This window comes from Ascaphus truei, chromosome 1 (assembly GCF_040206685.1).
Source record: "Ascaphus truei isolate aAscTru1 chromosome 1, aAscTru1.hap1, whole genome shotgun sequence".
In the NCBI taxonomy this organism is placed as follows: Eukaryota; Metazoa; Chordata; class Amphibia; order Anura; family Ascaphidae; genus Ascaphus; species Ascaphus truei.
This window is the reverse complement of record NC_134483.1, coordinates 446,701,545-446,845,723: the sequence shown is the minus strand read 5'-3', so window position 1 is coordinate 446,845,723 and position 144,179 is coordinate 446,701,545. Positions and strand designations below refer to the sequence as shown.

The 144,179-nt window shown below is 42.4% G+C and overlaps 1 protein-coding gene and 1 long non-coding RNA gene across 3 annotated transcripts; one reads left to right on the top strand and one right to left on the bottom strand.

Moving 5' to 3' along the window:
- Nucleotides 1-38,801: 38,801 nt before the first annotated feature.
- Nucleotides 38,802-62,780, bottom strand: LOC142471706 (trypsin inhibitor ClTI-1-like). Of its 2 annotated transcripts, XM_075578276.1 has the most exons (4): nt 62,666-62,780; nt 59,836-59,873; nt 43,285-43,397; nt 38,802-39,000 (listed from the first exon to the last, which is right to left on the bottom strand). In XM_075578276.1, the coding sequence occupies exons 1-4, from the start codon at nt 62,712-62,714 to the stop codon at nt 38,955-38,957; spliced, it is 246 nt and encodes an 81-aa protein (XP_075434391.1). In that variant the 5' UTR covers nt 62,715-62,780; the 3' UTR covers nt 38,802-38,954. The 2 variants fall into 2 exon arrangements, 1 of the variants encoding a protein (XP_075434391.1); XR_012789542.1 differs by lacking the exon at nt 43,285-43,397 and having other exon boundaries at nt 62,666-62,767.
- On the top strand, nt 39,514-113,956 carry LOC142471727 (uncharacterized). The gene is made up of 3 exons (XR_012789543.1): nt 39,514-39,751; nt 72,961-73,032; nt 113,669-113,956. It is a non-coding gene; the product is annotated as an uncharacterized LOC142471727 (long non-coding RNA).
- The last annotated feature ends 30,223 nt before the right edge of the window (nt 113,957-144,179 follow it).

Genomic DNA, 144,179 nt, shown 5'->3' with positions numbered 1-144,179 from the left:
ACTTGAATGAGAGTGGGTGGAGGAAGAGAACCCTCTGTCCCGTTGGGATTGGAGCCCTTTCTCCAATTTATTTTTGTCTCCTCCCAAAGGTGCTTGAGATCAGCACTCCTCAGTCGCTCGAGGAGGACTTTTTTATCACGTGCGCGGTCTTGAGATTTTTGTTGCGTCGGGCACTCCTCTTTTTGTAGACAAAGTATATGGCAACAGTTATAGAGCAGTTAGGACTAGCCCTTAGAGTTTTCTGCTCTTGAAGCGGTCTTTCTGCAGCTTCTCCACACCACGGAGTCGCCAGTTCAGCTTCTTCAGCTAAGGATTCTCCTGGCTTTGATTCTGCACTCCTACCTCTGTTTGTTGCCTGTTGGGCAGCTGCAGGTTTGGCTAGTGCTTTCTTTGGTGGCTCAAACTTCGTAATTTTGTTTTGAAGTTGCGTGGAGTCCCCAACTCTCACTGTACCCTTGCCCTCACGGGCATTAGTTACTGTGGGATACTGGTGCTTGGGCAGAGCCAATACCTTTTTCCGTATTGGAGGAATCTGTATCAGAGTCTCCTTCATATTCTGGAGCTCTGTAATTTTTGTGGTCAAGGTTGCCGCTGCGTCTGTTTTCTCCTTGGTGTACTGACTCAAGGGAATGGAACAGTCTCTCTGTCTCTCCAGCCCTTGATCCAGTTTCTGAGCCTTCTCACGCTCCCTCTCATACAGAGTCACCTGGTATTGAAGCTCCGCTTCCAACGATGCTCTGAAGACATGCAGCTCTATGCGAAGAGTGTGAACCTCTTGCTGGAAGACTGTCATCTGCTTCAGTGCCTCCTCATACTTCCGCTATAGCGTAGCCACCATTTTATCAGATTGGCTCTGCTTTTCATCCATGGTGGAAATAGTAGCATTTGCAGTATCTAGCTCAGTCTTGAGATCGTCCAATTCTGTCCTGGCTAAAGAGTACATTGCGAGCACATTTTCCTGTAGCTTCACGTTATTTTTCTGTAACTCAGCATTATCTACTCTCTCAAGTTTCAATTGTTCTCGAAGTAGATCACAGTCACGCCTGGTAATTTTCAGGGCGTATTCAGGGCTGGTCAAGGGATCGTCACTCACTGGTTCCGGCCCCGCTTCCCTGGGATGACTGGTTGAGGGTTCCTCACTGTTGGTACCGGACAGACACTTCTTTGAGGTACACGACTTCTGCCTTGGGCCCTCTGGATATTCGGTTATCCGTGGGACAAATTCTCCATTTTCTCTAGGCTGCAGGGCATCTCGGTCCCCCTTTTTCTCCACAGGATCTGCGGACGTGTCTGTTCCTTCCATGGTACATGAAGAACCGCTTTTCTTTTTTCGCCTTTATGTTTTGGATGACACTGTCCCTTCAGGGATACTGAGGTCTCCATCTTCATTTGAAATTTTAGCAGCGTCACTGGATCCACCCGGCTTTTCTTGCAACTGTAATAGCTGACGGAAAAATTTGGTGATCCACTGCTCCCGCTCTTTCTCCTGCTGATCATATTCGTCAAAGTGAGCGGTCTTTTCGGTTTGTGCCGAGTTCAGACACCCCCACCAATTTTGGGGTGTTTTGTGGGTGTGACTCAGTTCGGGTTCCCCATAAGAGATGTCTTCCTCTTTATTGGACTGGAAGGGCCACTCTTCTGTGGGGTAGGGTTCATTACAGGAACGCTGCATCTTGTCCTCCATTTTTAGGTGTAATTTTCTTCCTGGCCTCAGGAGGCACTATTGCAGCTGTTGCCACTGTATTTGCTAGAATCCCCAATTGTGGAAGTCCTACAGATGGGCATATTTGGTTTGTAGAGGTCGTAGCTCTCACAGGCATCTCTGTAGACTTTTCTTTCTTGGATACATTTTTCTTTTCTTTTTTTTTTTTCAATATCAGCCGTACTGTGCATGCATTTTCTCTTATCAGGTATACAAGATGTGCAGTTGCTAGGTAAGAAAGTCTATTTGCTCTACACCATTTACTTGCTAGGTGCAATCCCTCCGCATCAGCAACAGAATTTGGTTTTCTGCCTGAGTTCAGTAATTTTCAGTCTCATCTTTGGGTATTATGGCATTCACACTTCACACTTTGGGTGTCTGTTTTGCTCCCAAGATATATATATATATATATATATATATATATATATATATATATATATATATATATATATATATATATAGGCAGACTTTTTTTTTTTTACTTGCAAAAAAAAAACTTTCTTTGCAGTGGACTATTTCATTCATTCCCGGCAGGGTGACTCAACACTCAGCATTGGCTTTGAAATACCTTTTTCCCCTATAGGGCAATTTTACACTCAGCATTTGTTTGCTAAAAATTCCCCTGCTTCAGCACAGTCTTGTATCAATTTTCACACTTTTCTGCATATACTCCATTCACAGCTGGTAGCCCTATTCGGTGTGGCAACCTTTATTTTGCAAAATCAGTACCACTCGTGGGTCACAATCTGTATTCACTGCTTCAGTGAAACTTTTGAAAACAACAAACACCTATCCCATTTTAAGGGCTGACTCACTTCTTGAACCCTGACTATGGCTGGAAGGCAAAACCCCTATTTCAATGACCATATTACACTTTGTGATAGGCAAATAAGATTTAGCTGCTTCAGCAGTCTCTTGGGATTGGGGAAAAGAGTCCATCTGTGGTTTTTGTAAGTTTCAGTGCAGTGTAAGTTTCAGTGGTGTGTATCACTTTAACTCTGGTCTCTGCTGCATGAGAGGTTTTTTTTTATTTTCTAAGTTGCTCAGACTTGTTTGTAGGCAAAAAGCATAACAAAAAAAATTCACATAAAAATCTCTGGTCCTTTTTAACTTCAAAGACACCTCTCATCTCACTTCGGACACCATATGTAGACGGACGTACACAATGGAGACTTTATAAGGTGAAATTATAACAAGGCTTTATTGTGCCTTTTCCTTTTCATCAGGAAACCATCCAAACACAGGGGGGGTGGGAACAAAGCTTCTATTCACTTGGGAGTATTTCTAGTGAAAAACTATGCAATTAATTCACATCTCCTTTAGTCAAGCATTTCTCCCAGCCCCATACACATAGCATGAAATAAGCAGATTGATAATGTGTATATCAAGGGGGGACTCCATTTTGTTTGCTATATAACCATTTCTCTATAACCATTATGTACAAACATTTTAGATCTCAGAAACTAACTAAATGCCAAATGTCATACGTAATTGTCTTTTCAAGTCAGATGTGAGAAAGTGACCTCTCACCCAGTTAATGCCAAACTGAACTATGTTTGTTCAGACTTATTTAGCTCTGAAGAAACAGGAAATGTCGCCAGCCATGCTGAGCATGACTTTTACGAATGTCTTACACAATATACTGTCCTGAAGAATGACATTTCCTTCAACTGCCTCCAAACTCGGTACTCAGGCCACTTCCCAGATCGTAAACTGTCTAACTGTCATTTGCTGAGGTAGACAGACTATGAATTAAAGGGGAAGTATGTTACTCATATCTGTGTTTTTTTCTATGTTCAAGATGGCTATATAAACTGACTGTAAACCCTTTAATAAACGAGAGAACAGTTTTTAACAAAGCTTCACTGGTTGTCTGACTCAATTACTGCCCTCTCCCGAGCTCGTCCGCCATTTTGTTTTTCCAGATATCAGTACTTTAAGAGTGGGTTTGAAGCCTCCGGAGGTGAATCGATTCGAGTGGCAGCAGACGTATTCTCACACAGCGACGTTAGAGAATAGGATACTTTCACAGATATAAGCAGTCTCTTAATAGTGAAAGTCTTATCTGTTAGCTGCTGTAGAGTAAGCTTCTCTGCTCTCCTGGAACCGCACCCGTGCGTGCACAGAAAATATCAGCATCCAGGTTTAGAAGTCTTATTTTGTGTCTTGCAATCAGCTCTGCTGTGTCTTCTGGCAGAGCTCAAGACATGTGGTGTCTCCAAAGGTCAGCTCACAAGTGAGCTAAGGAGTCACTTCCTGTCTCAACAGACAGGTTTTTGTAAGCAATCTCAATCAGGCAGGTGGTGTTTAGTAATTAACTACCTACAGTTAACCACCACACTGCTAGATTAAAGGCACATTACTGAACAGGGATAAGTCCAGTGTTACAGTACCACTGTGGTATTTTTTCGTATTGATCCCGCACTCGGAGTTAGAGGAGGGTATTGATGTGTTACGCCAAGTTTTTCCAGTATCTTTGATCATGGAGACTTCAAAAGGCGAAAGGTCATGGTAAAACCAACTAAGAATCGTCAGTCCCAGGCAAGCAATGCGCCAGCGCCAGCATCGGCTTCCAATAACGGTCTGACCGTCATGGAAAACCTTGTGACCGGCAACCTTTGCTATCTGGCCCCGCCTGGATATCTGCAGCCTGAGCAGGATTTCACGTAGAGGTACCAGCAAGCTTGCATGTACCAAAAAGATTTCCAGCTTCATCAGCTGTCAACTACAGGTGCAGCAGGCCCGCTGTCAACTGTCAACTATGTGTATAATCAAGAATACGGGACTTGTGGCAGTAGCTCGGAGCCAACCGATTGGCAAAGTCTATGGTGAGTACGGCTGCCGTATTTTATTCTTTTTTTAACATATCAATATCAATGCACAGTCAAGCGATTCTCCTGCAATCAATCGCTTTGCTTATGGTTATTTAGTTCTATTATTTTAGTCACAATTCGCGAAAATGTAGTCCAGCAATATCATTGGCTGAGCAGCTTCTAGAGTAGATACTGAACAATTGGTGGACAGCTAAGCGCATGCGCCTACTGTATGTCTCATTGGAACCTTGTTGAAACGCATATGCATGTCATCACATTTATGCACATGCGTGTATGTGAACAAGAGAAGCCCCCCGAGAAAATTTTTGTGGGGACTGACCGAGGGGACTGTGGGAACTGACTCTGGGAACTTCTTTAGGGGACTGACTAATTTCAACCAACCATTACAGTAATACTTTTATTTTTCCTCAGAAAATAAACTTTGTCATCAGGTGGAGAACGGCAAAGGGAGGGATTTCGATGGATAATATCGCTTTTTGTAACGATGCTTGCACATTGATGAATCTGATTTAAAAATCCGTACTGGAGGCAACAATTTAATGGCAGTGCCATTTTTATTGATTAGGATAGAATAACTGTGAGCTTTATAGAAACCCTGAAACAGTATGCTGTTGTTTTCATACAGTATACAATACTTTTTTACATACTGTATAATTGTTAATGTATATTTTGATAGGGGGCCTATGTTTATATGGTTAGATGTCCTGTTTGACCAGAATCCTGAAATATTCAAACTGTCCTGTCAGCAACGTACGATAGCCACGGCAACTGGGGGTTAGCTGACAGAAAATTGCTTTGTTAAGGATAACTATAGCAACGACAGTTGTGGGGGGAGTTGACAGGAAAGGGCATTGTTAAGGATAACTGGCTTTCGTTAAGTGTACATGGCACATCGGCAACCTGAATGAATTGTAACTATGTGACAACACCCTGAAAAAGCTATAAGAACTGATGTATATGCCTATTAAATCAGACCAGTGAGTGAGAACGATACCTTGTGTGTCCGAATTATTCACTTGTCTCCAGACGTCTGTCCAGCTATCCTGTCCAGCACATTGAACCTGAAAGGGACCTCCCGGGAAGCATCCTTGAGTCCACAGGGTAGACCTGCTACGGTACGGCGGAAAGCAGACCACATTTTCAATAATAAACCCCAAAAATAAAAAGTATGTATTTATTCTACAGTATAGATTATGTGTATTCTATACCTGTACAGTATGTATTGTTTTAATACTGTTTTGATTTAATGCGCATACCTACAGTACTGTACAGTATGCCTCATGGAACCTTGTTGAAATGCAAAATTCTTGTGTTTACAACAGTAATTAAACAACCATTACCTACTGTACAGTACTGTATGTTCTAGAAACACTGTATTTTGTTATAAAAGGAGCCACAAGTAAACAATTTAAAAAAATCAACATTTTTTTATTGGTGGAGTAAGTCAAAAAACAGTTATAGAGTAAGAATTTTTTTATTTATTAATACAATTTAAAAGAATCAACATATTTTTTATTGGAGTACAGTAAATCAAAACATTTACAGGTGTATGGTGTAAGTAAAAACATTTATTTATAAATACAATTTAAAAGAATCAACATTTTTTTTATTGGTGGAGTACACTGGCGACCAACTTTATTCTTACTTGGCTAGCTCCGCGAATTTCAGAAGATCCCGGTGATGTGCGGTTTTATGTCGTTTTCTCCCGGGGTGTATAGCGTTATTATCGCGGCTGTGATTTAAGCATTTTATTCCCGCTGGCTGCAATACTGCAATGCCGTGTAAAAACGCATGGGGGCGTTTGCAAGCTGTTGTCTCTGAAGTCTACTACCTTCGCGGTTCAACCTGCAGTACACAGTCTGTGCATGCACGCGCAGTAATAGTAAAATTGCATATTTAATTTATTTTAAAGTACAGTACTGTACATGCTCGGACCCTGTTGGGGTGAAGTGAGGGGGTTCCTAACATCTGGGGGAAAATGAATTTTAATTCTATGGTGAGTACTGTCTTGTTGCCGTATTATTTTGGTGGGGCTGGCTGGGTACTTCTTTAGGGGGCTGACCATTACTGTACATTAAAACTTTTTTTTTTTTCCTCAGAAAAGAAAACGGCTAATGGGGGGATTTCGATGGATAATATTGTACTGTATGCTGATGTTTTCCGGCCGTACAGTATACTGTGTAATAAACCCTGAATAAATAAAACTATGCATTTATTCTACATACAGTATTCAGTATCGTTTCATTATGTGTCTTCATCAGTATACTGTACAGTGGTATACAGTGCCTATCATCTATGGGCAAAAAGAATTCTATTCCTAGGTGCCATAGAACAGAAGTTCCCACGCCAATTGCCCGTGAACTTGACCGCGGCCCTAAGTAGTTCCCACGCCAATTGCACGAATATAATGTAAAATAACCCGTTCTGTGGGTCTGAGCGGGTTGAAATTTACCTGGTCCTCATGCGTGAGGACCCTTGCCATAGTGGCAAAATATCAGCCTTCCAAGACCCCCGGAACTGGAGATACAAAAAGACAGTTTAAAAGCACATTACCAAAGTGGCTTTTTTTCTGCCATGCAAGTCAATGGCAGAAACCTGAACTTTAACATCACCCTGACTCTGTTCTGTTGCCACGAGAGGGTCGCAATTTGCCATGCAATCCTGCCGCAACTAGGACTACATGGTGACCGAATATGAGCCCCCTAGGTCGAACAGAACCGGAGTTCTGGGTGCCAGGTTTCTGCTCATTGTGACTTAGCCGGTTCAAAGCTTTCTCCGCCATTTGCGCTCAATGGTAGGACCCTCCTCGCCGGCGTGACCCTTTCTCGTCGCCATTACTGCTGGGACCCTGTTGCGGTCAAGTGAAGAGGTTCCTAGCATCTAGGGGCAAAATGAATTTTATTTCTAGGCGCCCTAGAACAGAAGTTCCCACGTCAATTGACCTAGTTCCCACGCCAATTGCCGTAGTTCCTACGCCAATTGCACGACCAGCCAGTTAAAAAAACGTGCAGCAAGCCTCTACAGTACATTTGTTACACAGGCAAAGGAGCAGATGGAAACAATGTGAGGCAATTCAACATGGTCTTTTATTGGTGGAGTCAGTACAAAAACATTTATTTACAATATTGAAACATTTAAAGTGCACAGCAATTCTAACCATCAACACACAATAATACATTCTGCAGTCTTTATTAAATTCTTCTGCCTGCCACAAAACATTTTTGTGCATGGGGCACAGGGAGTTAAAGTGACTTGCTTTTTATGTACTGTATTTGGGGGTTGTCTTTGTGGGTTTATTCATCAAATTATTATGATGAACTGCCTTTTGAAATTACACTGCTGTTAACTACAGTATTTCAGCCACACACCTCTAGAGTTTTTAATCCCTCCCTAGCCAAGCGTCAACCGGCTGAGTCACCCTAGCCTACAGTACAATCCCCCTCTCTCCACTGGGTCGTTGATCTGTTGCATATTGCCATTGTGTTCTTAATTCGCCCATAGCCGAGCTACAAACACTCAGCACACCTGCTTCTAATCACACCATCCCCCTCCCCAACCCTTAGAGGCCTGTTGTTTGAACGGTAATGCTTTGGAAAATCAACATGGTCTTTTATTGGTGGAGTCAGTACAAAAACATTTATTTACAAATACTGTACAATGTTGAAACATTTAAAGTGCACAACAATTCTAACCATCCATACACAATAATACATTCTGCAGCCTTTATTAAATTCTTCTGCCTGCCACAAAACATTTTTGGTGCATGGGGCACAGGGAGTTAAAGTGACTTGCTTTTTATGTACTGTATTTGAGGGTTGTCTTTGGGGGTTTATTCATCAAATTATTATGATGAACTGCCTTTTGAAATTACACTGCTGTTAACTATTTCAGCCACACACCTCCAGAGTTTTTAATCCCTCCCTAGCCAAGCATATTGCCATTGTGTTCTTAATCTGCCCATAGCCGAGCTACAAACACTCAGCACGCCTGCTTCTAATCACACTCCCCCTCCCCCAACCCTTAGAGGCCTGTTGTTTGAACGGTAATGCTTTGAAAAATCCCCTCTCGAATTTGAAATGTAAATCTGATGTGCACAGCACTGTGAGAATTGAGAGTACACTGATACAGTATTTCATCAGGGTGTGAAAATATTTGTCAGTCACTATGCTTTACAGTCACATATTTTTAATACAATGCAGTACATTCTTTAATATCTTTAAAATAAAAATATATAAATCCTGGTAAAATATTTTATAAATAAATAAAATAATTCATTGGTGCACTGTAGGGCTGGCTGTCAATGATTATGATTCGCAGGAAAGTGAATAAATATTTATTTTATTTTATTAGGAAACAAAAAATACAAATATAAAAATAATCAGGAATAATACATACAGTAATGCAGTCTTTATTAAGTTATTTTGGCAGCTTGAAATCGGATAACCATTTGGAAAACCTTTGTAAAACATGGGGAAACATGAGTAATGCACATTTATAAGAATATTATTTAATACTACAGTATATACATTACAGTACTGTAATGTACTGTATAATATACTGTACAGTATACTGTATAGTAACATAAATTTTTCTTTAGTCTTTATCTTTTCCTCATTCTGTCTGCAGTACAGTAGTTCATTGAGAGAGGAGAGGTTTTGTGTACATCATTGTAAAAAATGCTGTATGGTGCTCAGAAACATAGATCAAAAGCTGCAATAAAGTCCTTCAACAGAATAATTCCATGTGTAGAGATCCTAGGGGTACCAGGAGCATTAAACCAAACCAAAATCCTGTTGGATATAACACCTATTTCCACTATGACACGATGGCCTGGATGGAGTTCCACTATTGTAAGTAACAACTCCCACTAGCTAGTGTCCAGTCAGATATATCGCTGTGGAACAATAAGGTGTAAGGTGTAAGAGTAATATTACTCACGGCTGGGTGGTCTTCCTGGTATACCTCCTCCGGTAGGTGCATCCGGTCTTCCAATGGTCACAGCAAACAATATAGGAAGGTTGGAGCACAACTGAATACAGGGTGGAAAAAACAATCTGCAAGAGAGTGTGTGTCCCAAAAAGGTTTAATGGATCAAACCATAAACATACAGTGAGCCCACGGGCCCCCACCAACGCGTTTCGAGCAACGCTCTTTATCAAGGTGCACCTTGATAAAGAGCGTTGCTCGAAACGCGTTGGTGGGGGCCCGTGGGCTCACTGTATGTTTATGGTTTGATCCATTAAACCTTTTTGGGACACACACTCTCTTGCAGATTGTTTTTTCCACCCTGTATTCAGTTGTGCTCCAACCTTCCTATATTGTTTGCTGTGTACATCATTGCTGCTGTTTATATACTGTACATTTGACTGTACAAGCAGATTTGACTGGACACAACGCCCCCATCCCCCTAGGCCACTGTTTTTCCTGGAACGACAAGAAAACAAAAAAATTGTGCAGTTACTGTACTGTATTATGGCTAAACTACTGTAGGTGGCTGGTGCAGCTTTGTCTGGAAAGAAAAAAAATGGGGCAGTTACTGTAGTAGGCAGTTACTGTAGGACTGTCAAACTAGTGTACTGTATACTGTACTGGAACTAATGTATACTCTGACTACTGTTAAATTCTATGTACTGTAACCTGATGGCTGGTGCTGCTCTCTCTGTAAAGAAAAAACTAACTACTGTATACAGTACTAGTACTCTTACTATCTGGAAAGAAAAAATCTTTGCCATACTTACCTGTAACATAGTGTACTTACAATACTACAGCACAGTACTACTTTCCTGATGCTTGCCCATTACATGCGATGACAATGGGCAACACAGTGGCAATAGGGTCTATATATTTATTGCAGCGTTCCACGGTGAGTACATCGTTCCAAAAACTCAATATGCCTTTCAACAACTCGTACTTTTTGGAGGGTTTCACCACTTTCCGGATATGGTCCTTCAGCTGATGCCAGACCATTTCGATTGGAATGAAGTCTGGCGACCTATCATTGGAAAGAAAGGACAATTGGTTTAAGAGCTAAAAACAGTGGGGAACAAAAATGGGACACGGTCTACTGCACTTACTCCGCTGGCGTCTTCACCCAGTTGATGCCGCGCTCAAGGATATGCGCCATTGACGCGGTGTGCTTGGGATCGTTGTCCTGGTAGAAGCGGTGACCATTGGGGAAGTCGCTTGTGATGTATTGCACTATCTCGGGCACAATGTTGTCTTGGAAGAAAGCTTTATTCATGATTCCTATAGCAAGAAAAGAAAAGTGCTCAAAAAACTGCACAATAGTACAGTACAGTGCATACGGTAAGGCAACACTAGTAAAGTACAGTGCATTAGGCGACATTATATTTGATACATTTTACCTTCAAAGATGACAATGCATCCCGGTCCACGTCTAGAGATGGCACCCCACACATGCAGCTTCACAGGGTGTTTTGGCCGCGGCTTCAAAGATAAGCGGCCTTTTTTGTGGAACGCAAATCGTGCAAATCTCTCCAGCGACACAGTAGACTCATCAGTGAAGATGCAATCCTGGAAAGTCTCCCCGCTGTCGATCCATGCCTGGGCCTGGAGCACTCTTTTGATTTTGTTTGCGTCCCGTATCATGGGGTACACTCTGTAATGACAAGGAATAAAAATTTTTTGCGGCACAGTGCAGTACAGTTTGCGAAACAACACTTTTACCTCCTGTACTGTCCAGTACTAACCTCACACATCCATATTTCCATCCAATGCTGCGTCTCATCTTCTTTATGCTGCTCTCGGATACAGTCAGATTGTGCTTTTCCTGCAGAGTGTATTTGACCCTTAATGCACTCCTCTCATCATTCTCCTCACTTATTTTGTCCACCAGAACAGTTGTCTCCCTACAATGTAAAGAAATTATATTGTTTTATTAATATGCAGCAATATAAAATGTATATAAATGTAATGTTGTAATATACTGTACATTAAATATAAATAGACAAAATATATACCGTATACTGTTGTTCTAGAAATATACATATACAAAATAAATATACTGTTGTAATATAAATATAAATATACAGTACATCCTATTCAGTATATACCGTTGTAAGATTAATTGAAATATACAAAAAATGTATACTGCTGTACTATAAATATAAATAGACAAAATATATATACTGTTGTACTATAAATATAAATATACAAAATAAATATACTGTTGTAATATAAATATAAATATACAGTACATCCTATTCAGTATATACCGTTGTAAGATTAATTGAAATATACAAAAAAATGTATACTGCTGTACTGTACTATAAATATAAATAGACAAACTACTGTACATTATGTTGTAATATAAATCAACAGAAATAACAACAGTATTACAGTAGATACAGAACTGTACTGTAGATGTACAGTACAGTTTTCTATATTTTTTTTTGTTAAGTTTTAAACTGTAAATATACTTACGCGTTTGTTACCCTTGGTGCCTTTTTCCGGTCTCTGTTTTTTCCTTGTGCATGATAGCTCACGGTGGTTTATGGCACAACGAGGTCAGAGTAGCTAACCAGCGTTGGATAGCAGCAATTCGGTGTCCGCTCCTGTACATCTCCTTAATTCGCATGCTGAGATCCTTTGAAATCTTTTTAACAGGCATTGCTGCGAGTATACACTGGCGACACACTTTATTCGAGCTTGGCTAGTCCCACGAATTCGGGTATACCCGGGTGTATTGAGGTTTGTGACTGTTTTCTGCCCGAGTGCATTGAGGTATTTTCCAAGCAGGGATTGAAGCATTTTATTCCCGCTAGCTGCAATACTGCACAGTATATATATATATACTGCATTACAATTCATGAATTTATGCCATCTGGTAGACACGCGAAGCATTGCAGCCTATTAAATCCTAATCATTATCATTTAACAGATCAGCCGCCCATCAGCCAGGCATGAACCCAGGCTGGGAAGGCAAATGCAACGGGGCTTGTCAGAGGTGAGGAGCGGCGCATTCCAGGTATCTGCCAGGTACATACCGGGTATTTGCTCGAATAAAGTGTGTCGGTGCAGTAAAGAAATACAAACACAAGAATGTATATTCAATGTTTAGTCGACGTGTATTCAATGTGCAGTGAATCCACAAAATGGATGTTGTATTTATACGGTAATGACTCACATTAGAGTACGCCCACTTTCAACACCTGTACCTGGCCGCCATGCATAAAATTTGTACATTGATTTGGACAACCGAATATAATCAGACATTTTTAGAAAGGAAAATGCCATAAACTCTCTGCTCCATGCTAGAAGCTGTCACTCCCGCCCTCTGGTTAGGGGCATCCCAAGGGGCCAGTTCCTCCTCTTGCGGCGAAATTGTTCCACTCTTGATGCCTTTGTCCAGTGGGCGGGAGAGATGAGGGACAGATTCCTGGCAAGAGGATACGCCAAAAAAGATCTGGATATGGCATACGATTCAGCATTGGGCACTGAAAGAGATTTGTTACTCAATATGAACAGGACTAGAATTGATCAAGATAGGTCACAGAGTAGCTATGATACACCTTATTTTATTACAAATTTCAGCGAGCAAGCGAATTCCATCAAGGCCATTGTCCAGAAACACTGAGTTACATTATCTATGGACCCATTATTACAGAAAGTAACCTGTACAGGCCCTCACATAGTCTTCAGGAAAGCTGCCACATTAGGCAATTTGTTGTCACCAAGTATGTTACGGTCTGATACACGTAGGGACAATAATTTGTCTTTATTCCCGAAATTACAGGGTTCATACAAATGTGGCCACTGTAAAATCTGTACATTCATGAAAAAATCTACACACTTTTCCAACCGTGACGAATCACGTACTTTTAAAATCAGATCCTTTATGTCCTGTCAAACATCTTTTGTAGTGTATGTTTTACAATGCGGATGCAAAAAACAATACGTTGGTCTTACAAGCAGAGTGCTCAAGATTCGTATCTTAGAGCACCTGAGGCTTATACGGAATAATGATATGACGCATCAGGTACCTATACACTTCAACACTTGTCCATTGGGTTCAGTTAATTCATTGCAATGTATAGCCATTGAGCATATTCCTTTACCTCCCCTTGGAGGAGATCGGAAGAAAATCTTGTATCAACGAGAGGCTCAATGGATATTTGCTTTGAATACGCTACAACCCAATGGACTGAATCTAGAATGGGATTTACGTTGTTTTTTATAAAATTGCATTAATTGGATCTTATAGTCTCATTAGGTTTGAACACTTATGTTTTATTTTATCAAATTGTTTTCGTTTTGTTTTGATTGGCTATGCACTGTCTTTTCCCTTCCCCCCCCCCCTTTCTTTTCCTTCCCCCTCCCCCCCCCCTCTCCCCTCCCCACCCCACTCCCGTCCTCCCCCCTCCCCCCCCCTTCCTTACCCCCCCTTCCTTCCCCCCCCCCCCTTTCTTCCTCCTTCCTTATCCCCATATACCTTCAGTTGATCCCAACAGCAGCTTCATTTAACTAATTATTTACCCTCATGAACGTTTGAGTGATATACATTGTTATTGTTTCACACAAACTTAGGAAATAGAAGATCGCTGGTATAAATAAGGGACTAGATAGGTTATGAGGTTAAGTTCTGTCAGGCAATGTTGCAAGCACTGTTTAAATTACCTTCATGGCATAATTAGCCTTTATCATTTTTTAATCAGCACAGAATAAAGTTACATTCACTTTATGTATCTAAAGGCTAGTTTTGAAGGATATGCCTATGCACCTTTAAGTGCTACTTACTATGTATACTTTTCCATGAAGGGGTTAATCTTAATTGTACCCGTTTTTCGCGGGCTTTTTTCATTTAAATGTTCAGGCAGCACCACATCTCCTCACTCCAAGACGAAGCCCTATTGCTAAGGGTGAAACGCGTAGAGGAGGAGATTGTGGTGTAGCCCCTGTTTGAATTTGTGCCATTAAAATTTTCTTGTACCATCCGGGACTTCTGGACTCTTGTCATGTGCAGTGGCGCCTTTTTCACACACCATCTAACCGCCATGCATACACTGGCGACACACTTTATTCGAGCTCGGCTAGTCCCACGAATTCGGGTATACCCGGGTGTATTGAGGTTTGTGACTGTTTTCTGCCCGAGTGCATTGAGGTATTTTCCAGGCAGGGATTGAAGCATTTTATTCCTGCTGGCTGCAATACTGCACAGGACATATATATATATATACTGCATTACAATTCATGAATTTATGCCATCTGGTAGACACGCGAAGCATTGCAGCCTATTAAATCCTAATCATTATCATTTAACAGATCAGCCGCCCGTCAGCCAGGCATGAACCCAGGCTGGGAAGACAAACGCAACGGGGCTTGTCAGAGGTGAGGAGCGGCGCATTCCAGGTATCTGCCAGGTACATACTGGGTATTTGCTCGAATAAAGTGTGTCGGTGCAGTAAAAGGTCACACACTTTGATGTCCACGTCGATAGTTGGCAGCGGGACTAGTCCACCTGTAGTCAGCAGGTGAGGCTGGAAATCGCTTAGGTAAATGCAAGCTTCATCAAAACTGCACGCCAAATCCAGCTCAACCTCAGGCTCAGGGTTGTCACTGACAGTGGGATCATCATTGGAAGCCGGTGCTGGTGATGGTGCATTGCTTGGCAGCGACTGTCGCTTCTTAGTTGGTTTTAACACGACCCTTTGCCATTTGCCGCCTCCATGATCATAGATACGGGGAAAACCCGGTGATACACACCAATACCCTCCAACAAATTGGGGCTCAATACGGTGAAAACAGGGGTCACTACATAACCTTTTCCTTACTGCACGCTTCCACGTACACTGGCGACACACTTTATTGAAGTGTGGCCAGTTCCGCAAGCCGGGAAATTTCCCGGCTTGCAAGTGGCATCCCCTCGGCGTGCCGCGCATCACCGATGCGCGATCACGCGTCATCGGGTGCCTGCGCCCCCTGCACGCGCGTCCAGGGCTCCCCGAGGGAGCCCTGGTGTCCCGCGATGTGGGGGACAGCGGCAGGGGGTTCCGGGGGACCCGACGGACCCGGAGAGGAGAGGGGGAAGCCGCGATCGGCGGGCCTCTCCTCCGCTGCTTCGGTGCACGCCCGGCACCCTCCGGCGCTCGCCAGGTAACTGCTGCGGCCGAGAACGGGCAAATGCTCGAATAAACTCGGCCGCAGCAGTATGAGGAGTTGGCGAAAATTTGTAAAAGTCATATTTTTCGATAAAATACTGATAAATTTGAGCAACTGTTGCCATCTTATCCTCTGTTGCATTAATTGCGGCCCATATCAAATACGCGTAACTTCTGTCAGGTTTTTGGAAAGCAGGCTGCACTTGAACACTCATGGCGGGTGGGTCTCTGGAGAATAGTGTAACACAAACTGAAACTGGTCTTTGTCTTTCTTTAATATGAAAAGCCTAAATTAATACATTTTGGCAACTCTTCCTTCAGTCTCAAGGCCAAGGCCAAGTTACAATGGCACACTGTGGTACAGTATCTTTTTTAAACGAAACACCTGCCGACACATTACTGATTCGGCGCATTACAAGTCATGAATTTATGCCATCTGGCGGACACGCGAAGCATTGAAGCCTAGTAAATCCTGAACCATTATCAATTAAAACATCAACCGCGCGTCAGCCGGGCATGCGCCTGGCTGGGAAGGCAAAAGGAGCCCGGCATGCTCCAGGTGAACAGCGTGGCATTCCAGGAACATGCCAGGTACAAGCCGGTGATTAGTAAGAATAAAAGCTGCCGCAGCAGTAAGTCAAAGCATTTATGGAGTACAGTAAGTAAAAACATTTATTTATAACTTTTGAACAGACGAACAATACGCAGCAAATTCAATCCCCACCAGTGTGTCCTTCCAGGGACGAGCCCTTGTATGCCGCAAAATGCCATTTATGGAGTTTCTCACGATTCTCATTAAATGATCGGTAATGGAAAAATAGCGCCGCAATTCCTCCACATTAGACATTCTTTAATTTTCTGGAAGAGCCCTTTTGACTCGACTCACTTCGAAATTGACATTGTGGGTCCACCCGCAGTACAACTCGTAACTTACGTGAAGCTGTACATGGCAATTTTCTGGGATATACCACCAGTTGCAAGCCTATACATCTCCCTGACTTGCTGGGGCAGGTCGCGCAAGATGATGTCGGGCACCGTCTCAATGCAAGCGTGTGTGGGTGGGATTCTGGGAGTGGGTGTACTTCTGGGAGCGGGTGTGCTTGTGGAAACGGGTGAGGCTATTTGGTCTGGGAGGATGCTTTCCTCCTGCCTTAGTCGCCTTATCTGTGTTGTCTCCTGGCGTGATCTTGACGTGGTTGTCATGTCATCCTCATCAATGGCATACATGTACACTTAGTCTTCTGGCGGAGGTGGTGCGCGTGGTGATGGGAGGGTGAAGGTCACATCCATGCCACTCTCTTGCTCCTGCGTCTGACATATAGGGGCAGGAACTTGAAGCAAACTATGTTTCCCTGCTATGTCAGTCTCTATCTTCTCCATGCGCTTATCCATCTTCTCCATCTGCTTATCCATCTTCTCCATCCGTCTATCCATATTTAGCATGGTCTCTAAAAGAAGATCTATCTTTACCAGCATAGAGTTCTCAGGGATATCGACACTTAACCCATTCAGCATGCAGGCGAACCAGCTGAATCTTGTGCATGGAGTGCTGTGGACCTCTGAGTGGATGGGTGCTGAAGCGGATGGGATAGGGGTTCCCTGGAGAGCAGCATGGAGTGCAGGAGAAGGTGTCCTGGGGGTTCCCTAGAGAGCAGCGGCAGCGTGGAGTGCAGGAGAAGGTGTCCTGGGGGTTCCCTAGAGAGCAGTGGCAGCCTGGAGTGCAGGAGAAGGTGTCCTGGGGGTTCCCTGGAGAGCAGCGGCAGCGTGCAGTGCAGGAGAAGGTGTCCTGGGGGTTCCCGGGAGAGCAGCAGCAGCATGGAGTGCAGGAGAAGGTGTCCTGGCGGTTCCCGGGAGAGCAGCGGCAGCGTGGAGTGCAGGAGAAGGTGGTCTGGGGGTTCCCGGGAGAGCAGCGTCATCGTGGATGGGTGGCTTCCATTTGTTTTGCGTTCTTGCTACATCAGCGTATTTCTTCTTGACATAATAAGGCCCGGGATTCTTAGCCTTTGGAGTTGTCAGAAGGTTTTCTTTATTAGCCTTGGCTTTTTGCTTTGGTTTTGGTTGGAAAAGGCTTCCGCCTTTTGATTTTTTGGCACGGCAGAAGAAAGCAGATTCCTGCATCCGTAGAATCGGTGTTGATCCATGGAAGTAGATGGCACAATGCAGTATCTGGACAAGGGCAAGTTCAGATACAGATCATCGAGTGGTGGGCTATGCAATGTGTGTCACCTTTTATGCATGGCAACGTGGTGCAGGTGGTAAAGTGGGCGTACACTAATGAGACTCATTAAAGTATAAATACACCAGCCATTTTTTTGATTCACTGCACATTGAATACACATCGACTAAACATTGAATATACATTCTTGTGCTTGTATTTCTTTCTAAATGCAGCAATGCCTGTTAAAAAGATTTCTAAGGATCTCAGCATGAGAATACAGGATATGTACAAGAGAGGACACCGAATTTCAGATATTCAACGCTGGTTAAGGGCTTCTGGCCTCGTTGTACCAGCAGCCACAGTGAGCTATCATGTCCACGGTAAGGACAAAAATGTCAAGAGGACACCAACTGTAACTACTACATAAGTAACGTGTTTTCAATATGTTTTCTTTACCATGCAGTACTGTAATAGCACTTTTATTGGTTAGTTGGCTTCTTGTTTTTAACAGAACCTTTTCCAAGCAATTATTTGAAATACATTTTTTTATGTTGCACCTCTTTCCTCAATTATCATAATTACATTCTTACATTCTTATAATCAATTAATTTAAAGACACCCATTCTATTTCAAAGTGAGTTGCACCTCTTTCCTTAATTATCACTCACTTCATTATTACTCATTATGACTCACGCACTCACAACCCCCCATTGCAGTACACAGTTTACTGTTTGTTGCTCCAGGACATATGTGAACATAAGAAAAAAAGGAAAGGGGAAAGATGGGGACCACAATATGGAATAATTCAACACATATGGGTGCCTTAGATTTTTTAAATAAAAAAAATCGATAGTATAAAAGGGGAACACAGTCACATTAAATGTCTAATCTTGATTAGATGGCTGATCCTCTGATGTGGATGGGGGGTGGGAGAAGAAAGGGAAGAGGAAGGGCCCCTTGATGGTTTCTCAAAGTAGGAGAGAGAAGGGAAAATATAGTGTATTAAAGTTTATTAACATAAAATAAATAGAGATTAAAAACTCACAAGCGGCCAAATAATATTGGCATAGAGAGGAAGTATGTTCAGACTCCACAGAGCATCCCTCTAGTAGATGGGTAGTCTTGTGTTGTCTGGTTCCCAGCTGGTAGAGTCTTTGGGTAGTGTGTGGGGTTCAGCAAATGACAGAAAAAAGTCTCCACATACCCGTGCACGAGCTGGGTCCTTCTTTGTCTGCTTCTCTCTTACACACTCCGTTCGTAGCTCCCGTTCTGTCGCGCATGCGCAGGCGCTCCAGGCAAGATGCTTGCCATTATTATTTGGCCGCTTGTGAGTATTGAGACTGTATTGTGTAACGGACTGAAGTAACGAACTTTACATTAGGACTTGTTTTGGCGCAACTAATTAATCTCTCTTTACAGTTTACTGTTTACTGTAAACAGTATGACTTGCACACATAAAGTACCAGTAATATTATATTAAAATTTATATCGCTGTATATTTATAAACCTATCTTATATACAGTATATATCTATTATAATTTATATAGCTGTATATTTATATAACTATCTTATGTATATATCTATTATAATTTATATCGCTGTATATTTATATACCTATATTATTTAGTATATATCTATTTTAATTTATATCGCTGTATATTTATATAACTACAGTATACAGTATTATATATATTTAGCCATACTGTAAGCCTGAGCATAAATGATGTACTTGTGGCCTACTGTAACTTATTGTTGTTTTTCCTTTACACTGTAGGGAGACAACTCTTCTGGTTGACCAAATAAGTGAAGAGAATGATGAGAGGAGTGCTGTAAGGGTGAAAGACGCTCTGCAGAAAGATCACAATATAACCGCGTCTGAGAGCAGCATCAAGAAGATGAGACGCAGAATGGGATGGAAATATGGATGTGTGAGGTTAGTACTGGACAGTACAGGAGGTAAAAGTGTGGTTTAAAAAACTGTAAAGTACCTATAAAATGATTCCTTGTCATTACAGAGCATACCCTATGATAAGGGACATCAACAAGATAAAAAGAGTAGTCCAGGCACAGGCATGGATCAAAAGTGGCGAAACTGTTCAGGATACTTATATTTTCTCTTGAAAAATGGTAATTTAGTTTAACCATTTGGCCAAAGCATTGTATGCTTGCGAGAGTGTTTTGAGTCCACTGTATCGCTTGAGAGATTTGCCATCTTTGCATTCCACAAGAAAGGACGCATATCTATGAAGGCGCTTCCAAAACAGCCAGTGAAGCTGCATGTGTGGGGTGCCATCCCTAGGCGTGGACCAGGATGCATCATCATCTTTGATGGTAAAATAATGCACAAAGTTACATGCCTTATGCACTGTACTGTACTAGTGTGCATTATTTTGAGTACTTTTCTTTTCTTGTTACAGGAATCATGAATAAAAAAAATTTCCAAGAGAAAATAGTGCCCGAAATTGTGGAATACATCACACGTGAATTCAAATATGCTCACCGTTTCTTCCAGGACAATGATCCCAAGCACACTGCATCTAATGCGCTATCAACTGGGAGAAGACGCCAGCGGAGTAGGTGTCTCATTTCTTTACACTATTTACTGTGTATCTCTTTAACTAATTCTCCTTCTTTTCCCCCTCCAATGACAGATCGCCAGACTTCAATCCTATTGAAATGGTATGGCATCAGCTAAAGGATCATATCCGAAAAGTGGTGAAATCCTCAAAAAAGGATGAATTGGCGGATGGCATACTGAGTTTTTGGAACAATGTGCTCACCGTCGAAAGATGTAATAAATATATTGATCATACAGTATGGCGACTGTGTTGCCCACTGTGATTAAGCGTAATGGGCATGCATCAGGAAGGTAGTAAAGTACGGTACAGTATTGTTGTATGGTAAGTACAGGCACACCAAGTATGATATAGGTAAGTATGGCGCAGATTGTTTTACAGTATATGCACTTAACTGCACTATTTTTTTCTTTTCAGAGAGAGCTGCACTACCAATCTTGTTACAAAGTATTTTATGGAAGGGAAGGGGAGGGTTAATTCCCACTTGTGATGCTAACCAGGAGTAGGCAATGTTTGATCATGATATAAAAATATAAACATCTTCATAGCATAGGACAGTTCATAAGACTCAGGATTCCAGATAGTCCAATGTTAAACACACTCCCATAGATTATGCCACTAGCCATATAGGTAAGTCTTATGTGGTGTTCTAGGTAACCGTGTGTGGGACTGATCACATAAATGAAGTAAATGGATTACTCACTGCTGACCTTGATAAAGCGTGGGATACCACGGGAAACGCGTCAGAGTGTTCTTTTTGGCTGTTACTATGCCCTAAAATAAATTTTTGCACCTAGGATATTTGTGGTTTGCAGTTTGTGGTTTCCAATCTTCAGCAGCAGCACCGCCGTTTTCCCTGCACTCTCTACAAAGTATTTTACAGTAGTTATACAGTAGTTATAATGTAGTATAGAGTTCCGTATACAGTAGTTTGACAGTAGTAACTGCATAGTCCAATATGGAGTAGTGATACTGTACACAATGCCATTAGATACACTTAACGACACTCATATTTTCTTTTCTTTTCAGAGAGAGCTGCACTAAAAAAGGACGGGTGGGGGGTATCATGTGTAAAATTAGTGAACTGCATGTATAGTGTATCAACAGTCATAATTTACACAACCCCCCCTCTCTCAATGAAATACAGAATGCAATGGGGCCATGACAACGAAAACAAAGACTGTAAATTTTGCATTATTCATTATTCTTTGCATGTTTCATTTTTCGATGATTATCCTGATAAAATAAAAAAAATTACCTGTAAATTTCCCGAGAATCATTTAAACACCCCCAGAAAAAGAAAGAATGGCAAATATTGGTAACACAGTATCAAAAACAAAAACATAAATCAGTCCTTAAAAACGGGTTTATTTTATTTTGAACTTGAAATTCAACTTGAATGTGTGGGGTACTGTATTCTCCATGAAGGGCTTATTACAGGTTAATTGCTTTGGGTAAAGTTGGCTTTGTGTGTGAAGTGGTTATGGGTGGGATACAGTTGGTGCTGCAGTTGCAGTGTGTGCAGGATTAGTGATTCAGAGAAATCTTATGGCCAGCGGTTAAACTCATCCCTTTGATGAAAAGCTCTGTCTACACTAGTTAGTTGCCAAGAAGGGCTAATCAGTTTAACATATTAAATTCGAGAAGGGATTATGACGCGTGCGCATGCGTTACCGTAAATAAAGCATCAAAGATTTCAAAGAATTGCTTTGGGGTTTGGAGGTGGATAGATGAGTCATTCTCGCCAATACAAATAAATACAAATGAATGGTTTGGGAGAGGTGTCGATAAGAAGTTGAAATAATTTAGGCTTGTGTGTGCGGGGGGAGGGGTAGAGCGCTGTATGTTGGATTACTAGTTCAAAGAAATATTTTCAACAGGTCATCATAATGTTTTGATCCCCACACCCCCAAATAAAAATCACAGTATGCCACCAACTTCATAAAGTACGTTCAGTAAAGTACATGACTAGTATAGAATTAAAAAGCAACAGTAGTGATTGATTCTCAGAATATCCAGAATTGTTATGCAAGCCCATGTCGATAACCGGAAAAAAATAATATTTTTTTTAAAACTTGAACTTCTAATTGAATGGGAAGTCATACACGCATGCGCAGAAATGTGATGCCATGCTCGGGAAGATTCAAGCCAGAAAGCCATCCATTACAAATGAATGGTGTGTGAGAGGTGTAATACTCTCAAGACGTTGAAATACTTTAGCCGTGTGTGTGTCGATTGGGATAATGTTTTTATATCTAGTGGTGCCACTCTAGGTAAATTCATCTTTTTGAGATTTTTTTCTGTTTTTCCTTAATGCTGTTCCCTTTATCTACTTTATTTTCATTATATAGATATTTATAAAATGGTGTTAATTCATTGGCTACTGTCTGTGGGCTTGCTTTGCAAACCCCATTTTCTTGTCTGATACATTTTATTCTAGAGTGTACCCTATCTTTCCTTAACCTTGTGGCCAGCATTGTATCGGCATTGTTAGTTTTCACATAAAAATTTAATGTGTCCATTCTATAGCCTTTTCAGCTTTGTCGGTCAAACACATATTTAAAAGAATTACTAGATTTAAGAGGGAAACTCTTAAATCTAGTAATTCTTTTTCAACTGTTATATTGTGGTTTGTTTTATGTGCCTTTTCTAGGGTCCTTATTTTCTCTTACAAATTCAGAGTTTGTTTCTCTCTATGTGTTGCAATACTTATAAGTTTGCCCCTTACAACTGCCTTATGTGCCTCACAAAATATAAAGGGTGATGCCATGCTAACCTCTTTGAATTTGAAATAATTATTCGCTTCTTCACCAATTTCTAATATGACCTACGGGATTTTTATTAGCGATTCATTTAGCCTCCATGCACCTTTACTTGGTTTTGTATGTATGTTTTCAATATTAGTTTCTACTGGGGTGTGATCTGACCATGTAATTGGGTGTATTGTAAATGTTGTTATTTTTGGGATTAGAAGAGAATCTGCAAATATTTAGTCTAATTGTGTATACTTTGTGAGGTGCTGAGTAAAAGAAGAAATCTCTTTTCTGTGGATTCATTTCCCTCCATGCATCTTTGAGTTTGATCTCTCTGAGGCCTTCAGTTATATCCATTCTCTCCCCTCCTCTGGAGGCCATGGTTATGTTTAAGGCATGCTTAGATCTATCCTGTTTTTCATTCAAGGCTTTATTGAAGTCTCCTACTAGAATTATATGTCCTAGAGAATTTTTGGCTATTAATTGTAATGTTTTGTGTGTGCTCTTGTTTTCATTTGGTGCGTAGACATTGACCAGAGTTATCTGTTTACCTTCTACGCCCCCTATGAGTATTAAGTAACTTCCTTTGGGGATTATTTCTTATATTATCTACCTTAAATGGAGAATTCCTCGCTACTAATACGCTACACCTCTTTTTTTTCCCTGCGGAAGCCGTAAATATTTGGGGATAATGTTTGTCCCAAAATGTTGGTGTGGAGCTTGTAGTGAAATATGTTTCCTGTAGGAATATTATGTCTCCTAATAACCTTCTATACTCTGCCATGCTATCTTTCTTTTTGTTACATTATTTAGACCCTTGGCTTGTGTGATATCAATTTCAGTGTCATTTTTATTTACCTGTTTTTTTAATCATCTACTCTGGTGAGTTTGTTCTCTGTTTTTCCTTAAGCAGAGACCTGGAAAATATTCTTACACACATTGTTGCAATGAAACAATGTAAACATTAAAAAAAAAATCAACTAATAGGGGATAATCCAGGTGACTAACACAACCTGAATTCGTTTGTACACATTTCGTGAACCTCTGTTCTCTGAGGTCGAGCAGTAGCGCTAATCCCACACTCATACCTCTGAGTGTGTGAGGGCCATTTGGCCAGCTCAGACAGTGGGTCCACCTAAAAACGTATCTTTTTAATTTTGAACATTTCTAACATATCTCTTTATTTTTTATTTTTAAAGGTATATAAAGAACTGTGGTCAAATCCAAAATGAACACAATTCAACATACCAAACCATTCATAAAAGTAGGTTAACTGTAACCTTATTTCCTTACTTTTTACTCTATTGGTAACATTATGGAAGTCAACCTTATTTTTACCTAAACCACTATTCTTTCTGTGCCTTTTTCCATATATCTTCTCCAATTTCCCACTACCTATAACTACTCAAAAGTTTATCTCACCTATACTAGTAGTTCTAGCCTTCAAATTGTCCGCTAGTCTATGGTAATTTAGTCATATAATATTGCTTGGCAGAAATATCAGGGTGCAAATTTCATTCAGGAATATAAAGGAAATAAATGACAACAATAGTGCAACATAGTATACACAATCTGGAACAGATTCAGATACATCTTTGAATGTCAAACTCACGTGCTCCACATGCTTAATTATTTTTTATTATTTAAAGCAATCTTCACTATATTTGCTTTGTCTCCTCTATGTGGGATTCACCTCCATCCATTTTCCTCTTCTGACCATATGGAAAATTGCTTCTGGCTGTGTGAAGAATATATCTTGATGGTTTCTGAGTTGATTACTCTATATAACCCCACTGCCTGATTGTCACATGGAGCATGTGAGTTTAACATTCAAAGATTTATCTGAATCTGTTCCAGATGGTGCATACTGTGTTGCACTATTGTTGTCATTTATTTCCTTTGTTCCTGGATGAAATTTGCGCCCTGATATTTCTGCCATTACTCTGTCTGGACTGGGTTTAAGTCCTGTTTGGGAGCTGCACTTTCTATTAAGGACAGTATTAGTTTTTTGTTTATAACCAATTCACTTTGAACTTTATGTTCAATTACTGTAGTATTTTTGCACATTTAAGTAGTGTTATTTGCGCTTGCACCTTTTTCCTCACATATAATATTGCTTGACTTTAACTTGTTTGTTTCGTGACAGAGTAGATTTCCCCCTGATTTTATCTACTCTAAAGTTATAGAAATGGTTTGGTTATCACTGAACTTACCCCCTTAAGAACTCTTGAATGTATGCCGTCAGGGCCAGATGACTTTTTATTTGGGAGGTTATAAGAGAGGTTGAAAGTTAGACAAAGAGGTTGTGAATTGCAGTAAGTTTGCTGGAGATAGAACAGACATTCCATAAGGAACAGGAAAGTTGAAGGGTGAGGACTCGGGCCTGTGGATTTCCTAGAAGGGATATCTAGGAGATTCAGTACCAGTCTATTCAAGTCATTGCATAAGGTGAGTGGATAAAAGCTTTTTTTTTTTTTTTAAGTGAAACTACAGTACTTTGCTGGTGCCTACAGGGTTTTCGTGGGGAAAAATCCTTGTGTTGTGACGTGTTTTTTGTTTTTTTTAACTGTAGATCGACGTTTGATACAATTAGCTAATGCACTATAATGAAGCTGGCCCACAATGTTTAAAAATATATGCCTAAATACTGTTGCGGCTAAGCTTATTCTAAAGCTTAATCGCAATTGTTCGGGGCTTTTTTTTTCAGCCGCCGAACTTGGCCGCACGCCAGCCGCAACTCGCGGCCGCGCACCGGCCGTTTCTCCGTTCAGCGCTAATGGCCCTGAACAATGGAAACGCCGCAGGCGCCGAAAAAAAAAAAAAAAAGCCCCTGCACGCGGTTTGAAAATTCCCGCGGTGGCGGCCACGTTAGACTCAGGGCGGCCGCCACTGTAATAGCCATTTTTATTCTAATCAGGGGAATCAGTCAGCAAATATTTTGTGCACATCAGTTTGAACCCCTTTGCTGGCAAATGGATAGACAACACCTCACTGGGCAATATGTACAGGCCTTTCTTGCACAGAGAAGGTTAATTGTCAGTGACCCTTACTGCTAACACCTGATGCTCTTGAGCCCTCACTGATAAACATACAAGGGCCTATGTATTAAGCATGGCAAATTACATTTTTGGCTTTAAATAAGCGCAATAAAACTATATAACATCTTGCATGTCCATGTATTAACCTTTTTTTAAAAGCGTTTATGTGCATTAATCAGGTATATTGCTGCAAAAGTTTGATACCCCCCATGATGCACAGATGATATGTCCATCTGGAATGTTCATAAAAATATGTATATGTGTGTTAAACTGCCGGAGCAGTATAACGGAGCAGTACAACAAAGAGGAGTAATAAACACCTTGTAAATGTGGTAACCACACAGCAACCACTTTATTGAAGAAATATTTATTCAGATTTTCCCAGATTAAGGTGATGATTCAGTTCCATATTGTTCAGATATATAAATGAGGCTGAGGGTGTGTCAGGAATGCCCATCCAAGAAGCCCCAGGGCGGAGTCTCATTGATTGATGACGCTGATTTCAACAACCTAATATGTAGCACAACTGCTATCAATTAACATGTGGGAGTCCCAAATAGCATGTCAAATGTATGTATGTACTGTATGTTCAGAATGTCTTTATTTTTATAGAGCCATTAATGTACATACAGTACAGCTTAAAAGCAGTAATAAATGTAACAATCATATAAATAACATAAATTATGTTATAATAACCTTATTATAATAAATAACAAATAATATGAATAAGTGCTTCAGACATAAACGTAACATCTAAGAAAAGGAGTCTTTGCTCCGAAGAGCTTACAATGTAATTACCATTTAAAAAATAGTCTAATCAACGTCCTTAAAGTCCAATCACCCATAAAAAAAATGTTAAAATGATTTCCTTTTTTTTCTGTGGGTCACTGAATTCAAGCATATCAGCTGCTTATGTTTATTTGTTTGTCCAATTACAGTATGGCTATACAAACAATAGACAAAAAAAGAAAACAATTCACCTTTAGTTTTGAGGACTGATAAATGTTTTTATGACCAGAAGATGATAGATACAGATTGTAAAACCCTCCAAAGCTTTTATTTACCATAAAAATGTCAAAGGTCCAAAAATAAAAATCTTTTTGTTACAGTAGATTTTGAAAAAAAAGGTGTCGATAAGCTATGATGGTTAGTCTGCTATACTGACTTAAATTAAAAGTTAAAAGGCCAGGCACATCAGGGATGTAACCTTGTTATGTTTGCTCATTTTATAGTGGAAGATTTCATTCACTGATCATTTGGAGCACTGGACACAAAAGGAAAATAAGTGGAAGGGGCCCCACTTCTGATCACTTCACTAAGGACAGATATCCAGAAAGGAGAATTGGAGCACAGCTACATGAAAAATATGCTAGAGAGTGTTTCCCAAAATGAGAGGTTTATTATGGTCAGAGCATGGTAACAGAAAAAAATAGAGCCCTCAGGCCCCCACCGACATGTTTCGAGCGTGCGCTCTTTATCAAGGTGTACAATGATCTAATATTCCCCCTTACCTAATATAGTCTCCTTTTCCCGCCAAACGTCCCGTTAACCCGTCGCTTAGCAGTATCACCTGCAATGCACCCTGTTGCCAGAGTGCATCACGAGTACCACGCTTCACGGCGGGTGGATTCATATGTTTCACAACCCAATATATAAATAAATATTTCTTTTAAACTTGTAACGATCAACGTTTTTTCATTAAACCTTGCTTGTATTTTTTCTTTAAACTTGCTTGTGTTTTTTTAAATTGATTTTATTCGTATTGTATGTTTGTATCTTTAGTTAATATATATTATGTTTCAATAGATTAATAAAGTTGTTTGAAGTTGTGTTAGGTTTGTTAAGTTTATATTGTCAATAAAGTTTGTTGTGTTTCTTGGCGTCACCGCGACACCCGCCGTGAAGCGTGGTACTCGTGATGCACTCTGGCAACAGGGTGCATTGCAGGTGATACAGCTAAGCGACGGGTTAACGGGACGTTTGGCGGGAAAAGGAGACTATATTAGGTAAGGGGGAATATTAGATCATTGTACACCTTGATAAAGAGCGCACGCTCGAAACATGTCGGTGGGGGCCTGAGGGCTCTATTTTTTCTGTTACCATGCTCTGACCATAATAAACCTCTCATTTTGGGAAACACTCTCTAGCATATTTTTCATGTAGCTGTGCTCCAATTCTCCTTTCTGGATATCTGCCCTTGCTGTGGAGTACCGGAGGCACGCACCTAGGAAGGTTAATCCCGGGAGGACCACCTGCTTTAAGTGAGTTTATTTACTCTATATACACCGTTTTTTCCCATTCAATGATTTGGCTGGACACTAGCTAGTGTGAGTATTTACCAATTGGGGTTATACTCTTCCGGTTTATTGATACCTGGTGGAAATAGGTGTTTATGCTATAGGTGGTCACCATTTATATGTGGGATACTTCGAGGACAAACACTATGTAATACATTATAATTGAAGTTGCTGAGTCTACGTTTTAAGAGCACCACACAGTCTGGTTTTCTACACTTCACTAAGGAGCCTGCTAAGACCACGTGATAACTACCCAAAGAGATCACTTGGCTACAACCCCAGAAGTCCAGTGGCACTCGAGTGCTGCCAGACTTCTGTCAGCGAAATTTTTAAGCGTGTCATTGTACATTCTATTCTTTCACCATCAGACTTTCTTTAAGCTGCAGTAGTTTATTAAAAGCATAAATGTGTCCATAGTTTTTAAACAAATGTTTTTTTTGAGTGAGACAGAGGCTTTCCAGAAATGGATAATAAAAACGTCACCCACAGAAAAACAACATACTGTAATGGCAGTGAATCAGGGCCGGTTCAATCATTAGGGAACCTAGGCATCCACCTAGGGTGACAGAATATGGGGGGGCGGAAGCTAGGGTTGCTAGGTGGCTTTTCTAAAAATACTGGACACATTGATGAGAGGTACGACGTACTCGAGACACACCCCTATCTCCACTCAATTCTGTTTCGTCATCTCTTTGTCCCAGGCCCCTGACACCTCCTCCTGATTTGCTGCATTACCCAGCAGAAGCAAATCAGGATGGAGGAAACTGAACAGCCCCCTAGCAACAGCCCTGCTCTTTCCTGGCTTATGAAAATTCTGCTGCCCCACAAGCCGTTCAGGTCACTATGTCTAGAGAGTTAATACTGGACACATACATGTCACGTAATACCTCTCATTTTTACTGGACAGCGTGTCCAAATACAGGACCGTTTGATTCAATACTGGAACCCTGGCAACCATAGCGGCAGCTGCTAGTTTGCTTAGTGCAGGGGTTTTCCTGATCTCCCAGAGCAGGGCTGTTGCTAGCAGGCTGGGCAGTTTCCTCCATCCTTAAGTAGATGCTACTGTAGGAGCCTGGGGTCGTGTCTAAGCATGGATCAGATAGAGGTGAGGCTGTATGTCTCTGTCCTGTGTGTCCTATTCTGTTCGGTTTCATGTGTCTGTGTATTTTGTTCTGTTGTGTGTGTATCAGGGAAGAGAAAGAGAGAGAAAGAGAGAGAAAGAGAGAGAAAGAGAGAGAAAGAGAGAGAAAGAGAGAGAAAGAGAGAGAAAGAGAGAGAAAGAGAGAGAAAGAGAGAGAAAGAGAGAGAAAGAGAGAGAAAGAGAGAGAAAGAGAGAGAAAGAGAGAGAAAGAGAGAGAGAAAGAGAGAGAGAAAGAGAGAAAGAGAGAAAGAGAGAGAAAGAGAGAGAGAGAGAAAGAGAGAGAGAGAGAGAGAGAGAGAGAGAGAGAGAGAGAGAGAGAGAGAGAGAGAGAGAGAGAGAGAGAGAGAGAGAGAGAGAGAGAGAGAGAGAGAGAGAGAGAGAGAGAGAGAGGCTGGGAGACATGTTGAGAGGAGGGAGAGTGTGTTTGAATAAATCTATTGGGTATAACATTTTAATTTTTCAGTTAGACAAAAAAAATCAGAAAGATAATTGTTTGGGGGTGGGGGCGGATGTGGGTGCAAGCTGAGAGTTCTTATAGAGAGCCAAATACCCTTGCACTGGCCCTGCAGTGAGTGTTTCATAAACTATCTGCAATTTGACAACATGTTCCTAATTTTGGAACTGCCCATTCCTATTACTTCATGAATTTTCACATAAAGGAAGATTACATTAATTTCTCCTTAAAATAGTAAAGGTAACAAAGAAGTAATAGTGTTAAACACATTGTAAGATTTCTTTGGTCACACTTTTGGCACTCAGAAGGATACACTTTAATCTGTCACAATTATCAGCAAAAGTAAATACCATACCTAATTCAAAAAAGAGCCTTCTTAAAAAGATGCTACTGATCATTTGAAATACATTAAATAATTATAAACAAACAATGTACTTTATTCTTTTGTTGAATTTTCATCCAGTTGCAATCAGTGAAGTCCTTATTATCAGCATTATTGTGTAAACTGATTTTAGTCAAAGCAGACTTACCCCTATAAATGCCTGGCTAACCGCTAAGGCAATGAAGGGGTGAAGGCATACTACCAGATTTATTAGAGGAAGAGGGGGTGAGTGAAGGGGGTACTTGGCCCAGGGTGGGTAGTTAGGCCTACCGCAAAGTTTGCGGGAGAATCTAACCCCTTCATTACCCTAGCGGTGGTAACTCCTAAGTTGGTCACAAAGACTTTGTTTTGCCTTGTCCCCTGCCTTGCTTTGCTATGCCTTGTCTTGTCGTTTCTGACCTGGACCATTGTCCTATGCCTTGTCTTGTCTTGCTGTTTCTGACCTGGACTATTGTCGAAAACCAACCTTCTCTCTCCAACCCTCAACCTTGGCTAGTGAACCCAACGATCCATATCCTCTCATACCACTGACCATGGCTAGTTTATCTACGTTCCTTACTTCTCCTATCCTGACCCAGATACCCATGACTACGAATCTGCATTCCGGACGTGTCTTCGCAGCTCCAGGTTGGTGTTTGTATATCCCCACCTCTGCCTCGCGGCTCCGTCCAGTTTGTGGAGAGCAGCTATTACAATTTGTAAGAAAGTGATATTTTAATTAAAAGATCATATCCGTCCACAATGCAACAGTGATTCAAATAACTGTGACCTACATCTTTATTTGTTGTTTTAAAACAATGGTTTGTATTTTTTTTTGTTACTCAGTTTTTTTGTTATTATTATGTTGTTATAATTGAATTAAGTTATTTTTTAGACTAATGTGTTTCAATTTTAAAACAAACAGTTATGGTTGTTGGTGAAAAAGTACAAAATACTAAAAGGGCAATCCAAGCACCTTTTTAAAAACGTTTGTTTTTTAATTTTTACCCAGTATTGAAGCAGAATGTCTCCAGAGCTGAACCAATTCATTTCAGCTATTAGCTGAGAAGAGCAGCTACTGACACCTACTATGGCGAGACCTGCTTCAAACCTGAGTTAAAAAGAAAAAAAGCATGATTGCTGCTTTAACATTAGTGCAACCATCTAAAACAAATAATCTATATATACTATTAAAAAGGTTAATGCCATTTTTTTTCTTTCTATTTTTTTTTCTGTATTTTTTTATACAGGAATGTCCCTGGGTCTGAAATTAATGGGGTTTGGCTCTGGAGACCCCCTGCTTCAATCCATGCACTGCTCTGTTAAAAAAAGAGTGTTTTAAAAATACTGTCGCGGCCTAGTTTATTCTAACATTTACCCGGTCTCGGCCGCGACAGATACCGGGCGCGAGCCGAGGTGTCCCGGGCGCGCGCCGAGGTGTCCCATGCGCGCGCCGGAGCCTCGGAGGATCGGTCCTCCGATCGAGGCATCCCCCTCCCCTCTCCGGGTCCACCGGGTCCCCAGAGCCCCCCACCACCATCCCCCACATCTCGGGACACCAGGGCTCCCTTCGGGGAATTACAAAGCCGGGAAACTTCGCGGCTTGCGGCTCTAGCCGAGTGAGGTTAAAGTGTGTCGCCTCTGTATAAGATATCTTAATTTTAAGATTAGTTTTTAAAGAGTTAAAAGGCAAAGAAAAAGCTGAGAGCCATTCAATCAAGGTCTTGGCCCTGCGGGGCTTAGTTTGGCAGCAGTGTTGATAATTCTGTTTCGGAATTGTATACATTGTTAAAGTTTAATCATTGTTTCTCCATGAGAGATATAAAGCTTTGATAGCCCTCCTGGAGGTTGTGACACACGACGCACATTGTAACCACCATGTGGCCTCAACTGAGATGATAAGTATGTACGCTCAACTATCATCAGACCACAGGTACCACAGTGCACCCTAACCACATTTTGTCTTAGACTCTGTATGTCCCAAATGTCCAATGGGTAGAGTCAAAGGCCCATGTTGTTTGAGGGCCTCAACCCTTTTAGTCGTCTAAAAGTAGTTTCCCAGAATGTCTAGGGTCTAAATTCCCCTATGAAAAGGAGGCTGATGTTCAGAGACTTCAAATCTAAATTAGGTGATACAGTATAATGGATCTCCTCTTACCTCTTCCATTGTACTTTCAGTGTCTCTTCTGATAACCCCTCCTCCTCTATTGATCTCGCTATGGGGGTACCCTGGAACCTCTTCTCTTTTCTCTGTACACCCTTTCTCTAGGTGACCTGATCACATCTCTTGGATTTAAATATCACCTCTATGCTGACAACAAACAAATTTACTTTTCAACCCCTGACCTTACACCTGCTGTACAGACCAAAGTTTCTGAATATCTCTCTGCAATATCATCCTGGATGGCCCTCCGCTGACAAACTTTTCATGGCAAAAACAGAGCTCCATATACTTCCTCCCTACACTCGACTCCTCTCTCACATTCTCCTCTCACATTCAAAACGAATCTAAATCCTGTCACTTTTTCCTCTGCAATATTACAAAGATGCACCTCTGTTGCTCCACTGCTAAATCTCTGACTCAGGCCGTCACTCTCTCCTGTCTCGATTTCCGTAACCTCCTGCTGCCTGGCCTTCCTGCCTCTCACCTGTCTTCCATACAATCTATCCTAAATGCTGCTGCCAGAATCACTCTACTCTTTCCTATATCTGTCTCAGCGTCTCCCCTGCTGAAATTACTCTCCTGGCTTCCTATCAAATCCCACATCTGGCACTCAATTCTCCTCCTCACTTTTAAAGCTTTGCACTCTTCTGCCTCTCCCTACAACTCAGCCCTAATTTCTCGCTATGCACCATCCCGACTTTTGCATTCTTCTCAAGGTTGCCATGTCTCTACCCCCTCTGTATCTAAAGCCCTCTCCTGCATTAAACCTTTCTCACTGACTGCCCCACAACTCTGGAATACCCTTCCCCTCAATACCCGACTAGTACCCTCTTTATCCACCTTTAAGACCCACCTTAAGACACACTTGCTTAATGAAGCATATGAGTAGCATCAAGGCTTATACTATACACATAATACATAAAGCTTGGCCCCCTGCAGGCGCACTTACCAGAATGCACTTCTACTGTCTCTGTACATTCTTCCTACCTACCAATTAGATTGTAAGCTCTTCGGAGCAGGGGCTCCTCTTCCGAAACGTTACTTTTATGTCTGAAGCACTTTTTTCTATGATCTGTTATTTGTATTATTTGTTATTTATATGATTGTCACATGTATAACTACAGTGAAGCGGTTTGTACATTAATGGCGCTTTATAAATAAAGACATACATACATACATATTCATAACACATGAAACACATCTAAAAAGAGAAAACTTTACTACAGTAGGCTAAGAAAATTTCCCTCAAATGTATCATTTTCTGTCTAAAAACAAAAAGGTAGGAGTAGCTATCTGGATTATAATGAGTGCCCCCTTTGCTATTGAAAAAATAAAAAGGGATAAAAAAGGCAGAAGGATAATTTTCACTGGAAAACTTGGCACAGTAGAACTAACTATAGTAAGCCTTTATGCCCCTAACTAAGGCCAAGTATTGTTTCTCAATGAAGATTTCGATACTATTAATCAGCATAAAAAAGGACATCTAATACTAGGCGGGGATCTAAACATCATCATAGACCTTATCAAGGATAAGGCGAGAATGCTCAAAAAAGACCGCCACTCAAAATGAAAAAACTCTAGAGCCCTGAAAAACAACACAAAAGTAAGGGAATTGGTTGAGACATGGGGACTGTTGAACCCCCATTGTCAAAGAGATACTCGTTTTATTCTGCTCCCCACAAACAATACACACATATCAATTACATGCTCCTATCTAGAGACCTGGCCAACTGCACTGTTAAAGTCGAGATGTAGAGCATCACTTAGTCGGACCATGTCCCGGTGCCGTTGCTACTGCAAGGTATACACCAGAAATCGCCCAACGCATGCTGGTGCCTGTTTGACCTCCTACTTAAGATCCCTAAGATTTTAGAAACTATAGATGCAGCCCACCGGGAATTTTTTTCACTAAATAATAATATTCGTGTGGGAGAAAACACACTATGGGCCGCACATAAGGCCACCCTAAGAGGCAAGATAGTCAGCATTGCCTCACACAGAAAGAAATAGAAAAACAGGAGAATAGATAGATGAACTGACAGTCTCAGAGAAAATGAAGAGGCGTACCAACACTAACCTACAGATGAAACAAGGGCCAAAATAGACAAAGATAGAGCTGAAGTTAAAAATATCTTGATAGAAGATATGGAGAGGGCAATGCGGTGGACTAACCAAATCCTCTATGAAAAGGGAAATAAGCCAGACAGATAGTTTGCACCTAAACTCAGAAATAAAATGTCTAGTCTAAATATATACATGATAAAGACCAACCACGATGTCTTAAGTTACAATCCAGTGGAAATCAACAGGGAATTTGTGAATTACTATGGCAGTTTATATAACCTGAAAAAGCCTGAATAAAAATACCTAGACCAGGAAGGGAAAATAATTTTTTTTTTTTTTTCAAGTAGACTGCCCCAGTTTCACAGATCAATCGCCAATAAGTTAAGGGCCCCAATAACGGCAGAGGAATTTTCCAAAACCATTAAAAACAATCAAAAATCCCAAAGCCCCAGGCCCAGATGGGTTTTCCAATCTTTATTATAAAAAGTTTGAATCTATACTGAAGCCCTACCTGGTTGGATTGTTTAACAAAATCTTAAAATGTGAAAGTATGCTGAGTGAATTGCTTGAAGCCTCAATTATTGTAATAACAAAAGAAGAGAAAGACCCCTCACTATGGCCAAGCTACAGACTGGCTTTTAAATTCGACAATTTTTTAACACTCTTGTACACCCTGACCAGGTGGGCTTCAGCCTTAAAGTTCAAGCCCCAGACAACATCCATAGGATTATTAATATAATTCATAATAGCAACTCAAACCAACACCAACTCTAAATGTGGGATTAGATGCAAAAAAAGCATTCCACATGGTGCTATGGCCCTTTATGTTTCATGTCCTTCATAAGATGGGTCTTCACGAAAATGTTATTAATGGTATCAGGGCACTATATGCCAACCCTACAGCTCGGTCTGCACGTCAGGCCACATTTCCCCATCAATAAAAATCAATGGCACGCGACAGGGGTGCCCAATGTCCCCCCATTTATTTGCACTGTGTATAGAGGCATTGGCCTCTAAAGTAAGAGAGATTAAAAGGGATAAAAAAGGAGCCCCCACGGTGATGGAGAATACAAAGTTTACTTCTTCTCTAACGACATTCTGATTCATTGACCAGCCCCAAATCATCCCTACAGAGTGTTTTTAATACCCTGGAGGATTTCGGGAAGCTGTCACATTTTTTAATAAATCATATAATATAAGAGGCCCTGAATTTATATAAACCTAAAGAAATTTAAAACAATATGCAAAATAAATCCCTAAATGTGATGAAAAAGACCTAAAGTCTTGGATGGGATACCAAATATCATAGTCAGGCAGAATTACATTGGTTAAAATGACCTACTACCTAGACTGATGTATCTATTCCAGGTCTTACCAATAACAGTTCCTCTAAAAGTTATTAGAAATCTAGAGAAGGAGATCACAAAGTTCATCTGGTATAAGAGAAATCCTACAATTGAGAATACATTTATGGTGCTCCCAATAACACAAGGGGACTAGGTCAATCAGACTTGGTTAAATATTATGAAGCTTCTAGGCTGAGCCCATTAATATACTGTTAACCGAGGATGGGAACCAAACCCATGGTAGATATTGAAAGGGCAGAAGCACAGACCACTGACATTGCAACACTTCTGTGGCTAAAAAAGGAAACAAGACAAACTTCAGTAACCACCCTCCCTACATATTTGGGACAAAAGTTGTAGGTTCAGCAAATCTCGTCTATTCCCTCACCATTGTTACAGATCAGGTTCAACCCTGATTTTGCCCCAACATATCACTCAAACATATTTAAGATCTGGGAAAGAAAAGGTTTGTCAACCATTAATGATATACAGAAAGCGGACAAGATAAAGACATTTTCTGAATTAAGAGGAGTTTGGAATCCCAAATACATACCTATTTCAATATCTTCCGCTGAAGCACTACGTCTCCTCGTTACAGCCAAATGTAAAATTCAGCAGGACCCGTTCTGCCTTTGAGAATTTGTATCGGTCAGGGGATTATCACAAGGGGACGATCGCCCAACTTTACCAAATCCTAGTACAGCAAATCAGTGGGCAGACAAAAGAAAAAAAAAGTCTGTGTGCCGAGCATGGGCATTTTAAGTGAAACTTTTGTCTTCTGTCACTGTTTTGTCACAGAAATTAAATTTGTGATGGCGATGATTTTAATTAAAAATCAAAAACAATTTCAGTGGCAAAATGCAAAGAAGTTTGACTTAGAACGCACGTGCTCGATACCCCCCATGGTTGAGCTATTTGCACTTCTATATTTATAGTGACTGTGAATTCCTTGTGTGTTTTTTTGTCTGCGAATGTGTGTGTGTGACTGTGTGTGTATCTCTGTGTGTCTCTGTGTTTGTGAAGATCTGTGTGTGTGTTTGTGTGCGTGTGTGTGTGCCTCTGTGTGTGTGTTTATGTGTTTGTGTGTGTCTCTGGCTTTGTGTGTGTGTGTGTGGTTTCCATGTCCCAAGTGTTTGTGCTGCTGTCCCAAGTGTTGGTGCTGGAGTGCCAGAGGCCTCTGCGCCTGCGCTTGCCCGAGGACCCTTCTACTGTTGCGGCCCCTTTTAACCTCCTACATCCCCGAAAAAATTCGGGGATGTTTTCCGTTTGTCACAGACTTTGCCGCGCGACAGCCGCATTCACCAGACAGCGCTAAACAATGAAAGAGCTCGTGGCGCCAAAAATGGCTGAAAACATGCCGCATCTGCCCACGATTTTAAAAATTGCGGGGAAACGGCCGCAGGAGGTTAAAGGAGGCTGCCACTGTATGCATGCGCCAAGTTCCACCGTCATTATGTCACTTCCATCACTCGTTTCGTTACGACGAATGACATTTTCCCTATCAAAACTCTGTAGGTGCCAGCAAAGAAGTTACACTTCAATATTCCTGACTGGGAAAAAGATATACAGTAGGTATACCTTGTACAGTATCTAAGGTAATAGGAAGGTATATATGATAGAATAGCAATAGCTTACAGATGCTCAGCAGTTAGGTTAACCAACGTCAAAATAGTGCACAGATGATACTGCCCTTCTACACTCCTTCCCATGAACTTCTCCCCTATGCTGATGCTACTGGGGCCATATAGGCACATTTAAGCATAACTGTTCGTCTTCTCCCAAGATTATTCTATTCTGGGGAAAGGTTAGAAGACTAATAAAAAGAGTCTTGGGAATGGATTTGCTATGGAACATGGAAACAGTGTTAATTCTAAGGCCAGTGGAGGATATGAAGAGGAATGTGGATCTCTTGGCAACACCAATACTGTCAGCTGCCAAAACTGCAATTGTGAGACACTCGAAACAGATCGATCACCCACCTCTAAAAGCAGTTAAACAGAAACTAAATTATATAATGACCATGGGGAAACTCTCCAGTCTAATCCATGACAGATGCAATAGATTTATGACAATCTTGAATCCATGGGTGACTTACCTGGTACAAAACCCAACTTAACTACTGTCTATAGCCTCTATTGATTGACGAACACTCTGTAATGCTGAGAATTCAGTTGTAACTATGTATGTAATTTTGTATTCTCCCTGTGTGGAAGCTATATGGATGTAACCCGCGTCCATTCCCTCCCCCCCCTTTTTTTGTTTTCTGCACCCCCTGCCCCCTCCCTCCCCTATAATTTGTAAAATCAATAAAATACAAGGTTTTTTTTTTTTTTTAAATAGTGTTTTTCTATTTAATTGATGCTAGAGGATATTTGAACGTCTTTTAGCATCAGTGTAATATTTCACCTGGTTTTGTTCAACATCAGTTCTTTTTTTTTTATTCAGAAGGTGTACTATGAGATGGAGCATAAACTATACAGCTAACAGATTAAAATCGAAAAAACTTGAATTTCTCAGATTTTGAATTTAGCCTGTGACTTTCAAGGCACCCTAAAAAATGCTGCGTGCAAAGAAAACTTTGGTTATTTGCCTTTGAACATTCATACATAAAAGGTACTTAAAGTCTATTAGCTTTTGCAATATTTACAACTGTTATCTCTTCCACAGCAAAGTATGTTTCTTATTTTAATTGTGATAATATTTTTCAAAATTGTAGCCATACATTTATTACAACAATTGCATACCGTTGATACTATTGCTAGAATATCATAATTATATCAACAAACAACATGGATGTTAGTTTTATATCTGCATATTTTATTATGTTTGTCAATCGAAATGCCAACAAGAAATTAATATTTTTTAGCTAATATCTAAGCAGTTATCTGAGATGAGCATTATCTGAAAAGGGTCAACATCTTGATTTCTTCACAGATTGAATCCACTGCATCAGCATTCGCCCGCCGATTCAATCTGAATATCCTGCCCACTGTCTCTGTAAATAATAAAAAAAAGGTGTTAGAATGTTAGCCATTTTGTACCTGCATTTTCTTTAAAACACTCCTACTTCAAAAAGTACTACAAAGAAGTCATAGTATAAAAATGTACATGGTCACTAAGCAAACAACTTGTGCAAGGCTGCACTTATAGTGCTGGCGACAGCAACGTGACGGCAATGCTGATGTCACGCTGCAGCCGCTGGACAAATCAAATTGAAGTGACTTCCAGCGATCGCGACCAAGCCGTCGCGTCGTGCCTACTATAAGTGCACGCTGTCGCCATTTATGTCACCGTCGCTGGCACTATAAGCACAGCCTTAGGGGGGTCAAACTTACAACCTTCAAATAAGCAAGTATTGAAAGCTACTGTAATAGACTTTGCAAGCGCTGAGCTGCTGCACATGGAACCTGCAGCTGTACCGCCAGTGCGGGGTTCTATGGTAGTTGGCAGCAGAAAAGTGATTGTTGGAATTTGAATGTGGAGATTGTCAGTTGATGGGAAAGGTCAGACAGAGTGAGAGAGCATCAGCGAGGAGAATAATAACAGTATACAAATAAAAGTTGGATGATGAAGATTAAAAAGGCTAAACAACTAAAACTATCAAGAATGAACAATAAAGAGAGACAAAGAGCCCTGTGCACAGAGGAAGAATGACTGACAGTATATGGACCGAGGCAGAGGATAGAAACAGCAGGATTGTCACCAACGCACAGTACTGATAATGGACACTGAGAGAACAAATTAAGGTGGGAGTAATAAGTTGATAGGGTTAAGTTATACGTTTAAGTTGTACTGAATTTAATAGAAGTTTAGTTATTATAATAACATTAATAGATTTGTTTGGTTTATATTTAAAATGAAACTTTCTTTAAAAAGTAAAAATTAAATATATTTAATGGGGGTACAGAACCAGCCACCTGGTCAGATCCATATTACAAAATGCCCCCCATTGCCCCCTTACGTAAATGGTGTTCATTTGTGGGTTAAAAAGTATTCAATATAACTGAAATGCTTGTAAGTTCTTGCAATTTTGGTAATTCTCTGCTAGTTGTAAAATGAACAACTAAATGTGTGATAATTCATATTTGCTTCTGGAAGCTATTGTTGCTTTAATATGATGAAACATTGTAAGTACTCTTTGTGTATAGGAGTGATAACGGACTGAGCGCATTATCAATATCTTACTTATATCTATGGTGCTATTCTTTATTATTGCAGTGAATGCTTTGGCTCAGTATTAGAAAGTTGCAGGAGAGTTTACACTTTTTTTATAGGGTCCCTCACATCTGCAATATATTTCAGTAGGACGATTGGAATGTAAAACTAAGGTGATACGGATAGGACAGAGCTGGGAAACTGGTAAAACCAAGGTCAAGATGAGTAATATATTTTGGTTAACTAGGAGTCAACACTCTGTATAATTGGTTAGGTTTCCAGACCACAGTCTCAGTTAATTTTGCCTCTTGTATCACATTATGTAACTATGTTTGTGCTTATTTCACCAAGTAAAAAGAAATCTGATCATTTTGAGGTTTTTTTACCCGGTAAACTGTTATCAGAGTAAATAGAATACAGGGTGAAGAGAGAGTTTAGCAAAATCGTGCACAAATACATTGAAATTTTTGGTTTGTGGGCTACGTCAGTTATTTCTTTAATTAATATAAAATTTAGAGGGCTTCAGTAGTTTTTCAGTTGTTTCATTAAACAAAGATTGATGACCTGGATGGCAGGAACAAGGAGAGCATCGCTCTGCGAGAAAAACCAACGTCGAACCAGACAGGAATTGCTGATAAAAAAGTAAGTTTATTCTCAAAATGGAATCACTCGCAACATTTCTGTGGCACAAACGAAGTCCTCTAATGCATTTCACACATGCTTTATTGTGAAAAGCATTAGAGGACTTTCTTTGTGCGACAGCAATATTGTGAGTGACTCCTTATTGAGAATACACCTAACTTTTTATCAGCAATTCCTGTCTGGTTCACCGTTGTTTTTTCTCTCAGAGCGGTGCTCTCCTTGTTCCTACCATCCAGGTCATCAATCTTTGCTGCTTTTCTGGAGACACACACACGCCCATGGAGCTTGTCCAATCATCGGTGCAGTGAGTACAAAGTTTCACAAGGTGATATGGCTGTCTCACATTTTAACCTGGTCTGTAACTGTTTCATACGCTCATAATATATATTTTCTTTAACTGTGCATGCAATGTCTTGTATATAATGTATACCTTGTTCATTTATGTAACTGTACTTGTAACCATGTATTATTTGTTTTTCTCTGTGCCCAGGACATACTTGAAAACGAGAGGTAACTCTCAATGTATTACTTCCTGGTAAAATATTTTATAAATAAATAAATAAAATATAAGCTGACTGCTTAGTCTTATTTTGTTCATGAACTGTTTTACATAAGTCTGGTTCAAAGGGGGATATCAACTATAGTGGAGAGAGTTGTTTGGGATGTCCTGTATCCAACTTGTACTGTGTCCCAACTTCTCAAAAGTACATCTCCTTCCCCTTCTCCTAGGCACAGTGTTTGATTAAACCTCAGTGACTTTGAATATATTATTGAATTACCAGTTTCATAAATTATACATTAGAGGGCACACTGTCACCAGACAAAACAATTACCTCTACTCACTCTGCACCTGGACTGTAACCTTATTACTCCACAATACTGAAAACACGGACATGTATTATTTGTGATTGCAATAAGAATATGCTTCTAGCTCAAGACTTAGGGGCCTATGCAGAGAGCAGCGAATTTTAAAATTGGCGAATTTATTAAAAAGTAGCTTTTTTGGAGAGTTTTAGGGGCTTATGCAGAGAGCAGCGCTATTTCGAAAATCGCCATTTTTTGGAGAAAATCGCGCAGAAAGCAGCAGAAAATGGCGAGTACCGAAAAACGCGCCAATTTTTCTTTTCTAGTTATAAAACTCGCCTCGCGGCTGGCGAGAACCTCAATCTCGCCAGTTTTAAAAATATCCGTATGCAGAGAGGCGCGAACGGCATCTAGCGGCTGTTCGCGCCAATAAAATGGCGCGATTGTCTCAGTTTTAACTCGCCAGAAAAAACTGCTGCTCGCGGCCATTGCAAAGGGGAAAAAAAAGCCACGAATTTGTTTTAATACATTTCTGAAGCGCGCATCTCGCCAATTTAAACTCGCCACACGCATCCATGTTAAACATAGCAGAATTCGCACTTTTCTGCATATGGAGATTAAAACTCTCCAAAAAAGCTACTTTTTAATAAATTCGCCAATTTTAAAATTCGCTGCTCTCTGCATAGGCCCCTTAATCTCCATATGCAGAAAAGTGCGAATTCTGCTATGTTTAACATGGATGCGTGTGGCAAGTTTAAATTGGCGAGATGCGCGCTTCAGAAATGTGTTAAAACAAATTCGCGGCTTTTTTTTCCCTTTGCAATGGCCGCGAGCGGCAGTTTTCTCTGGCGAGTTAAAACTGAGACAATCGCGCCATTTTATTGGCGCGAACAGCCGCTAGATGCCGTTCGCGCCTCTCTGCATACGGATATTTTTAAAACTGTCGAGATTGAGGTTCTCGCCAGCCGCGAGGCGAGTTTTATAACTAGAAAAGAAAAATTGGCGCGTTTTTCGGAACTCGCCATTTTCTGCTGCTTTCTGCGCGATTTTCTCCAAAAAATGGCGAATTTCGAAATAGCGCTGCTCTCTGCATAGGCCCCTTTGTGTTTCATTACTCTTGGATTTTCTTTAAACAAGCTGCCAAATGTGCCTTTTTGGATAAGATACTGTAGAATATGACCCTAACCCGTAAGTGTTTGCCTGTTTTATATTGGAAGGACTAATCTTAAAGCATGTTAGCATACTGTATAGTATTCTCTTTTTTTTCTAAATGTTGATACTTGCTTAGTGTTAAGTAATTCAGCTGCAAGGAGGTACAGTTTAGTGTAATTTAATATAAAGTATTACTATTGTTTGTTTATTTATAAAGTGCATGAGAATGGCATGTAATGTTACCTACACTACTGTTTTTACAATACACTCCTCCTAAAATACTACCCGAAAATGTGCATTAAAATAATAAGTGAAACACTTACAGTAACTGAATATTTTAGTTCAAGTGTATCCGAGCAATTGTAAAGTAAATAATTAAGGATTTGGAATCTCATGGCTCTGAAGAGTACACTTAGAAAGGTACACTGTATTTAAAATTGGATTCATTGCAATGAAAATGATACAACTAATCTATGGCTGAAGAAGGGTACAGTAGATTTCAGGAATAAAAAAAGCTTAGCTGTACCTTATGATATGACAGAGCACGCATTCATTTGCGTATGTTACTCCATCTGTGCCACAAAGAAAAGCAAAATTTCTTGGGCATCCTGACCTTGTATTATACGTATCACAGTTTGGCTGTGGTAAAACAGATGTAAAATACTGAAATTATTGAAAGATTTTACAAAATTCAGACATTCATAAAAATGAAAAATAATAACAACATTTCTCTATTACTTACAGTACATAAATTAAACAAAAAGAACCATATATTTCTCATTTACTATTTATAGTATATTATCATGCCCATTATAATCTGGTAATTTATTTTAACATGGCAAGTACAAACCTAATCCTCCCCCACTACTAATTGGTCTGGATCGATCTAACCCTTGAGCTCTGATTTGAGTCACAATTACTGTCTTTCTTGATAGGCACCCAGACTTTCACATTTCTGGATGGAGACCGGGCATCTATGTGATTGACAGATTGTGGAGACATCTGGGGTAAAATAGTTCTGGCATTTCCTAGTAAGCTATGAAACCCTGTGACCCATGTCTTGGTAAATTGTAACCATGTCTAGCATCTGTGTTGCTCCCTGATTGCTTCTACTGAATTAAACCTTGCTTATTTAACCCTCTTGTTCTGTCTAGAGATTGGAATTCCGATGTAAACAGTCTGGTCTCCCGTAACAAAAGTCAATAATCTATACGTAAAACGTAGCCTTTACTCATATTAAACAACTAAGATGTCACAAAAGCTGAAGGGAGAAAAATTGTATTCCCTTCCCTTTAACTAGGGCAAAACAACTTTCATAGCGGACACTGGATCCTAATGCAGAGGGGCAAGTGATGCATATTCAATGGTGCATTAGACACCTTGCATCTATATTCATCTGTGATATGGATCAATGTTTTTAGCATTAATTGTACTATAAAGGTTGTATACCTAAATAGAATGAACTAATAAAGCCAGACACTAAACTAGATTAATATGTTACTCTATTTACTTCTAGCCTGGCAATACTAATATGCATTTGAGCATTAATTTAGTCCAAACTTAAAAGTACTAATGAAGAGTAGAGTAATATGTAAATTATAATAAAATATTCCTGCTTAGTTGTTTTTTGTGGCTGTTCTGTCACTGATACTGTAGGTAAATATCAGCATGCAATCTGGGCACTTTAAAAAACTATTTGAATGAATTCAGTAAATAAACAGCCATACTAACTATGTTTTGGTCTTAGAATCAGACCTGATGAATTTATTTATACAATGTTTTAACAGGAAGTAATACATTGAAAGGTACCTCTCGTTTTCAAGTATGTCCTGGGAACAGAGTTATGATAACCATACTGTACATGGTTACATTAAATGACCAGAGATTATACAGTCAATTTACAGATATTTCATGGACAGTTAAAGTTGTTAAAATTGGGTACAGGGAATAAAACTGCTTGTGAGTTTAAGATTGAAATGGAACAACATCATTAAACATCAGCAAATGGCAACAAACGGCTCACACCCTTTAGCTGCACCAAAGGCTGTCCACCTTTGGGGAAACTCAGATGTAGACTGAAGGGGTTAAGATTGAATGCAGCTGTGGTTTCAGATTCCTTTGTGCTCCTGAAGGTCTGATTCTAGGACAGAAATATCTGTCATATGGCTGTTTTTTTTACTTAATTCATTAACATTGATTTTTAAAGTTCCCAGATTGCTAACTAATATTTACATGTGTATCCATGTTGAATTGTGAGAGACTTTTACTATTGTGCTTGATGCACTCTTTTATTTTAATTGATTTTCAATTTTTTATGTTTTTTATTTGTGTGGCAGATTTTAATTCATTGTGGTGGCTCTCACACTTAAAAGGCATAAAAGAGATTTACACCAATTGCAGTGAAGCTAACCCAAAAAATAGTACTTATACCACTGAGGTCCTAGTCAAATACTACCAGCTAGCATACTAAGAAATAAGTGTCCATGGGGGTTCCCGGTCACCCTCCGTGTTTAGGCCTTCCATCCATTGCCTGTTTAATGCATGATAAGATCTTGTTTGCCTTTGCAGCTACTACATGACTTTGGGCACTATTTCTAAGCCTGATTTTTACAAGCACTCTTAAATTCTTCTCCATCAAGGATTCCCCCAATTTATCCCCATTTAATTTTTAAGTCGCCTGTTTATTATTGCTTCCTAAATGCATAACCTTACATTTATCTGTATTAAACCTCATCTGCCATTTACCTGCCCAAGTTTCCAGTCTCTCCAAATCCTTCAGGAGAGAAATTACACCCTACTCTGATTCTTCTACCTTACACAATTTAGTATCATCAACAAAGATGGAGACATTGCTCTCGATGCCAACCTCAAGGTTATTAATTAACAAGTTAAAAAGCAGTGGTCCCAGTACCGATCCCTGAGGTACTCCCCTCACGACCTTAGCCCAACCTGAACAAGTTCAATTTATGGCAACCCTCTGTTGTCTGTCCTTCAACCAGTTTTCAATCCAGGTTCATATATTTTGACTGAGTCCAATTTGATTTATTTTGTTCACCAACCTCTTGTGTGGAACCGTATCAAAAGCCTTTGCAAAATCTAAGGTAAGTAAATAGAAACAAGTTCCAAATAACGGTGCTCAATACACAAAAGAAACATATATTTCAAATAAAGTCCTTAATAAAGCACATGGTTGTGTGTTGGATAAGCTCTAGTTAAGCCTGGTGAGATTGTTAGAACCAGTGCATGTATATATCATATGAGGGGTATATATGGAGACAAATAACTGTGATGATGAATGATAATCCAGTAAGAGTGCTCCACTAGACAATAATCCTCTAGAATCGCACTGATAGTGGTCAGCTTCTCCCCAACCGAATAATGGAGGAAATATACTACTCACATGAATGTCAGCTTATCCCTTTTGCGTGCATCACGCCAGTCAGTAGTAGAAAAGGAAAATCCAAGGATTGGAGCGGAGCACAGCTGAGAAAAATGGGGCTAACACCAGCAAAAAACGATTAAAAAGTTATATTGTAATGATCATGGTATAATGAGAACATCAGATGAACACTCTGACGTGTTTCAGGCAAACGCCCTTTATCAAAGAGTCTCTCTCTCTTTGATAAAGGGCGTTTGCCTGAAACACATCAGAGTGTTCACCTAATGTTCTCTTTATACCATGATCATTTATCGTTTTTTTGCTGGTGTTAGCCCCATTTTTCTCAGCTGTGCTCCGCTCCAATCCTTGGATTATCCTTTTCTTTTGCAAAATCTAAGTAGACCACATCAACTGCATTACCCTGGTCTAAATTCCTACTTACCTCCTCAAAGAAACAAATAAGGTTAGTTTGGCATGATCTATCCTTCATAAATCCATGCTGACTATTACTAATAATTTTGTTTTTGTTTGTACCCTTCTGCTCCACATGAGGTTTCTGGTCTCCCTGACCTCGCCTTAGGACACCTGCGTTATGGTTTGACAGGCGCGCAGAGGTCTGAAGGCAGTTCAAAGTGCCCACCGACAAGAATATTAGATTAACATAAAATATAAGCATTAAGACTAAGTACATTAGTGAACATTCAAAGGGTAAATATATGGGTATAAGTGAAATGAGAACAGGAAATAAATAAATAATAACACACATTAATCAATAGTGATGATGGATGATAAGTTCTACAATAGCGAGAAATAGTATTAACACCAGAAAAAAAACATAAAAAATCCTAATTTTATATGAAAACGTAACAATCTATATAGGTAAAATACAAGAAGTATAAGATAGCATTATAATAAATAGCATTATAAAAAAATGGGAGGTCATAAGAGTAATAAAAAGACACATGAAAAACTAATAAATGAGACTTTAAAATTACACATGGGCCCCTATTTAAAATCATACTAAAAAGGCATTGATTTCAAAATCTATGATGACACAAAAGCTGAAGGGAGAAAGCTTGCATTCCTTTCCCTTCATATGTGGCAAAAAAACTTTCATACCGGACACTGGATCCTAATGTATAGGGGCAAGTGATGAATTTTCAATGGTGCATTTGACACCTTGAATCTGGCTTCATCTGTGATACTATTCAATGTTTTTTTTTTTAACTTGTATTTTTTATTTTTGTGAAAATACAGCATATATACATTTTATTTCCAGTACTGTGACATGCATTATTCATATCTCTTATGTATAACAGCTGAGCGCAAACATTGTCATCAAAACATAGTTATAAGTATTGACATAATCTTAAATAATAAATAATCATAAAGTAAAGTTAGGTGGGGGGGGGGAGGGGAAGAGGGTGGGAGGGGGAGGGAGGACGGGATGCCGCGACTCTGCTCATCGCCTCCGAGACCGATGTCTAGTTTAATTTGTTGCTGCTGGGTGGGCTACTCCATCACCGGAGAACGCATCTAGCTACTATTAAAGCAAAACGGTGGAACTCTCCACCCCAGGGATGTCTGTCTGGGCCAGCCAAGGCGTCCAGACTTTTAGGAAATTTTCGCCAGTGTCATTGACTAAACTTGTCAATTTTTCCATCTGGCATATGAACCAAATTTTGTTCCGAATTTTGGGGATAACAGGAATTTCACTTTGTTTCCATAATGCTGCGATCTCGCACCGCACGGCTGTAGCAAAATGAGCTATTAGTTTAAGAGTTGCCTTTGAGAAGCCCTGTCGTGCTCTTCCCAAAAGGAAGAGCCCGGGGTCAAATGGGATGTCGAGGCCTAAAAGCCTCTGAAGCCAATTGATGATTTTTTTCCATAGTGGACTCAGCCGGGGGCAGGACCACAGCATATGTAACAGATCAGCGGGTTCTCCACACTGTCTAGGACAGAGCGGAGAACTACCGTGTACAAATTTGGATATTCTAAGCGGGGTGAGGTACCACCTCATTAGGACCTTATATGCGTTCTCCTTTAATGTTGTGCAAATCGAGCTCTTAGCAGCTGTTGTTGCTATTTGTGTCCACTCGTCTAAATCTAGGGTCTCCCCTAAGTCTGTTTCCCATTTTAGCATGTAGCCTAGTTTATGGGTGACTTTAATTCCAGAACCGATCACTTCTCTATACATCTGCGATGTGAGTCCCTTCGTATTAGTCTCATTCAGACAGAGCTTTTCGAAAGTTGTCAATGGTGGATATGGGGTTGAGTTGTTGTAAAAGGCTCTGATCTGGAGGTATCTATAGAATTCTGATTGTGGGATATTTTTCTCTTCTCTAATTTGTGCAAATGATATGAGTTTGTTGTCCACCACCAGATCTTGTAATCTCATAATATTATGCTGTTTCCAAATTTGAAAGTTAGCGCTAGGCATACCCGGAGCAAAGTGTGGGTTACCCCATAGGGTTGTCATCAGGGATTTTTTGGACGTAAGTCCGCATCGAAATTTGGTAACATCCCAGATTGCTAATGAGTTGGTCATTGAGGATAGCGGCTGAAGTATAGCGGATTTTCTTGCTATTTTTGGAGTCCATAATAGGTTGCTTAGTTCCAATGGGGAACAGGCTTTGCTTTCCAATGCGACCCATCGCTTCAAATCAGGGTTTGTTTGCCATTGGGAGAGTTGACATAATTGGGCCGCTCGATAGTATGAAATTAAGCAAGGTACTGCTAAGCCCCCTTCTGTTGGGTGTTTCATTAGGGTCTGACTATTTATTCTAGGCTTTTTGCCTCCCCAAATAAATGTAAAAATGGCGGATTGTAGATCTCTAATTTCCTTCAAATTTAACGGTACTGGGAGGGTTTGGAATAAGTATAAGATGCGTGGGAGAACATTCATTTTTATGCTATATATTTTTCCTATCCAAGAGATATTGAATTTCGCCCACCTTCTTATATCCTCCTTCAGTGCTTTAATTAATTTGGGATAGTTTGCTTTATAAATTGATTTATATTCACTTGTAATAAATACCCCTAAGTATTTAATTGCCTTAGGTTGCCAGCGAAAGTTGAAGTTTAAAGAGATCAGTTTTTCTTCTGGTTTTGGAATGGTAACGTTCAGGGCTTCTGACTTTGACTGGTTTATTTTAAATCCTGAAATTTTGTTGAACTTATCTAATAGGCTGAAGAGGTTAGGGAGGGAGGTGAGTGGTTTAGACAAGACCATTAGCACATCGTCAGCATAGAGGGCTATTTTGTGGGATTGATTATCTAATTTGAGACCGGAAATATCCGGATTCTCTCTCACATGTGCCGCTAACGGTTCCATGCACATGGCAAAGAGTAAGGGCGAGAGGGGGCAACCCTGTCTCGTGCCACTCTTGATCTTAAATATGTCCGAGGGGTAGCCTTGGTGCATCACTTTGGCTGTCGGACCAGAGTACAGCGCCATAATAGCTGATATTAATTTATTCTCGAAACCAAATGCTCCAAGTGTAGCTTTTAAGTATGCCCAGTCGATCCTATCAAAGGCCTTTTCTGCATCTAGACTTAACACCATAATTTTTACTTTTTGCGATTTGGCTACTTCTAGCAGATCAACGATTCGACGGATATTATCTCCCGCTTGTCTATCTTTAATGAATCCGACTTGATCTGGGTGTATTAGTCTAGGTAGGATCTGACTTAATCTATTGGCAATCAATTTAGCATAGATTTTAATGTCCGTGTTGATAAGCGAGATAGGTCTATAACTTTTACAATCTAATGGGTCTTTGCCAGATTTATGAATTACGGAGATTGACGCTTGGAGCATGTTTTCGGGGAAGGGTTGTCCTGCCAAAACCGCGTTGAACATTTTGAGCAGGTATGGGGCCAAAATTTTGCTGAATTTTTTATAATAGAGGCCCGAGAAGCCATCTGGACCCGGGGCCTTCGAGGTCTTAAGGTTGTCTATAACTAGATCTAGCTCTTCTATGGTAAAGTCGAGACTCAGTCGCCCTCTCTCCTCAACCGTCAGCTTTGGTAGTTTTGAACTCGAGAGAAATGACTCACGAGATCGTTCGGTATTTTGGTTATGTACTATTTTATCCCCATTATATAGTTTCTCATAGAATGACTTGAATTCTTCAACAATTACAGATGGATTGCCAGAGATAGAGCCCGAGGATCTTTTAATGGCTTGTATACTATAATTAGGGGGTCTGTCTCTCAGTTTGTTGGCGAGCATAGTATCTGGCTTATTTGCTTTATCGAAAAATTTCCTCTTTGACCAATTCAGGGACATATCAGCCTGGGATGTTAATAGAAGATTTATTTCTATTTTGGCATCTCTTATTGGTTTGAGTAGGTTGGGGTTATTGGATTGTTTATGTTTGTCTTCTAGGGTTTTCAATTTAGGTTGTAGTAAATTTAACTTGTATTCACGTTCTCTCTTTTTTCTAGACGCTATACTAATAAGTGTGCCCCTGAGCGTGGCTTTATGAGCCTCCCATAGGGATAGATAGGAGTCTACTGAACCATCGTTCAGTTGGAAAAATTGCTCTATTTCGTTGGCCACTAATTGAGCGGTGAAAGGGTTCTTTAATAGGGCTTCATTAAGTTTCCAGTTTGCTCTAGGTCTGTCCAGAATTAGCTGGGTGCACCGTAGCTCTATAGGCGCATGATCTGACCATGAAATATCATGGATCCCTGTATGGGAGATCTGCGGGACCAGTCTGCTAGAGATAAAGAAGTAATCGATTCTGCTATAAGTTGAATGCGGGTGGGAGAAGAAGGTATAATCCCTGTCGTGGGGGTGTTGTTCCCGCCATATGTCTAGCAGTTGGTTTTTTGCTAGACCCCTACGTAGGGCCTTTGGGATAGCCTTTGGGTAACGCTGAGTTTGATGTGACCTATCGAGCTTGGGATTTAGAGCTAGGTTAAAGTCTCCTGCTACAATTATGGGACCCTTGGCAGTTGTATGTAGTTTGTTGAAAAAGGTCGTGAAGAATTGTGGCTCTTGGATATTGGGGGCATACAGTGTTGCCAATGTTAGTGGTTGATTATTTAGGGTGCCTATTAGGATTAGGTATCTGCCTTCCTTATCTTTGAGGGTTTTCTCTAGATGGAAAGGGCATTTATTGTGAAAGATGATGGCTACTCCTCGTTTTTTTGTAGTAGACGAGGAGGTATAGAATTGTCGGAAGTGTTTGTCCAGGTATTTTGGAGTGTTCTTAGAGCTAAAGTGTGTTTCCTGGATTAGGATAATGTCCGCCTGCTTTCTTTGATAGTCAGTACAAGCTACCTTTCTCTTGCTTGGGCTATTGAGGCCTTTTACATTGTGAGATAATATAGTCAGCCCCATGGTAAGATGTATTGGAGGGCTAGTGTAAGTGGGATCTGTGTGTTATACAGAGTGGTGGGGTGTGGTACCTGTACATCCAGTGTCTTTGGAGCGAGTGTGTTGCAGAGGCGGTCATTGATCTCGGACAGATGTCGCGGCATTCCGGTGGGGAGGGGAGGGGGAGGAAAGGAGACAAAAAACATTAGTAACATAAACAACAGTGGAGAACCAATAAGGGTCAAAGACTCTTGTGGATCTCTTGCCTTTGGGAGGGCAAATTGCCAGCAATTATCTGCACAGCCTGTGCAGTTGCCCCTGGAGTTTGGGGCATGCTCCTCCCAGAGGACTTTGTGGCTTGTCCTATAATAAGCTAGGACATGCCATGTCGGCTTCATGACGATAGCCAGGGAAGGGAGAAGACTCCCCCTCGACTTTTGTGGATGAAAATACAACTAGCGTGAACTTTGCATAACAACAATTTTTTTTTTTTTTTTTTTTCCCCATTATTTTTATTTTATTTTTTATATGGGGATAAGGTAACCCAGAGACCAGCCAGGCGGACGCTATGGTGGATGTCTGCATTAAGGGGACGGCTACCTGTCAGGAGAGTAGTTCCTCATAGGGAGGGATTTATACTAGGGGGGTCTCAGCTGTGGGATCAGTGCTCTTACGATGCTAAGAAGGGCATTGATAATGTGGAGATCACTAGTTAGCACCTCTAGCTCACAGTCCCTCCCTTGCTTGTCTTCCCCAGGTATCGCACAATATATATATAATACAGGCGGCAGGGGGGGGGAGGGGGCGAACCATGACTCTCTTTCTATATAGTGGCGGTCATGCCCCGTGTCCCGTCGCCCCCACCCCACCCAACCCCCTCCGATAAACACTGACCCACCCCCCTCATCACATTGGGTGTTCTGTGCCACTATGCCCATGGGTGTGCACATTCCCCCCAGGACTAACGGGAAGTCCTTTGTGATGACGCCTCCATGACGCCGCAGGATCAGCTGTCCACACCGAGGGGTGAGTTGGGCGTGGATATGGGGGGAGAAGCGGCCGCCAGATGCGTCAACCGCATATATCGGGACTCTTTAGTGTGCCCCCTGTAGGGAGTGGGGGGCGCCCCCGTCATCTGTGTCTCCCTCTTCTGCAGTGCTGCATGGACCCTTCAAGATGGCTGCTGGCCGCCTCCGAGTGCAGAGCGCTTCCGCGGGGGTAGCAAGATGGCCGCCGTCTCAAACCAAACTTTTGAAGGTCCCAACTTTATGGACAACGTGGATGGACAAACGAGCAGTCCAGTGGTCGTGCCGCTTTAAGGCTCAACTGGTTGTTGCCGGACCTCAGTTAAGGGCCATATCCCGTGACTTGCTGCGTTGGCGAGTCACTCGGTTCCAGCCCGGCTCCGGGGAGGCTGTTTCTGCGACTTGCAGGTGCGTAATTTGTTCCTTGAGGCCCAGCTTCACTAGAAAGCGGTCTTGGTCTTCAGGGGAGCGTAGTATGTGTGCGGCTCCATTCTTTAGGACCTGGAGACCGAAGGGGAATACCCACCGGTACCTGATCCCCTTGTCTCGGAGGAGTCTGGTGACCGGGCCAATGGCTTTGCGCTTAAGCAGGGTAGTCGGTGAGAGGTCCTGGAAAATCAGGAGTTTGATCCCCTCAAACTCCACGGATCCCTTTGCGCGTGCGATTTGGCAGACTGCTTCTTTAATTCTAAAAAAGTGTAGCCTTGCGATGATGTCTCTCGGGGGATCGTTTGGCTGGGGCTTGGACCTGAGGGCCCTGTGACATCTGTCAAGATGGAGATCCGCTTCAGGCCTGTCGGGGAACAGGCTTGTCAGCCATTTTGTGAGGAACTCCTCCGGATCAGCGATCTCCTCAGGGACTCCTCTCACCCTGATGTTGTTGCGCCGATCGCGGTTTTCGGCATCTTCTTGTTTAAGCGCAAGTTCATTTATTTGTGCCTGCAAGTTTGTGGTCACTTTTTCAGTTTTGCGGACCGCTTTGATCGTTGAATCTAGCCGCGTCTCTACTTCGTCGGTTCTGGCGCCAATTCCGGCAATGTCTCTGCGAAGATCAGAGAGTTCAGAGTGTAAGTGAGATTTTAGTTCATCACAGAACTCTCTCATGATCCTGCGTGTCATAGCTTCCGTGGACCGGAGTTCTGATTGTTCCATAGGCGGATCATCCTCAGAATCAGAAGTGACATGCGGTGGTGAGGGTCCCATTCTGTGGGTGCGGGCCGGATCAGTTTTATTAAAGTAGGTAGTGAGAACTGCCTTGGTTTTGCCCGATTTTGTTTTGGCTTGCATCTCTGTATGCTCCTATCGTGATTTAATCCCGTTTTGTGGTGTTCACGCTAGTTTTAGTGCACTTTAAATGCTTCTAGTCTGGCGAGGGGGAAGGAGCTCTTCACTCACGCATCCATTCCCTTAGCCTTCGCGCATGCGCCTTCATTTCTTTATTTTTTAATCGTAGGTAGCCAAGCATTGGGGAGCTCCAACGTCAGGGGAGGTTTTTCTGCACAGTGGCTGTATATATATATATTTTTTCCTTTTTTTTTTTATTGTGAAGATTAGGGCTGGGGAGAGAGTGTGTTGGAATACAACTCAGAGCCCTGTTTTTCAGCTTTTCTGTGGTGCATATGCTTGTGTGTTACTCAGGCTGGTTAGTTTTTGTGTTTTGGTGTTTTTTATTTATTTATGTGCCTGGGGGGAGATATACCTTTAAATCCAACCTGCGGCGGCCATCTTGGATTTCGCCGACACGCAGGCTGGAACGCAGAGATCCAGGCAGCTCCGATCCTGCTGTAGCAGCTGTAGCAGCTGTTCTCAGCCCCCCTCCGCACCACAACAGTGCAGGCAGATCGATGGCAGCACAGGGAGGCCGGGGGGAATAGCAGGAAGGCGCGCTGGTCAGATTTTCTGCCGGCCGGGAGAGGTAAGGGCTGCGTGCAGCTACAGAGCCATGGCGGCCATGTTAATTAGCCTCCAGTCGCACCCGAGCCCTCCGCCACCCCCGCAGACCCCACAGGTAGTCTCAGACCCCAGTAGGGACGGCAGGAGGCGGGGGGGGGGGAGCGCAGGACCACGGAGCAGGAAGGCGCGTTCTGACGGACCGCTGGCCGGGGGAAGGTATGACCGGTACTCAGCTCTCTCTCCCTCACAGAGCAATGGCAGCCATTTTGGGTGCCATGTCCCGCTACTCCCTCACTTCTTCCTCCAGAGCGCGCAGGGGGAGATATGCTCAGGCGGGGGACAGGCTGCAGCACTCGTGAGGAAGGGCGATCAGGCCCCGGGGGACTGAGGCTCAGGTGTGGGTACAGCTCGCAGCACCCGTGAGCCCCCTAGGTGGAATGGCGCCGAGTGACAGGGGTGTGTAGCGCTCGGGAATAGGGAGACAGGCTTGGCAGTTGACAGCTCTGCTACAGCCGAGACCCGTGGGAGGAGGGGTGTCCAGGAAGAGAGATTTTCCTAATTTGGGTTGGCAGGAGTGGGAGGCAGACCAGGTTCCAATTTAATTGTTTAAAGGGGGGTTGGGGGGACAGATCTGCGAGTCAGCTCGCCTGTGTATTCTCCAGGGTCTCAAGAGGAGAGGGCAGAATCCAACTCACGTTTTTTCAGCTCTGTTCTTATACTTTTCTGTTCTGTGATAAAGTCAAATATGTTGTATTTTGCATCTGTGTGTGAGTGCCTGATTTTATGGTTTTATTGAGTGCCTGTTTATCCGTTTGATACTGCAGGGCCTCGTGTCTCTTCGGCCTACAGTAGGTTTACATGCAGCCACACCATCTAGGCCCCATAAGTGGGTAATTTCCCCAAATATAGTCCGATTTGATCAAGTCTCAGTTTGTGGTGATCCCCAGCTCTACTACACTCTAAATCTGTGTCTTTTTTGGTAATTAGAGCGACGATGCCCTGTGATGGATAAAGCTTGTGGTTTTGCTATCCAGGAGCTTAAGCACTACACGTCCATCTTGCCTGAGCTCCAAGCCACGCCCCCCGATACTATTCAATGTTTTAAGCATAAATTGTACTCTACTGTGTATATACCTAAATAGAATCAACTAACAGAAACACACACTAAACCAGGCCTGCACAACATACGGCCCGCGGGCCGCATGCGTCCCGCCTGGCCTCTCTGTGTGGCCCGCGATGACTCCGGCCGGGCGCCAGTTAATTAAATAAAAAAAAATGTTTTAAAAAAAGTTTAAAAAAATGGCGGCGATTCATCCCACCCACACCCCTCTCCCTCCCTCTCCGCCCCCGGGTTTTGCGGTGCGCGGGGGCAGCAGCAGCAGCAAGGACTAGCATGCGGCAGCCATGAGTATTTTTTTTTTCAATAGCAGGATGCCAGGGGGCGGGTTGGAGGTCAGAGCATGCCGGGGGCGGGGCTTAGTACCGGGGAGAGGATGTGCTGATCTAAGAGGTGTGTGTGTGTGTGTGTGTGTGTGTGTGTGTGTGTGTGTGTGTGTGTGTGTGTGTGTGTGTGTGTGTGTGTGTGTGTGTGTGTGTGTGTGTGTGTGTGCGTGTGCGTATGTGTGTGTGAAAAACGGGCTCGTGGGGGGTGACATGAGGGGGGGTGGGCTGCTGACATGAGGGGGGGATGTGCTGCTGACATGTGAGGGGTGGGTGGGCTGCTGACATGTGAGGGGGGGTGGGCTGCTGACATGTGAGGGGGGGTGGGCTGCTGACACGTGAGAGGGGGGTGGGCTGCTGACACGTGAGAGGGGGGTGGGCTGCTGACATGTGAGGGGGTGGGCTGCTGATATGTGTGGGGGGGGGCTGCTGACATGTGAGGTGCAGGGGGGAAGTGATCTGAGGTGCAGGGGGGGAGAGAGTGTCATATTGAGAGGAGGGGGAGAGAGTGTCATATTGAGGGGAGGGGGAGAGAGTGTCATATTGAGGGGAGGGGGAGAGAGTGTCATATTGAGAGGAGGGGGAGAGAGTGTCATATTGAGAGGAGGGGGAGAGAGTGTCATATTGAGGGGAGGGGGAGAGAGTGTCATATTGAGGGGAGGGGGAAAGAGTGTCATATTGAGGGGAGGGGGATGATGATGATGATGATAGGTGATGATGATGACGATGACGATGACGATGACGATGAAACCCGTGCGGCCCAAATTTTTTTCCTTGGAGCAGTTTGGCCCTTCTCACTTTACGAGTCGGGCAGGCCTGCACTAAACTATATTACTATGTTGCTTTATTGACTTCTAGCTTGGCAATACTTGTAAGCATTTGAGCATTAATTTAGTCTGAGCTTAAAAGTTCGAATGAAGAGCAGCATAATATTTATTCTATAATAAAATATTCCTGCTTAGTTGTGTTTTTGTGGCTGTTCAATCACTCTCTTTTTGTGTCCAGAATATTCTTATCCCTTCATTGCACCATACCTTGGTTTGATTCTACGATGAAGCAAGAGTTCTCTCACTGGTTAGTTTGCTCATCCTTAGACATGTTACATTGTGGTATCTGGTGTCTGCTACACCTGTACCCCCAAATAAAGTAATCTATGCTCCATGTGGTGAGTTACCTCATAAATATATACATTTTAATTATTTGAATACTTTATATTTTTGTGTGCATATTTCCAAGGTATCTCAAGTGTTTTATCAGATATATCACCTTGTGAAGATAAAGGCCAAGCAGCTTAGTAAATCCAGCCTATTATTTCTCATGTAATTATGTGGGATCTTTATACATCAATCCATTCTTTATGTTAAAGTACACATGTAGCAGACATTATTGCACCCAGTGGTGTGTGCTAGCCTTGTCCCTTTTTTTAGACAAGGCGATTCACTTTACAATGGTATCTTCTCTCACTCCGCATTGTCCCCCTCACCCCCCTCACCCCTTACTCCCACTGCAGTTCACCACTGGGAGCTTTAATGGCTGTTACATCTGTAACATATTTAATATTTTGGTTTCAAAACGGATACTTGATGAAAAAGGATATACATGTAACATAGAAGCAGGTATACACTTTTTTCAGCTTTATGAATACCAAAGGCAAGTTATAGCCTTATCTAAAAGGTAACTACAAAATATAAATATTTATTGTAACAGTCACAAAACTAAGGAATATAGAGTCCAGAATCAAAAATGGTGCTCAGCTAAAGAGTACTCATAAGCATAAAATGCAGATAGGAGCTTTTATATGCAATCTGGGTGGCTTTTAATTGGGTTGTGAGGCATATGATTAGAAACTTTCACGTGTTGACACAATAATAGAGATTTCTTAGCCTAGTGAGACAACCACTGAACTCACAATAATGGCTTTCATAAAGAAGTTCAAGAATTGTCAGAGAGCAGGACAAGATGATATTAAATGCCCAAAGCCAGTACTTTTAAACCTGCCTTGGTTAAACCTTCCATCCTCCATGAGTCCTAGCCAGTCCCATATGTGCTGATCCTTAGCAAAGAAGATCCAGAGTAAAAGGGTAAAAAAACAGATCTTTATCCAAAGCAAAACATCACAAGGGGGCCCCGAAGCAAAAAATGTATTGAAGTCTCATGGACATAATGACAACAAAATGCGTTCCACCTACGAATTTCGTGGTACAAAGTGCTTAATCAAGGTCTACACTTTGATAAAGCGATCTTGTGGCATGAAACACGTAGGTGGTGCACATTTTGTTGTCCTTTATGTCCATGAGACCTAGACTTGGATTTCCTAGAATCTGAGAACTAGAGTTGGATTTAACTTGAAATCTAATAATTCTAAAAAGCAGGTATGGCAACCATTCAGGTATACAATTTCTACTGGACAAATATGCTTTAAGCTCATCATAGTGATGTATCACTACTGTACAGTATGTGTACTTAATGAAGGGGTAATGGCCCCCAGTAAATGTGCGCGTACTGCATTTCTGCTAAATAAAGGAACACATATGTTTGAGTAATAATATTTATTTGAGTGCAACAGATCCATTACTATTTGCTTGGTGATGTGGTGCATCCTGCCTATAAAAAGGAAACATTTTACACCTTGGATAAGCAACCTCTTACATACATTGTCCAGAAGGAAGCTGTGAATGATTTGATGTGAGATTTCCAGGACCTAGAATAGTTTGTCATTCTAGGGATTATTAGGACTAACCTTGGATATATTTGCAAAATAATACAAGCTATACTATATTTGTATTTAACTAATATTTAACTCTACATCTCCTGATCAACACAAACCTGTCCGTTTACTAAGTGCAGTCATGTAAAATTCCATGATACAAAGGAAAAACAAGTATATAGTGCGCTACTTAAGTGGTCCTAAAAAGTGGGCAACCCAAATAAATATCAAAGGGTAATCAAATATGATATAAAACACCCAACCTTAATAATATAAATAAGCCTGTGTACATGAATAAAGATAAGTACATGACCTTAAATAAGGATATATAAAGAGAGCGTTTGCAGCTGTAGAACAAGGATGGCTGAGCAACCCACAAGGCTACAAGAAACAGATGACAAAAAACAGTGCACAACGCTCATAGTGTATTCAATTTTAGTAAAAATATGTAATAAAAAGGTAAATATTCTGCGTACATCAAATCAGACATAAGCGAGCATGTGTTACCAACACTGGAACCAGTCGCGGAGTAAGCAGTCTAAGGCATATATATATATATATATTTAAGCTACTCTGGTTGACCAAGTACCTTCCCCCTACTGTTCTTAAGAAAGTTGTAACCCCAAATTCATTAGTGTCGCTAACGTTGAGAGAGACAAGGTATCATACAGGGCTGCTGTGCACTGGCAAGCCCTGGTCCTCTTCCCTAAGGGGGAGTGAGTGATTATGTTTTCCCCTGGTCCTGCTACAGCGCTAGGGAAAAGCAGGGACTGCTGCGGGGGCCCTTGACCCATAGTGGAGGTCAAGGGACCATCCTAAGTTTGGAGCTCAGATCAGTGGCTGTATTCGGCAGGGCTGCCTTGATACTGTGGTTGCAGAAGAATAAAACTGGTTCCAGTTATCTATCCCTCCCGCCTGATCTGTAATCTTTCTGGTGGGAGAGGAAACTGTTTCTACTGTGGGAGATTGCTTCCATACATCTAAAGCCTACAGCAGAAGGAGGCACTCTGTAACATGGAGTAAATGTCAGGTATATACCCCAGAAGCCTGTCCTGCAGTCCACACAACCATCGGCGGACAACTCTGCATCCTGTGTGCCATACACCTGGTAACAGGGGGATCTCCCATTGGTTGGGGGAAACACTGTTACATTACATTACATTATATATATATATATAAATATCTTGGTGAGCTTGTTAAGAATCTTAATCAAGAATGACAAACAAGCTGCTGAAAGATTACTTTACTCGGATTTTATTTATACAGTATGAAATATGTAAATTAAAGAAACAAATATTTATACTTACAGGATCTGCACCTTCAATTTCAGGAACAGACCATGTTACTAGAAAGGAAATTAGAGACACAATTTGATAAAAAAACAATGGGTTGTATGTTTTGACCTTTTCTATTATTTAAATGCTATTACACCGAATAAAGACAATCTTACATCAAGCAAGCTGCTCCTCTTCATCTTCCTCTTCTGTATTTTAGCTCTGTTAAGCACCACTCATAGAGTACTGGCATAACCCAATAAAAAAAAGCAAGTTGTTGTCATAGATCATATTAAGTGCTAGTGTTTTTGTTTTGTGTTGCACAAACACTAAACCCAATTAACTATTTGGGGGTTAATAATGTAAGATGAACTATCTCAAGGAAACTCCCATTGAAGTCAATGTATGTTCTGTTGCAATAGTGCCCAGATTGGCACTATTGTGGTTTAATAAATAACCTGCTATGATGCAACAGATTTTTATTTAATATACAGTTTTTGGGGGGCCAACTACACTCAGAGATAATATTTTCACATGAATCCCTATATAATTTAATGATCTAATCATTTAACAATAACTACATTTAGCATTGATTGAACTTGATGGTCGTGTCTTTTTCAACCTCTTATACTATGTAACTACTGTATGTATTTAAAACCAGAGACAGAACAGGAGGAGCCACCCTCCAATCAGCTAAGACCAGCTGAACAAGAATTGTAAAATACAGGACACCTACAAGCTCATATTGAACCCCCAAAATAACCACAACATATATATAAGCATGTAAGTGTCACAGAGGAGTGCTACTGAGCATGGCAATATATATTTAAAACCAGAGACAGAACATGAAACACAGACAGAGCTCAGTGCACATCCAGTGAAACGTATACACGGTACAGTGCCTAAATATATATGTATAAATATCTTTTGAATAAAATGGTCTTTTAGTTTAACATTTTGGCCAAAGTGTTGTAAGCCCTTGAGCCACTATACGGCAGACCACATCTCAAGGGTACCTAACACTAATATAAATTCTTAATAACCTGTGCATTACCAGAAAGAATGATTTATAATAAATCTGTCAAAATTAGTTGTGTAAGAAGCCAAACCAAGCGCTTGTTTCAATTATCTCCTTAAGGATTTTGAGATTTTAATCACAAGTTTTTGGTCAGAAAATACTTTTAACAATTCGATTTGTTTTCAAAGGCTGCTAAATACCCATTTAACAATGCACTATAATTTGTAATGTATATTCCAATTAAATAAACATCACTTTAAAGCCAATCAGTGTTCCAATTAAAAAATGTAAAGAAACATTTATATTAAACTACACTCAAACATGTTTTTTTTGTTCCTAAGTAGATGGTGAATATTTATTTATTCAGATACCCCTACTTCAAAGGTTTCCCTTTCTGTTTCTGCAGATATATAGTATGGGAGTCCATAATTACAACAGCTACTATATCTGATCTGAAGTGGGGTAAAATAGACATTACTGTATATATCCCCTTGTATTGTGTAGCATATATCTGCGAATGGCAAGTATGAGCATAAAATTCTGTAGTACTTTTGCAATGTTAGTGGTGTTCAAATGTCCACTTAAAAAAGAAACCAAACACAATAACAAATCTAATCAGCTTTAGGTCAAAATAAATTTGGCAATAACTTGTAATGTAATTTTAAATTTTACATGACCTGTATGATATTTGCAGGTAATTAATGTTAAAGAACATACATCTGAAAAGAAGGCATATTCTATTCTAGACACCCACAGTATAACACAAAACAGGAAAAGTCAAATCTTATCGGTACATTTTTTGATCATTACTGTACCTAAATAAAATAAAACACTATTGTTGATTTGAGAAACTAAATGTAGTAAAGTGAAAAGAAAACAGCTATAAAAAATGTTGTCCTGATTATTTATTTATTTTATTCTGTTTTCAGAAAACAAATCTTCAATCTGATTAATATGTTATCTCCCCTCCATTCCAATCAGACTATATATTATACTAGTTTGCCCTTCAACTTTTTACTTTGCATCAATGTTGTTAACCTTTCACATACTGAGTCCCAGCCTTTTTATTTAAAGAAGCAGCTGCATCAGACCCTGGGAAGAATGAAAGAGGCTTTTGCTGTTCTCTGAACCTTCTTTTTATTAGGTATTCCACACTCAGGTGTACAAGAACCAGTTCCCCTAGTGTGATGTCTCCAGCCACAGCGTAGCCAGCAATATCTGCATTAGAAAGTTTGCATCCTTTCACTGAAGTTCCCCAGACACCCTCATATCGCATAGCAACAATAAGGCGTGCTGAAAGAGAACCCAGGGAAAGAAACCCCCTCCCTTTTATTACTGGTTAATTAGGACAAAACCAAATAAAGTAAACCACACAGGGGAGTTGTCACCCAAAACTTACACAATTAGCAAACATAATACACTTCACACAACATACAATTTTCTATACCAAGCCCTAAAAAACAGTACCTTTCACAAACATCCCATGCATGTCTTTACTCTGCAAAATAAATGACATTCAGTATCACTTACTTTAACCCCCCCCATACCATGGTATAATCTACCCTGAATGGTATGCAGGAAGAAAACACCCTTTTCCTTTTTAACAGAGACTGCCCATGGCTGTGTAACATCAAACTGTGTTTAACATTAACTATACCTGCATTATACTGACTGACCTCAGGACACCACATTAAAGGTTAGTAAAGTTTCAGATAAAGGAAACAAAGAAGATCGCTGGACCCAGTAAAAAGCAAAACAGAAAGAAAGAAAGGTGGTGCACTTGATGCCAAAAAGCAAACATGCATTTAACTTAAACAATAGTATAAGCAGCCCTGTCACAAGTACCTGTTACGATCATGTAGATAAGCATAGCACAGGAAAGATACAGCTTCATGTTTCAATTGCTTCGTCGCTGTCTCAAGACGTTTTGTACTCAGAACCTGTGTTGCTGACAGCTCTGTATTATAGAACTGTTTGTCAGCTCAATATATATTCTTCCTCTGCCCATTCCATTGGACAAGACCCATGATACAATAATAGAACACACCAGCTGGCGCCTAGCCAGAACATTTAAAGTGTTTGGTCATTTAGCGAAGGTAAGGTCCGCAAATGTAAACAAAGATAAAATACATGCACATTTATTAAAAATACAAATATATGTATGTTGTTAGGTACAAGAAAATCCATAGTAACATTGTAATACACCTATCTTTATAGGCTATGTATCGTAAAGTACCCTAACACCAGTTTCTAAGCATGATGAGACAGTGAAACGATATCACTACATAAAACACAGCACAAAGCATTAACAAAAACTATTCTATAGGGACTATAAAAATAATTCAACAAACCAAAAATGATAAAGAAAAAAAATCTTTCTTTTTCAAGAAATGTGTAGCAGCAAGAATTATTTAGAGAAATACATGGCATTGGTGTGAAAGTTAATCACACATAATGTAAAGGGGCTTTCTTATACTGTACAGTACACAGCATTAACTAGTAATGTAATGTGAACAAAAGGTAATTTAAATCATTTTCTACCAGGGGAGTCTAATACTAAAAGTAAATATAGATGGCATGTTAAATTATTTTTGCTTTTTTAATTTCCTCTTAAAAGTAAAATAAGTAAATGTTACCAATTTGGCCCGTTTCAACGTTTTGAAGGTTTTTGTCAATGCTGCTGGAGGTGTTTGGTGTCCATGCTGTGCTATCTAAATGCTGTAACTGGAATTTGATGCCAATTTCCAGTAGAACTGCATGTATAAAAAAGGTTTAACTTTTATTATATATTATTTTTTTTTGTTAAGCATCTACATATTCCACAGTGTGGTGGTATGGGGTATAGTGATTTGAGAATTACATAAACAGAGTTACATACAAATGTAAATATGGACAAATATGCACAAACAGATTCAAAGAGAACCCTACTCATGAAAGCATACAATCTAGAGGGAAAGGTAAAGTGACTACTCATTGTGGGATGGAGTATACATCAGATTGCAGTATTGACCAGCTAGACAGCTGATCCCATTAAGGAGACCAGATTGCAAAGGGTCAAGCAGGAAGTTGGAAGAGAGAAAGTGAATAAACGGTTGAATACAAGTCATTCAAGTAGCTTGAAGGCAAAGGGAAGACTAGAGATATTGCTGTAGTTAGAGAGGGAGGCTAGGTCAAAAGAGGGTTTTTGTAGACTGGGCATGATGAGTGTATGTTTGAAAGAAGTTATATGTATGAATATCTTTATTTATATATTGTACTGCACCGACACACTTTATTCGAGCAAATACCCGGTATGTACCTGGCAGATACCTGGAATGCGCCACTCCTCACCTCTGACAAGCCCCGTTGCATTTGCCTTCCCAGCCTGGGTTCATGCCTGGCTGATGGGCGGCTGATCTGTTAAATGATAATGATTAGGATTTAATAGGCTGCAATGCTTCGCGTGTCTACCAGATGGCATAAATTCATGAATTGTAATGCAGTATATATATATATACTGTGCAGTATTGCAGCCAGCGGGAATAAAATGCTTCAATCCCTGCTTGGAAAATAACTCAATGCACTCGGGCAGAAAACAGTCACAAACCTCAATACACCCGGGTATACCCGAATTCGTGGGACTAGCCAAGCTCGAATAAAGTGTGTCGCCAGTGTAGCAATATTAATATACATAGCGCTTCACAGCAGTAATACACATGACATAATAATATAAATAACAAATAATACAAATAACACATAATGGGAATAAACCCTTCAGATATAAAAGTAACATTCCGAAAAAGAGTGCAAGCCCTGAAGATCTTACAATATAATTTGTAAATAGGAATAATGTACAGAAATACTACAGTATGAAGGTGTTCTGGTAAGTGCTTCTGCAATGGGCCAAGGTCGATGTATGAAGTGTATAGTATCGGCCACAGAGCTACCGGTATGCTTTGTTAAGGAAGTGGGTTTTAAGATAGGTCTTAAAGGTGGATAGAGGTTGCTATTCAGATATTGAAGGGAAGGGTATTCCAGAGGTGTGGGCAGTGAGTGAGAAAGGTTTAAGGCAGGAGAGGGCTTTAGATACAAAAGCAGTAGAGAGAAGACATCCTTAAAAGAATGCAAGAGTCGGGATGTGTAAAGTGAGAAATTAGGACTGAGATGTAAGGAGGGGCAGTAGAGTGTTTATCCATAAAAGTGAGGAGGAGAATTGAGTGCGTGATACAGGATTAGATAGGAAGCTGGGAGAGGGATTTCAGCAGGAGAGTCGCTGAGACAGATTTAGGAAAGAGTAGAGTGATTCTGGCAGCAGCGTTTAGGATAGATTCTAGGGGATACCGATGAGAGGCAGGAAGGCCAGACAGCAGGAGGTTACAGTAATCGAGAAGGGAGAGAATGAGGGCCTGAGTCAGAGTTTTAGTAGTCTAACAACAGAGGAAAGGGCATCTTTGTTATTTTGCAGAGGAAAATGTGACAGGTTTTAGATACGTTTTGAATGTGAGAGGAGACTGTAAGAGAGGAGTGGCGTGTGACCCTACTGGGTGTATGACAGAACTTCCAACAATAATGTGGAAGGAGGTAGTGGGCCCAGATTTCAGATGAAATATGAGGAGCTCTGTTTTTAACATGTTGAGTTTAAGGCCGCGCTTATAGTGCGCGTGATGGGGGCGCGACGGATGACGTCACCCGTCCCCGCTAGAGAAAGTTGTAATTTGCTTTCCGGTGATGTCGCGGGCGACCAGGTCTTTGATTTGTTCAGAAGTTTTAACAGGTGACGACAGCCTCTGAAAAATCAAATTTGAACGGCTTCACAAATTCGTGCCGCCAGCGCTTACTATAAGCGCACACGACAGAGGCAATACATTTGTTTTGCCGCGACATAACGTCGCTGTCGCCGGCACTATAAGCAAAGCCTAAGTCAGCGCAGGCTATCCTGGATGATATCGCAGAGCGACATTCAGAAACGTTGGTCTGTATAGCAGGTGTAAGGTCAGAGGTTGAGAAGTAACGTTGTGTGTCATCAGCATAGAGGTGATATTTGAACCCCAAAAATGTGATTAGGTCACATAGAGGGAGTGTGTACAGAGAAATGAGAGGTCCCGGGTGTGAGGACTCTGGGATCGCGGCACCCGCGCCCTGGTCCCTCCTCACCTTCATTAACCCCCGCTGCCGTGGCGCGCGGTCCTCGCTGGTGTCACTTACCTCCGGCGGCTCTGGGGGTTCCCCGCCGTCCTCTGCGTTCTCGCGCTCCTGCGGGATCTTCCCTCTCTCATGCGGCTGCTACCGTTTACGAGCGCGCGCCCGTCTCTGTTACAGAGCACGCGCAGGACTCTATTAATTTATTCACTGCTCCTGCAGTGAGGCTCCGCCCCCAACACACAAACAAGGATCAATCAGGCATAAAGACTGCTCACCTGTATCCTCCTTTGGACAGCCTATCCAGGACAGCTCCATGCACTCCTCCAGGCCTGCCTCCTCTTCCTATTGGTCAGCCACACTTTATATTGCCTGTCCTGCCATTCAGTCATTGCTCGACATAGTTCCACTAGGATCACTATTCTGGCATTCTCTCTCTCATTCACTCAAGTTACGACTTGGCTTGGCGGACGTCCTTCTCTAGCTCTCGACCCCTGCTTGGACAACGACCTTCCGGAATTCTCCAATCCCTGACCTTGGCTAAAACGGCACTTCTACACCGGTACCGGCAAGTATTGCTAGCTAAACGTCACCTGGCCTGGCAACGCCAAAATCACCACACTCCGGACACGCTCATTTTGCTGCGGGTATGTGCCCATATACGTTCCTCACCTCAGTAGAAGGGACGGGTCTGGTCTGCGGGCAGTACCGGCGTAACATTATGTCGAGCCCACAAGACGCAGACCAGACTGATGTGGACTCTATGATGACGGCCATGTATCAACAAATCCAGGCCTTAATGGATCAAGTGGTTCTCCTCTCCCAACAGGTACAGGACCTATCTCTACAGGCACCACCTGCGTCTGCACCGCCGGCACAGTCTGATTCTACTTCCACTTTGTCCTCAGCTCCGAAGCCCTACGCAGGGGATCCCCACGCTTGTCGCGGCTATCTCAACCAGTGTGAGATCCAGTTCGAGATGGCTCCGCAACTGTATTCTACTGGTCGTAAAAAGGTAGCTTATGTATACAGTCTGCTCACAGGTAACGCACTGGCATGGGCTTCCCCGATCTGGGAACTGCGACCTGAGATTACCCGAGATTACGCAGCCTTCAGACATGACTTTCGACAGGTCTTCGATACCCCCGCACGACAAGAAACTGCTTCTGATTCCCTGCTGCACCTTACACAGGGACGTCGGCCTGTGGCCCAATATGCCTTGGAATTCAGGACCATAGCAGCTGAGACTCGTTGGGGTCAGGAAGCCTTAGTCTCCGTCTTCTGGAATGGCCTATCGGATTCGCTGAAGGATGAACTCGCTTCTCAACCCAGGCCAGGACTGCTGGAGGACCTCATCACCCTGGCCAATCGTATGGATCAGCGCCTTCAGGTACGCCGCGCTCAGCGTCAGCAATCCCGGTCTACGCCTTTCCGTGCCTCCTTCTCCAGGTTTTCTACTACCCCGAGACCCGTTTTCTCTCCGCTGCCTGCGCTGGATGCTCCAGAGCCGATGCAACTCGGAGTCCAGCAACCTCGGGCGCCCTTGCGACAGCTTCGCTCAGCCGGAGAGTCATGCCTTCATTGCGGATCTTCTCAACAGCATACCCGTGACAATCCACCACCTTCGGGAAATGACCAAACCCAGTGAGTACGAAGGGGCGCTTTCTGGGTGCTAAATCTCCTTGCCCCCTACTCAGAAGGGAACTCCCCAAAAGATTGACCATTCCCGTTTCCCTTTCTGGTCCTACCTTCCGTACCTCCACAGCAGCGTTTATCGATTCCGGCGCAGGAGGGAACTTCATGGATCAGACATTTTCTGAACAAAATCAGATCCCACTTTCCAAGAAGAACTCCCCCGTTGCCTTGGTCGGGATAGATAATCGTCCTCTCACTCCGGCATATATCTCCTTGGAGACCGGACCTATCACCCTTTCTACTCATTCCCACGAAGAGACCCTAGGCTTTGACGTGATTCATGCCCCGGGTACACCGATTACGCTCGGACTGCCCTGGTTACAGAAGCACAATCCGCTCATCGATTGGGTATCTCCTAATCCCATTGACTGGAGGTCAAGGTCAGAAGAATCTTCAGTGTCTACGGAGCGAACGTCCTCTCTTTTAGCTAACACATCCAATCCTCAGAGGGAGTTACCTTCTCCTTACGCTGAATTTTTGGACGTTTTTAGCAAGACGCAGTCTGAGCTCCTACCTCCTCATCGTTCCTACGATTGTCCGATTGACCTGGTACCCGGATACACCTTGCCAAAGGCCAAATCTTACCCTCTCTTGTTGCCCGAGACGGAAGCCATGGACGAATATATTCGTGAGAACCTTAAGCGGGGCTTTATACGTCATTCCAACTCTCCCTCGGGGGCCGGATTCTTCTTCGTCAAGAAGAAGGATGGTACTCTCAGACCATGTATTGATTACCGGGGTCTGAACCATATTATGGTGAAAAATCGTTATCCACTCCCACTCATCTCCGAACTCTTCGACAGACTTCAGGGGGCCAACCTCTTTACCAAACTTGACCTCCGTGGGGCATACAACCTCATCCGCATCCGAGAGGGCGATGAATGGAAAACTGCCTTCAACACCCGTAGTGGACACTACGAATACCTAGTGATGCCCTTCGGTTTGTGCAATGCACCAGCAGTTTTTCAGGACTTTATTAATGACATCTTTCGGGATGTTCTCAATCGTTTTGTCATTGTCTACCTGGATGACATTCTTATTTTTTCCCAAAACTTACAGGATCATATCATTCACACGAAGTTTGTGCTTTCACGCCTCCGAGAGAACCGGTTATATGCTAAAATGGAGAAATGCCTTATTCACCAGTCTACCACTTCCTTTCTTGGGTATATTATCTCCAACAGAGGCTTAGCCATGGACCCAGAGAAGCTGAAAGCCGTCATGGATTGGCCGCAACCCAATTCCCTCAAATCCACTCAACGATTTTTAGGTTTTTCCAACTATTACCGGAAATTTATCCGTAATTTTTCTACTATCATCGCTCCTATCACTACACTGACCAAAAAAGGGACAGATCCTTCATCTTGGTCACCAGAGGCAGTCTCGGCTTTCAAAACGCTGAAACAAGCCTTTGTCTCCGCTCCCATCCTTCGACATCCGAACACTAATTTCCCATTCACCCTAGAGGTTGATGCTTCGGACTGTGGGGCAGGTGCGGTCCTCTCTCAGAAATTTTCTCCCCAGGACAAACTTCACCCTTGCGGGTTTTTCTCCAAAAAGTTTTCTCCTGCAGAAAGAAATTATGACGTGGGCAATAGGGAACTTTTGGCCGTCAAGATGGCTCTTCAAGAATGGAGACATCTTCTGGAGGGGTCAAAAGAGCCATTCATTATTCTCACGGACCATAAAAACCTATTGTACATTGAGAATGCCCGTCGTTTAGGTCCTCGCCAAGCCCGATGGTCGTTATTTTTCTCCAGATTTAATTTTGTTCTCTCATATATTCCCGGCACAAAGAACGTCAAAGCGAATGCCCTCTCCAGGCAATACTCTTCTGAAGAGAGACCGGAAAAGACCACCGAGTCCATCCTTCCTAAACAAAGGATCATTGCGGCTGTGGCGTTCAAGAATATTGAGAAGATCATTAAATCACAAAAACATCTTCCGACCGGTATTGAGGTTCCGAAAGACTCTTTGTACGTAGAGCCCAGATTCGTTCCTGAGGTACTGGACTGGGGACATGCCGTCCGCTCGGCAGGGCATCCAGGATTCAAGAAGACATTGGATCTCATCCGTTGCACTTTCTGGTGGCCCAATATGGTTAAAACCATTCTTGAATTTACACGGTCTTGTCCGGTATGTGCACGTAACAAAATTCCTCGTCAGAAACCTCAGGGTCTTCTCTTACCCTTAACCATTCCGGAGCGTCCATGGTCCCACATATCGATGGATTTTATTGTGGAGTTGCCTAGGTCGAATGGCATGAACACCATTCTTGTGGTAGTGGACCGGTTTTCCAAGATGGCACATTTTATTCCTCTCAAAGGATTACCCTCCTCACCCGCCCTGGCTGATATTTTCTCCAAAGAGATTTTCCGTATCCATGGGATTCCCACATCTATCGTGTCTGATCGGGGCTCCCAGTTCGTCTCCAAATTCTGGAGGAATTTCACCAAGAGACTGGGTATCTCATCTTCCTTTTCTTCTGGATATCACCCCCAATCCAACGGACAGACCGAGAGGGTTAATCAATCCCTCGAGAAAAACTTAAGGTGCTTTGTCTCTAATTCTCAGGATGACTGGGCAGAATTACTTATCTGGGCTGAGTACGCTTTTAATTCTTCCAGGAATGAGTCTACCCGTGAGACCCCCTTCTTTATCAACTACGGATTCCATCCGGCTCGCCTACCGATTGCTAAAGACTCCTCTGGAGTACCAGCCGTGGACGAGCATATTGCTCTCCTACAAGACTCTTGGTCCAGAATCCAATCTGCACTACAAAAAGCATCCTTGACAGCTAAAACCCAGGCTGATCGTCACCATCGTCCGGCACCCAACTACAAACCCGGGGACAAGGTTTGGCTATCATCCAAGAACATCCATCTCAAAACTCCATCCCTCAAATTGGCTCCTAGGTTTCTGGGTCCCTTTTCCATCATGGAGCAGGTAAATCCAGTTTCCTTCCGACTCCAACTTCCTCAAAGCATGAAGATTCCGAATGTCTTTCACACCTCGCTTCTCAAGCCATTCATCTCCAGTAGCCTCTTTCCGGACCACACTTCTAAACCAGATCCTGTGATGGTACAGGGTAACGAAGAGTACGAGATATAGGCTTTACTGGATTCCCGTCTTTCGAGAGGTAAAGTCCACTTCTTGGTCGACTGGAAAGGTTTTGGACCCGAAGAGAGGTCATGGGTATCCCTGAAAGATATTCATGCTCCAGGACTCCTCAAACGCTTCAGAAAGAAGTTTCCATCAAAACCATGGAAGGATCGTCCTGAGGCCGATCCTGAAGGGGGGGGGGTACTGTGAGGAATCTGGGATTGCGGCACCCGCGCCCTGGTCCCTCCTCACCTTCATTAACCCCCGCTGCCGTGGCGCGCTCCTCGCTGGTGTCACTTACCTCCGGCGGCTTTGGGGGTTCCCCGCCGTCCTCTGCGTTCTCGCGCTCCTGCGGGATCTTCCCTCTCTCATGCGGCTGCTACCGTTTACGAGCGCGCGCCCGTCTCTGTTACAGAGCACGCGCAGTACTCTATTAATTTATTCACTGCTCCTGCAGTGAGGCTCCGCCCCCAACATACACACAAGGATCAATCAGGCATAAAGACTGCTCACCTGTATCCTCCTTTGGACAGCCTATCCAGGACAGCTCCATGCACTCCTCCAGGCCTGCCTCCTCTTCCTATTGGTCAGCCACACTTTATATTGCCTGTCCTGCCATTCAGTCATTGCTCGACATAGTTCCACTAGGATCACTATTCTGGCATTCTCTCTCTCATTCACTCAGGTTACGACTTGGCTTGGCGGACGTCCTTCTCTGGCTCTCGACCCCTGCTTGGACAACGACCTTCCGGAATTCTCCAATCCCTGACCTTGGATAAAACGGCAACGACGACGGCACTTCTACACCGGTACCGGCAAGTATTGCTAGCTAAACGTCACCTGGCCTGGCAACGCCAAAATCACCACACTCCGGACATGCTCCTTTTGCTGCGGGTGCGTGCCCATATACGTTCCTCACCTCAGTAGAAGGGACGGGTCTGGTCTGCGGGCAGTACCGGCGTAACACCGGGACAGAGCCCTGCAGTACCCACACAGAGATGTAGTCCACATAATGGCTGCCGCAATCAGTAAAAAGATTAGACTCGGCACGCTGGAGAGCGCATGCGCGGTACCGATAGTATCACCATAGGTAAGGTGCATGAGAAGTGCAGACCTGATCTCAGAGCTTAGTATATGACAGGGAGGCCATGTTGACGACTGACGACTGACATGAGAGAGGACGCCCTTATCTACATGGACAGGAGTGGGGGGGACTGCAAGGGACTAGAGGACTGCAAGAAATATCATGGTATATATATATACATACACTTTCCCTGTTTTGGGGCACTGGAACAGGCTTTCACCTGGATCTTCAGCTCCCCCTCCTGGGGCTCAGGCATCCCTTTCTGGGTGACACTCAGCTTGTTGAGACCCCCAAAGGTGGAGAGCAGCACAGCTCATATATCCCTGCCACCCCCGCTCCTCATGCGCCCTCTGCTGCCGCTGGCGCATTCCTCCTTCCTTTCTATCATGTGCTCGACCTCCCCAGAGGTCTGCGGCCGCTCCATGTCTCTGGGGGAGCGGGATGCTTGGGCTCTCTCAGGTTGCTCCATGTCTCTGGGCCAGAGCCAGTGCTGGGGATGCTCTGGTGTGGCTCTTGGTGCAGGTCCTCGGATTTACCATAATGCGCAGACTAACAGCGCTATGCCCATCACTGCCTCATTGTAACCGGAGCGTTGCTGCACACAGACTCTTAGTATGGCATTCAGTTCAGAGAAATCAGGAACCAAAGGGTTTAAGAATGGTTTGTGTGTGTGTGTCTGCATTAGCAATAAAGCTTTGGAGAGAAAAAAAAAGAAAAAAAATTGGAGATGTTCTAATTTGGGTGCCGAAATCAGACCACATTATAAGTGGATTTGCTTTGGAGCGGATCGCGGTATAATGGGGTTGAGCTGTATTTGTATTATTTGTTATTTATATGATTGTCATATTTATTACTACTATGAAGCGCAATGTATAAAAATGGCGCTATATAAATAAAGGCATATATACATGTGGTAGGGGTGCGGAGATTGTTCAGATAGGCGAGTTGCTTGCTTAGATAGTATTTGATGGCTTGACAAGAAAGATGAAATTTGCACTTAGACTGATGTGATGACCAATCTAGTTCTTTGAGCATTTCACAGTGATGTGTGTTGTAATTGCATTGGAGGACAAATCATCAAATTACAAATTTAAAATGTGTAAGGACAATCCATTGTTTGACTGTTTTCATATATTTGTAGATGCCCAGCGGGGAGGCATAAGATCAGACCGACAACTGACAACAATGACAAATCTTTATGAGGTTATAATGGGTGAGTGCCAGCACTTTTCTTCTTTTTTTTCTATATTGTGATTGTTCCACCGCTTGAACTGAGCACCACATAGATGGATGTCCTTTTTGAGGAACATACAAACTAAAAAGATTTGATTGGATACATATTGTTACTCAGAGGTAGATGCGGAACATATCACCAATGCAGTAAAATAATTCAGGGATTATTTAGTGCGAGAAGACCATCTCAATCTTCAGAGGTAATTTGAAAGAGACCTGGATGGACACGGGGATAGAACTGTACTGCAGTAACTCGCAGAGTATCAGGAGATACCAAGAGGTTTTAGGGTACGGTTAAAACCTAACCTACAGTATGTAAAGAAAACAACGTTTTCAGACAGAAATGGGACAACATTTTGAATAAATGTTTGTTAGATTTAATTTGACTAATGATAGAGACACTACACCAGGAATTAATCACTTGTGAACACACAATATAGGGTTTAGAGGCAGACCTCACAAAAATAACTAGTTTTATAACAATTATGGAAATTAAAGAATAAATCGAAAAAGACAAAATTATTTACAATCACAGGAACGATTCAGAAGATATAAAAAAGACTAAAATTGAAAAGAGATGCAGTAGATTACCAAAAAAATACAAGTCTACACCTGGTTTGAGAGGAGATTCTACACAAGTCCTGGGCTAAACGTAAGATGCATGGAACGTTATCCAAGGATAGGGATATCTCAAATGATGTGACAGATTTTCATCCAAGAAACAATCAGAGTGAAAAATACAGAGAAAAAGGACACGCAGGGGAGGCCACACGAAAGAGTAGAAAGGGATACGGCAGAGTAACATGGGATGAGCAGGCAAGAAGATAGGGGGCAGCATTATAGCCCACAGGAGACTAATGTCCAGTCTACTACAACTGAGAATGGAATATAAAATTTAAAGAGGAGGAAAATGTCATCCTGATTAACAAAATGTTTGCCTGTTATAATGCCATTCTTGGCAACTTATCCTCCTAAACATCAATGTCGGACAAAAATGAAGAATGGAAGGCAATAGGTCACACATGACATTTCAACTGGCAATGGTATTGAAGCATGTATTCAGGTTGGAGCAGGTACCCTTGTGGGGGAAGGTACTCAGATGGTGACTGGTAATTAGGTGTAGGCAGGTACTCGATGTGGGGCAGATTGGAGTGATCAGTTAAGGAAATTCTATTATTCAATCTCTTTCTCCTTCAAAAGTTGCCGTCCTCAAACATACCCATCCATGATGCATGCAGTTTCCAGAAACCTTCCCTCTTCCTAGGGCCTGGTTTTCTAATAAAGCAATCATGAATGCTTAAGATGTGTCAAAACCTTTTGGTTTGGGGTTTTTGTCCTTGAATGGGTACTTCTTAACAATATATTTATAGATATCAGATAGTGATTAACACACACATTCCCAGCTAGCTCAAAATCATACACCGACCGCATCATGAATATATATTTATGTCAAAAAGAGTGCTACTGAGCGTGGCAAATGTATTCAACAAAAGACAGGGGTGCCCAATGCTATATCCAAATGACAAAACATATATGGTAATAAGTATAAAGTTTAAATACTTCAATAATTATAATATTTCTTGGTTATTTAGTTAAACCCTTTGGCCAAAGCGTCATAAGCCTGCATACCACGTCATTGTAAACCAAAAATAATGCAGGTCCTACACTACACTCTGAACCCTTCCATTTACCTGTGTATGAGGGGAAAGACCCATAGTAGGTCCTGTTCTTGCAGCAAAGTGAAAAGACCTCCCAAGTTAAGGAGGAGGAGGAAAGAGCTCTGGGGGGAGGTGCCACCTACCTCCATTACAACTGTTACCAGTCAGAAATTGATTAACACACACATTCCCAGCTAGCTCAAACTCCTACACCCACCACATCATGAATATATATTTATATCAAAAAGAGTGCTACGGAGTGTGGCAAATGTATACAACAAAAGACGGTGCCCAATGCTACATCCAATTGACAAAACATTGTCATTGTGTAAGACCTGCACTAATTTTGGTGCAGGATCCTCCCCATGGCTTTTAACCCTTTAGTACACTGGCGATACACTTTATTCGAGCTCGGCTAGTCCCACGAATTCGGGTATACCCGGGTGTATTGAGGTTTGTGACTGTTTTCTGCCCGAGTGCATTGAGGTATTTTCCAGGCAGGGATTGAAGCATTTTATTCCCGCTGGCTGCAATACTGCACAGGACATATATATATATATACTGCATTACAATTCATGAATTTATGCCATCTGGTAGACACGCGAAGCATTGCAGCCTATTAAATCCTAATCATTATCATTTAACAGATCAGCCGCCCGTCAGCCAGGCATGAACCCAGGCTGGGAAGGCAAACGCAACGGGGCTTGTCAGAGGTGAGGAGCGGCGCATTCCAGGTATCTGCCAGGTACATACTGGGTATTTGCTCGAATAAAGTGTGTTGGTGCAGTAGGTAAAGGTAGAATTTGCCAAAGCAGGACTTATATACCTTCTATCACAACTACACCACACTTTTACTCGGACTCCTTATACAGCTGCCTGACAGCTGCCTTAACTCAGCCCTGATTGACCAGGTTTCTCTGACTGGGTTAACCCTCTGACTGCAGGTTTCAGCCATTAGAGGTATATTTCCCACGCATAATAATCAGCAAATGACTTCAACCTCTCAAACTCCTGCAAGTTTCATTAGCCGATTTTTCACTTTCCTGGATGCTTTTAAGATACCAGTGTTAAATAAACCAACTGCTAAAGTAAACTACATGGACTGTGTACATTTTTTCTACTCTTTTATTATTGTATTTAAAATGTGATGTACGACCCATTGTATGACTGTTTTCATATATTTGTGTATGCCCAGCGGGGCAGGCATACAGCTGTAAATCAGAGCATCAACTGACAACAATAAACAAATCTTTATGAGGACATAATGGGTGAGTGCCAGCTCTTTTCTTAAGTTTTCTATATTGTGTTTGTTCCACAGCTTGAACTGAGCACCACATACTGTAGATGGATGTCCTTTTTGAGGAACATACAAACAAATAAGATTTGATTGGATACATACTGTTACTCAGAGGTAAATGCGGAACATATCACAAATGCAGTAAAAGGATTCAGGGATTATTTAGTGCGAGAACACCATCTCAATCTTCAGAGGTCATTAGAAAGAGACCTGGAGGGACACAGGGATTGAAATGTACTGCAGTACAGTACATCGCAGAGTATCAGGAGATACCAAGAGGTTTAAGGGTACGGTTTAAACCTAACCTATGTAAAGAAAACAAAGATTTCGGACAGAAATGGGACAACATTTTGAATAAATGTTTGTTAGATTTAATTTTACTAATGATAGAGACAATAAAGCAGGAATTAATCACTTGTGAACACACAATATAGGGTTTAGAGGCGGACCTCGCAAAAATTAGTTTTACAATAATAATGGAAATTAAAGACGAAATAGACAAAATTATTAACAATCACAGCAACGATACAGAAGATATAAAAAAATACTAAAATTGAAATGAGATGCAGTAGATTACCAAAAAAATCCAAGTCTACACCTGGTTTGAGAGGAGATTCTACACAAGTCATGGACTAACTGTAAGACGCAAGAAACGTTATCCAAGGATAGTGATATCTCAACTGATGTGACAGATTTTTATTCAAGCACCAATCAGAGAGAAGGATACAGAGAAAAAGGACACGCAGGGGATGCCACAAGAGAGATTAGAGAGGGATACCGCAGAGTGACATGGGATGAGGAGGCAAGAAGATAGGGGGAAGCATTAAGGCCCACAGGAGACTAATGTCCAGTCTCCTACAACTGAGAATGGAACATAAAATGTAAAGAGGAGGAAAATGTCATCCTGATTAACAAAATGGTTACCTGTTATAATGGCATTCTTGGCAACTTAGCCTCCTAAACATCAATGTCGGCCAAAAATGAAGAATGGAAGGGAATAATAGGTCACACATGACATTTCAGCTGACAATGGTATTGGAGCATGTATTCAGGTTGGAGCAGGTACCCTTGTGGGGAAGGTACTCAGGTGGTGACTGGTACTTAGGTGTAGGCAGGTACTCGATGTGAGGCAGATTGGAGTGATCAGTTAAGCAAGGTCTATTATTCAATCTCTTTCTCCTTCAAGCGTTGCCATCTTCAAACATACCCATCCATGATGCGTACAGTTTCCAGAACCCTTCCCTCTTTCCAGGGCTTGGTTTTCTAATAAAGCAATCATGAATGCTTAAGATGTGTCAAAACTTTTTGGTTTGGGGTTTTTGTCATAGAATGGGTACTTCTTAACAACATACTTATAAATATCAGATAGAGTTGCACTCTTAAATGTCTCGTCTTGTATGGCTCAAAATATAATATAAGCATAATTGCAAACCGGTCTTGTTGGGCATGGAGAAAGCACCATATCCCATGCATGTACAATACAGCACAAACGTTATCGGACACATTTGGCTACTACATGGGGGCCTATTTACTAAAATTTGATAACTAAATTACAGATCATTTTGAGCACTTCTCAAATGAGTTGGCATGTGTAGCTATTCACAAAGCTTTGATAGTTTGCTAACTCGTGAAGTTCTTCACCCTGATTGGTACTCTCCTATTTAGACAAACTGAGCAGGACCTCAAAAAATGCTTTTTTGAGATAACAAGCTATTGTGGCTTCGATAATCAGACCGAAGCTGCAACTCGCAAACAATTTGCAGGTTTTATCTCGCTATCTCACTCTCGGTGTTACTTAAATTATATATACACCAATCCGATTAGTTGGTAACAATGTGATGGCTGCCATTGAGTTTGTTTATTGCTGAAGTGATGTAATCTTTAAGGGAAGGAAGTATATACTACCTCATTCTCCCATGGTTTAAGCTAGCCCCTCCCCACTTTCTAAGTTAGCAGGTCTTTTTCATGTTCCTGTGTTTGGACAGACCCAATGTGGTCATTATTCCTCCAAAAAAGGTAAATGAGAATTTTAACCAAGTAGTGTAAGAACCTGCAAATTTGGTCATGCCTTGGTGTTGCTTGAAAGCTTATAACACTTTGGCCAAAGGGTTTAACTAAATAACCCTTATTCATGAGAATATCAGCATTGAAGTACTGTACTAAATATTTTAATCATTTTGATGTAGCATTGATCATTTCTGTCTTTTGTTGTATACATTTGGCCACACTTAGTAGCACTCCTTTTGACACTAATATATATAGTATATATATATAGTATAATATATATATATTTATTTATTAGAACAGGGGGGCAGTTTGCACTCCCATAAAAGTGAAATGGTATGGTGCCTGTCCTGTAGAAATAAACAGAGAAAGCAGTCAACCCTAGCAAGAGAAGACAAAGGACAGCACTCAAGGATAAATGGCAACTAAAAAAACTGTATTCAGATGGTACAGCACAAACAAGACAAACGTTTCGGTCCTTGTAGGACCTTCCTCAGGGTAAGCTAGAGTACACTGGCCAGTGGATACCTTATATACTTAAACCCCATCCAGTGAAAGCAATCAGGATAGCTAATTAATCCCATGATCAATCCCATCGTGTCAGGAGTCGCATAACAGCTGTCATGTGATCAGCTGTGTGTAAGGAAGCAACAAAGAGTGCACATGCTCTTGCTGCTGGTGGCCACTTGGAGTGCCGTTGGGTCGCATCCTGTGTTGCCTTGACAACGCGCTGCGTAAACCACGGCACCATAGTGATTAAGTGAATACTTCACAGCATCAATTGGAGCGCATACGCAGCCAGGCCAGTCAAAGCAGAGAGCAAGAAGGCGTCCACATTGCCAGGCGATGCAATGTTCTCCTTGCCAAACACAGCTGTTGGCAAAAATAGACAATGATCTGACAGCAGTTTGAGAACATCTTTAGCAATATCATAGCGCTCATGTTATATAGTTACATAGTTACATAGTAGATGAGGTTTTAAAAACACTTCCGTCCATCAAGTTCAACCTATGCTAAATTTAGACAACAGGTACTTTATCCTATATCTATACTTATTGATCCAGAGGAAGGCAAACAAAAAACCCCATTAAGGGGAAAAATTAATTCCTTCCTGGCTCCAATTATTGGCAATCGGATTAATTCCTTGATCAACATCCTTTCCATGTATACTTATTTGGTATATCCCTGTATACCTTTCCCTATATCCTTTCCCTATATCTAAAAAGATGTCCAACCTTTTTTTGAACAAATCTATTGTATCTGCCATCACAGTCTCCCTGGGTAATGAATTCCACATTTTAACTGCCCTTACTGTAAAGAACCCTTTCCTTTGTTGTTGGTGAAATTTCCTTTCCTCCAACCTTAAGGGATGGCCTGAGTCCTTTGTACTGCCCGTGGGATGAATAGTTCTTTTGAAAGCTCCTTGTATTGTCCCTGAATATATTTGTATAAAGTTATCATATCCCCTCTTAGACGCCTCTTTACTAATGTAAATAAATCTAATTTAGCTAGCCTCTCCTCATAAGTTAGAATGTCCTTCCCCTTTATTAATTTGGTGGCTCTTCTCTGCACTCTCTCTAGTTCCATAATGTCTTTTCTTAGGATTGGTGCCCAAAATTGTACTCCATTTTCAAGGTGTGGTCTTACTAATGCTTTGTAAAGGGGCATAATTATGTTTACTTCCTTTCCATCCATTGCCCGTTTGATGCAAAATAAGATCTTGTTTGCCTTTGCAGCTACTGCATGACATTGGGCACTATTGCTAAGCCTGCTGTCTACAAGCACTCCTAAATCCTTCTCCATCAAGGATTCCCCCAATATATCTCCATTTAATTTGTTAGTCGCCTTTTTATTCTTGCATCCCAAATGCATAACCTTACATTTATCTGTATTAAACCTAATCTGCCATTTACCTGCCCACGTTTCCAGTCTCTCCAAGTCCTTCTGAAGAGAAATTACATCCTGCTCTGATTCTATTACCTTACACAATTTAGTATCATCAGCAAAGATGGAGACTTTGCTCTCGATCCCAACCTCAGGGTCATTAATAAACAAGTTAAAAAGCAGGGGTCCCAGTAACGATCCCTGAGGTACTCCACTCACGACTTTAGCCCAACCTGAAAAAGTTCCATTTCTGACAACCCTCTGTTGTCTGTCCTTTAACCAGTTTTCAATCCAGGTGGATATATTATTACTGAGTCCAACTTTCTTTATTTTGTACACCAACCTCTTGTGTGAAACCGTATCAAAAGCCTTTGCAAAATCTAAGGAGACCACATCAACGGCATTACCCTGGTCTAGAATCCTACTTACCGCCTCAAAGAAACAAATAAGGTTAGTTTGGCAAGATCTATCCTTCATAAATCCATGCTGACTATTACTAATAATTTTATTTTCCATTAGATATTCCTGAATATTATCCCGTATTAAACCTTTAAGTAGTTTCCCTACTATTGATGTCAGGCTTACAGGTCTGTAATTTCCCGGTTATGATCTAGCTCCCTTTTTAAATATAGGCACCACATCTGCTTTACGCCAATCTTGTGGTACTGAGCCTGTGGAAATGGAGTCCTTGAATATTAAATATAATGGTTTTGCTATTTCTAAGCTTAACTCCTTGAGAACTCTTGGATGTATGCCATCGGGGTATGCCATCGGGGCCAGGTGCCTTATTAACTTTAATTTTTTCAAGTAGCTTATGAACTTCTTCCTCAGTTAACCAATTGTTCATTTATATGGAGGTTGTGGCTTCCTCCTGCGGCACTACTATTGAACTTGATTCTTCCCTGGTAAACACAGAGGCAAATAATTGTTTTAATACCTAAGCTATTTCCTTATCTCCAATTATCTGCCTACCCATCTCACACTGAAAGGGTCCTATATTTTCTTTTCTCATTTTTTGTTATTGAGGTACTTAAAGAATTTTTTAGGGTTGACCTTACTTTATATTGCAATCCTTTTTTCATTATCCATTTTTGCTAATTTGATTGCCCTTTTGCAATTTTTGTTACATTCCTTATAATTCTGATACGATGTCTCTGTCCCTTCTGACTTAAAGAATCTAAACGCCTTCCTCTTCTTGTCCATTTCCTCCCCTACCTGTTTATTTAGCCACATTGGTTTTGACTTATTTCTTTTATACTTGTTACCCAAGGGTATACACTAATAAGTGTGCTTTTCTAACAATGTTTTAAAGACTGCCCATTTATCTTCTACATTTTTCCCTGCAAAAACATCATCCCATTGTATTACTACTAGATTAGACCTCAGTTTATTCAAATCTGCCTTTTCAAAGTTGAAGGTCTTTGTTGAACCCAAGTAATCTGTTTTTTGATAATTTATTTCAAATGAGACCATGTTAGGATCACTGTTACCCAAATGTTCCAGGACTTGAATATTTGTTATTACTTCTACATTGTTTGATATGACCAAATCCTGAACTGCCCCTCTCCTGTTTGGTTCCTCAATAATTTGGGTCATATAATTGTCTTTAAGCACCCCCAAAAACCTGTTCCCTTTTTGTTGTAACGCTAATATCATTGCCCCAGTCTATGTCTGGATAATTAAAATCCCCCATTATGCAAACATGACCCAGTTTTGATGCCTTCTCCATTTGCAAAAATATTTTAGCTTCCTCAATCTCACAGATATTTGGTGATTTATAGCATATTCCCACAAACATTTTCTTTATACTTTTACCTCCACTGCTAATTTCTATCCACAAAGTCTTTACATTTTCATCATTCCCTTCATAGACATCATCCCTTATAATAGGTTTTAGATCCGGTTTAACATATAAACATACTCCACCTCCCCTTCTATTTGTTCGATCCTTCCGAAAAAGAGAATAACCCTCTAAATTAACTGTCCAGTCATGAGTTTCATCCCACCATGTTTCAGTAATGCCTATGATATCATACTGCTCCCTTGCAGCTATTACTGTAATTCAAGCTCCCCCATTTTATCTGTCAGGCTTCTTGCATTAGCAAGCATGCATTTCAGCCTTTTTTCAGTTTTTTATCTGCTCCTTCCTTTCTGCGCCCACATTGTTTAATCTTTAGAAGTTTTCTAGTATTATCTGTATTTAGCTACACATAAAGAGAACACCCGCACAGCTGAGTAGTAAACCACAGTGAGGTGCTAACTAGGTAGGGACATATATGTATACTAGAGAAAAAGAAACCTAGTGTGCAAGCACTCTATCACAACTGAATATATAATGATATTATTAAAATACTTTATTAATAACCAATGAATAAAAAAGGTGGTTTAAAATAAAATATGTATCAAACATCACGTGACTGTGTCATTTGTAACATAACTATGAGTAGTTAGGTTGATTGTACATATGGAGTTCCTTGATAGATATTCAGGATCTTGTGCTATACATATAGCTGCCTACAGATATAGGAATGGGGCCATAGTGGGACCACTATGTAGATAAAGTCTCGTCCCAATATAGATGTGTCAGAGCATATAGTTTTAGACGCGCTGTAATAGTAGACTTAGGGCCTCATGCAGTAAGCGCCGATAAGCCGTTTATCGCCATTTTTTCACCAAATTTGCCATCCCGATTCAGTAAGCGCCGATAAGTGGGAAAAATCGGCAATTTTTGTTGCCGATAAAAACTTATCGTCAGCCGGGTGCTGATAAGCCACTTATCGGTACTTTTTGAACTCGGCTGAATTCAGGTAGCCCCGATCAGCTGTTCGCTGCTGATCGGTACTCCAGAATGGAGAGTTTTTCGGCAATCCAGCCCGCCAACTAAACTTGGCAATTTGGTGGAGGAGAAGCATCGGCAAGGGCGACACTTAGAAAAAAATCAGGCCTTTTTCCTGTCTGTGATTGATGCCGGGGGTCTCTGGAGCTGATACCAGCACCGGAGCCCCCCGGCATGCATCCGAGGCAGGAAAAATGCATGTACAGCCCACTTCATTACCTTAGCGGCTAACCGCTAAGGCAATGAAGGGGTTAACCCACCGTGCCAGCTTTATTGTGGGTAGCGGGGGTGGGTGAAGGGGGTATTTGGCTCTTGTTGTTTATTTAGGGCTTGCGGGGGGTGCACTTAACCCCTTCACGACCATAGCAATTAATACCACTACAGTCATGAAGGGTTAAGCCCTCCGCTACCCACCCGCAAGCCCTAAACAACCACCTTTGTGGCTAATACCCCCTTCACCCATACCCGCTACCCACAATAAAAAATAATCACACACACCAGCCCCACACTAAATAAATAAATAAATATATCAACATAAATAAATGAATAAATATAAATAAATTTAAAAAAAAATATATATATATATATATATATATATATAATAAATGAGTTCTTCAGTATTCGGTGATACCTTTTTTATTGGACTAACAATTTATGTCATATGTTAGTCCAATAAAAAAGGTATCACCGAATACTGAAGAACTCATTTATTCTGTACTATCGCAACTGGACTAACACGGCTATTTTCTGCTTTATTTATTTATATATATATATATATATATATATATATATATATATATATATATATATATGTATATATATATGTATATATATATATGTATATACAGCTAAACCCCGTTATAACGCGCCTCATTATACCGCGATTCGGTTATAACGCGGTTTTCCCGTGGCTCCCGTTTTAAAAAAAAACACACTGCTCATTGCTCACACTGCACACACTGACACACTGCACACTGCACACACACTGCTCATTGCTCACACTGCACACACTGACACACTGCACACACACTGTACACTGCACACACACTCCTCATTGCTCACACTGCACACACTGACACACTGACACACTGCACACACACTGCACGCACACTGCACACTGCACACAATTATTATATAGAAATAAACAGACAACTGCACTTTAACAGATGTATTTTGCCTGTACAACGTCTTGTGACTTTTGTTTGACAAAGTTAAGGGGGTGGGAAGTCATTGTGCTGTGGGGGGGTGGGGGGGTGGCGGGGCCCTGCGCTGCGGCTACGGCGGGCCCTGTACTGCGGCGGGGGGGGTTAGCGGTCTGTGTGTGTGAGTGCGAGTGCCTGTCTGTGTGTGTGTGTGTGAGTGCCTGCATGTGTGTGCGCGCGTGTGTGTGTATGAGTGCGTGAGTGCCTGTGTGTGTGTGTGTGTGTGTGTGTGTATGTGTGTATGTGTGTATGTATGAGTGCTCCAGCCCGAGTCCGTGGAGGGAGGGGGGGGAGAGTAGCAGCTCCCTCCTGCAGTCCGTGGAGGGAGGGGGGGAGAGTAGCGGGTCCCTCCGCTCAAGCCACGCCCCCCCTCCCTGTCAAACCTCCCACCTCCCGCTCACCTCCTTCTCCGGCTCTTACACTTACTTACACACACTCAGACACTTACACACACTCACACATACTCACACACACTCACGCACACTTACGCACACTCACGCACACTCACACACACTCACACACACTTACAGACACTCACAGACACTCACACACACTTACACACACTCACACACACTCACACACACTCACACACACTCACAGACACTCACACACACTTACAGACACTCACACACACTCACACACACTTACACACACTTACGCACACTCACGCACACTTACACACACTTACACACACTCACACACTCACAGACACTCACACACACTCACACACACCCACACACACTTACGCACACTTACACACACTTACGCACACTCACTCACACTCACGCACACTCACACACACTCACAGACACTCACACACACTCACACACACTTAGACACTCACAGACACTCACACACACTTACACACACTTACACACACACTCAGACACTTACACACACTCACAGACACTTACACACACTCACACCCACATACACACACCCATATACACACACACACTTTCTCTCCCATTTATACATACACACACACACTCTCTCACTCTACACAGACGGGGGGTGGGGTCGGAGCAGAGGAAAGGCCGCGACCAGCACCACCACCCGCTCCCCCCCTCCTCCCGCGCAGGCAGCGGGAGCACCGGGGACAGCGGTGGGGAGAAGAAACCCCCCGCTACCACCTCCATGCAGGCAGCGGGAGCACCAGGCACGTGGAGGGATCTGAGGTAAGCGGCGACCTGAGGGACATCCCCGCTCCCATCTCCTGCCCCACGGCCTGTCCCGCGGTGACAGGGGGAAGCGGGGACAGGAGGGACATCCCCGCTCCCATCTCCTGCCCCGCGGCCTGTCCCGCGGTGACAGGGTGAAGCGGGGACAGGAGGGACATCCCCGCTCCCATCTCCTGCCCCGCGGCCTGTCCCGCGGCCTGTATTAACTGCTGCAGACATTAAGGGGTTAACCCACCCTCACCCACCACTCGGGAGGCCTATATACCCTCCCCCACTAACCCCCCACCCCGTGAGGCCTAATCACCCTCACCCACTACCCACAAGGGAGGCCTACCCACATACCATTGGGGCCAATACCCCCTCCCTCCACCCCCAGTACCCACAATAAAAACAATACACTGCCCCACAATAAACATTATTCTATTTATTAAATATATTACCCACCCCCTATGCCCCCCCATAAATACATGATTTATCCTTTTACATACAGGGTTCATAACCAAGCCCCACTCGAGTCCCCGGCGTGCTGGCGGGGCACCTGGCAGACCTACAGGGTACCAGCAGCTCATTTCAAATAGGTTCTGGAGGCCTGTTGGTGGGTCCCGCCAAGCTCCATGGCCCCCAGGTGGTCTCGTTGGGTCACTGTGGGCCACAATTGGGTCCCCACGGTAGGCCCGCGGATGTCTGGGAGCCCCGGGTCAGACCCACAGGTGTCTGCGGGGCCTCGGGTGGTTCCCACGAGGGTCTGGGGAACTCACGAGTGCTCAGTATGGGTCCGCGGTGCCCCCACGGATGTGGGACCATTGCTTCATCCCCGTACCAATGGGTCCGTGGTGCCCTCACGGATGTGGGACCACCGCTTCATCCCCGCAGACTACGGGTCCACGGTGCCCCCACAGATGTGAGGCCACCGCTTCATCCCCGCAGGTGTCACCCGTGGAAACACCAGCCTGATACCCGTGAGATACCCGAGTAGACCGCAGGTGGTCTCCAGAGGTCTCACGCAGAACCAAGGAACAAACCCTGAATGTAAAAAAAATAAACCTGGCCTATACATTCAATACATACATCCCCCCCCCCAACACCTACAGTACAATAATGTGCAACATAACTATTATCCAGATAGGGATAATAGATTATTTGCCCATTATTAAACACATTAACTAGCATATTAAAATAAATAAAGTACTACTGACCTCATCAATAAGAAGCCCCCGTCGCCAGCAACATCCTTGTCTTTCGTTTCCCACCAAATACATAGCCAATACAAAGCCAATACATTGCAATTACATTAAGATATCAATTAACCCCTTAAACACCTAATCGGATAATAACCGCAATATATATATACTCACACATGATGAACCAATGTACAAATAAATGTAGAAGAGCTATCAAAAACATGCTGTACTACAAATAACACTTCTCCATACAGACACACTACAATAAAATCCATTACCTTTAATAATCCAATCTGATCTTCCAATCAAAATCCTCAAATGCCAATCAAAAACCTCAAATGACAATCAAAACATTGCATTTACATTGTATATATGATGCATACAATCTATGCACCATATGCATTCTGCAAATGAATGTTAATAATAACATATTCAAAACAAAATACTAATACATCCAAACAAGTATACTATTTAAACCAATCCAGTAAACATAAATCAATTAGCATTCATTAATTACATCCCTAAAGCATTTACATTCCATCCCTAACAATTAAACAATTAAGTAATTCAAGCGTTGAACAGGACAAGGACATATGTATGGATGTCTAGATCGATATATACATACAGGGTAAGAAATTATGTTGTTTTAAAAGCTTGATTTGCTGTGTTTTAAATTAATTTGGCTATGCTGCTATGCATAAACGTGTGTATAATGTATTTTAAAATAGATAGATGTAATTGTTGCTATTGTATGGTGTACTTTAGGTCAGGGTGAGGCTTGCTTTTGTAAATTGTATTCTTGTTGTGACTTATATTTTTTCACAGGATAACTTGTTCTGTTCAACGCTTGAATTACTTAATTGTTTAATTGTTAGGGATGGAATGTAAATGCTTTAGGGATGTAATTAATGAATGCTAATTGATTTATGTTTACTGGATTGGTTTAAATAGTATACTTGTTTGGATGTATTAGTATTTTGTTTTGAATATGTTATTGTTAACATTCATTTGCAGAATGTATATGGTGCATAGATTATATGCATCATATACACTGGCGACACACTTTATTCGAGCTCGGCTAGTCCCGCGAATTCGGGTATATGGGCCTATGCAGAGAGCAGCGAATTTTAAAATTGGCGAATTTATTAAAAAGTAGCTTTTTTGGAGAGTTTTATTCTCCATATGCAGAAAAGTGCGAATTCTGCTATGTTTAACATGGATGCGTGTGGCGAGTTTAAATTGGCGAGATGCGCGCTTCAGAAACGTGTAAAAACAAATTCGCGCCTTTTTTTTCCCTTTGCAATGGCCGCGAGCGGCAGCTTCTTGCCAGTTTTTTCTGGCGAGGCAAAAAGGAGACAATCGCGCCATTTTATTGGCGCGAACAGCCGCTACATGCCGTTCGCGCCTCTCTGCATACGGATATTTTTAAAACTGGCGAGATTGAGGTTCTCGCCAGCCGCGAGGCGAGTTTTACAAATAGAAAAGAAAAATTGGCGCGTTTTTCGGAACTCGCCATTTTCTGCTGCTTTCTGCGCGATTTTCTCCAAAAAATGGCGAGTTTCGAAATAGCGCTGCTCTCTGCATAGGCCCCATACTCGGGTGTATTCAGGTTTCTGATCGTTTTCTGCCAGAGTGCATTGCGTTCTTTTCCGGCAGGGATTTAAGCTTTTTATTCCGGCTTGCTGAAATACTGCAATGCCGTGAAAATACACATGGTGGCGCTTGCGAGCTGTTCTCTGTGAAGCCGTCCCCTATAATGAATTGTAATGCAGTATACAGTATATACTGTACAGTATATATATATATATATATATATATACTGTATAACAACAACCCCTATAAGCCCTAACATACAGCACTGTACACATACAGTACTGTATACTGTATGCATTAATAGGAAAAAAATAACAGTGCGCAGCTAATAACCAGTAAACAGTAAATAACCAGTGAACAGTGCACCGTGACTAAAACAAACAATATTGTGGACCTTAAAAGTGGATCTTGTATTAATCGTGAGTCTGCAGCCTTTCTTGGGGGTGGCTCGACACCCCAGGAACTAGACAAAAAACAAAAAGACAAGGCGCACAACGCACATAGTGTAATACGGTTAAAATAGTGACTTTATGGTTAAAAGTAAATATATCTGCGTACATCAAGTAAGAATCAACAAGCAGTTGGTATATTGGTTTACCACACCAGAAGATGACACTGTGCAGCACCCTCGGATGGATCTCAGCATGCAGAGGATCAGGAAGCGTCTTATCTGTCCCTTTGCAGCATCCTCCGTTTGGGGGTAGTGTGGGTAAGTCTCTTGTAAAGAAAGCCCCACAGCACACAGCTCTCTGGACTGCTGCACTGCGGGAAACAATCCTTTCCCTCAGTGAGCAAGGTTTTTCTTAGGGCATTGATTTTTTAGTTTTATTTTTTCTGGGTTTATTATACTGTGTTTTTGATTAATTTTCTGTGTCCACCAAATTTATTTTTTAGACAGGCAGGCTCATCAGTCAGTTGTTTGTATTTCTGTTATCTTTTGGATTTAATTAAAGTACCCTTTTTATTTTTGCAAATTATTGTCTGAGTGCTACTTTAGAGGTTCCTTTTTCTTCTGTGTTTATATATATATATATATATATATATATATATATATATATATATATATATATATATATATACACACACGTTATATACCTTATATACCTGTACACACCCATGATAAACCAATATACAGTACAAATAAATGTAGAAGGGTTATCAAAAGCATACTGCCCTACAACCAAACACTTCTCCATACAGACACTACATTAAAATCAATTTCCTTTAAAAATCCTAACTGATCTCACAATCTACTGTATATGATCACAAACCAATGAAAAAACTCACATTCCAATATGCATAAAATCTATGCACCATATACATTCTGCAAATTAATCAAACGTAAACAAAAATCAATTAGCAATCATTATTTACATCCCTAAACAATTCACACTCAATCACGAACAATGAAACCATTAACAGATTCACGCCTAGAGCAGAACAATTAAGCCTTTGAAAAAATATAAGTACTGACAAAAATACAACCTTTACAAACCAAGCCTATCCCTGACCTTCCTCAAACATACAATACAATACCAAGGAATACATCTACAGTATCTAATTGTAAAATTCTTTAAACTCACAATAAAGCATACAGTAGCAGCATACTGTACACAAAATAATTTAAAACACATCTAATCCAGCTTTTAAAACAACATCATTTCTTACCCTGTACTGTACTGTATGTATATATCTCTCTAGACATACTGTATACAGTATACATACATACATACATACAGTGGCGAGAAATGATATACCACAAAAAAAAAATACACATGTTAAAAACCTTTTGAAAAAATTAACAAGTTAAATAAAATACATTTCTTTACTGTAGTTCACTTACCATTACTTGCCCCCACCAACTCCCGTTGCGCAGCTTACTCACGAACCAATCCACGATCAGGAACCCATAGAATAATAAACCATTCAAAATAATAAACATTAATCTAAAAATCCAAACCAATCCACGGGTCTTCTACTTGTAATCCATCTTCATCTGTATTCTTCTTTCTTCTATCTCCTTCCGGGCGGGGCAGGGCGTGGTCTTCTTTCCATCATCGGCCACGCCCTTGTCTTTTTTCTTCTCCGGAGGTCCTTCCTCCGCGGCGTCTGGCTTCAAAATGAGACGACATAGGCTTTTAAAGGCCTATGACGTCACATTTTTTGTCATGGTTCCCACGGTCCTGATTGGGCCGTGAAAACCATGTGTTTTGGCCGATAAAAAAAAAATGATGACGTCACTTAAAGGGAATGAAAGCACAGCCAATCAGAATGGCTTTGCTTCAATTGCCTTTAAGATGACGTCATGAAAAGGCACATGGCCGTGCACACATGGTACTAGAGCCAATCAGAGCGTGGGAACTTTATCCCTACTCTGATTGGCTCTGGTATACCATGTGTCAGGGGCTTGGGGGAGAAAGGATGTGACGTCAATAAGGATAAAGTTCCCACGCTCTGATTGGCTACCGTACCACGTGACAGGTTTTCATTGACGTTTTTGTGGGGCTGTGCATTGTTTTGATTGCGGGGACTGGGGGTGGGGGGTGGGGGGCGTATGTGGGTAGGCCTCCCTTGTGGGTAGTTAGTGGGTGAGGGTTGAGGGTGGTTAGGCCTCACGGGGTGGGGGGTTAGAGTGGGAGGGTATGTACAGTAGGCGTCCCGAGTGGTGGGTGAGGGTGGGTTAACCCCTTCATGACTGTAGCGGTTAATAACCGCTATGGTGATTAAGGGGTTAGGGGACATTACTTTGAAAGTGTTAATTTTTTTCTCTGTTTTACTGTACAGCAGCAGCAGCGGAGGTTGCCATGGGTAGTGGGTAGTGTATTGAATGTATTTATTGGTTATTATGCCTTAACCCCTTCATTACCTTAGCGGCTATACGCTATGCTAATGAAGCATCATTTCTGAACTTTTAATAATATTGTGCAGGAGCAGGGGGTCCCCTGAGATTAGATTTCTGTCTCAGGGAACCCCCTGCTCACTGTACAATATTATTAAAAATACAGAAATGCTGCTTCTTTACCATAGCGCATAGCCGCTAAGCTAAAGAATGATTCTTTAATGATGTGTGTATTTTATTCACAGTGTAGATGTGCAGAGGGTCTCCAGAGCAGAAGCGCACAGGTTTCAGGTTTGGGGACCCCGTGCCCCCCGAGATACAGGCCCCTTTAGGAGGTGCCGGTATCCCTCTGCTCTGCTTGGTTTACCAGGCCGCGGTCACGTGATCGGGGCTTGAAACGCAGAGGGATACCGGCACCCCCTAAAGGGGCCTGTATCTCGGGGGGCAGAAGGTCCCCCGACCTGAAACCAGTGCGGTTCAGCTCCCGAGACCCCCTGCACATCTACACTATAAATAAAAATGTATTTCAAATAATTTATTTGTATTTATTTATTTATTTATTGCGGGGATGCTGTGTGTGATTATTTTTTATTGTGTGTAGCGGGGGTGGGTGACGGGGTTTATAAATGTGAGTTTATAAATAAAAAAAAGAATATTATTTCTAGGGGCCTTAGAACAGAAGTTCCCACGCCAATTGCGCGCTCATTGCTCTTTTGTTACAATGTTGCTGGTCTTGCGGGTTTGCAGTCTGGCAGCAAAAAGCAGTTTGTACAGTAGTACTGAGTGTGAGATAAATTAACCAGTTCTTTTATTGCTGAAGTCTCCACCAAAAACTTTTATTTACAAATACAGTACAAAAACCGTGCAACACACAACAACATACAGTATCCTTTGTTTAAGTACACAGGTACTATAGGGTAAAACATGTACTGTACAGTACAGCACAATATTACAGTATGGTTTCACTGAAAGTCCTCCCCATTTTCCATCCATGGCCGATGCCTTGCATGGCGCAAAACGCCATTAATGCAGTCTCTAACGCCTCTCATTACAGGATCTGTAACAGGGTAATAGCGCTGCATTTCTTCCAGAATCTTTTTCCTTAAATTAGAAGGAATGGCCTTTTTATGGCGATTCCCATCGTAATTTACTTTGAACACCCACTCGCAGTACAATGTGTAGGGAACATGGTGTTTAAATATGATCAAGGCATACTTGTGTGGTATACCAGCACTACTCACCCTATACTTCTCCCTCAGCGCCGGTGGCAGATCGCACAGGGAGATGTCGGGCACTGTTTGTATGCGAGCGGGTGTAGGAGGTCTTTTGGGAGCGGGTGTACTTGAGGCGATGGGCAATGGTAGGGTGTCTGGGAGGAAGCTTTCCTCCGGTAGTGGTCGCCGGGTTGTCTCCTGGCGTGGTCTTGACGGGGTTGTCATGTCCTCCTCAATAGCATAGTACACTGCATCTTCTGGTGGAGGGGGTGTGCTTGGTGATGGAAGGGGGTCGAAGGTACCATGCATCACATCCATGTCACCCCCCCGCTCCAGCGTCGGGGAAACAGGGGCATTAACACTGAGCAAATAATGTATGCCCACTATGTCAGCCTCTATCTTGTCCATCCGTTGATCCATCCGTTGCTCCATATGTAGCATCCGTTGATCCAGCCGTTGCTCCATTTGTAGCATCCGTTGCTCCATATGTAGCACCGACTCCAGAAGCAGATCTAGCTTTGCCAGCACAATAGAATTCCCGGGGAGATCCACACTTAGCCCATTCAGGATCCGGTCTAACGAGCTGCTTGTGCATGGCATCTGGAGATCTGGGGGGATGGGTGCAACGGAGGATGAGATGGGGGTTCTCTGGAGAGAAGCGGCATCGATGGAGAGTGGAAGAGGTGACCTGGGGATGCCCGGTACAGGAGAAGCTGCAGCGTCATCGAAGAGGGATGGAGAAGGTGACCGCTGGATTTCCGGGAGAGAAGCAGAGTCGTCTAAGAGCAAAGGAGACAGTGACCCGTGGATTTCAGAGGCAGCAGCATCTTCAGATGGAACCGGAGAAGATGGGGGTGGAGAAGCCGGGCTGAAGATTTCCGGGACAGCTACAGCAGAGTCGTCGAAGCTTATGGGAGCAAGTGGTCTGCGGATTCGGTGAGTTGGCTGCCATTCGTCTTGCATACCGAGCACAGTACCGTATTTCTTCTTCACATAATAAGGCTGACGTGTTTTAAAACCCTTAGCCTTTGGGGTCAGCAGAAGGTTTTCTTTGTTGGCCTTAGCCTGTCGCTTTGCCTTTGGCTTGGAAACGGTAACTGCCTTTCTCTTTTTCAGTGTGGCAGGCACAGCAGAGGTGAGATGGTTCTTTCGTCCATAGAACCGGGGCTGCTCCATGTAAGCGGGAGGCACAATGCAGTATCTGGACAATGGCTCAGATAAAGATCAGCAAGTGGTGGGCTATGCAACGTGTACAACCTTTTATGCATGGCGGCCAGGTACAGGTGTTGAAAGTGGGTGGTCTGTAATGTGAGTCATTAACATATAAATACACCATCCATTTTGTGGATTCACTGCACATTGAATACACATCGACTAAACATCGAATACACATTCTTGTGTTTGTATTTCTTTCTACAGTACTCGCAGCAATGCCTGTTAAGAAGATTTCAAAGGATCTCAGCATGAGAATGAAGGATATGTACACGAGCGGAAAACGAATTGCAGATATCCAGCGCTGGTTAACTGCTTCTGGCCTCGTTGTGCCATCAAGCACCGTGTGCTATCATGCACAAGGAAAAAACAGAGACCGGAAAAAGGCACCAAAGGTAACAAATGCGTAAGTATACTGTATTTATAAAACTTAACCAAAAACAATATAGAAAATTGTAGTGTACATCTACAGTATACCGTATTTATATAGTATATTTATATTACAACAGTATATACTGTAGTGTACTGTATGTGTGGTCAATTTATATTTTTTGTGCAGCAGTATACACTTTTGGTATATTGCAATTCACCTTACAACGGAATATACAGTATATGATGTGTATTTATTATGATATAACAACAGCATATTTATATAGTATATTTATATTACAACAGTACTGTATACTGTATATTTTGTCTATTTATATTTATAGTACAGCAGTATACATTTTTTGTATATTTATATTTACTGTATATTACAACATTACATGTACAGTATACAGTATACATTTTATATTGCTGCATATTAATAACACAATATAATTTCTTTGCATTGTAGGGAGACTACTCTTCTGGTGGACAGAATAAGTGAGGAGAATGATGAGAGGAGCGCATTAAGGGTTAAAAACACTCTACAGGAAAACCACAATCTGACTGTATCCAAGAGCAGCATAAAGAAGATGAGACGCAGAATTGGATGGAAATATGGACGTGTGAGGTTAGTACTGGACAGTACAGGAGGTACTGTAAAGTAAAAGTGTTGTTTTGCAAACTGTACTGCGCTGTGACGCTAACATTTTTTATTCATTGTCATTACAGAGCTTACCCCATGATACGGGACGCAAACAAAATCAAAAGAGTGCTACAGGCCCAAGCATGGATCGACAGCGGGGAGACTTTCCAGGATTGCATCTTCACTGATGAGTCTACTGTGTCGCTGGAGAGATTTGCAAGATTTGCGTTCCACAAAAAAGGCCGCATAACTTTGAAGCCGCGGCCAAAACACCCTGTGAAGCTGCATGTGTGGGGTGCCATCTCTAGGCGTGGACCAGGATGCATTTTCGTCTTTGAAGGTACAATTTCTCAAATATAATGCCGCCTAATGCACTGTACTTGACTAGTGTTGCCTTACCGTATGCACTGTACTGTACTATTGAGCCCTTTTCTTTTCTTGCTATAGGAATCATGAATAAAGATTTCTTCCAAGACAACATTGTGCCCGTGATAGTGCGATACATTACACGAGACTTTCCCAATGGTCATCGCTTTTACCAGGACAATGATCCCAAGCACACCGCGTCGACGGCGCATATCCTTGAGCGCGGCATCAACTGGGTGAAGACGCCAGCGGAGTAAGTGCAGTAGACCGTGTCCCATTTATGTTCCCCACTGTTTTTACTGTGTACTGTATCTCTTAAACTAATTGTCCTTTCTTTCCAATCACAGATCGCCAGACTTCAATCCGATCGAAATGGTCTGGCATCAGCTGAAGGACCACATCCGTAAAGTGGCGATACCCTCCAAGAAGGACGAGTTGTATAAAGCCATAATGAGTTTTTGGAACGATGTACTCACCGTGGAACGATGCAATAAATATATAGACCATATTGCCACTGTGTTGCCCATTGTCATCGCGCGCAATGGGCAAGCATCAGGAAAGTAGTACAGTGCTGTAGTATTGTACAGTAAGTACAGTATGATACAGGTAAGTATGGCACAGATTTTTTCTTTCCCAATAGTCAGAGTATACAGTAGTTCCAGTATACAGTACAGTAGACTAGTTTGACAGTACTACAGTAACTGCCTACTAACTGCTCCATTTTTTCTTTCCAGAGAAAGCTGCACAAGCCACCTACTGTACAGTAGTTCTACCATAATACAGTACGCACATACACTGGCGACACACTTTATTCGAGCTCGGCTAGTCCCACGAATTCGGGTATACCCGGGTGTATTGAGGTTTGTGACTGTTTTCTGCCCGAGTGCATTGGGTTATTTTCCAGGCAGGGATTGAAGCATTTTATTCCTGCTGGCTGCAATACTGCACAGTATATATATATATACTGCATTACAATTCATGAATTTATGCCATCTGGTAGACACGCGAAGCATTGCAGCCTATTAAATCCTAATCATTATCATTTAACAGATCAGCCGCCCGTCAGCCAGGCATGAACCCAGGCTGGGAAGGCAAACGCAACGGGGCTTGTCAGAGGTGAGGAGCGGCGCATTCCAGGTATCTGCCAGGTACATACTGGGTATTTGCTCGAATAAAGTGTGTCGGTGCAGTATAGTACAGTACAGTAACTGAACAAAGTTTTTGTTTTCTTGTCGTTCCAGGAAAAAGGGTGCCCAAGGGGGAGGGGGGGCCTTGTGTTCCGTCAAATCTGCTTGTGCAGTCAAATGTACAGTATATAAACAGCAGTAATGATGTACACAAAATCTCTCCTCTCTCAATGAACTACTGTACCGCAGACACAATGAGGATACTGTTACAGTATGAAGGGAAAAAGAACAGGATGGGTTATTTAACATTATACTGTGCAATATTTATACTGTATATTTATATATACTGTATTTTTATTCTAAAGGTATTCGAGAATGTACTGTACTGTATGAGGACCTGGTGACTTTCAACCCTCTCAGACCCACAGAACGGATTATTTCACATTACTGTATATTTATCCTGTATATTTTCAGTAATTTAGAAGCAGTGGCTGTTCTGAACAGAACAGTTACTGTAAGCAAACGGATGCACATCAGATTTACATTTCCAATTCGAGAGGGGATTTTTCCAAAGCAGGCAGGCCTCCCTCTAAGGGAGGTGGATGGTGGGATGATACTCTGGCTGGCCTCCTGCTGAATATTGTTACCATAGCCAGCCCAGGGCCAGATTAACAAAACAATGGCTTGGATTGGATTAGCCAGACGATTGATGCTTGGCCAGGGAGGGATTAAAAACTCTAAGGGAGGGGGTGGGTGGTGTAGCTAGGATTGTACTGTGTCAGTATTTCCAACGGCAGGTCACCCTAATAATTGCATGAATAAACCCCCAAAGACAAGTCCCAAATATAGTACAGTATACTGTATACTGCATATACAGTACAGAGCTGTATACTGTATTATAAATAAATAATCATACAGTACTGTACAGTATGTATTATTGTGTGTTGAGGTTTTGAATTGCTGTTAACTTGAAATGTTTCACCATTGTATTGTACTGTATTTGTAAATAAAAGTTTTTTGTGGCGACTTCAGCATTAAAAGAACTGGTTAATTTATCTCACATAAAGTACGTGAATACGACCGCAATCACCATTGTAAATGGGTGCATAGGATGGAACGACAGGTGCTAAAGGGGTATAAATATGATATTTATCAGTGTTGATCAAAGAGAGTTGATCAGAAGGATTCCCCTTATAAAGTATACAGCACTCTATTGTCATTCATACAGTACTGTATACTGTAGTAGTAAAGGGTAGACAACACATGGTCTTGCAGTATACTGTATTACTACAAATCTGTCAGGTTGACCAGAATCACTGCGGATATCGGAAAATAATACAATTTTATTAATTCTATGTATAATTAATAAAATTGTATTATTTTCCGATATCCGCAGTGATTCTGGTCAACCTGACAGATTTGTAGTAATATACTGCAAGACCATTTGTTGTCTACCCTTTACTATACTGTACTGTATGAATGACAATAGAGTGCTGTATATAAGGGGAATCCTTCTGATCAACTCTCTTTGATCAACACTGATAAATAATTTATCTCACACTCAGTACTACAAACTGCTTTTTGCTTGCAGACTGCAAAGCTGCAAGACCAGCAACATTGTAAAAAAAGAGCAATGAGCGCGAAATTGGCGTGGGAACTTCTGTTCTAGGGCCCCTAGAAATAATATTCTTTATTTTATTTATAAACTCACATTTATAAACCCCGTCACCCACCCCCGCTACAAACAATAAAGCGGGCACTTACAGTACAGTATATATTTATTTCTCTTCATGTATTTATTTATTTATTTAGATTTATTTATTAATTGTGGAGCTGCTGTGCGTGAGGGGCCATGGCCAGGATGGGGGGGGGGGGTAACGGTACAGTATGTGGGTAGGGGGTGAGGGTGGTTAGACCTCACAGTATGCAAATTGGGTCGTCCCCCCCCTCCCCACATTTACATACTGTACACTGCACGACATCAATGCAGGGAGGGAGATTTACTGGTAAGGAAGGCTTTAGGCCTTTATATCTCTCTCCCTTCAGTGTAATCTGTTTAACAGACACATTGGGGGGGAAGGGGCTTTAGGCCTTTATATCTCTCTCCCTTCATTGTAATCTGTTTAACAGAAACATTAGGGGGGAAGGGGCTTTAGGCCTTTATATGTCTCTCCCTTCAGTGTAATCTGCTTAACAGAAACATTAGGGGGGAGGGGGCTTTAAACAATGCTGTGTATAATGTATAAGGTTTTTTTACAATTAGATAGATGTAATCCTTGGTATTGTAAGGGTTAGCTTTGGTTTTAAATTGTGTTTTCTGGTTGGTACTTACTGTACAGTATATATTGACTTTTGTTTACTTGATTGGTTAAAGTGTTTGTTTGGAAGTGTTTGTATTGACTGGTAGAGTAGCTTGCAATTATATTGTTAACATTCATTTGCAGAATGTACAGTATATGGTGCATAGATTTTATGCTATGCATCATTTACAGTATACAATGTAAATGCAATGTACTGTGTGGATTGGAATGTTATGTTTTATATTGTAAAATCAGTTAGTATTATTAAATGGATTATTATTATTATTGTCTGTACTGTATAGAGAAGCGTTATTTGTAGGACAGTATGATTTTGATAACCATTCTACATGTACTGTACTGTATTTGTATATTGGTTCATCAACTGTGTGTATATACTGTATACTGTATACTGTATAATATATATATATATATATACTATATATATATATATATATATATATATATATATATATATATATATATATGTATACAGTATATATATACTGTACACAGTATATACTGTATATGTACTGTATAGGGATTGTTATTATATATACTGTATACTGTACTGTATATATATATCCAGTATATATACAGTATATACTGTACAGTATATATTTATTTCTCTTCATGTACTTATTTATTTATTTAGATTTATTTATTAATTGTGGGGCTGCTGTGCGTGAATTTTTTTTATTGGGGGTGAGGGGGGTGTTTGGCCCTTGGTGTGAGTTTAGGACTTGCAGCAGCAGCACAATTAATAAATAAATCTAAATAAATAAATAAATAAATAACAATAAATACATTTGAAATACATTTTTATTGATAGTGTAGATGTGCAGGGGGTCTCCGGAGCTGAAGCGCACAGGTTTTAGGTCTGGGGACCCCCTGCCCCCCGAGATACAGGCCCCTTTAGGGGGTGCCGGTATCCCTCTGCTCTGCTTGGTTTACAGGCCGCGATAACGTGATCGGGGCCTTTAACGCAGAGCACTCAGCACTCAGAAACACAGGCCAGGCAGATTTAACACACACACACAATAGGGGGAGGTTTTTTTACATAGATTGCAGGGAAGCTTAACGCACACACACAATAGGGGGATAGGGGGAGGGGGTTTTACATAGATTAGAGAGAAGGCAGGGAGTTTTAAAAGCGAGAATAGGGGGAGGGGGTTTTACATAGATTAGAGAGAAGGCAGGGAGTTTTAAAAGCGAGAATAGGGGGAGGGGGTTTTACATATATTAGAGAGAAGGCAGGGAGTTTTAACACAGAAATGAAAAATATGTATTGAATGTATTAATTGTTTATTATGCCCTTCATTGCCTTAGCAGCTATGCACATCTACACTATCAATAAAAATGTATTTCAAATGTATTTATTGTCATTTATTTATTTATTTATTTAGATTTATTTATTTATTTTTTGGCGGCTGCTGTGTGTGTGTGTATTTTTTTATTGTGGGTAGCGGGAGGGTGGGTGAATGGGGTATTAGCCCCAACGATGGTTGGGGAGGGCTTGCGGGGGGGGGGGGTGTAGCGGGAGGGCTTAACCCCTTCATGACCGTAGCGGTATTAACTGCTACGGTCGGGAAGGGGTTAAGTGCACCCGCAACCCCCCCCCCCCTCCCGCAAGTCCTAAACTCACACCAAGGGCCAAATACCCCCCTCACCCATCCCCACTACACACAATAAAGCGGGCACGGTGAGTTAACCCCTTCATTGCCTTAGCGGCTATCCGCTATGTTAATGACGCAGCATTTTCTGTATTTTTAATAATATTGAGCAGGAGCAGGGGGGGTCCCTGAGCATTAATTTCTGGCTCAGGGAACCCCCTCCTCACTGTACAATATTATTAAAATACAGAAATGATGCTTCTTTACCATAGCGCATAGCCGCTAAGGTAAAGAACGAGTGTTTATTTATACTGTATATTGTATGTGTTTTATTGATACTGTACATGTGCAGAGGGTCTCCAGAGCAGAAGCGCACAGGTTTCAGGTCTGGGGACCCCGTGCCCCCCGAGATACAGGCCCCTTTAGGGGGTGCCGGTATCCCTCTGCTCTGCTTGGTTTACAGGCCGCGATCACGTGATTGGGGCCTTTAAACGCAGAGGGATACCGGCACCCCCTAAAGGGGCCTGTATCTCGGGGGGCACGGGGTCCCCAGACCTAAAACCAATGCGATTCAGCTCCGGAGACCCCCTGCACATCTACACTATCAATAAAAATGTATTTCAAATGTATTTATTGTCATTTATTTATTTAGATTTATTTATTTATTTTTTGGCGGCTGCTGTGTGTGTGTGTATTTTTTTATTGTGGGTAGCGGGAGGGTGGGTGAATGGGGTATTAGCCCCAACGATGGTTGGGGAGGGCTTGCGGGGGGGGGGGGTGGTAGCGGGAGGGCTTAACCCCTTCATGACCGTAGCGGTATTAACTGCTACGGTCGCCAGGGGTTAAGTGCACCCGCAACCCCCCCCCCCCTCCCGCAAGTCCTAAACTCACACCAAGGGCCAAATACCCCCCTCACCCATCCCATCCCCACTACACATAATAAAGTGAGCACGGTGGGTTAACCCCTTCATTGCCTTAGCGGCTATCCGCTATGTTAATGACGCAGCAATTTCTGTATTTTTAATAATATTGAGCAGGAGCAGGGGGGGTCCCTGAGCATTAATTTCTGGCTCAGGGAACCCCATGCTCACTGTACAATATTATTAAAATACAGAAATGATGCTTCTTTACCATAGCGCATAGCCGCTAAGGTAAAGAACGAGTGTTTATTTATACTGTATATTGTATGTGTTTTATTGATACTGTACATGTGCAGAGGGTCTCCAGAGCAGAAGCGCACAGGTTTCAGGTCTGGGGACCCCGTGCCCCCCGAGATACAGGCCCCTTTAGGGGGTGCCGGTATCCCTCTGCTCTGCTTGGTTTACAGGCCGCGATCACGTGATCGGGGCCTTTAAACGCAGAGGGATACCGGCACCCCCTAAAGTAGCCTGTATCTCGGGGGGCACGGGGTCCCCAGACCTAAAACCAACGCGATTCAGCTCCGGAGACCCCCTGCACATCTACACTATCAATAAAAATGTATTTCAAATGTATTTATTGTCATTTATTTATTTATTTATTTAGATTTATTTATTTATTTTTTGGCGGCTGCTGTGTGTGTGTGTATTTTTTTATTGTGGGTAGCGGGAGGGTGGGTGAATGGGGTATTAGCCCCAATGATGGTTGGGGAGGGCTTGCGGGGGGGGGGGGTAGTGGGAGGGCTTAACCCCTTCATGACCGTAGCGGTATTAACTGCTACGGTCGTGAAGGGGTTAAGTGCACCCGCAACCCCCCCCCCTCCCGCAAGTCCTAAACTCACACCAAGGGCCAAATACCCCCCTCACCCATCCCCACTACACACAATAAAGCGGGCACGGTGGGTTAAACCCTTCATTGCCTTAGCGGCTATCCGCTATGTTAATGACGCAGCATTTTCTGTATTTTTAATAATATTGAGCAGGAGCAGGGGGGGTCCCTGAGCATTAATTTCTGGCTCAGGGAACCCCCTGCTCACTGTACAATATTATTAAATCTCTCTCTCTGCTGCAAACACATCTCGCCCCCAGTATGTGCAGTAATTTACTGAACATGTACTGTAGAATAAATGCATAGTTTTATTTATTCGGGTTTATTACACAGTATACTATTCGGCCGGAAAACATCAGCATACTGTACAGCACAATATTATCCATCGAAATCCCCCCATTAGCCGTTTTCTTTTCTGAGGAAAAACAAAATGAAAAGTTTTAATGTACAGTAATGGTCAGCCCCCTAAAGAAGTACCCAGCCTGCCCCACCAAAATAATATGGCAACAATACAGTACTCACCATACTGTATTACTGAATTTCCCATTCAGCCGGCGCCGGGCCACTGCCAGTCCAGCTTTCATCATCACCCACGTCGATAGTTTGCAGCGGGACTAGCCCACCTGTAGTCAGCAGGTGAGGCGGGAAATCGCTTAGGTACATGCAAGCTTCATCAAAACTGGCAGCGAAATCCGACTCTGTCTCAGGGTTGTCACTGACGGCGGGATCATCATTAGAAGCTGGTGCTGGTGCTGGTTCTGGTTCTGGCGCATTGCTTGGCAGGGACTGTCGCTTCTTAGTTGGTTTTAACACGACCCTTCGCCTTTTGCCGCCTCCATGATCATAGATATGGGAAAAACCCTGTGACAAACACCAATACCCTCCAACAAATTGGGGCTCAATACGGTGAAAACAGGGGTCACTACATAACCTTTTCCTTATTGCACGCTTCCACAAATGAGGAGTTGGCGAAAATTTGTAAAAGTCATAGTTTTCGATAAAATACTGATAAATTTGAAAAACTATTGTATTGTATTGTATGTCTTTATTTTTATAGCGCCATTAGTGTACATAGCGCTTCACAGTAGTAATACATGTGGTAATCAAATAAATAACAGATAATATAAATAACAGATCATGGGAATAAGTGCTTTAGACATAAAAGTAACATTTCGGAAGAGGAGTCCCTGCCCCGAGGAGCTTACATCTTATCCTCTGTTGCATTAATAGCGGCCCATATCAAATAAGCATAACTTCTGTCAGGTTTTTGGAACACGGGCTGCATTTGAACACTCATGTCTCTGGAGAATAGTGTAAGCGAAAATGGTCTTTGTCTTTATTTAATACAGTATGTAAAGCCTAAATTGATAAAAATTTTGCAACGTCTTCCTTCAGTCTCAAGGCCAAGTTACAATAGCATACTGTGGTACAGTATCTTTTTTTAAACGAAACAACTGCAAGCCCACACATTACTGATTCGGCGCTTTACAAGTCATGAGTTTATGCCATCTGGTGGACAAGCAAAGCATTGCAGCCTAGTAAATCCTGATCATTATCATTTAACAGATCAGGCCCCCGTCAGCCAGGCATGAACCGTGGCTGGGAAGGCAAACGCAACGAAGCATGCAAGAGGTGAGCAGCGGCGGATTCCAGGTATCTGCCAGGTACAAACTGGGCATTTGCTCGAATAAAGTGTGTCGGTGCAGTATACAATGTAAATGCAATGTTTTGATTGTCATTTGAGGTTTTTGATTGGCATTTGAGGATTTTGATTGGAAGATCAGATTGGATTATTAAAAGAAATTGATTTTATTGTAGTGTGTCTGTATGGAGAAGTATTATTTGTAGTGCAGCAAGTTTTTGATAACCCTTCTACATTTATTTGTATATTGGTTGATCGTGTGTGTATATATATATATCTCTCTCTCTCTCTCTCTGTATTTTCATATATAGTTGCATGATGAAGCCACTGTACAAATGAATGGGTGAAGGGTGGGTATCGTGCCAGTGTGGCTTAACCCCTTAATTATCTCTGCGGTTATTATCTGTTAAGGTGTTTAAGGGGTTAATTGGTATCTTAATGTAATTGCAATGTATTGGCTTTGTATTGGCTATGTATTTGGTGGGCAACAAAAGACAATGATTTTGCTGGCGACGGGGGCTTCTTATTGATGAGGTCAGTAGTACTTTATTTATTTTAATATGCTAGTTAATGTTTTTAATAATGGGCAAATAATCTATTATCCCTATCTGGGATTCTGCATGAGACCTCTGGAGACCACCTGCGGTCTCCTCAGGTATCTCACGGGTATCAGGCTGCTGTTTCCACGGGTGACACCTGCGGGGATGAAGCGGTGGCCTCACATCTGTGGGGGAACCGCGGACCCATAGGTGCGGGGATGAAGCGGTGGTCCCACATCCGTGGAGGCACCGCGGACCCATAGTGAGCACTCGTGAGTTCCCCAGACCCCCGTGGGAACCACCCGAGGCCCCGCAGACACCTTTGGGTCTGACCCGGGGCTCCCAGACATCCGTGGGCGTACCGTGGGGACCCAATTGTGGCCCACGGTGACACAAGGAGACCACCTGGGGGCCATGGCGCTTGGCGGGACCCACCAACAGGCCTCCAGAACCTGTTTGAAACAAGCTGCTGGTACCCTGTAGGTCTGTCAAGTGCCCCGCCAGCCTGCCGGGGACTCGCGTGGGGCTGGGTTATGAACCCTGTATGTAAAAGGATAAATCATGTATTTATGGGGGGCACAGGGGGTGGGTAATGTATTTAATAAATAGAATGATGTTTAATGTGGGGCAGTGTATTGTTCTTATTGTGGGTACTGGGGGTGGGGCAGGGGGTATTGGCCCCAAGGGTATGTGGGTAGGCCACCCTTGTGGGTAGTGGGTGAGGGTGGCTAGTGGGGGAGGGTATGTAGGCCTCCCGAGTGGTGAGTGAAGGTGGGTTAACCCCTTAATGACTGTAGCGGTTAATAACCGCTATGGTGATTAAGGGGTTAGGGGACATTACATTGGATGTTTTCATTCTTGTGTCTGTTTTGCAGCAGCGGAGGGGGAATAGGCAGGATGAAAATGAGGATGGCCTTCATCGTGACAGCGGGAAATGGGTGAGTGCTATATGTATTTAATGTATTTTTTGTTGTTTATGTATTTTAAATACACAGGGGGTGTATGTTGTTTATTGCAATGTTTATTGGGGGCAAATGTCCCCAATAAACATGCTATTCTGCCTTAACCCCTTTATTGCCTTAGCGGCAATACGCTATGGTAATGAAGCAGCATTTATGTATTTTATTAATATTGTGCGGAAGCAGGGGGTCCCATGAGCTGAACCGCATTGATTTGTGGCTCAGAGACCCCCTGCTTCCCGAGTTACAGGCCACGGTTTGGGGCATCGGTTACAGTGTCACCGCCATATTTATAGCGGACACAGCGCGAATGGGACGCTATAAAGATGGCGGCGACACTGCCACCCGATGACACATACCGGGGCCTGTAACTCGGGAAACAGGGGGTCCCTGGTCCACAAAGCAATGTGGTTCAGCTCAGGGGACCCCCTGCTCACAGTGCACTATTATTAAAAATAAATTCATGCTGCTTCGTTACCGTAACACATAGCCGCAAAGGTAAGGAACGAGTGTTTATTGATATGTGTGTTTTACTGATAGTGTAGATGTGCAGAGGGTCTCCAGAGCTGAACCGCTTTGGTTTTAGGTCCGGGGACCCCCTGCTTCCCGAGATACAGGCCCCTTTATGGGGTGCCGGTATCCCTCTGCTTTGTTTACATTCCGCGGTCACGTGATCGGGACCTTTAAATGCAGAGTGATACCGGCACCTCATAAAGGGGCCTGTATCTCGGGAAGCAGGGGAACGCCGGACCTGAAACCAATGCGGTTCAGCTCCGGAGACCCCCTGCACATGTACACTAGGATTCAAAGTTGTTTATAATTAATTTTTATTTTGCCGATGTTTGCACTGAGAGAGCGGCTGGTCTCTCTCTGCTGCAAACACTTATCGGCAGAAACGGCCTATCAGCAGGTTATCGGGAGCCAGGCTGTTTCGGCACAGGCTCATCGGCAGATTTGCTTTCGCAGTGATTCGGCAGGGATCGGCATGGATTCGGCCCTTACTGAATACTGCGAGGGCAAATCGCCAAAATAAGGCCTATCGGCAACCCTTGGCGATTGCACCTTTTCGGCGCTTACTGCATAGAGCCCTTAGTATGGTATATATGTTAATAATACTGGGCATTGGATGCGGAGATAGATCTGATGTGTGTAGCTACCTGTATTAAATGGTTAATAATGAACTGGAAGGTAACCTCGGTCATACTGCTTGGCGAGATGTCACGCTGTGAGGGTAACACTAGAGGGGAACACTCAATAGAGTAACGCCCCTATTGAGGGTGTCTACTGAACATTAGTTATTTTACTGTGCATACTCTGTCATCCATTTTGGCTAAAACGGCATAAGGGGCGTTACTCTATTGAGTGTTCCCCTCTAGTGTTACCCTCACAGCGTTACATTTCGCCAAGCAGTTTGACCGAGGTTACCTTCCAGTTCATTATTAACCATTTAATACAGGTAGCTACACACATCAGATCTATCTCTGCATCCAATGCCCAGTATTATTAACATATATACCATACTAAGTCTACTATTACAGCGCGTTTAAAACTATACGCTCTGACACATCTATATTGGGACGAGACTTTATCTACATAGTGGTCCCACTATGGCCCCATTCCTATATCTGTAGGCAGCTATATGTATAGCACAAGATCCTGAATATCTATCAAGGATCTCCATATGTACAATCACCCTAACTACTCATAGTTATGTTACAAATGACACAGTCACGTGATGTTTGATACATATTTTATTTTAAACCCCCTTTTTTTATTCATTGGTTATTAATTAAGTATTTTAATAATAGCATTATACATTCAGTTGTGATAGAGTGCTTGCACACAAGGTTTCCTTTTCTCTAGTATTATCTGTATTTACTATGGTTTCTCATTGCTTGTCAAACTTGCACTTGCCCCCATTCTACCTCCATACCACCTTGTATCCTCATCTATTCCATTTAGTTCATTATCTGTTTCATTCCCCTCCCCCCTCCATCCTAGTTTAAAATCTCCTCCAACCTTTTTAGCATTCTCCCCCCTAGCATAGAAGATCCCTCTTCATTGAGGTGCAATCCGTCCCTAGAATATAGATGGCACCTCTCAGAAAAGGAGTCCCAGTGCTCTAAAGACCCAAACCCCTCCTCCCTGCAAATGTGGACAGCAATGGGATGGGTAATCTAAAAAACAGAAAAGTGGGGAACAAACGTGAGTGAGGGGAAAGGAAATAAAAGCAAGAATTGCATATTATCACGGGCTAGTAGGTGAAAGATAGCATGTAAACAAAAAGGGGCCAACAAGCAAATGAATTGACTAAAGATGCCATATGTCACCATCAAAATGATGGTGCATGTTAATAGTGTTGATTGTTTACATCAATTGTATTCACCTCAATCACGTTTATTCCCCACTTTTCTGTTTTTTAGATTACCCATGGATATTCATCCCATTGCTGTCCACATGAGCGCTATAATATTGCTAAAGACGTTCTCATACTGCTGTCAGATCATTGTCTATTTTTGCCAACAGCTGTGTTTTGCAAGGAGAACATCGCGACCCCTGGCAATGTGGGACGCCTTCTTGCTCTCTACTTTGACTGGCCTGGCTGCGTATGTGCTCCAATTGACGCTGTGAAGTATTCTCTTAAGTACTATGGTGCCGTGGTTTATGCAGCGCGTTGTCAAGGCAACACAGGATGCGACCCAACGGCACTCCAAGTTGCCACCAGCAACAAGAGCATGTGCACTGTTTGTTGCTTCCTTCCACACAGCTGATCACGATGAGATTGACCATGGGACTAATTAGCTATCTTGATTGCTTTCACTGGGTGGGGGTTTAGGTATATAAGGTATCCACTGGCCAGTGTACTCTAGCACAACCCTGAGGAAAGTCCTACAAGGACAAAAACGTTGGTCTTGTTTGTGCTGTACCATCTGAATACAGGTTTTTTTGTTGCCAATTATCCTTGAGTGCTGTCCTTTGTCTTCTCTTGCTAGGGTTGATCTCTCACTCTCTCACTCTCTCACTCTCTCACTCTCTCACACTCTCACTCTCTCACTCTCTCACTCTCTCACTCTCTCACTCTCTCACTCTCTCACTCTCTCACTTTTGTAACCAAACAATCGGTATGCAAACATAATAAAACATGTAATTTATGCAGTCATTGAGAGAGGATCACTGATGCTGAGCTGTATATGGAGATAATGTCTCAATGTAAATGCAAGCCTTTAAAAAGACTGACTATAACCTTTAGACACAGTTCCTTACACGGGGAGTATATATTGAATTTGAATCTCAGTAGTTCACATTACCCGCTGTGATGATCTTCTGGGTGGTGGGTCTGGGGCAAAACTGCTAACATTAGCCAAAATAATACAAGTATCTGCACTAAGAGCACAATAGTACTCTCATTATATTATTGTTGTGGTAATTTTGTGACCTAAGGATCGCAGGAGGAAAGAAGTATCTGGCCATAAGCTCTATTATAGGTAATCAGAGGCCGTTTCTCTCCCTACCTCCTCCGTGGGGATTATTTTTAATATTTTAAACCTACTAGTATATGTAAATGATAAAATAAAACTTTTTTGGTTTAGTTTTAGACCCTAAATTGTTCTAGTGGTTGGACCATATGAGGTTTTCAGACAATAGTCTTGTGAATATAGCAATAAGTGCAATATTTAAATATTACCTGTAGTGTTGTAATATTTTATCAGGGAATATATAATCGTACCAATAGAATTACACAACCTACTAAGAATTTGGAAAGGGATACATAATGCTAAGGTCGACAGCATTCAATATTTGTATATTGAAAATACTTAATACATGAAAACCATCCTTATACACCTGTGAAAGTAAATGATTCATACAATAGGGAATATAACTAGATCATAGATTTAGAACCATATCATAGGAACATATACATGGCACCAAATTACAATAAGGAGGCTGGAGAGGGAGATTGAGAAAGTAACTGATTCGTACAATAGAAAGTGTAATTAGATCATAGACTTGAAACTGTCTTCTAGGCACGTAACACCAAATTACAATGGAAAGACTGAAAATTGAGAATGAGAAAGTAGCTGATTCGCACATTATAGAGATAATTATATCATACAATAGACATCAATTGGCAGACAATTCTCTAAGTTTAATAGTTAAGGAAGCCAAAAAACGTATTTATTGCACAGAGAACTCCAACATTCCATCACAGTAATTCTACATTTTACGACCCATTAATGAAAAGTTCACACAGCAAGTTAATCTCTAAGGAATGAGCCACGGTCTATATCAATATTTAGACCATTTGGAGTTAAAGTCTTGAGGGTGTAAATCCAGTACATTTCTTGTTTAGAAATGTGATTTACCTTATTACCCCCTCTCTAACTATATGACAGTTTTATTATTCCCATAAATTTTAACCCTTTAGGGTTCTGAGCATGGTGATCTTTGAAATGTTTAGATACACTATGCTGAGTGAGGCCTTTTTCAATGTTAACAATATGTTCTGCAATTCGAAGTTTTAACTTTCGAGTAGTTCTCCCCCCATATTGTTCATTGCAAGGACATTGCAATACATAGATGATCGGAATTACAATCAATGAAGTTGTTAATTTCATAAACCTCTTGTGTAATCGTAGACTGAACTGATCTAAATGTTTTCATTTTATTACTGCTGAGCTTACATCCTTTACACCTCAAACACTTAAAGAAGCCCTGAGTCAAACTTTGTATTCTTACTATCTCTTGTTTGAGACAACTAGGAGCTAATCTCTGTTTTAAATTTGGAGCTTTTGTGAAACTTATTGTTGTCTTTTTGGGTAAGATTTGTTGGAGAATGGGATCTTTATGTAAAATATCTCAATGCTTATTTACTATTCTCCTTATTTGTACTGAAGAAATATTAAATTGGGTAATAAACGGTACTGATACAGTGTGTGTTTCTTCATTTGCGATCTCAATATTCTCCTTATGTGTAATTAAGGTGGATCTATCCATTCCCTGGACTTTTTCATAAGCTCTGTCTACAATTGATGGTTTATATTTTCTTTCTCTAAACTTCTTCATCATATTGGTTGCCTGATCTTGAAAAACACATTCCTGTGTGCAATTTCGTTTGAGTCTTTGTAGCTGTCCCAATGGGATATTATTCAGCCAATTATCTAGATGACCCCTATCCGCCTCCAAGAAATTATTACAATCTACTGGTTTGATGTATGTCTTTGTCTCAAGACATCCCTCCACTATATACTGCACCGACACACTTTATTCGAGCAAATGCCCGGTTTGTACCTGGCAGATACCTGGAATCCGCCGCTGCTCACCTCTTGCATGCTGCGTTGCGTTTGCCTTCCCAGCCACGGTTCATGCCTGGCTGATGGGGGCCTGATCTGTTAAATGATAATGAGAAGAATTTACTAGGCTGCAATGTTTCGCTTGTCCACCAGATGGCATAAACTCATGACTTAAGTAATGTGTGGGCTTTGCAAGTTGTTTCGTTTAAAAAAAGATACTTTATCCCAGTACAGTATGCTATTATAACTTGTCCTTGAGACTGAAGGAAGACGTTGCAAAAAATGTATCAATTTAGGCTTTACATACAGTACTGTATTAAATAAAGACAAAGACCATTTTCGCTTACACTATTCTACAGAGACATGAGTGTTCAAATGCAGCCCGTGTTCCAAAAACCTGACAGAAGTTATGCTTATTTGATATGGGCCGCTATTAATGCAACAGAGGATAAGATGGCAACAGTTGTTCAAATTTATCAGTATTTTATCGAAAACTATGACTTTTACAGATTTTCGCCAACTCCTCATTTGTGGAAGCGGGCAATAAGGAAAAGGTTATGTAGTGACCCCTGTTTTCACCGTATTGAGCCCCAATTTGTTGGAGGGTATTGGTGTGTGTCACAGGGTTTTTCCCGTATCTATGATCATGGAGGCGGCAAAAGGCGAAGGGTCGTGTTAAAACCAAATAAGAAGCGACAGTCCCTGCCAAGCAATGCGCCAGAACCAGAACCAGCACCAGCATCAGCTTATCATGATGGTCCCGCCGTCGGTGACAACCCTGAGATGGATTTCGCGGACAGTTTTGATGAAGCTTGCATGTACCTAAGCGATTTCCCGCTGACTACAGGTGGGCTAGTCCCTCTGCAAACTATCGACGTGGGTGATGATGAAAGCTGGACTGGCAGTGGCAGTGGCAGTGGCCCGCTGGCGCAAGCTGAATGGGAAATTCAGTAATACAATATGGTGAGTACTGTATTGTTGCCGTATTATTTTGGTGGGGCAGGCTGGGTACTTGTTTAGGGGGCTGACCATTACTGTACATTAAAACTTTTCATTTTGTTTTTCCTCAGAAAAGAAAATGGCTAATGGGGGGATTTCGATGGATACAGTAATATTGTGCTGTACAGTATGCTGATGTTTTCCAGCCGAACAGTATACTGTGTAATAAACCCGAATAAATAAAACTATGCATTTATTCTACAGTACATGTTCAGTAAATTACTGCACATACTGGGGGCGAGATGTGTTTGCAGCAGAGAGAGAGATTTAATAATATTGTACAGTGAGCAGGGGGCTCCCTGAGCCAGAAATTAATGCTCAGGGACCCCCCCTGCTCCTGATCAATATTATTAAAAATACGGAAAATGCTGCGTCATTACCATAGCGGATAGCCGCTAAGGCAATGAAGGGGTTAACCCACCGTGCCCGCTTTATTGTGTGTAGTGGGGATGGGTGAGGGGGGTATTTGGCCCTTGGTGTGAGTTTAGGACTTGCGGGAGGGGGGGGGGGGGGTTGCGGGTGCACTTAACCCTTTCACGACCGTAGAAGTTAATACCGCTACGGTCATGAAGGGGTTAAGCCCTCCCGCTACACCCCCCCCCCCGCAAGCCCTCCCCAACCATCGTTGGGGCTAATACCCCATTCACCCACCCTCCCGCTACCCACAATAAAAAAATACACACACAGCACAGCAGCCGCCAAAAAATAAATAAATAAATACTGTATAAATAAATAAATAAATGACAATAAATACATTTGAAATACATTTTTATTGATAGTGTAGATGTGCAGGGGGTCTCTGGAGCTGAATCGCGTTGGTTTTAGGTCTGGGGACCCCGTGCCCCCCGAGATACAGGCCCCTTTAGGAAATGTATTTCAAACGATGGTTGGGGAGGGCTTGCGGGGGGGGGGGGTGTAGCGGGAGGGCTTAAACCCTTCATGACCGTAGCGGTATTAACTGCTACGGTCGTGAAGGGGTTAAGTGCACCCGCAACCCCCCCCCCCCTCCCGCAAGTCCTAAACTCACACCAAGGGCCAAATACCCCCCTCACCCATTCCCACTACACACAATAAAGCGGGCACGGTGGGTTAACCCCTTCATTGCCTTAGCGGCTATCCGCTATGGTAATGACGCAGCATTTTCCGTATTTTTAATAATATTGATCAGGAGCAGGGGGGGTCCCTGAGCATTAATTTCTGGCTCAGGGAACCCCCTGCTCACTGTACAATATTATTAAAATACACTAATGATGCTTCTTTAACATAGCGCATAGACGCTAAGGTAAAGAACGAGTGTTTATTTATACTGTATATTGTATCTGTTTTATTGATACTGTACATGTGCAGAGGGTCTCCAGAGCAGAAGCGCACAGGTTTCAGGTCTGGGGACCCCGTGCCCCCCGAGATACAGGCCCCTTTAGGGGGTGCCGGTATCCCTCTGCTCTGCTTGGTTTACAGGCCGCGGTCACATGATCGGGGCCTTTAAACGCAGAGGGATACCGGCACCCCCTAAAGGGGCCTGTATCTCGGGGGGCACGGGGTCCCCAGACCTAAAACCAACGCGATTCAGCTCCGGAGACCCCCTGCACATCTACACTATCAATAAAAATGTATTTCAAATAATTTTTATTGTGCCGATGTTTGCGCAGAGAGAGAGCAGCGGATCTCTCTCTGCTGCAAACACATCACGCCCCCGCCGCCCATACAGTAGTATCATTTATGTATATGCATACAGTATACAGTACTGTACAGTATGTGTACAGTACTGTATGTTAGGGCTTATAGGGGTTGTTGTTATACAGTATATATATATATACAGTATATATACTGCATTACAATTCATTATAGGGGACAGCTTCACAGAGAACAGCTCGCAAGCGCCACCATGTGTATTTTCACGGCATTGCAGTATTCGTGAAATTCGGGAATCGCCATGTGGCTCCTTTCACCAGCGCATCAACAATCTCACTATAAAGATAATGAGGGAAGGGTCCCTATCTGGGGCCTTCCCTATAACAGCCACAACCTTACAAGGGACATGGGGCCTATCTTGTGCCTGCAGGGAATATCTGGCCTATTCCGTGAGCCACTGGCACCTGGACCATAAGTCCACAACAGTCAATGAAAGGTAAATGGGAATAGCAAATGACGACAGTAATCAAACCCTCTGTGGCTCTGCTCCTTGTGCGCAAGGAGCAGAGCCACAGAGGGTTTGATTACTGTCTTCATTTGCTATTCCCATTTACCTTTCATTGACTGTTGTGGATTCCTGGTGCTTCTTTGCAAGCTGCTTTCTTGCAAACTGTGTTCAGCCTTTACTGTATTATTGCCCACAGTTCCTTGTGGTCCTTGAACTACTGGCATTGACTTTAGTGGATTCTTGCTGCCCTGTTATTAGCTGTTTAGCTGTATTTAGCCTATACTGTATGTTTGCTATCTATTTTCAGGGGTGTCTGATTTGACTAGTTATTGGGGAAGGGAGGCTTAGGGAAGTACTTCTGGGACCTTTTGGACCAGGGGGAATGGGCCAGATGAAGAGGTAGTCCCTCGAAACGTCGCCCCTAGCATGCTTTCCGTTGTCCGTTTTTTGTGTATATTCCTTGTGTTTCATGTTTTTTCCCCCTTTTCTTCCCCCCCCGCCCCACCCCTCCCTTTGTGACATGCCCATTTGTGATACTGGTTTCTGCAAACACATTTTATTTATTTCTGGTTTGTTTTATTATTAAATGTTTATTCTGCATTACAACTGTTTTCATCATTTAGCTATTAGACAGTGAGTGCTGGTACTTACGTAGATTTGTTAGTACTATACAGGGGAATAAGGGTCCCCTTTTGTTCCGTGCACCCTGCAATTACATAAATTTAACACTATCAGAGTGCTGTCTATCATCCCCTTTTACCCTATCTTTTTGTATATCCCACAGACTGGCCGGTGTTCCCTGTCTATCTGCTAGCACCTTGATTTCTGATAAGTATTTACTACTATTTGTATGAGTATACCTGTAGTTCCTTTCTTGTGTGCACCTAGCTTCAGTTTTTGTATATATATAGATATATAAACAAATATACACGTTTATTTTATGTTTCACAATAATGAATACTGTAATAATATAAAATACAAGACTGCACTGCCCTTTCCTAAGCCCTCTTACCTGGGCCAGTTTCCTGTTCCCTCCCTGAAGCATGTCTCAGCCGCTCACACAATTATAGTAATGCACAATTGAGTAGGTTGACTTTTGGCTGTATTGCACACACTATATGAACTTCTCAATATCCAGATTTGCTGTTCACATTTATTTTGTTGTTCGGTATAGATCGGCACAACATTTTTCACAATGATGAATACTGTAATAATATAAAATATAACTTTACAGTGGTCTTTAACTTTATATTTAAAATTTCCAAGGACCAGCTTCATAAATAGAACTTCACTTCCCTTTACTCGTTTGGTCAGGAAATAAACTTGATCAAACAGCAGTTTTTGAACATTGAATAGCTATTATCCAAAAGCACTCGTTACCATGGCGGCCAAGAGCTTTATAAGACTACTCCGGTCTGAGTTCTAATTACATCAGAAAAAGCATATTGATGACGTGAAATGCATGTTGGTCATGTTGCAGATGTCACATTGTCATCACCTCTTCTAAGCACTCACACAGGTAGTCGGCATCCCTGTGTTGGTGCTGCGGCACATGGAGAGCACCTCTCATATAGTACATTTGCTTCTCAAATACATTCAGCTTCTGTTCACTGTGTTTAGAATGTATTTATTTAAAAATGGTAAACCAAAATGAAATCACTCATAAATTAATTTATTGTAGGCTGTATTTTAATTGGTAAGTGGAGAAGAAGATTTGACGGGCTTAATACTTACCCTATGCTCTAGCTTTACCTCTCTCTCTTATATCTATCAATCAATGGAATAGGGTTTATGCTGCTTAATTGTAGCTGTTAGCCTGCTTCAGTTGACATAATTGCTACTACATCGTATATTACCATAACTAGTACCTAAACGCAATTGATGTGGATATTATCCATCATTGCTGCTTGTATGAGGTTGTATACTATTATTTCTAAGGATTGTTACAATGGTTGCTACATTTTTCAAGGTTCTAGTTACAGACTGCCGGTTGAGGACTGCTTTTTAAAGTTTATTTTTATAGGATTACTCTTTAGTTATTATCACTTCATTAGTTAATATTTGTTGAATAAAAGTTAAATTTGAATATCTTTTTTTAACCCCCTTTATTTTAGAGGGCAGTTAACAGTGACGGTTTGTTCAGATTAACTAGTTAGGGCAAGCATATCCAGGTGTGTGTCTGCAAAGATTTGCACAGTCAGTATGATATTTCTATTTTATAATATCTTCGCTCAATTTAAGTGAATAGGAAATGTGCTTATATGGATTAGGCAACACAGTGTAGTGCATGCAGTGGAAAGCAGTTGCCTCAAAGTCATAAGAAATTCATTTATGTTGTAACTGTGGAACCCCAAAGGTAGGACACAGAAAACAAGACTTACAAAGGCTACATCCATGTAGATACAAAGTGTTATGTGCTTTACTTGTCCTCTATGATTAGAAGAACAGTGAGACACTACCTGCTTAGACCCTCTTCCTTTGCTTCAGAGGTAGCGTTATGTAGACCATTATTTACCACAAAACATTTCTTTCAGATCTATGACACTTGCATTAATTAACTCCGGCTTGCTTCCAATCTCTGAAGCAATAAAACCACGGTCCATTATTATGTACAATGTTCTTGCCATTGCTTGAATAAATATCTTAGCACATCTACAACATCTTAACTGCTACAAAAATAAATTGCTTTTTTTTTTAGATAATTGTAAAGACCATATGTTATCAACAACCAAATGGGTATTGAATAAGATTTTAGATTGTATACAAAGTGGAGAACATATTTAGACAGTGCACCCTGGATTCAAGTCCTAAAATCCTATTTTACACTAATTTCTTTGGCTCTGGTAAGGCATTAAGACAGCCTGTAGCTTGCTAGCAATAAAATATTGACATTGACAATCCTAGTTTTAGCAGATGTTCTGCCAGTGCAAAGAAAGATTTAAAATGTGTTCTGGACAAGCAGCCTGAAAATTACTCTCTTGCAGATGAATAAGCATCAATACAAAAAACACTGTTGCAAGTCTTGTATTTTTGTATAGCAAATAATGAAAAACCATCTGTTCTGTGTAGTAATTTGCCAAGAAACTGGGCTAGCATACAATTTCCCTTTCTTTTATTAAAAAGTCAGTAATAAACAATATTCCTTAATAGTTTTCTTTCAGACTACAGGTACTATGAAAAAAATCCATTGAACAGTATATCTCAAACAAACTCAGACATACTGTAGTTATTTTAAAATAGGCATACTGTACAGTACTGTACTTCCTTAAGCCATTAAAGAATTTGGAATAAGACTCAGGGTGTGACATGTTCCGCTATGGAAGTGACATTTGAAGATGTCCCTCATTGCGTTACTGGCAACTCATGAAGTGGCTTACAGACAGTAGTCAACTACATTATAAAAGAATACGTAACATGTTGTTAGAGTCAGACACTTTGGACTCTAGTAAATTAGAACTTTGTCTCCCCATATTTCAGGGTCAGAAGGGAGATTGGTAAAACTGGTGGTATGCAAGTCATGTAAAGCTAACACAAGGGAGTGATAACTTAACATGCTACGATTACTATACCAAAACAAATTTCCCTAGCCAATTCCAATCTGGCTTTCGCCCCAAACATTCCACCGTAACTACCCTGCTAAAAGTTTGCAATGAAATGCAGTGTGGAATAGAACGGGGACAACTCACTGGTGCAATATTCCTAGATTTTGCAAAGCCTTTTGATACTGTTGATCATGCTATCCTGCTTATCAAACTCCAGAGCTCTGGAATAGGGAAGCATACTGGTTTCAGTCCTACCTATCAGGTATATCCAACATGTGTCCATCTCAGTCTCTAACTCCAACCCCTGGATATCACCTGTGGTGTCCCGCAAGGCTCTGTTCTGGGGCCCCTACTCTTCTCAGTATTGATCAATGATCTTCCCACAGCTTGTAAGGAAGCTTCAATACACATGTCTGCATTTGACACAATCCTATATGCACACAGCCATAGCTTCTCCGACCTTCAACACATACTTCAGTCTGACTTTTTGAGACTTGAAAACTGGATTTCCCAAAACAAACTGTTTTTAAACACTGACAAGACTGTAACAATGGTATTTGGGACCAAGACTAAGGGTCTTTCAGAAAGCGTCGATAAGGCCCTTATCGAGCACTTATCGGCCAAAATGGCTACTCGTATTCAGTAAGCCTCGATAAGTGCTCGATAACGGCCTGTATCGCAGCAAAATTTTATGACCAAAAGAAACTCGCCAATTGAGCGGCGATCAGCCGCTTATCGACCATTTTCGGAAGGATCATAAACTGGCGCGATTCTAGTACCCGCGAGTCGGAAGTCGCGGCCTATCCCAGCCCTAAAAGGTGATCTTCTCCCAAATCCAATTCACCTCAAAATTTAGGTAAATTGGTGGGGAGATGCCTCGATGAGCTGCGATGTTTCGGGACTTAGAAAAAATCAGGCCCTTTTCCTGTCTCGGATTGATGCCGGGGGTCTCCGGAGCTGATAGCCATTAATACCAGCACCGGAGCCCCCCGGCATGCATCTGATGCAGGAAAAATGCATTTACAGCAACTTCATTACCTTAGCAGCTAACCGCTAAGGCAATGAAGGGGTTAAACACCCATGCCAGGCTTACTGTGGCTAGCGAGGGTGGGTGAAGGGAGAAGTTGGCCCTTAGTGGCTGTTTGCAGGGGCGTTGCGGGGGGAACTTAACCCGTTCATTACCTTAGCGGTTGATACCGCTAAGGTAATAAAGGGGTTAATCCAACCGCTACCCAACCACAAGGTCTAGACACCCATCCTTAGGGCTAATACCCCCTTCACCCATCCATGAGGCCTAAGCACCCACCCCGGACTGACTATACCCACCCTGTACCCATTGAGTAGTGTAGTGGTACATCAAACCCATATAATAATAATATGGGCATGATAAGCCCATATAGCACTCAATGGGCACACTAATTACAATACATTAATACACAAGACACACAATAATAAAACATAACTAAACTCCAAAAAACCACACGTCACTAAATAAAAACAGTAGCCATCTAATCCAATGAATACAAGCAATAACAACATCAACAATGAATTAATGAAACCATTAAACAATCAAAACAATTAATCCCTAAAACAACTCCAAATTATTTTATAAAGTAACCAATCCAACCACATTATTACTAAACCAACTCAAAATTAATAGTAACACTAACCAATCAAACAATTAATTACTACAACATCCATGAATTAATTTAAACATTAAAATACAAACAATATCTGAAATAACCATAAAATGCTTCAGCTAACATAATACAACATGAACTAAAAACGAACACCAATCGCAAACATTGTATTACCATTAAGCAGGAAAAAAACAATGACATCCACATAAGAAACTGAAATTAAAAAAACCAACAGCAATACCAAGCCAGAAATGTGTGAAATAAATAAATAAATGAAATAAAATATGTGATTTTATCCCCATCTTGCCAAATGTATGTGCACTTGAGAAGCCTTCTCCTACAGTTCTGGTTGAACCTTTATTTTATATGTTCATGCTTTTATCTATTAACTGGTACCAACCAAACTCCATTGTGCGAGTTAATTGTTCCTCTGATTTACCGACATTGTCAGTCAATCAGTAAATGGGAAGCGAATAGGCTCTTCCTACTATTAGAGAGAGAGAAAGGTGGAAACAATAGCTCAAAAACAGAGTGGGGAGGTCACGTGACGACGGGGAGGTGAATGGCTGCTTAGTACCTGAGCTCCATTCCCACCGGCACTAGTTATATCAATAACTACAGCAAAATCGTGACAACAGCAACACAACCAGCAGTAAAGAATCTCTAAACATACCAGGATGGCTTCTAACAAAACAGTTCGAAGAAAAACCCAGACAGTCTCTACTTATTTCAAAAAAGGAGAGACAGCACAGGGAGACAGGCCTGAATCCCCTGCACAACCCACCATGACAGACCATGAGGGAGAAAATGCAAGTGCTGCATCGGACGACATGGATGTAATGAGGCGCAAGGATATGAAAGCTTTCTGCGCTGAAATGAAGCAATTTTTTACAACAGAACTTTGGGCTCTCAGGAAAGATATGGATGCCATGGGTGAGCGAACAAACTCCCTAGAGGTTAAGTCTGATGAGACCGTTACTGCACTGGCACAAACCCAGAAACAAGTAACTAAGCTGAGGGACCAGGTCAGATTCCTAGAGGAAAAGATTGAGGACTCTGAAAACAGGGACAGAAGAAGTAATATCCGACTAAGGGGGGTCCCTGAGACTGTCACCGACCCAGAGGATTTTGCCACCAAGTGGCTAGAACAACTCTTCCCTGACAAGACGGACCGTGAGCTCCTGTTAGACAGATGTCATCGCGCCCTGAGAGGAAGACCTCAGGCAGGGGATCCCCCAAGAGACATTGTTATCAGATTTCACCTTTACCGCACAAAAGAGGAGGTATGCAAGATATCACGGGACACTAAACATATGGAGTTTGATAAAGTGAGATTCCAGGTGTTCCAAGACCTGTCCCCTGCCACGCTGGCCAAAAGAAAATCCCTAGCCCCCATTACAAAAATTCTGAGGGACGAGCAGATTAGATACCGGTGGCTATTCCCATGTGCAGTAATGGTGCTGTGGAATGGGGTAGCACATACCTTGAGACGCCTGGAAGACGGCGAGGGATTCCTCGGCAAGCTGGGCGCAGGGGGAGCGGCGGAGGTCTTGTGGGCATCCCCACGAGCAGAAACAGGAGACGCAGACGTACCTTTACCCACGTGGAGCAAAGCGGGGGCTCCGCGGTCGGCGGCAGGAGCAACGGGATCAGCAGCGGCCCATAACTGAGTTCTCGCCCCATGAAATTTGGAAGTGCTCAAGCAAAGAAATAATCATATAAAAGGGATCCCTTTTGGTGTTCAGAACCTTCATCATGTCATTTTGCCTTTTCGTTTTACCTTCCAGCTGGGGTGTTTCAGCTGCAGTGTCTTGCTTCACCCGGAGGGAGGCATCGTAAGCGCGTCCTCCGGTGACCCGGCTACCCCCCCCACTACTCCTGCGGCTACCCCCCCCACTACTCCTGTGGCTACCCCCCCACTACTCCTGCGGCTACCCCCCCCACTACTCCTGCGGCTACCACCCCCCCACTACTCCTGCGGCTACCCCCCCCCCCACTACTCCTGCGGCTACCCCCCCCACTCCTGCGGCTACCCCCCCACTCCTGCGGCTACCCCCCCCCACTACTGCGGCTACCCCCCCCCCACTACTGCGGCTACCCCCCCACACTTGCGGATGCCCCCCCACACTTGCGGATGCCCTCCCAGACCTGCGGCTGCCCTCCCAGACCTGCGGCTGCCCTCCCAGACCTGCGGCTGCCCTCCTGGTCGCGAGCGGGTCCGTCGCTGACTTTTGGAGGGCAGCCATATTGCATCTATCCCTCCCTGTGCTCGGCGGGAGCGGCTCCGGTTTTCGCGGGCTTTGCCGCTGACGTCACTGCCAGGCGACGAGCCAGGGGCCGCTCTCTCGTGAGAGGACGGCGCGGCCCCACGTGACTGCGCACATTGCAGGGAGACTCTGCCGGAGATGCAGAGGGGGACGGTCCGCGATAGCGCAGGGGCCGTGGACAAAGGCGGGGGGGGAATGGAGAGAGGTGGAGGCTGAGATCGGAAGGGTGGGGGGGAGAGGAGGATGAGGATGAGAGGAGGATGAAAGGGGGGAGGAGGATGAAAGGAGGGGGGATGAAGATGAAAGGGGGGATGAGGATGAAAGGGGAGGGGGAAGATGAGGATGAAAGGGGGGGATGAGGATGAAAGGGGGGTTGAGGATTAAAGGGGGGGGATGAAGATGAAAGGGGGGGAGGACGAGGATGAAAGGGGGGGAGGATGAGGATGAAAGGGAGGGGGATGAAGATGAAAGGGAGGGGAGGACGAAAGGGGGGGATGAAGATGAAAGGGGGGAGGAGGATGAAAGGAGGGGGGAGGAATAAGATGAAAGGGGGGGAGGATGAGGATGAAAGGGGGGGTGGAGGATATAAAGAAGGGGGGAGGATATAAAGAAGGGGGGGTGGGATAAAGAAGTGGGGGAGGGGGGGTTGAGGGAGGGGGGGATAACGAAAGAGGGGGTAAAGAAAGATTCAATTCACTTGGCACCATCTGACGCTGAGCCCTTCCCAATAAAGTTTTAATGAGGCTCTGTATGTTATGTTATATGTATGTTAGATGGTATAGAATATCTGTTGCATCTGTTGTATATGTTATAGGTTATATATGTTATTTATGGTTCATATGTTATATAGGGTTAATGGGTTAAATATGTTAAATATGTTCATTAAATCATTAAATAATTGGGTTAATTCAAATGCCGGGTATATGCATGTATATATATGGATATGCACTCACTATAACTTAGGTACTGCTGTAAGTCGTTATAAAGTTAAAAATCACGCTACAGTTTAAGGTTAAGTTAGTTATCAGTTTTGCGCCGGTGGGATTCACCCACGATGTCGTACATGTGTTCCTCATATAGGTCCCTGACGAATCAGGACCTCAAACAAGTCCCAGGGGGTCGGTCCCGGGAAGGGAAAGCCGGCCATTTTTGAAGGTCAGGCATACCGACCTGCCCATTGGGCGTCAGACTCCCACTCGGGGGACCCCGAGGGGAGCTCTGGTTTTTCTTTTATTTTTTTTCATTATTACAAAGCGGTTTAACTTATGTTTCCAATTTTGCTTTACCCCTTATGTGTTTTCCCTTGTACTGTCTCCTCCCTCCCTACCCCTCCCAATCCTTTCCCCACCCGGCCGGGGAGGATGCCGACCTAGACGGAACACAAGAACTTTGCCGGATGGTAACACCAAAAACGTCCGCCAGTTGAACAAGGGACAAAGTGGACAGGGTGAGTCATCAAACGTTAGCTTGTTACACTTCTCACACATTAAGTGATGGCGTTAACCCTTATATCACATAACGTTAAGGGCTTTAATAGCCCAACCAAGAGAAAAATAGCTTTCACTGACTATAAACGAAAACACGCAGATGTCCTAATGTTACAGGAGACTCATTTTAGCAAGACCAACGCGCCTAAATTCCTAGACAAAGACTATGCCCAGTTCTACCTTTCCTCCGCACCGGTTAAAAAACGTGGAGTGGCCATCTTGTTCCATAATAAAATCCCATTTGTAGCCCAAACTATTAAAAGAGACACAGAGGGACGCTTTGTTATACTAGTGGGCACGATACGGGAGCAATTCATCACAATAGCCACAATCTATGCCCCCTGCGAGCAGGACGCAGTCTTCTTTGAAGACTTTTTTCGGACTCTACGCACCGTCGCAAAGGGGCGGCGTAATATTCGCAGGGGATATCAACATGGTCATGCAACCAAATCTAGACAGATCAGGGAATACGGGCATGGGGACCTCTTTACGCAAGGGCCTCAAAGACAACCAACTGACTGACATATGGAGAGAACTACACCCGACTGATAGGGACTATACGTTCTATTCCCACCCACACGGCTCCTACAGCAGAATTGATTATTTTTTCGTCTCTTGCCAACTGGTTCCTCTGGTCTCCCGAGCTGGGATCTATGATATTTCATGGTCTGACCATGCACCGATAGAGCTAAGGTGCGAGCACATCCGAACAGGCAGACCAGGAGCGAACTGGAAGCTCAACGAATCAATCCTAAAAATTCCTGAGATTTATGAGACAATAAAGGAAGAAATAGTTCAATTCTTCCACACAAACACAGGCTCTGTAGATTCCCAGTTTGTATTATGGGAGGCTCACAAAGCGACGCTGAGGGGCATACTAATTAGCACCACAGCTAGGAGAAAACGGGAAAAGGACTCAAAAATTATGAAGCTTCAATCGAGATTACATTCCCTTACATCACTCCATAAGAGTAACCCTGACCTGCAAACCCTACAAGAATTGAAAGATACCAAAATTGAACTAAACATGTTGTTGACCTCCAGGGCAGATAACGCGCTGAGTTGGTCTAAGAGGAAATTTTACGAAACAGCGAACAGGCCGGATACTATGCTGGCTCGAGCGTTAAGAGACAGACAAGTGAAGTTTAATATCCAAGCTATACGCTTAAAATCAGGGACCCCCATGGCCAACCCTAAGAAAATAGTAGAAGAATTTGGTTCGTTCTATGAAACACTATATAATGGAGAGAAAGTGGCACATAACGCTAAAACGACCGAGAATCTGAGAGATTTCTTAGCCAGCTCAAAACTAGGGAGATTGACAGAGGGAGAGAGAGAGGCAATGGGCGCTGATTTCACTATAGAGGAGGTGTCACAAGCCATTAAGGAACTCAAACCCTCAAAAGCCCCAGGGCCAGATGGCTTCTCGGGGCTATACTATAAGAAATTTGCCAAAGTACTAGCCCCTAGGTTGCTCCACGTGTTCAATGCAATATTAGCAGGAGCCCCCATCCCCAGAGAGATGTTGCAGGCGTCTATATCATTAATCCATAAACCAGGTAAAGATCCGCTGGACTGCAAAAGTTATAGGCCCATATCCCTAATCAATACTGATATTAAAATATACGCTAAACTATTGGCCAATAGACTATGTCTAATCCTACCCAGACTTATACACCCAGATCAGGTCGGATTCATTAAAGGCAGACAGGCAGCGGACAATACCCGGCGATTTATTGATCTGGTAGAATTGGCCACTAAAAATAACACACAAAGTATGCTGTTAAGTCTGGATGCAGAAAAAGCTTTTGATAGGATAGACTGGCCTTACCTGAAGGAGACGCTTGCGGCATTTGGCTTTGGGGATCAGGTGATTAGAGCGATTCTCTCGCTGTACTCAGGACCTACCGCCAGGGTAATACACCAGGGCTTTCCATCTCTCCCCTTTCAAATTAAGAGTGGCACGAGACAGGGATGCCCATTATCCCCTCTCCTGTTCGCTCTATGTATAGAACCACTGGCGGCGCAAATTAGAGGCAACCCGGACATCTCAGGGTTAAACGTATATTCTCAAACACATAAAGCGGCCCTGTACGCAGATGATATCCTACTAATTATCTCAAAGCCCCTCACCTCCTTGCCAAACCTATTGGATTTATTGGACAGATTCTCGAGCATTTCGGGATTTAAAATAAATCAAGCTAAATCTGAAGCCCTCAACATCAATCTCCCTAGACACGTAGAGAAGTTATTGCAACTGAATTTTAACTTCCACTGGCAACAGAAATACATACAATATCTAGGAGTCCACATAGCCAAGAACACCAAAGACATCTACAATGCAAATTACCCCAACCTAATTCGGACGTTGATAGCTGACCTCCATAAATGGTCCTCTATACGAATATCCTGGATAGGTAGGATACATAGCGTCAAAATGAACCTACTCCCCCGTATCCTATACCTTTTCCAGACATTACCAGTGCCACTCAGACTGAAGGATTTGCTCTCACTTCAGTCTGCAATCTCTAAATTTATCTGGGGAGGGAAAAAACCGAGAGTCAACAAATTAAATATGAAAAGATCTGTCCTAGCAGGGGGCCTAGCGGTACCCTGCCTGCTCTCATATTACAAAGCGGCTCAATTAAGCCAAATTGTTCAATGGCAATCCAGTCCACATTTAAAACGGTGGGTGGAATTAGAGAGTGCTGCCTGCGCTCCTTTAAAAATACGCAACTTGATTTGGCTACCTAAAACAGCACGACGATCTGCTGACATGCCGCTTTCCTCAATGACCAACTCGTTGTCTATCTGGGAGGCTAATAAGACTAAATACTCTCTCACAACGAGTAATTCTTCGATGTCCCCAATTTGGAACAATCCCAAGTTCGCTCCTGGCCTTCTGGAGGGAGATGCATCAATTTGGAAACAAAAAGGTTAAATACGAATTAAAGATCTGGAGGGTTACAATAGCAAGATTAAAATGTTTGATCACGTCAGAGAAGAAAAAGATATACCCCACTCAGAATTTTTTAGGTACCTCCAGCTTCGAGCATTTTATAACAAATTTGCCCCATACCCCCCTGACGTCATTCGAAAAGCTCTGTCTGGCAGAGACCGACACAAAGGGACTCACATCACAATTGTACAAGGAAGTAGTTGATTCTGCGAGCTCTAGACAGCAGCCATCGTCATTTAGAACCCAATGGGAAAGAGACCTGGGAGAGACATTAGAAGATGACGAGTGGAACGCTATATATCTGGCCACGGCAAAAAGCTCCATATATACCGCACTAAAGGAGAACGCATATAAGGTCCTAATGCAGTGGTACCTCACCCCAATGAAATTAGCCAAGTTCGTGCCTGGATCCTCCTCACTATGCCCCCGGCAGTGCGGAGGATCGGCCGATCTGTTACATATGCTGTGGTCTTGCCCGCGGATCTCCCCACTATGGGAAGAAATTAGACATTGGATACAGAGAGTCTTCGACCTCACTATTCCCCCAGACCCATGGCTATTCCTCTTGAATAGACCACTAACGGGCCTGTCCAAAGCAAACAATAAACTAATAGCACATTTTGCAATAGCCACACGGAGCGAGATAGCAGCACTATGGAAACGCCCCGAAATTCCAAGTATCCCAAAGATTCGAAATCGATTGTGGTTTATCTGCCAGATGGAAAAGTTGACGAGTCTAGTTAACGACACTGGCACCAATTATCTCAAAGTATGGACGCCTTGGCTGGCGCAGACGGATATCCCCGGGGTTGAGAGGAACACAATCTGGCTGTGATAGATGCAGGTGCGTTCTCCTTTAGGAGCGGAAACTCAGCTCACGACGACTACACAGACAAATAGACAGAACGCCTACAGAGGCGTTAAACTGGAGAGGACGCAACCCACAAAGAACCTTACTAGGAGCGGTGAAGAGACCTAGCACGAGTCGATGCTCCTCTTCCGGCCGCGCCACCCCTTTACTCCCTTCCTACCCACCTCCTTTTTTTTTTTTTTTTTTTTTTTTCTTTATTGATTTTGTGTTTGTCAATTTGAATCAATCGTACTATGTGAATTATGTTATTATCTTTATTGCTAGTCTACCCAAAATAATCCGGTCGAGTAGGGCCCGAAAAACCGGGATATGTCTCACGAGCTGACATACGGTACTGTCTATAGCGGAGATTAACACTAAAAATGAATGTAATGTATACTGTATTCTGTATCACTTGTTTGGAAAAATGCAATAAAATCTAAGTTACAAAAAAAAAAAAAAAAACAGAGTTATGGTTTTCAGTTCATTTTATTTTATATTAATTTCATGGAAGAATACTAGGGGAATCTTTTGATTTTTAGGGAGTTTTAGGTTTATTTTGACACTTTAAAGCCCTTTTTCATTTTACTCCAGAGGCTGCAGTTACTTACCCCAGCTACATACATTTTCCAGAGGAAGTTGCTGGACTTTCTCTGGATGAGGAAGCATTGGGTCTCTGCATGTGTTGCGTGCCTCCCTCTAACTGGGAGAGGGCAGATAGAGACTTGTGTGTTTCCGCTCCCAGATACAAACTTTCCACTTCCAAAACCTGCAGAGATACCTGTTCACAAAACAACTGCCACAGTGGTGTCAGCTGGCGACTAGCTTCTTTTACCAATTATGCAATATGAGATATGACCAGCAACTCTTTATTATCAAGCCAAACGTGTTAGGTTTTTGTAATGCCAGCATACTGTATTACAGGGACCTACTACTAACGAAGGGCTTGGTCCCTATGACCAGAAAAGGACAAGAGAGGGACATCCTTACCAACCTACTCTTGGCACTAGTCAAGATGGCTATTTATAAGACCAACAATAAGGGGAGATCCCAATAAAGATTGTAGTAATGTTCTGGGACCTGATGCCCTTCCGTATACAGGCAGAGTACACCTATGCTGAGTCCACTAGGATGGTCTAAGAAATCGCCTCCCACTGGGTATTCGGGCAGGGTGCTCTGCTTGGTATACTGTATGTATTTCTTTATACTCACCCTCTATTTAAAGTGTACTTTATTTTATAGTACAATTGATATTGGTTTATTTATATATTAGACAGTCATCATGACACAGATGCATACTAGCTACTGACACTGATTACATATTGGCCATTTTTTAACTTTGAGGTTGTGTTGTGGTGCAGCATCAACAATGTTTCCTTAAAGTGTTGTTCCTCTATAGGCATAAGATACATTTTGCCATTCCTTTATTTTAACAAGATAGGATTTTTGAACATGCATGTGTACATAGAGGGTTAATAAAATGTCATATATTTTTGTTTTTATGTAGCACTTTAATGCATACTCACCTTTTAGTAACCAGACTAGTGGTTATTTTTTATCTTACCAGATATGATCAAAGTAAAACCTAAGAAAGAATCCTCCACTAGAATGCACTCTATGTTGCCATGTGTGTATATATATTGATGATTGACAGTTCTACTTGCTAAACAATTAACTATCTACTGTATTGATCCGCCTCAAAAACGGTGACATACAACATCTAGAATCTAATACGCTGCCTAACAATGGGAGTTAATTATCAGATTTTATGTGAGTGTGGGAAAATGTACATAGGAAAAACAAAGAGAAAATTTAAAACCAGGATCTTGGAACACATTGGGGACATACGACATGCCCGTGATAAACCGGTGGCAAAACATGTAAATGAAATGCATGATGGCAATATAAATATCATCCACGTTGTAGGAATCGAACATGTGGTCCCAGGTCCACGAGGAGGAAACTGGGACAAGCGATTACTACAAAGGGAGTGTCGTTGGATATTCCAACTGAACACACTTAGCCCAGAAGGTCTAAACGAGGGATATATCTATTCGGCATTTTTATAAGAAGCTACTGTATAACTATATACTAGAAGCCATACGTTCAAAAATAACCTTGACACATTAGTAAACCTATAAATAAAAGATGGATACACAACATATACACAATTAAAAATCTATTAATTTATTTTGTGCACTCATTTCAGTTTATTCATTTATATTATCCTTATTACAGGATATAACACAAGGGATTTAGGGCCTCATGCAGTAAGCCCCGATAAGGCGTTTATGGGCATTTTTTCCCTTCCAGATTCAGTAAGCCCCGATAAGTGAGAATTATCGGCAACTTTTCTTCCGAAAAAAAAATTTTCGCCACCCGGCTGCCGATAAGCCACTTATCGGGACTTTTTTAACCCGCCTGAATTCAGTAAGCCCCGATCAGCTTTTCGGTGCTGATCGGCAGGCCAGATTGGAGATTTTATGGCCAATCCAGCCCGCCAACTAAAGTTGGCAACTTGCTGAAGGAGAAGCATCGGCAAGGGCGACACTTAGAAAAAATCAGCCCTTTTTCCTGCCTGTGATTGATGCCGGGGGTCTCCGGAGCTGATACCCGCACCGGAGCCCCCCGGCATGCATCCGAGGCAGGAAAAAGGCATTTAAAAGCCACTTCATTACCTTAGCGGCTAACCGCTAAGGCAATGAAGGGGTTAACCCACCGTGCCAGCGTTATTGTGGGTAGCGGGGATGGGTGAGGGGGGTATTTGGCCCTGGGTGTGAGTTTAGGACTTGCGGGGGGGTTGCGGGGGCACTTAACCCCTTCACGACCGTAGCAGTTAATACCGCTACGGTCCTGAAGGGGTTAAGGCCTCCCGCTACCCACCCGCAAGCCCTAAACTACCACCGTTGGGGCTAATACCCCTTTCACCCACCCCCACTAGCCACAATATTAAAAAAATACACAGCCCAGCCCCACAATAACTAAATAAATACATAATTAAAGAAATATATATATATATATATATATATATATATATAAATATATATATATATATATATATATATAAACCCAACAACACCTATACCCCCCTAACATACTGTATAGTAATGGGCACAATGACTATTATCCACAAATGGATAATAGTGCAGTTGTCCATTTACAATACATACACACCAATAAAGACATTAAATACATGTAGCACTCACCCATGTACGGCTGCCACGATGAAGGCCATCCTCATCTTCATCCTGCCCATGCCCCATCCGCTTCTGCAAAACAGACACAATAATTAAAACATTCTATGTAATGTCCCCTAACCCCTTAATCACCATAACGGTTATTAACCGCTACAGTCATTAAGGGGTTAACCCACCATCACCCACATACCCTCCCCCACTAACCCCCCCAACCCTGAGGCCCAACCACCCTCACCCACTATCCACAGGGGAGTACTACCAAATACCCTTGAGGCCTATACCCCCTCCCCCAGCACATACAGTACAATAATGAGCCAAATAATTATTATCCACATAGGTATAATACATTATTTGGCCATTATTAAACACATTCAATACGGTAATAAAGTGATTTAAATTGTACTAACCTCATCAATAAGAAGTCTCCATCGCCAGCATAATCCTTGGTGTCCGTTGCCAAAATAATAAATAGCCAAAACATTTGAATACCAGTAACATAACACTGAACCCCTTAATCACCTTATCGGGTACTAACCTGAAAGGTAATTAAGGGGTGAAGCCATCCTGCAATGCCAACAACACTTATACATAACATCCTCAATGATTTAAAAACCAATTGCCTAACCAAATGCCATTTAATCATTCAATCTGAAGGCTCACATGCCTCTTAAAACATTGCATTTACAGTGTATACATGTAGCATAACATGTAAACTACATGTACACGCTGCAAATCAATGTTAACAATACAATAATCCCACTCAAATCGCCATACATCACAAGAAGTATATTATTTAATCCAATTAACTCACCATCAATGAATTAACACACATCAATTACATCCCTAAACAATTAAAATACCATCCATACCAATTACACAATGAACTAAAGCTATCGTAACAGAGAACCACTTCAAAACCTAGAAAAAAAGTACACCAACAATTACAATATACTAAAGCAAGGCTTTCCATAACCTACTGTACGGCCTAGAAGCCCAAAACTTACATCTCTCTAATAATAAAAGACATTTACCACACATCAATGCATAGCCACAATGATTAACAATACAGAATATCAAGCTTTAACAACAGTATCATTTATTACCCTGTATATATATATGTAGACATACATACATACATACATACAGTGGCAATAAATGATATGCATTTAAAAAAATGAACACATGAAAAAGCAACAAAAAACACAGTTACATTCAATACATTTCTTTCTTAAACTTACCATTACTTGCCCCCACCGACTCCCGTTGATCAGCTTACTCACGAACCAATCCACGACACCATCCACGACACCATCCACGACACCATCCAGGAACAGGAAACCATGAAATAAAAAACATTAAAAATTAAACATTAAAATAATACAACATGACAATCAAGGCTTGTTCTAGTTTTAATCCATGTGAATCTGTATTAAAATACCTTGTTCCGGGGTCTTCTTGGCGTCCGGTGCCACGCCCAGGTCTTCAATCTTCAGGAGGAGGTCCTTCCTCCTCGGCGTCTGTCTTCAAAATGAGACGCCATAGGCTTTTAAAGGCCTATGACGTCACATTTGTCGTCATATGGTTCCCACGGCCCTGATTGGGCCGTGAAAACCATGTGTTTTGGCCGATGTAAAAAAAATTGATGACGTCACTTAAAGGCAATGACAGCACAGCCAATCAGAATGGCTTTGCTGCAATTGCCTTTAAGAAAACGTCATGAAAAGACACATGGCCGGACTCACATGGTACGGCAGCCAATCAGAGTAGGGATGGAGTTCCCACACTCTGATTGGCTGCCGTACCATGTGAGTCCGGCCATGTGTCTTTTCATGACGTTTTCTTAAAGGCAATTGCAGCAAAGCCATTCTGATTGGCTGTGCTGTCATTGCCTTTAAGTGACGTCATCAATTTTTTTTACATCGGCCAAAACACATGGTTTTCACGGCCCAATCAGGGCCGTGGGAACCATATGACGACAAATGTGACGTCATAGGCCTTTAAAAGCCTATGGCGTCTCATTTTGAAGACAGACGCCGAGGAGGAAGGACCTCCTCCTGAAGATTGAAGACCTGGGCGTGGCACCGGACGCCAAGAAGACCCCGGAACAAGGTATTTTAATACAGATTCACATGGATTAAAACTAGAACAAGCCTTGATTGTCATGTTGTATTATTTTAATGTTTAATTTTTAATGTTTTTTTATTTCATGGTTTCCTGTTCCTGGATGGTGTCGTGGATGGTGTCGTGGATGGTGTCGTGGATTGGTTCGTGAGTAAGCTGATCAACGGGAGTCGGTGGGGGCAAGTAATGGTAAGTTTAAGAAAGAAATGTATTGAATGTAACTGTGTTTTTTGTTGCTTTTTCATGTGTTCATTTTTTTAAATGCATATCATTTATTGCCACTGTATGTATGTATGTATGTATGTCTACATATATATATACAGGGTAATAAATGATACTGTTGTTAAAGCTTGATATTCTGTATTGTTAATCATTGTGGCTATGCATTGATGTGTGGTAAATGTCTTTTATTATTAGAGAGATGTAAGTTTTGGGCTTCTAGGCCGTACAGTAGGTTATGGAAAGCCTTGCTTTAGTATATTGTAATTGTTGGTGTACTTTTTTCTAGGTTTTGAAGTGGTTCTCTGTTACGATAGCTTTAGTTCATTGTGTAATTGGTATGGATGGTATTTTAATTGTTTAGGGATGTAATTGATGTGTGTTAATTCATTGATGGTGAGTTAATTGGATTAAATAATATACTTCTTGTGATGTATGGCGATTTGAGTGGGATTATTGTATTGTTAACATTGATTTGCAGCGTGTACATGTAGTTTACATGTTATGCTACATGTATACACTGTAAATGCAATGTTTTAAGAGGCATGTGAGCCTTCAGATTGAATGATTAAATGGCATTTGGTTAGGCAATTGGTTTTTAAATCATCGAGGATGTTATGTATAAGTGTTGTTGGCATTGCAGGATGGTTTTGGCATGTTGGCATTGCAGGGATGATTACCCGATAAGGTGATTAAGGGGTTCAGTGTTATGTTACTGGTATTCAAATGTTTTGGCTATTTATTATTTTGGCAACGGACACCAAGGATTATGCTGGCGATGGAGACTTCTTATTGATGAGGTTAGTACAATTTAAATCACTTTATTACCGTATTGAATGTGTTTAATAATGGCCAAATAATGTATTATACCTATGTGGATAATAATTATTTGGCTCATTATTGTACTGTATGTGCTGGGGGAGGGGGTATAGGCCTCAAGGGTATTTGGTAGTACTCCCCTGTGGATAGTGGGTGAGGGTGGTTGGGCCTCAGGGTTGGGGGGGTTAGTGGGGGAGGGTATGTGGGTGATGGTGGGTTAACCCCTTAATGACTGTAGCGGTTAATAACCGTTATGGTGATTAAGGGGTTAGGGGACATTACATAGAATGTTTTAATTATTGTGTCTGTTTTGCAGAAGCGGATGGGGCATGGGCAGGATGAAGATGAGGATGGCCTTCATCGTGGCAGCCGTACATGGGTGAGTGCTACATGTATTTAATGTCTTTATTGGTGTGTATGTATTTTAAATGGACAACTCCACTACTATCCTTTTGTGGATAATAGTACTGTTGCCCATTACTGTATTGTATGTTGTGCATTGCTGCTATGTTTATTGGGGGCATTTGTCCCCAATAAACATGCTACTATGCATTAACCCCTTCATTGCCTTAGCGGCTATCCGCTATGTTAATGAAACAGCATTAATGTATTTTAATAATATGGTGCGGGAGCAGGAGGCCCCCTGAGCTGAAGCGCATTTATTTGTGGCTCAGAGACCCCCTGCTTCCCGAGTTACAGGCCCCGGTTTGGGCCATCGGTTACAGTGTGGACGCCATATTTGTTGCGGGAACGCTATAAACATGGCGGCGACACTGCCACCCGATGACACATACCGGGGCCTGTAACTCGGGAAGCAGGGGGTCCCTGCTCCACAAAGCAATGCGGTTCAGCTCAGGGAACCCCCTGCTCACTGTACAGTATTATTAAAAATACATTCATGCTACTTCATTACCGTAGCACATAGCCGCCAAGGTAAGGAACGAGTCTTTATTGATGTGTGTTTTTTACTTATAGTGTAGATATGCAGAGGGTCTCCGGAGCAGAACCGCGTTGGTTTCAGCTCCGGGGACCCCGTGCTCCCCGAGATACAGGCCCCTTTTGGGGTGCCGGTTTCCCTCTGCTTTGTTTACAGGTCGCGGTCACGTGATCGGGACCTTGAAACGCAGAGGGATACCGGCACCTCATAAAGGGGCCTGTATCTCGGGGAGCACGGGGTCCCCGGAGCTGAAACCAACGCGCTTCAGCTCCGAAGACCCCCTGCACATGTCCACTATCAGTAAAAGTTGTTTTTAAATACTTTATTTGTTGCAGATGTTTGCGCTGAGAGAGCGGCTTGTCTCTCTCAGCTGCAAACATCTATCGGCAGAAAAGGCCTTATCGGGAGCCAGCCTGTATCGGCACAGGCTCATCGGCAGCTTTGCTTTCGCAGTGCTTCGGCAGGGATCGGAAGGATTCGGCCCTTACTGAATACTGCGAGGGCAAATCGCCCAAAAAAAGCCTTTTCGCTATTCTTGTCGAAAATTTTGTATCGGGGCTTACTGCATGAGGCCCTTAGAGGGAACGGTATATAGTTACAAATTTGACCTGTATTTACCAATAGGGGCAGGTCTATAAGGGTTAGTCCCATTCCTACATAATGTATACAGTATTTAATTCATAATTTTTATTAGAATGTAATTTAGACACCTGTTAGATTTTTAGCATAGATGGTGATTATAAGATGTATATTAATTAATACCAGATCTGCATTGACCATTCGGGGCAGATCAACTTAGGGAACATCATTCCTACACGATGACACTCAATTGATGCTGAATAGAGATAAATAGTTAATTATATATATATATATATATATATATATATATATATATATATATATATATATATACACATATTCCATTATTATTATTATTATTATTATTATTATTATTATTATTATTATTATTATTATTATTATTATTATTATTATTATTATTATTATTTTCTATTCACTATATAATTATAATAATTATATACATAAATATTTTTTTATAGCTATTCACTATTAGAAGTACATCACTATTACTTTTACACTTCTACACAAGCTATTCAGAATGTATGGTATATAGCTTTAAGGTGGATATACACTACCGGCACACTTTATTTGAGTGTGGCTAGCTCCGCAAGCCTGGGGATGCCCCGGCATGCTAGCCGCACTCCCTCGGCGTGCCGCGCATCATCGACGCGCGGTCACGCATCATCGGGTGCCTGCGCCCCCCGAGGGAGCCCTGGTGTCCCGCGATGTGGGGGATGGCGGCAGGGGGTTCCGGGGGACCCGGCGGACCCGGCAGCGGGAGAGAGAAAGCCCCGAATGGAGGGCGCTCCTCCGTGTCTTCGGTGCGCACCCGGCACCCTCTGGCGCGCGCCAGGTTACTGCTGCGGCCGAGAACGGGCAAATGCTCAAATAAACTCGGCCGCAGCAGTAGAAGGGTTAATAACCCCCACACTAAAATAACCTGTATATCTAGCCTGATGATATTAACCAATCCCCCAAGATCCTTGTCCTATGTACTATCACATATATGTATCAACGTATCACTACAGAGGTTTTTATATAAACTTGTTAAAAGACAACAGCAAAGTTACTTTCCTTATAAAGCTTGTATCTATATCTATAGTAATACACAAAGGGAATTGCCCATTAGAACACACAATACTTATCACAAATATGCACTGATTGGCAAATAGACTAACATACTTCCATTTCTTATGATACTTAAACGATGGGCAGGATCAGACACCCAGACTCCTCCCATCTGAAGAAGCGTGGTGACACACGAAACGCGTCATTGGACGTCGAGTCTAACGTCACTGGAGTGACATCCCTACCCCACGAGACACGGCTTGTATCTGAGTATACCTGCATGTTCCTAGACACATTATAAGCTGATATAGGTCCGCCGTGACCTGAATTGATTAGTTTAAACTGCAAAGTGCTAACATCCCTGCTCCACTATCAGGTCTGCCGAGACCGGAGAGTGAGGGAACACATGTGGACACTATATTTGTGTGAAGCATATTGAGACTCATAACTGTTGCACAGGGCTATTTGAGTCTGTTGCAACTTGAGCTCCACAATGCAACAGTTTATAGAGAGATTCTGGTATAAAAGGAGTCAAACCACAATCACTATCACCTCTATACACTATAAAGATTGGAACATTAATACTATATCTAGGATATACTCAATATATGCTACAATCTAATAAGTACATACTAGGGATATATTTACCCAAAACACATAGGTTGTCAACTATTTGAGATACCCACATATGTGATGGTGACAGTCTTTGTATATCCCAGTACTTATATGTTAGATAGCATGGTTATGCTGACTGTTACACACACGAACCGGCCTGTTCATGCGCAACGTGATGACGCAATGTCCGTGACGTGATGCGTGATGATGCACCCTGACGCGTTTCGTCCCTCTCGGGCGACTTTTTCAAAGGGTCACGTTGCGCATGAACAGGCCGGTTCGTGTGTGTAACAGTCACAGGCCACGCAGCTGAGAGATCTTCAGAGGACTCCATTTAATGCCGGTTCCCTTGCTCCACGCTTGAGTCAACATCCTGATGACCACGGATCGTGTGTATCCAGATAGCGACATCAGAGACAAGTAAAGACAAGCAAAGAGCCGGATGGTGGTGATTTATTCACGACACGCTTTTAACTTTTTTATCCTTGTGAGTGCGATTCTTCCCCCCCCCTCCCCCCTCCATTTCCTTTATTAAATATACAGTTACACACTATGGGGCGTGCGCTCTCTTTTCTCTCTCCTCTACAGATTTTATAGGATGTGGTTCATCCTTCGAGAGCAGCCGGAGACCCCCTGTATTCAAGCCTAAACATCTTTGACGGACTTCATCTTTAAAGGACTGGTTATCCACTTCTTTATTTCATTTTTATATATTTTATGGTTATACATTTTTATTATATTTTTTTTTTTTTTAAATATGTTTATTCACTTTTTGCATATTATAGAATGCGTTGTTTAAGTATTTAATGAATATATGTTTACAAATCACTATATATCACTATCTACACGCAGGCACTGATATACTGATATTAATTTATACACTATATATAATATTTTATCATTGCGTATATGCCCTTTGAGGCGCTGCTTTTTTCTGTTTGTTAGCTCTCATATATATATATATATATATATATATATATATATATATATATATATATATATATATATATATATACTCCACATAAGGATATATTCCGTGGGTTTAAGGGATGTCAAAGTAGATATACTTATTGTATAGACACACATATTAATGTGATTACAAGTCTCCAACTAATTATTTGGATAATTACAATCTACTTCACTCCATAAGGGATTTTTAAACAATACACACTGTAAATAATTGCACAATTTAGAGATGTAATAAAGTTTTATTGATTTTTATTTTTAATCTGGGTAGCTGATTTTAGATCAATAGATAGTTAATTGTTTAACAAGTAGAACTGTCAATCACCAATATATATACACATGGCAACATAGAGTGCATTCTAATGGTGGATTTTTTCTTTGGATCTTCTTTGATCATATCTGGTATCAATATATATACATATATATATATATCCTCATGCACCATGTTACATACCTGAAAATAAAATTAAAATAAAAAAGAGAAACAACAATTATTAGGATGAACGTTTTTTAACAGTTTGTTTTTGTATTTTTTTATCTTAGTTCATTGGTTACATAGTAATTAACAACAATTGTTTGCACACATCTTGAGCTAATTGCAGCCAATCAAATGAGGAGACAGTGTATATAACTATAGCCTAGATGTATGAACACAACTACTGAGGAAATAGGAGGTTCCGGTGAAACACATAGAGTGGCACTATCCTAGTTGAACGGAGGACGTAGCACGCAGTGCTACCTACCCAATCACCCCCCGCCCCCGATCCAGCCGGGAGATTCACACAGGAAGTGCGGGACATGAGACTGAGTAGAGCAGAGGGAGGCAGAAAGAACACAAAGAGACCCCAATTGGCTGTGCACCAGATATTATCCAAATGCTAATTTGTCTTTGAGACCATGTGAGTGCATTTCAATCACTTTTATTAGATAATTATTTTTTTTATACAAGTACACACTATGTTAGGTCCTTTACTTTAACAGCAGAAGTGACCAGACGGGCTCAAAAGAATACCTGAGACAGACTATTTAATCATATCACCACTGTTGTGAAAACGTTTACAAAGAATGAGTAATTTGTGAGTACACCACATCTCATAGGATACAGAGACTGAAAGATCACACTACTGTTTATACATATTGCACTATATTTTGTATATTTCTATTTCATATACATCTGTGCTCCCCAAACACTTGGACCACTGGTGATACGTGATTGAGAAAAAACAATCAAGAAAGGGTTTGCAGGTATATCCCCATATCTAGATTAAAATATTAATAACGGTGTGATTTATGTTGTATCTAAACTGATGCTCACTATATTATATATGTACAAATGCTGTTCCCCTCCCCTCTTTCCAAACCCCCCCCCCCAAATGTGATATTTCCAGACTATATGTACCAATGTTCTCTCCCCCCCTCCATTTCTTTTATGTACCCCTACCCTTACTCTTGAAAAACAATCAATAAAAGCTTAAGTAATAAAAAAATAAAAAGAAAGGGTTTGAGCTGCAATCAATTTTTTTTGTTTTATCACAGATTTTGTGTAATGAACAACACTATTTTGCGTGTACTGATTGATCTGTGTGGTTAATTGAAGTGCTTGTTTGTTAAAGTGTGTGCAGTTAGAACCAGAAGCAGTTTGAACAAGGAAGCAGTTAAACAAGGTATAGTTTATTGAAGTACAGTTTACTGTTAGTACTTCTAAACTTCATAGTTGCTAGAATGAGCAGGATTGAAAATGCCACTCAATGCACATCTTGCCACATGTATGTGCACTTGGAGCAGCTGTTCCAAGGAGCATACTGCTGTGAGAAGTGTGAGCAGGTGGTCTCTTTAGAATCAGAGATTGCTGATCTGAAGAGGCAACTTGCAATATTGAGGGACATTGGCAATCTTGAAAGGGAATTAGAGCTCACTGAGCAGGCCCTTGCTTCGACTAGTGGTGCAGATGGTGGCGCTTTTAGTGAGGAGCAGGTAGGTAGCTTAGTTGCTGTTAGTGAGGAGCAGGTAGGTAGCTGGGTGACAGTTAGAAGGGGAAGCAGGGGCAATAGGGAGAGGCAGGTTGTTTCTGAGCTGACACATCCCAATAGATTTGCCATGTTGAGTGAAGATATTGGGAATGTTGGGGCAGAAATGGCAAGGCTGGGGGAGACTAATTCCTCTAGCAGCCAGGGGAATAGTTCCTCCAGCACAGTGGGGACTCAGGATGCTCAGATGCAAAGAAAGATTGTGGTGGTAGGGGACTCCATTATTAGAAAGGTAGATAGGGCAATCTGTTGCCAGGACCGCATGAACCGAACAGTTTGTTGTCTCCCGGGTGCTCGGGTTCGGCACATTGCGGATCGGGTAGACAGATTGTTGGGGGGGGGGGGCTGGAATTGACCCGGCGGTCTTGGTACATGTTGGCACCAATGACAAAGTTAGAGAAAGATAGAGGGTCCTAAAAAATGATTACAGGGATCTAGGCCAAAAGCTTAAGGCAAGGACCTCCAAGGTAGTATTTTCTGAAATACTACCAGTGCCATGTGCTACCGCAGGGAGACAGTCAGAGATCAGGGAGGTTAATGCATGGCTAAGAAAGTGGTGTAGGAAGGAGGGGTTTGGGTTTTGAGAGCACTGGGACTCCTTTTCTGGGAGGTGCCATCTATATTCTAGGGACAGATCGCACCTCAATGAACAGGGATCGTCTGTGCTAGGGGGGAGAATGCTAAAAAGGTTGAAGGAGATTTTAAATTAGGACACCCAGAAAATAAAGTAATCTACAACAAACAATACAGGCAGCCTGTCTTAACATCCCAGGATGGCACCAAAGAAACCGGTGTCCCAAAAAAAAACGAAACCGGCCGATGCGAGGAACTTCTTTGGCAACGCCAGCACAAGCGGGAGCCGAGAAGAAATGGCGCCAGCTTCAAACCCTAACACGGACAATGAAATGGAAGGTGAGGAAGATTGCACCAGAGACCAAGCACTCTTACCGGTTAGGAGATGTGATTTTGAGAGGTTATATAACGACCTCAAATCACTCCTACAAGCAGATATAAAGGAAGTTAAACGGGAGGTGGGGAAGCTGGGCACCAGGAGAGATGATCTAGAAAGAAAGGTGGACCAGACTATTAAAGTAATAAAAAAGACGGACAAAAAAAACGGGGACCTGCAGAAGCAAATTGACGAGCTGCGGGAGAGGCAGGAAGATTCGGAGAACAGAGATAGAAGGAATAATCTTTGGATCCGAGGGGTATCAGAGGAGATAGAGGACTGCAATGACTACATCACCCGCTGGATTGAGTCCCTTCTCCCCGATTTAAATAAAGATGCCCTAGCACTGGACAGATGCCATAGAGCCCTCAGAGCGCGCCCAATACAAAATGACCGGCCCCGGGACATTATTATTAGGCTGCATTACTTCACCACAAAAGAAGCCATCTTAAGACACACAAGGCCCCTGACGTCCGTGGAATTTGAGGGGAATAGAATGCTGGTCTTCCAGGATCTGTCCCCAGCCACTCTTCTCAGGCGCCACAACCTGTTCCCCGTTACAAAGGTCCTCCGAGAGCAAAATGTTAGGTACAGATGGACCTTTCCGTTCGGGTTACAAGTAACCAGGAACGGGAGGTCATTCCACATGAAAGACCCCGCAGAGGGCCCGGAGTTCCTAATAAAATTGGGCCTCAGAGATGCCCCGGCATCAGCAGTGGAGGAGCCGGAGGTGCTGGAGCCGGAGTGGAGTGGAGGACCTGGTTCCCCTCAGACAAAAGGCAAACACCGCTGAAATACAGCTCCGTTGTCTCTATACAAGCGCACGGTTGCGCATATCCAAAGTTATCAAGTTATTAAAACTATACATAGGGCCACTGCCTGGCATCTACCTACCTCCCGGGATTCCCAACCTGGTTGGGGGGGGGGGGGGGAAATAACTACAAATAAAACGGCCATTCAACAGCCCAGGTTCACCCAGACCCGCATCCGCTCCTGACCTGTCCACCCCAGGTTTCCTCAAAAATCTGCAAGGCAACAGCTGCAGCCCGTGGAACAAATCCGCCCTGGAACAGAGGATGGCCAATCCACAGTGGACAAGATGAAGGCTTAAACCCTGTAAGAAAATCCCTGGGGACTTACCTTCACGCAGCAAAAGATGGCGACGAGGCCGGAGTGTGGTGAGATCCAGCGTGAGGCGCAGAAGGCGGAAGAAATCCAAAGGCGGGAAGAAGAAGCGCGCCCTACCTCCTCGTGGCAGAGCAGCTCCCAAGATGGCGACCGGAAAAGGAAACAGGAAATCAGCTAGCAGCTCCGAGCGGATGTACAGCGACGGACGCCATCTTGGAGGTGGCAAAAGAGATAGATGACATCAACATACAGAGACACACCGTACAGGAGGAGACTTAAGGACGCTTTGAAACCGCGAGGGTCTCCCACACAGAACCGGCTCATATCGGAGTACTCTGGGCCATGGACAACGCAAGAAAGGGGAGACAGTTAGCAGATAAGAGGGAAATATGTAGAGATATAGATATAGTGTTAGCCGGAGACGGATGAGAGGGTATAAGGGATGTAAGCTATGGACAGGACAAGGGAATAAGGAAGGGGAGATGAGGGAGAAGGGAAGAGGAAGGTGAAAGTTAATTAGCGTTGGGGGAAGACAGAATGAGGAAGAGGCGGGAAAGACAAGATAATATAGAGGTTTAGATCATAGAGACAGGAGCAAGATATAGATTGCGGAGGCGCAAGGTGAGTAGAGAGGGGGCGGCTGAGGGTCAGGGATAGACAGACACAGGGTGGGGGCAGTAGGCGAATAGGAAAAAGGTAGCACAGTTAGGGCGGATCAGGGTCAAGTGGAGTCGGTCTAGAGTTTGAAGAACAGAGTTAGGGTAATAGAGAGAGAGCAAGGCAGGAGGCGATTTGCCAGGGAGTAAAACAATATTAGATTGTTAGGCAATTTAAGGTTCCGACATTCCAAGTTATACAGTTAAGGGGATATAACCCCATTCAACACCTAGGGTGTAAGAAAAGCGCGGACACGAGGTGGGAACCAGTTGGTCTACCCCGGAGTCAGCATAAGCCTAAATAAGGAGGCGATGGGGGAGGGCCCCCCAGAACCACCTAAAGTCCTTCGGAGAGGGGGAGGGGGGCAGGGTCTCGGACTCACCAGGTCCCCGATCCGAAAGGCAAGGATAGGGCACGCAGGACAGGGAAGTCCTGGTTCCTATGTCCTATATGTAAATGTATATATGTATATGTGTTTTGATTTGAATGTAATTTCCCCTAATGTTTTTCCCCTCTGTTCCACTTTCCCTCCCCACACACCCTATCCACCCAACAAGACGCAGATGAAAAGCTGCGCCGGAAATAAAGATGCTGAAATTGGGATCCGCACACCTGCCAGAGGGCTCAGAATGGCTCAGGAAATCACCGACAGAATCAGGTCACCAATAAAACACTATGAGTAATGAGGTCAGGTGTATATCTCATAATGTTAAGGGTTTCAATGGCCCAGCAAAGCGCAAGCTGGCTTTGAGAGACTACAAACGTCTCAGAGCCGATCTCCTTTTTCTCCAGGAGACGCACTTCTCTAGAGACAGTTTTCCAAAGTTCTTGGACAAAGACTTCAGGGTAGTACATCTAGCATCCGCCCAAGTGAAAAAGAGAGGTGTAGCAATAGCCATTCACAATAGATTAGATTTTATAGTTGAGAAGAAATTGGCAGACAGAGATGGCAGATTCTTAATCTTAGTGGGGTCACTACAAGGGAATCCGCTTACGTTAGCGTCGGTCTATGCACCATGTGAAGCCTCAGCGGATTTCTTTTCCCTTTTCTTCCAAAAGCTCCACAGGGAAGCAAAGGGAAAGTTGATAATAGCGGGAGACCTTAACAGGACCCTAAATCACAAGTTAGATCGATGCACACCTACGGAAGCCCCCCCTAAAATGGATATCCAACAAATCACACAAGGGTTAAAAAACTGTCAATTAGTGGACATCTGGCGGGAACAGCATCCCAGAAGTAGAGACTACACCTTTTTCTCCCACCCCCACAACCGATACAGCCGGCTGGACTACTTCCTTGTATCCAATAGATTGGTCCCGGTGGTCTCCCATTCAGGGATCCACGATATTTCGTGGTCTGACCACGCACCCATTGAGCTGCGGTGCTCTTTAAATTTACTAGACAGACCTGGAGCAAACTGGAGGCTTAATGAGTTGTTGCTAAAAATCCCAGACATACAGAGAAAGATAGGGGACAGGATTACAGAATTCTTCTCTGAGAACGTCGGGAGTGTCTCGTCCGACACTACCCTATGGGAGGCCCATAAGGCAACTCTCAGAGGCTCCCTCATGTGCCTAGCTGCTAGGCGCAGGAGGGATCAGGAGAAACAGATAAAAGTCCTACAAGACAAGCTGGCGACCCTATCAAAGGCGCATAAAGTATATAGAACCACGGACACCCTGCGGGCATTAGCAGAGACCAAACAGCAATTGAACATCAAGCTAGCCTCCCAGGCAGAAAAGGAAATGAGCTGGTCCAGACGTAGGTACTTTGAGAAGGCGAACAAGCCGGGCACCCTATTAGCAAACAAACTGAGAAACAAAATTCCAAATTTCCATATACAAACTATACGCACACAAGGGGGAGACCTTACGTCCAATCCTGAGAGGATCGTAACGGAGTTTAAAAACTACTACGAGACACTGTACGATGGAGGTAAGGTCATACACAATCAAAAGACGAGGGATAATCTCGGGGAATTCTTAAAAGAGGCCAAATTGCCGACACTGAGTAGGGTGGAGAAAGAAGCGTTACAGTTGGACTTCTCTTTAGAAGAGTTAACGGAAGTTGTAAAGTCTCTTAAACCCGCCAAGGCGCCCGTGCCAGATGGCTTCTCCAACTTATACTATAAAAAATACCTGAAAATTTTAGCCCCACACCTATTGAAGCTATTTAACTCTATACTACATGGGGCCTCGTTCCCAGCCCAAATGCTTCAGGCGTCAATCTCCCTGATCCACAAACCTGGAAAGGACCCGGCAGACTGCAAGAGCTACCGGCCCATCTCATTGATTAACACGGATGTCAAAATTTTCTCCAAATTAATAGCTAACAGAGTGGGTATCGTCCTTCCCAGGTTAGTTCACCCAGATCAGGTAGGGTTCATCGGAGGAAGGCAAGCGGCAGACAATACCAGACGAATAATAGATCTGATAGATTTGGCACAAAAACAAAACATCCAGTCAATGGTATTAAGTCTGGACGCTGAAAAAGCCTTCGATAGAATCGATTGGCCCTATTTGAGGAAAACGCTTGGTGCATTCGGCTTTGAGGGACGCCTCTTGGAGGCCATTATGGCACTCTACGAGGGGCCAGCGGCAAGGGTGCGGCATCAGGGTTTCTCCTCTGAGCATTTTCCAATTAAGAGCGGTACCCGACAGGGATGCCCGTTGTCCCCCTTGTTGTTCGCCATATGCGTGGAACCCTTGGCGGCACATATTAGAAATAACCCGGACATTACGGGACTAACTGTAAAAGGGCAATCACACAAAGTGGCGCTCTACGCTGATGATGTGATCCTGACATTGTCACAACCTCTCACCTCCCTGCCCAGTGTCTTCTCAACCCTGGGGACCTTTAGACAAATTTCTGGGTTCAAAATTAATCAGGCCAAATCGGAAGCCCTCAATATCAATTTGCCCAAACCAGTAGAAAAACTGATTGATCTCAATTTCAATTTTAAATGGCAACACTCTATGATAAAATATTTAGGGGTGTACATTACAAAAGAATACCAGGCTTTATATAAAGCGAATTATCCCAGGTTGTTTCGGACTCTCCGTGAGGATCTCAAGAGATGGGCGGAGTGCAGTATCTCGTGGATAGGCCGCATTCACAGCGTAAAGATGAATCTCCTGCCACGAGTTCTGTACCTTTTCCAGGCCCTCCCGATCCCCCTGATCAGAGAAGATATCCTCTCGCTGCAGTCCCTGATAACAAAATTTATCTGGAATAAGAAAAACCCACGAATTAACAGAGCAATCTTGA

Coding starts and splice junctions, on each gene's coding strand:
- LOC142471706 (XM_075578276.1), bottom strand. CDS start 62,714: ATGAAGCTGTATCTTTCCTGTGCTATGCTTATCTACATGATCGTAACA. Junction 59,874..62,665: donor TATCTACATGATCGTAACAG/GTACTTGTGACA, acceptor TTTCCTTTCTAG/TAACATGGTCTGTTCCTGAA. Junction 43,398..59,835: donor AAATTGAAGGTGCAGATCCT/GTAAGTATAAAT, acceptor GTTTTACCACAG/CCAAACTGTGATACGTATAA.